The sequence below is a fragment of the Pseudophryne corroboree genome, chromosome 1 (assembly GCF_028390025.1).
Source record: "Pseudophryne corroboree isolate aPseCor3 chromosome 1, aPseCor3.hap2, whole genome shotgun sequence".
Classification (NCBI taxonomy): Eukaryota; Metazoa; Chordata; class Amphibia; order Anura; family Myobatrachidae; genus Pseudophryne; species Pseudophryne corroboree.
In genome coordinates, this window is record NC_086444.1 from 413,351,705 (window position 1) to 413,495,883 (window position 144,179).

Genomic DNA, 144,179 nt, shown 5'->3' on the forward strand with positions numbered 1-144,179 from the left:
ATTGTTTCCTTTAATACACTTTCATCTTTCTTAACCCTGTGTGCCTAAGACTGTTCCACTCTGCAAACATGTCAATTGTGTTTTCCATTCTTGTCAAGTCGCCTTTTATCATATGTTCATATATCTTACATTAACAGCTCTGTTACTTCTCTTTGTTAATTTCCTTGTTTTTATTGTTTTATAGAGCTGTTTTCTTTACATGCTGTTGTATCACAATACCAAATGCACATCAAACAGGCACCTAAGTCATATTTAAGAAAGGAAAGAATTTACAGTAGAGCAAAGGACCCAAACTATTTACAATTCATGACTATTATTTAGAGTAGTTCCATATACTTTCTACCCATAGTTAATCCTATTTAATAAAGGCCTAACACTGCTCCTCACCTCTGTGGAGGGATTCAAGTGTTTTGCGCGCCGATGGCCATTAGATGGTGTCTGACGGAGCAATTCAAGTGTTGCTCCATTCGGGTGCGCACTGCCCTTAGTGCTGACATTACTTTTTTGTTGTTCCGTTATTTCAACGGGCTGGTAACTAGTGACTCTTATAATTTTTCACTCAGTTCTACTGATACGTTCCTCTTTTTTTGTGTGGAGCTTGAACAATTTAAATTTAAGTGTTTAAGATTATTTTATGCAGGTAAAGCAGGCAAAGTATACCCTGAACTAAAAAATAATTTAGGCTAATCTCCAGTTACCCTATGTAATAGGCACAAATTATTCCTAAAGGGTCACAACGATCGAATACAGCAGAAATTCCCTGCAAAGGTAAATGTACTGGGCAGCTGCTCCGCAGGGTAAATAGAGCTCTAGATCTGCAGTGCATCTGATTAGTGAAGAAATAGAAGTTTCAGAGGAGTCTGGTGGAGTGAATGTGTTGGTTAATCTATAACCAATCAAAAAGGGTTGGGTATGCGTGATCGGCGGTCAGGAGACAGCCGGTCAGCATACCGATGCCAGTATCCAATGGAATGCCGATGGGGGGGGAAGAGGGGGTAGCGCAACAAGTCCCTTGCGGGCTCGCCACAGGTTTTATCCCCACTCGACCATCAGGATTGTGAGCGGGTGGGATTAAGGGGCCGGTATTGTGAGCGCCGGTCACATAACTGCAACCCTGCTCACTAATAGGCCAGAAAGGATCAAGCCCAGACAGACATAATCATGCAACTGACCAAGGTTAGTAACTGTGGTTCAGTAAAGTCTTAAATCAGAATATAAGAAAGTATTCAGGTCCAGCAACAATCAAGCAGCATGGACCAAAGTCAGAATCTAATGGAGTATCAGGACAGTCTCAGGCCAGTTAGCATAGCAGGACAGGAAAAAATTCCAGTGCAATTTGTGCTTGATGCCTAGCACATCCATATATGAACGTTCCAGTATTAATGGAAACATTGATACATTCTTAAATACCTGTTCCGTTTGTCCACTATGATGCAAAAGATGCTGTGATTTGTAATCAGTGATTATGGAGGCACATGTGCAGCTAAATGGACATGTGTTATAAAATTGTTGCAATTAATAACAATAGTCAATTATGAAGTACATATAGGGCCTAATTCAGAAAGGATAGTAAATTCTGCTAATTAGCAGAATTTGCTATCCTTTTCCTAGCATGCTTGGGGCTAAACGGTGGCACGCAATTTCTGCTTCATCGTAGAACTTAGTGATGGCTTCTGCCGGCGCAGCTTAGCTGCGCCCGCAGGAGCCCCGCCTGCGTGTCCACGATTGCGGATCCGCCCCTGCAACACTTTGTCTCCTCCCTGGAAATGGAGCGCTGACCGTCTCTGCCTGATTGGCAGGCAGGGGCGATCGCATTTCCTGCCCCCCCCCGCAGGTGCATGTGCCCGCGGTGTGATCGTAAAAATTCCGTTTGGAACGTGATTTGCGATCCAACTGAATTAGCCCCATATTTCTAAGAAATGTAAATGCAGGTTTTAAAACATATATAATAAAATATACTGAGGAAGTTGCTTATAGGGTGGTGTCTATGGGGGTCATTCCGAGTTGATTGCTCGCTAGCAGTTTTTAGCAGCCATGCAAACGCTATGCCGTCGCCCACTCGGAGTGTATTTTAGCTTAGCAGAAGTGCGAACGGTTCTATCGCAGAGCGGCTACAAATTTATTTTGTGCAGTTTCAGAGTAGCTCAAAACCTACTCAGCGCTTGTGATCACTTCAGACCATTCTTTTCCAGATTTGACCTCACAAACACGCCCTGTGTTCACCCAGCCATGCCTGCATTTTTCCAGCCACGCCTGCGTTTTTCCGAGCACTCCCTGAAAATGGTCAGTTGCCACCCAGGAACGCCCACTTCATGCCAATCACTCTAAGGCAGCCAGTGTGACTGAAATGCATCGCTAGACCCTGTGTAAAACTATATCGGTCGTTGTACTCGTACGTCGCGCATGCGCATTGCACCGCATACGCAGAACTGCCCTTTTTTGCATGATCGCAGCACAGTGAACAAATGCAGCTAGCGATCAACTCGGAATGACCCCCAATATTCACTAACATGTGAGCTTAAGGCATGATCAACATGGATCTCTACATCAGCAGACTACATCAGCAGACATGTTACACAACCTTAAAGGCAGGAATCTAGAGTATGCATGTATGCAATGATCTGCAAAACACATCAAAAGCTACTTGATATATCCAGTGATGTTCTGCAGGTCTCTAGCACAGAACAGATTACGCGATACTCTGCAGCAACCTATAAAGGGGGTCACCAGCAAAACCAAATGGTGAGAGGAGTGCAAATCAAGGTGTCTCAGAAGAGCAATATTTATAAAGTGTGAGACATCTGGTCTCCTGCTCCATGCAAGTGTGCAGGAAGGGGGAGGAAAGAAGGGGTCTGGGAATCTTCCCACCTCACAGTGATCAGAAATATACAGCTGAAAGAAGGTGCTTCATCTAAAGGCATTTCCTTCCCCACTGTATGGTAAAACTTTCCAGACCCGCAGATTTATGGCGTGTTTCACGTTTGCAACATGCTTAGATCAGGCTTGGGTGATGAAAGGGTGAGCTGTTTGCATGTGCGGAGATGCTTATAGCAGCAGTTCATCTGACTTGAAAATTTTGTAACTGTATGAAATGGAGAGTAAAGTCCAAAGGATCAAACCGGTGGGCCACCCCTGACCAAAGTTGTTTAGAACAGACTAGGTTTAATGGGGAAGATATGGTATTGGTAGTTTGAGTACAACCCTGCCCTGTTTGGTCTGCACAAGTGGTTTGTGTCCACGGGAAGAGCTTGGCAAATAAGTAATTAGGATTTCCAGGCCAACACATTTTAAAATACTTTTTACATCACTCAACAGTTAAGAAAATAGAACAGAAATAGATGGAGCACTGCCAGAATGGTTTTGGTTTACATTCGAGTTCTGGGGACAATAACGTGTGGCTGAAAGTTACTGATATATCGCTAAATATACTTGTTTTTAACTGGCATTAAGGGGAAGCGGCTTCCACTTAGCAAGTTTAATAAATCTCTTTCCTTATGAATAATAGTATGTAGTGGGGGTACATTACCTGGTACCCTCACTATTTGCTGTTATTCTGACCTCACTACAAGGGAGATGTATCAATCTTTGGAGAGAGTGAGATGGCAGCTATGATTTTTCTGGCTGATGCTTTGTGTTAAATGCATTGCCATGGTGAGGGTGTGCCATCTTTACAGGGCACAGCATACTTACAATGGGGCATGCAACCATATGATGTGCATATGTGCTTGTTATCACTGTAAGTGCACAGTAAGTTATTCATATATAGGCTTACCATCCTATCCCTTTAAACTGACACGATCATCGATTACACTGGTTTTGTGGCTGAGTAAAACCAAGGGATATTTAGACTTGTCAGTCTGCCAGCCACATAACCTATGTAATTCATAAGTGTGCCAGTATAAAGGGACATTATGGTAAGCCTACTTATATATAAAGAGACTAGTAGCACATATACAAAAGGCTTCCAGGTGCACTAGGCAAAGCCACAGAATACTGCCCCTGTTCCCCCAATACCCTTTGCCTAGCCCCTCACATATACACTTGACTTCTTATATGTAAATCACGGGCAAGAGAGAGCCTGTGTGCAGGCTCCATGCAGCCCCCTCCTCTCTGGCAGCGAGTAGACTCACTGCGCATACGCAGGTCTCCAGGAACATCAAACCCGTGACTTGTTCACGGGAACATTTCTTATGCATATGCGCAAATTTCCAGGAAAATAGTAGGACTCCAGAGGGGAAGTATAATTATATGGGAGCAGGGTAAGCGGTGTGGGCCCAACTGCACCGCACACTTTCCACTCATTATAGATATGTCCATGATATAAATATTATTATATACATGTTTAGATTTATTAATAACATAAATTATAAAAAATAATAACACTATAACAAAAATGTCAATAACAGTAACACTTTCTACAGGACCATGCTCACAAGAAATTCATTTTTGACTTTCTGTGACTCTCTCATTGAAGCATGAGTGCGCTCCTAAAGCGGATCAGCCATAAAGCGACCCATACATAGGACTCAGACATAGGATGCCTATTTAGGAATAACTTGTGTGTCACCGTCAGTCAGCTTAGTTTTTTCAACTATACAATGTGCACATAAAATCAGTAACAGATTAAAAAAATAAAAAGACGATGTGAGCACACTCACATAATACCCCTCACCACCCCTGAAAGGCCCCCTCCCCTCTTGTCTACTCTCCTCTCATTTCTTTAACTTGATAACTTTTTGGCAGCACTTACTGACTTTCCAGTATACCTTAACATCTTCTATTTGCTAACCCTAACTAATGGGCACTACACACTGGGCGATAACAGTGATCGATATGAACGTTCTCGTTCATTAATGAATGAGAACTCGTTCATATCGTTCAGTGTGTAGGCATCAACGATGACCGATGCACGGCCCCGAGCTCGTTCATCGTTGGTGCTGGGTCACTTATGCATGCAGGCCAATATGGAGATTCTCGTCCATATTAGCATTGCTATGGGGCCGGGTGACGGGGGAGTGAAGAAACTTCACTCCCCCTGTCACCTCCCCCCGCTGCCGGGTCGCCTGTCTGCCATATCGGCCGTCGGGCAGCTCGGCGGCTGGTCGCCTAATGTGTAGGGCCAGTAACATTAGTCTGCAGAATCCCACAGAAAACATTTGTCTATTTTCTAATAGACTGGGACAAACTACCCTGTTTGTCACATTATATAAAAGACTAAAGATTTTATTCTATAAAAGTGAAGGCACTGTAGAAAAAGTGTCTGTTTTTAATTGATTCTCCTTTTCAGTTTTCTTTTATATCTTAATAGGAATCAGGATAAATATAAAATAGAACTTAATCCTGGTAATTATTGCTACTATTTTAACTAAACATGTAACCATCTTTCACTCAAATAGGATTCGAAGCATGGCACCAGTCTCCTCTCATCCAGTAATTGCTGTGGCTTTTATAGCACAGGCAATGAAGGTTTTGATGGCAAAGTTAGAGAAGGAGACATTCTATTTTTGCTTTGAAAGCAAGACAGTGTTTTATGTCTTTGGTTGAGCTTAAGTTTTTGTCCACTTGTTTTTTACAGATGCCTGAATTGATGTAAGTAGTATTATTTCAAGGATAATACTTTTATTAGAGACATTTACTGCTAACACTAGCACTTTACCTACCGGTTTTTTGAGTTGACACTGCAGGCCTGATTCAGATGTGGTTGGAGTTGCTATCACTGCTGCTCCCTTGAAAGCAGCAGTGATAGCTTTGTAGGGTAATGCAGCAGAAGGTGTCTATAACAAGTAGAGATGTGCACTTGAAATTTTTCGGGTTTTGTGTTTTGGTTTTGGGTTCGGTTCCGCGGCCGTGTTTTGGGTTCGACCGCGTTTTGGCAAAACCTCACCGAATTTTTTTTGTCGGATTCGGGTGTGTTTTGGATTCAGGTGTTTTTTTCAAAAAACACTAAAAAACAGCTTAAATCATAGAATTTGGGGGTCATTTTGATCCCAAAGTATTATTAACCTCAAAAACCATAATTTCCACTCATTTTCAGTCTATTCTGAATACCTCACACCTCACAATATTATTTTTAGTCCTAAAATTTGCACCGAGGTCGCTGGATGACTAAGCTAAGCGACCCTAGTGGCCGACACAAACACCGGGCCCATCTAGGAGTGGCACTGCAGTGTCACGCAGGATGGCCCTTCCAAAAAACACTCCCCAAACAGCACATGACGCAAAGAAAAAAAGAGGCGCAATGAGGTAGCTGTGTGAGTAAGATAAGCGACTCTAGTGGCCGACACAAACACCTGGCACATCTAGGAGTGGCACTGCAGTGTCACGCAGGATGGCCCTTCCAAAAAACACTCCCCAAACAGCACATGACGCAAAGAAAAAAAGAGGCGCAATGAGGTAGCTGTGTGAGTAAGATAAGCGACCCTAGTGGCCGACACAAACACCTGGCCCATCTAGGAGTGGCACTGCAGTGTCACGCAGGATGGCCCTTCCAAAAAACACTCCCCAAACAGCACATGACGCAAAGAAGAAAAAAAGAGGCGCAATGAGGTAGCTGTGTGAGTAAGATAAGCGACCCTAGTGGCCGACACAAACACCTGGCCCATCTAGGAGTGGCACTGCAGTGTCACGCAGGATGTCCCTTCCAAAAAACCCTCCCCAAACAGCACATGACGCAAAGAAAAAAAGAGGCGCAATGAGGTAGCTGTGTGAGTAAGATAAGCGACCCTAGTGGCCGACACAAACACCGGGCCCATCTAGGAGTGTCACTGCAGTGTCACGCAGGATGTCCCTTCCAAAAAACCCTCACCAAACAGCACATGACGCAAAGAAAAATTAAAGAAAAAAGAGGTGCAAGATGGAATTGTCCTTGGGCCCTCCCACCCACCCTTATGTTGTATAAACAGGACATGCACACTTTAACCAACCCATCATTTCAGTGACAGGGTCTGCCACACGACTGTGACTGAAATGACGGGTTGGTTTGGACCCCCACCGAAAAAGAAGCAATTAATCTCTCCTTGCACAAACTGGCTCTACAGAGGCAAGATGTCCACCTCATCATCATCCTCCGATATATCACCGTGTACATCCCGCTCCTCACAGATTATCAATTCGTCCCCACTGGAATCCACCATCTCAGCTCCCTGTGTACTTTGTGGAGGCAATTGCTGCTGGTCAATGTCTCCACAGAGGAATTGATTATAATTCATTTTAATGAACATCATCTTCTCCACATTTTCTGGAAGTAACCTCGTACGCCGATTGCTGACAAGGTGAGCGGCGGCACTAAACACTCTTTCGGAGTACACACTTGTGGGAGGGCAACTTAGGTAGAATAAAGCCAGTTTGTGCAAGGGCCTCCAAATTGCCTCTTTTTCCTGCCAGTATAAGTACGGACTGTCTGCGTGCCTACTTGGATGCGGTCACTCATATAATCCTCCACCATTCTTTCAATGGTGACAGAATCATATGCAGTGACAGTAGACGACATGTCCATAATCGTTGTCAGGTCCTTCAGTCCGGACCAGATGTCAGCATCAGCAGTCGCTCCAGACTGCCCTGCATCACCGCCAGCGGGTGGGCTCGGAATTCTGAGCCTTTTCCTCGCACCCCCAGTTGCGGGAGAATGTGAAGGAGGAGATGTTGACAGGTCGCGTTCCGCTTGACTTGACAATTTTGTCACCAGCAGGTCTTTGAACCCCAGCAGACTTGTGTCTGCCGGAAAGAGAGATCCAAGGTAGGTTTTAAATCTAGGATCGAGCACGGTGGCCAAAATGTAGTGCTCTGATTTCAACAGATTGACCACCCGTGTATCCTTGTTAAGCGAATTAAGGGCTCCATCCACAAGTCCCACATGCCTAGCGGAATCGCTCCGTGTTAGCTCCTCCTTCAATGCCTCCAGCTTCTTCTGCAAAAGCCTGATGAGGGGAATGACCTGACTCAGGCTGACAGTGTCTGAACTGACTTCACGTGTGGCAAGTTCAAAAGGTTGCAGAACCTTGCACAACGTTGAAATCATTCTCCACTGCGCTTGAGACAGGTACATTCCACCTCCTATATCGTGCTCAATTGTATAGGCTTGAATGGCCTTTTGCTGCTCCTCCAACCTCTGAAGCATATATAGGGTTGAATTCCACCTCGTTACCAATTCTTGCTTCAGATGATGGCAGGGCAGGTTCAGGCGTTTTTGGTGGTGCTCCAGTCTTCTGTACGTGGTGCCTGTACGCCGAAAGTGTCCCGCAATTCTTCTGGCCACCGACAGCATCTCTTGCACGCCCCTGTCGTTTTTTAAAAAATTCTGCACCACCAAATTCAAGGTATGTGCAAAACATGGGACGTGCTGGAATTTGCCCATATTTAATGCACACACAATATTGCTGGCGTTGTCCGATGCCACAAATCCACAGGAGAGTCCAATTGGGGTAAGCCATTCCGCGATGATCTTCCTCAGTTGCCGTAAGAGGTTTTCAGCTGTGTGCGTATTCTGGAAACCGGTGATACAAAGCGTAGCCTGCCTAGGAAAGAGTTGGCGTTTGCGAGATGCTGCTACTGGTGCCGCCGCTGCTGTTCTTGCGGCGGGAGTCCATACATCTACCCAGTGGGCTGTCACAGTCATATAGTCCTGACCCTGCCCTGCTCCACTTGTCCACATGTCCGTGGTTAAGTGGACATTGGGTACAACTGCATTTTTTAGGACACTGGTGAGTCTTTTTCTGACGTCCGTGTACATTCTCGGTATCGCCTGCCTAGAGAAGTGGAACCTAGATGGTATTTGGTAACGGGGGCACACTACCTCAAGAAATTGTCTAGTTCCCTGTGAACTAACGGCGGATACCGGACGCACGTCTAACACCAACATAGTTGTCAAGGCCTCAGTTATCCGCTTTGCAACAGGATGACTGCTGTGATATTTCATCTTCCTCGCAAAGGACTGTTGGACAGTCAATTGCTTGGTGGAAGTAGTAAAAGTGGGCTTACGACTTCCCCTCTGGGATGACCATCGACTCCCAGCAGCAACAACAGCAGCGCCAGCAGCAGTAGGCGTTACACGCAAGGATGCATCGGAGGAATCCCAGGCAGGAGAGGACTCGTCAGAATTGCCAGTGACATGGCCTGCAGGACTATTGGCATTCCTGGGGAAGGAGGAAATTGACACTGAGGGAGTTGGTGGGGTGGTTTGCGTAAGCTTGGTTACAAGAGGAAGGGATTTACTGGTCAGTGGACTGCTTCCGCTGTCGCCCAAAGTTTTTGAACTTGTCACTGACTTATTATGAATGCGCTGCAGGTGACGTATAAGGGAGGATGTTCCGAGGTGTTTAACGTCCTTACCCCTACTTATTACAGCTTGACAAAGGCAACACAAGGCTTGACAAATGTTGTCCGCATTTCTGTTGAAATACTTCCACACCGAAGAGCTGTTTTTTTTGGTATTTTCACCAGGCATGTCAACGGCCCTATTCCTCCCACGGACAACAGGTGTCTCCCCGGGTGCCTGACTTAAACAAACCACCTCACCATCAGAATCCTCCTTGTCAATTTCCTCCCCAGCGCCAGCAACACCCATATCCTCCTCATCCTGGTGTACTTCAACACTGACATCTTCAATCTGACTATCAGGAACTGGACTGCGGGTGCTCCTTCCAGCACTTGCAGGGGGCGTGCAAATGGTGGAAGGCGCATGCTCTTCACGTCCAGTGTTGGGAAGGTCAGGCATCGCAACCGACACAATTGGACTCTCCTTGTGGATTTGGGATTTCGAAGAACGCACAGTTCTTTGCGGTGCTTTTGCCAGCTTGAGTCTTTTCATTTTTCTAGCGAGAGGCTGAGTGCTTCCATCCTCATGTGAAGCTGAACCACTAGCCATGAACATAGGCCAGGGCCTCAGCCGTTCCTTGCCACTCCGTGTGGTAAATGGCATATTGGCAAGTTTACGCTTCTCCTCCGACAATTTTATTTTAGATTTTGGAGTCCTTTTTTTACTGATATTTGGTGTTTTGGATTTTACATGCTCTGTACTATGACATTGGGCATCGGCCTTGGCAGACGACGTTGCTGGCATTTCATCGTCTCGGCCATGACTAGTGGCAGCAGCTTCAGCACGAGGTGGAAGTGGATCTTGATCTTTCCCTAATTTTGGAACCTCAACATTTTTGTTCTCCATATTTTAATAGGCACAACTAAAAGGCACCTCAGGTAAACAATGGAGATGGATGGATACTAGTATACTTATGGATGGACGAGCGACTGCCGACACAGAGGTAGCTACAGCCATGGACTACCGTACTGTGTCTGCTGCTAATATAGACTGGATGATAATGAGATGAAATTAATATATATATATATAATATCACTAGTACTGCAGCCGGACAGGTATATATATTTATTATGTAATGACTGATGACAGACCTGCTGGACACTGTCAGCTCAGCAGCACCGCAGACTGCTACAGTAAGCTACTATAGTAGTATGTATCAAGAAGAAAGAAAAAAAAAACCACGGGTAGGTGGTATACAATTATGGATGGACCAGCGACTGCCGACACAGAGGTAGCTACAGCCGTGGACTACCGTACTGTGTCTGCTGCTAATATAGACTGGATGATAATGAGATGAAATTAATATATATATATATAATATCACTAGTACTGCAGCCGGACAGGTATATATATTTATTATGTAATGACTGATGACGGACCTGCTGGACACTGTCAGCTCAGCAGCACCGCAGACTGCTACAGTAAGCTACTATAGTAGTATGTATCAAGAAGAAAGAAAAAAAAAACACGGGTAGGTGGTATACAATTATGGATGGACCAGCGACTGCCGACACAGAGGTAGCTACAGCCGTGGACTACCGTACTGTGTCTGCTGCTAATATAGACTGGATGATAATGAGATGAAATTAATATATATATATATATATAATATCACTAGTACTGCAGCCGGACAGGTATATATATTTATTATGTAATGACTGATGACGGACCTGCTGGACACTGTCAGCTCAGCAGCACCGCAGACTGCTACAGTAAGCTACTATAGTAGTATGTATCAAGAAGAAAGAAAAAAAAACCACGGGTAGGTGGTATACAATTATGGATGGACCAGCGACTGCCGACACAGAGGTAGCTACAGCCGTGGACTACCGTACTGTGTCTGCTGCTAATATAGACTGGATGATAATGAGATGAAATTAATATATATATATATAATATCACTAGTACTGCAGCCGGACAGGTATATATATTTATTATGTAATGACTGATGACGGACCTGCTGGACACTGTCAGCTCAGCAGCACCGCAGACTGCTACAGTAAGCTACTATAGTAGTATGTATCAAGAAGAAAGAAAAAAAAAAAAACACGGGTAGGTGGTATACAATTATGGATGGACCAGCGACTGCCGACACAGAGGTAGCTACAGCCGTGGACTACCGTACTGTGTCTGCTGCTAATATAGACTGGATGATAATGAGATGAAATTAATATATATATATATAATATCACTAGTACTGCAGCCGGACAGGTATATATATTTATTATGTAATGACTGATGACGGACCTGCTGGACACTGTCAGCTCAGCAGCACTGCAGACTGCTACAGTAAGCTACTATAGTAGTATGTATCAAGAAGAAAGAAAAAAAAACAAACACGGGTAGGTGGTATACAATTATGGATGGACCAGCGACTGCCGACACAGAGGTAGCTACAGCCGTGGACTACCGTACTGTGTCTGCTGCTAATATAGACTGGATGATAATGAGATGAAATTAATATATATATATATATAATATCACTAGTACTGCAGCCGGACAGGTATATATATTTATTATGTAATGACTGATGACGGACCTGCTGGACACTGTCAGCTCAGCAGAGCAGCACCGCAGACTGCTACAGTAAGCTACTATAGTAGTATGTATCAAGAAGAAAGAAAAAAAAAAAACACGGGTAGGTGGTATACAATTATATATATATTATATACAATTATATATATATATATATATATATATTAAACTGGTGGTGATTAATTAAACTGGTGGTCAGGTCACTGGTCACACTATCAGCAACTTGCAAGTAGTACTCCTAAGCAGACAATCACAATATATACTGGTGGTCAGTGTGGTCACAATGGCAGTGTGGCACTCTGGCAGCAAAAGTGTGCACTGTACGTTAAAATATGTACTCCTGCTCTCAGACTCTAACTGCTCTCCACTGTCTCCCCCACAAGTCAGATATACAGTCACACTATCACTTCAGCAAGTAGTAGTACTCCTACTAATGCTCCCCAAAATTACTAAAGTAAATACTGTGTCTCTCTCTACTCTAGTCTCACTCTCTTCTCTATAAACGGAGAGGACGCCAGCCACGTCCTCTCCCTATCAATCTCAATGCACGTGTGAAAATGGCGGCGACGCGCGGCTCCTTATATAGAATCCGAGTCTCGCGATAGAATCCGAGCCTCGCGAGAATCTGACAGCGGGATGATGACGTTCGGGCGCGCTCGGGTTAACCGAGCAAGGCGGGAAGATCCGAGTCGCTCGGACCCGTGTAAAAAAACCTGAAGTTCGGGTGGGTTCGGATTCCGAGGAACCGAACCCGCTCATCTCTAATAACAAGTAGACGTCTCCTGCTGCAGTAGTGATGCAACCTGCGATCCAACCTGCATCCTAGAATGAAGGCATTGAATCACTCACCATCGGACTGCTTGAGGCACTCATGGGGACGCACAAGCCACCCGTTGCAGTGGCCAGGAAATTTCCATTCAAAAGAGATCACTTGCCTCGTCACTCCCCCTAAACGGCAACGACATGCCTCCATTTTGGGAAATGGCAATCACTGACAGTCTGCTGCCGTCTTGTTTCCTACATCGCCTGACCCATTCACGCGCATGCAAACTGGGCCTGAGCATGTGCAAAGTACCTACCTCATATCCAGATAAGGAATTACCTTTTTATTGATCTTATTGTAGTTTTTATATTTTTTAAGCGCTTTAGTCCAGCTGTGCTTTGTATTATTGTCCAATTTTTTTATGTTTTTTGTTTTATTGCTAATAAACTGTTATTACTTTTTACGTACATCGATTTCTGTCGTGTTGTGGACACCAGTGGTCGCTATACATCCCTCATCCCTTGTTTACCAATTGTATTTATTCAGGGAAGTTACCACCCCTTTTCTTTATTGAGGGATTAAGATGACGCCCCATAAGTAGTATAGGGGAGTGTTTAACTGTTTGCTATCATAACTTACAAAGCATGTCTGATACATGTTCCCATCACATGTGGCGCAAAAATAATCTTTTTCTTGGCATATTTTATTTATTTATTAACAGTTTCTTATATAGCGCATTAAATTCCTTTGCGCTTTACAATTGGAAACGACAATGATAAAACAAAACTGGGTAATAACAGACAGTCATAGGGGTAGGAAGGCCCTGCTCACAAGCTTACAATCTATAGACATATAATTAGTACTTAGCGACATAAGTAGCAACAATAACTGGTCCTGAATGAGGTCCTGCATGCACTATTGTACTTGCTCATTATCATTTTGCTATCATCAGGTCTGGAGCAGCAACAAACTGGGGACTAATTTGTCTAATGCAAGATAGACCTCCAGCATTTGGAATTTGGCTAAAACACATGAATTTCAGGGGAAATTACTTTAATCCCCTAAAAACTTTTTCCCGCTTTGTAATACACCAGGTAAAGGTTATTATTTGTATGAAAAAAGTAACTTGAATCCAGACACAAACTAGAACACTAGGGGCCATATGTAATAGGCTGCAATGTGCAGGTTGTTCGGTAATTTTGAAAGCGGCAATCTTTTACAAGGCAAAACTAGCTCTAGTTTGCCTTGTAAATGATTGCCACTTTAAAACACGGGTAGCTTCGCAGAAATTCACGAACAGCTTGCATATTGCAGGCTATTACATATTGCCCTACATCTATAAAGGTGCGGTGTCGTCTCAGTATAATACCACAGCAAAATAAAATAAACTATGCAACAACGTGAAGATGCTGAATCCCATTCCTCATGCTTGGGAGGACAATTGTAAAAGTACTCATTGTAATTAAATAAAGTATTTATTCATTTAAGAATTAATAAAAAAAAAGTGAAAGCATATCAGTGAACTTCAACAAAAGCATCTGTGTCCGCAGCGGTGGTTTGCACTACATGCTGGTGATGTGCATAGTATGTCTTTCTTAGATCCTGCCAAAGGAAGCTGCTCCGAGAGCTGACGAAAATGGAGATAACAAAAGATGAAAGAAAAGGAAGGAAAATAATCAAAAATAAAAAGAAGAAATGCAAGAAAAACATAAGAAAAAAGGAACTACAGTGAAAATATTTGTGTTAGGGGCTCACAACTGTAAATATGAACATACATTACCGGCAATTCAATCTATTCCTCATCTGCTTGTATCAGTCACATTGCATCCAGTTAGGCACCTTATGTAATAAAATAAAATGTCATTTAATTTAAAAAAACGTAAGAGGTAAGGAATTTAATGAATAATTACATTTGAGGAGAAATGAAGAGAAAACAAGGATATTCTATAAATAAAATCCTATAGGAAAAAGGAAAGAGTAAAACAAGAATCAGACTGGAGTAGAGGGAAACATGGGACTGTATGGGCAGAATGAATAATACCAGCCTCTACAACACTATGGGCCGGATGTAATGCCATCGAGGTTCGACGGCCGTGAGGGTTGCCGGCCTAACTCGGATGTTTTTTTTAAGGGGGCAATCACTTACAAGGCAAAACCATGCCTTGTAAGTGATTGCTTCTTTAAAAAACGACCAAGTTCCCACTGCCGCCAAACTTGGGCGGCATTACATACGGTCCCATGCTTTTTTTTGCCAGGATATTGTAATTCCACCAAAATGAGTAATGGTAAGTGCTTTTAAGTGTGGATACATAAAGCAGAGAAGTGTAGAGTTACTGTCTTGCTGCTCCTCTGTGCAGTTGTGGTGGGGCCTGATAAAGTAAATTGCCTTGTCCATCCCACTTTACTCCAGAGAGTCTGGGAGGGCTCCTTGATATTTTGGATTTTCCCGAACATTTCAGGAAAGTAAGCAATAACGAGATTTATGGTAAGAACTTACCGTTGTTAAATCTCTTTCTGCGAGGTACACTGGGCTCCACAGGGAATGACATTGGGGTGTAGGGTAGGATCTTGATCCAAGGCACCAACAGGCTAAAAGCTTTGACCTTCTTCCCAGAATGCATAGCTCTGTCTCCTCTATAACCCTGCCTCCGTGCACAGGAGCTAAGTTTTTGTTAACCAGTCCAATGCAGTAGCAGGCAAAAGAGACAACAACTGTTAGTAGCCACATACACCACACTCTCATGACAGGAGAAAGTGTCAGCGGCTAATGCAATACCAACCCAAAGAAGCTAAGTGCATCAGGATGGGCGCCCTGTGGAGCCCAGTGTACCTCACAGAAAGAGATTTAACAACGGTAAGTTCTTACCATAAATCTTGTTTTCTGCTGCGGGGTACACTGGGCTCCACAGGGAATGACACTGGGGATGTCCTAAAGCAGTTCCTTAAGGGAGGGGACACACTGTAGCGGGCACAAGAACCCGGCGTCCCAAGGAAGCATCCTGGGAGGCGGAAGTATCGAAGGCATAGAACCTTATGAACGTGTTCACTGAGGACCACGTAGCTGCCTTGCACAATTGTTCAAGGGTCGCACCACAGCGGGCCGCCCAAGAAGTTCCAACCGACCGAGTAGAATGGGCCTTTATGGTAGCAGGACCTGTACGTAAGCATGTGCAATCAACATTCAAATCCATCTGGCTAGGGTCTGCTTGTGAGCAGGCCAGCCACGTTTGTGAAAACCAAACAGAACAAAGAGAGAATCCGACTTCCTGATGGAGGCGGTTCTCTTCACATAGATACAGAGAGCCCGTACCACATCCAAAGACCATTCTTTGGAAGACAATTCAGGAGAGGCAAAGGCTGGAACCACAATCTCCTGATTAAGGTGGAAAGAAGACACCACCTTAGGTAAATACCCGGGATGTGTTCTAAGAACCACCCGATCACGGTGAAAAATCAGATAAGGTGACCTACAAGATAAGGCACCCAAATTCGACACCCGTCTAGCAGAGGCAATAGCCAGTAGAAACAACACCTTAAGAGAAAGCCACTAAAGGTCTGCATATTCAAGAGGCTCAAACGGAGACCCTTGCAACGCCTCCAAAACAACCGACAAGTCCCAAGAGGCCACAGGCGGGACATAGGGAGGTTGAATCCACAACACACCCTGGGTGAACGTATGTACATCAGGTAACGTCGCAATTTTTCTCTGGAACCAAACCGACAAGGCAGAAATTTGAACCTTGATGGAGGCCAGACGAAGGCTCAAGTCCAGGCCCTGTTGTAGAAAGGCCAAAAGTTTGGCAGTACTAAACTTGTAAGCATCATGATTGTTAGATGCGCACCAAGCAAAGTAAGAATTCCAGACCCTATGGTAAATCCGAGCAGAAGCCGGTTCCCGGGCCTTCAACATGGTTTGAATAACCGCCTCAGAAAATCCTTTGGCCCTCAAGACGGAAGCTTCAAGAGCCATGCCGTCAAAGCCAACCGGGCTAAATCCTGATATACACAGGGGCCCTGAACGAGGAGATCTGGGCGCTGTGGAAGTAGAAGGGGACACTCTATCAAGAGACCCTGAAGGTCTGAGAACCAATGCCGTCTGGGCCACGCGGGAGCGATCAGAAGTAGGAATCCTCCTTCTTGCTTGAACTTCCTTATTACTCTGGGCAGGAGTGACACCGGAGGGAACACGTATGGCAGCTGAAAGTTCCATGGAATTGCCAGTGCATCCACGAATGCTGCTAGAGGATCCCTTGTCCTTGCTCCGAAGACCGTACCTTGTGATTGTGTCGAGACGTCATCAGGTCCACATCTGGAAGGCCCCACCTGTCCACGAGGAGTTGAAACACTTCTGGATGGAGGCTCCATTCTCCGGCATGTACGTCCTGATGACTGAGAAAGTCCGCTTCCCAGTTTAGGACCCCCCCGGAATGAATACTGCCGATATGGCTGGCAGATGGTGTTCCGCCCACTGAAGAATCCTTGATACTTCCCTCATTGCCATGCGGCTTCGAGTGCTGCCTTGATGATTGATGTATGCCACCGTGGTGGCGTTGTCCAACTGTACTTGAACAGGTCTGTTCTGTATTAAATGCTGGGCCAAGTTTAATGAGTTGAACACCGCCCGCAATTCCAGAATGTTTATAGGGAGGAGAGACTCCTCCTTGGTCCACCGACCCTGAAGGGAGTGTTGCTCCAACACCGCGCCCCAACCTCTCAGACTGGCGTCCGTCGTCTGAAGGACCCAGTTGGAGATCCAGAAGGGACGACCCCTGCTCAATCGTTGGTCCTGAAGCCACCAGCTCAGTGACAGACGGACCTCCGGAGACAAGGAGATCATTTGAGACCTGATCCACTGAGGCAGGCCATCCCACTTGGAAAGAATCAGCTTCTGCAGAGGGCGGGTATGGAATTGAGCGTACTCTACCATGTCGAAAGCCGAATGTATCGACACATGCAGACGAGATAGGAAGCATCGAATCCTGTCTTGAAGCTTCGGGACTTTCTCCTGAGACAAGAACAACCGCTGGTTGTGAGTGTCCAACAACGCCCCCAGGTGCACCATGCTCTGAGCAGGGACCAGGGAAGATTTCTTCCAGTTGACGAGCCACCCGTGGGCTTGCAGAAACTGGATAGTCATCTATTGCTTTGTTTTGCAAATACCTTGCACTGCTCGCACAATTCTATTACCTCTGCAATGTGTGCGAGTTTCAATAACTCGGACTCATTCAAATTTCAAACCAAAGTGAACACATATTTTACCATTGTGAAAATATGGGTTTACAATCCAATTAGAAAAAACTCAGATTTGTGAATGCGAGTTTGAACTGCAATTTACGGAAAACCATTTGCGACCTCCTGGGGGTATGAGTTTCTTCTAAAATTTTGATGTTTAGTATTTTTATCATATATATATATTTTTGTTTTTACCTGTACTCATTTAGGGGTGTGGTATGGTATGCCGGCGGTCGGGCTCCCGGCGACCAGCATACCGGTGCCGGGAGCCCGACTGCCGGCTTACTGACAGTGTGGCGAGCGCAAATGAGCCCCTTGCGGGCTCGCTGCGCTCGCGACGCTGCGGGCACGGTGGGCTATTTTATTCTCCCTCCAGGGGGGTCGTGGACCCCCACGAGCGAGAATAAGTGTCGGTATGCCGGCTGTCGGGATTCTGGCGCCGGTATAATGTGCGCCGGGATCCCGACAGCCGGCATACTGAAGACCACCCCTCATTTAGGGTATAATTAAGCTTTTTAAGGTTGGTGTTGTTAAAATTTTTGCTTTAGAATATGTGTTGGATTGTTACAGATCTTCCTGTAGTTTGAATGACAATGGTTCAGTCCCATGCATATATGAGTAAATATGATGTAGTCATGTGATCTCTTCTTATTACTTCCTGAGTACCAGAGATCAAGGAGCACAGATCTGTCCTGGGACTTTAAACTGTACTGGACTGAAAGTGTATCCTGTTATTGTTGTGTGTGTTCTATTTTTTTGTTTTATTTAAATAGTATTTACCTTTATTGGCAGCAGAGCCTGCAGTCGTGATGCGTTCAGTATACCGACACCGGCATACTAACATTTGAAATTCCAACAGGTGTGAGCTAGCTATGTTGTCCTCTCTCCCTAACTTTAAAGCTCCCTTCCTGCAGCCTAATGTAACCTCTCCCTTTGGTGCCGAACCGTTTTTGACTAAACTTAACCTCCCCTTTCCCATAGCCTAAACCTAACCTTCCCCCCTTAGTGCCAAATCCTAACCTCCCCCGGTGGTGACTAACCTAACTCCCGCTCCCCACAACCTAACCCTAACCTCTCTCCTCCCGCAGCCTAACCCTAACCTCCCAGGATGGCGGCTAAATCTAACCCCCCATACCCAGCTCTCTATCTAACCCTCCCGCTATACTCACGGCCGGGATGCCTGCTGTCGGGATCCCGGCATCTCTGTCCTTACTTTTTCGGAATCCATCATCAGTATTGTTATGAGTGTCAGCAGGGCCGGCTCGAGGCATGTTCGACTCGAGCGGCCGCGCAGGGCGCCACCCTTAAAGGGCGCCGCGCGCTGACGCCGCCATGTCGGAGCCTGGAGCCGGCCCTGATCTCCCCTGCTGTCCTCCCGCTGTGTGCGCTATGCGGCGCCGGCGTCTGATGTCAGACACCGGCGCCGCACAGCGCGCACAGTTCTGTGTCAGACAGCGGCGCGCACAGCAGCACTCCCCCTCCCTCGGCACAGCAGGCACTGGGGGGCCTGGGGGCATATGTGGCACTGTGGGGGGCATTTATCTGGCACTGTGGGGGGGGCATTTATCTGGCACTGTGGGGGCATTTATCTGTGCACTGTGAGGGGGCATTAATGTATCTGGCACTGTGGGGGCATTTCTGGCACTGTGAGTCATGTATCTATCTGGGACTGTGGGGGCATATCTGGCACTGGGGGGGCATTAATGTATCTGGCACTGTGGGGGACATTTATCTGGCACTGTGGGGGACATTTATCTGGCACTGTGAGGGGGCATTAATGTATCTGGCACTGTGGGGGCATTTCTGGCACTGTGGGGTCATGTATCTATCTGGGACTGTGGGGGCATATCTAGCACTGGGGGGGCATTAATGTATCTGGCACTGTGGGGGGCATTTATCTGGCACTGTGGTGGGCATTCATTTATCTGGCACTGTGGGGGGGCATTAATGTATCTGGCACTGTGGGGGGGCATTTATCTGGCACTGTGGGGGCATTTATCTGTGCACTGTGAGGGGGCATTAATGTATCTGGCACTGTGGGGTCATGTATCTATCTGGGTCTGTGGGGGCATATCTGGCACTGGGGGGGGGGCATTGATGTATCTGGCACTGTGGCGGCATTTATCTGGCACTGTGAGGGGGCATTAATGTATCTGGCACTGTGGGGGCAATTATGTTTCTCGCACTGCTGGGGGGGCATGTCATGTGCATTTGGCACTGCTGGGGGGGCATGTCATGTGCATTTGGCACTGCTGGGGGACAGTGGCGGATCTAGACTTAACTTTTAGGGGGGGCGGTTTAAGAATTATGACTCCTCCCCCTAATCATAGCCCCTCCCACTTAGTAATGCCCTTCCCGTTCGCTTCTAAAATTTCCTATTGTTGCCATTACTAATAAAATGTTGCCAGTTAGTGGAGAGAACCCTGCGCACTGGTGATACAGACTGGCGAATCGCCATTCCTTCCATCAGGGGTGGTAGAGGCTAAGACAGTACGGCAATTTAAACATGCATGGGATAGACATAAGGATATTCTTACAAAGAAATAAGGATCAGATAAGGTTAGAGATAAAAATAATGTAAAAAAAAAAAAAAGGGGCAGACTAGATGGGCCAAGTGGTTCTTATCTGCCGACAAATTCTGTTTCTACAGCACACAGAATGAGCCGACATTCACATTATAGCACACAGAATGAGCCGACATTCACATTATAGCACACAGAATGAGCCGAAATTCACATTACAGCACACTGAATGAGCTGAAATTCACATTGTAGCACGCAGAATGATCCGAAATGCACATCATAGCACACAGTATGATCCAAAATTCACATTATAGCACACAGAATGATCCTAAATGCACATCATAGCACGCAGAATGATCCGAAATTCACATCATAGCACACTGAATGATCCGAAATTCACATCATAGCACACTGAATGATCCGAAATGCACATCATAGCACGCAGAATGATCCGAAATTCACATCATAGCACACTGAATGAGCCGAAATGCACATCATAGCACACTGAATGAGCCAAAATTCACGTTATAGCACGCAGAATGAGCCAAAATTCACGTTATAGCACACTGAATGAGCCGAAATTCACATTATAGCACGCAGAATGAGCCAAAATTCACGTTATAGCACACTGAATGAGCCGAAATTCACATCATAGCACACTGAATGATCCGAAATGCACATCATAGCACACTGAATGATCCGAAATGCACATCATAGCACGCAGAATGATCCTAAATGCACATCATAGCACGCAGAATGATCCGAAATGCACATCATAGCACGCAGAATGATCCGAAATGCACATCATAGCACGCAGAATGATCCGAAATGCACATCATAGCACGCAGAATGATCCGAAATGCACATCATAGCACGCAGAATGATCCGAAATGCACATCATAGCACGCAGAATGATCCGAAATGCACATCATAGCACGCAGAATGATCCTAAATGTACATATAGCACACTGAATGATCCTAAATGCACATTATAGCACACTGAATGATCCTAAATGCACATTATAGCACGCAGAATGATCCTAAATGCACATTATAGCACACTGAATGATCCTAAATGCACATTATAGCACGCAGAATGATCCTAAATGCACATCATAGCACGCAGAATGATCCTAAATGCACATTATAGCACGCAGAATGATCCTAAATGCACATTATAGCACACTGAATGATCCTAAATGCACATTATAGCACTCTGAATGATCCTAAATGCACATTATAGCACACTGAATAAATGCACACTGAATAAATGCACATTATAGCACACTGAATGATCCTAAATGCACATTATAGCACACTGAATGATCCTAAATGCACATTATAGCACGCAGAATGATCCTAAATGCACATTATAGCACGCAGAATGATCCTAAATGCACATTATAGCACGTAGAATGATCCTAAATGCACATTATAGCACAATGTATGAGGTGAAATTCACACACACCTGACAGACACACACTCACACACACACACACCTGACAGACACACACTCACACACACACCTGACAGACACACACTCACACACACACCTGACAGACACACACTCACACACACACCTGACAGTGAATGGAGCCTGAGGCCGGGTCCCGCCGCGGTATTGGGAACGGGGTGGAGAGCTGTGCAGCGCGGCGGGGGACGAGGAGAGAGAGAGAGCATCCTGATGCGCGTAGAGGGAGGAGGGGGCGTGGTAAAAACAGAGGCCGCTGTACGCGTGTCAGGACGCTCTCTCTCTCTCCTCGTCCCCCGCCGCGCTGCACAGCTCTCCACCCCGTTCCCAATACCGCAGCGGGACCCGACCTCCATCCCGGTGCCGGTACATGTAGGGGGGGCGTTCGCCCTAATCGCCCCCTGCTAAATCCGCCACTGCTGGGGGGCATGTCATGTGCATCTGGCACGGCTGGGGGGCATGTCGTGTCTAGCTGGCACGGCTGGGGGGCATATCATGTAGTGTTCCCATGTCTCAGTGCAATACCTGGCGCAAAGTGTCTAACGTGCTCTGTCTGGCGCAAAGTGTCTAACGTGCTCTGCCTGGTGAAAAGTGTCTAACGTGCTCTGCCTGGCACAAAGTGTCTTAACGTGCTCTACCTGTCGCAGTGTGTATAGGAGGTTCTACCTGGTGCAATGTGTATTAGCTGCACTACTGTGTGGTGTAATGCGAATTGCCACTATTATGTGGCCGCGCCCCTTCCCCACGAAGCAACGCCCCTAAATTTCTGATGCGCGCCTTCGGCGCGCAAGGTCCATGATTTTGAACGGGGCAACAAGCATTACAGTATGTACATAATTTTTCCCTTCTAACTTAAATATGTGCCCTCCCAAATGCAAAATGTGCCCTCCCCGTGATCAGCACCCCTGCCCTAAAAAAAATCCTAGAGTGAACACTATCATGTGTAGCTGGCACTGCTGGGGGGCATATCATGTGTAGCTGGCACTGCAGCAGGGCATGTCCTGTCTATCTGGCACTGCTGGGGGGTATATCATGTCTATCTGGCACTGCTGGGGGGCATGTCGTGTAGCTGGCACTGCTGGGGGCATGTCATGTGTAGCTGGCACTGCTGCGGGGCATGTCATGTCTCTCTGGCACTGCACTACTGTAGACATTATGTGTAGCTGGCACTATACTGGAGACCTTGTGTGTAAGGAACACTACTGTAGCTGTTATGTGTAATGATGCTAATTGTGTGCGTAGAGGGGGTGTGAAAATATATTTATTTATTTATTGTGTGATAATATGAAGTTGTGAGGCCCCGCCCACTTTTTCAAAGGCCACGCCCACTTTTCCGGGAGCGCCATAGAGTATGGGAGGGGGCGCTTTTACATTTTCTCTCACAGGGTGCTAGTAGGCCTGGAGCCGGCCATGAGTGTCAGGATTCCAGTGCCGGTATTATGATGGTATATTGACTGGATCCCCTTTCAGCAGACAGTGTGGCAGTATATGTTCTGTGCCTATGTGGAGGAGAGCAAAGTGGAATTTGCATCTTCTGAATGCAATCCACCTGCTCTAGAACATGAGCTGATGGGCACTTTTCAACCAACGTTAGCACTTATTGCTGGTTTTTTGCAGTCATCTTTTTCACATTTTTTAACTTGAACTTGAATGTATACATTTTCCTTGGTCAGATGTTGAGTGGACTGCAGTCAGCTTTTTTGCTGTGGGATAATTGTCACTTGTTTTGGGTGCAATTGATTGCAGTCATATTGCTCTCATAGCCCTAGCAGGATGGATGAGGTTTTTTTCATAACTGAAAACTCTTCCATTCCCTTAATGTGCAAATGGCCTGTGATGCCAGTATGCAGTTGAATATTTTGCCGGCATTCCAGGGTCATCACATGACTCCTGTGTTTTGTAGATGTCCAGTCTACATTCCAGCTTTCAAGATCAAATGATGTCTCATGGCAGGCTGATAGGTGAGTTTGTTTTTTCTTTTCTTTTTTTAAGATTTTCCCAGATGTATGTTTTATATAATTTTTTTTGTTTTGTTTTTATACTAGGGGATTCTGGGTTATGGGAGTCATCCCTGGCTGCTGACACCATTGTTGGATCCAGATACCACAGCAGAAAATAGAATCCAGGCAGCACACATTAAGTGTAGGGCCACTCATAGCGGCTAAGCGGGTCCCGTTCAGCGGGATCCGCTAGGCCGGAAGGAGACTGCACATGGGCGCCTATGCAGGCGTCCACACATGTGCGGCAATCCCACCACCGCCAGAGCCGACCGCAGCATGCTGCTGTCGGCCGGGATGACAGGACAGCGGGATTTCAATGTGAACACATACATTTCAGTGTATGTGTTCACTTAGTGAGGCTGTGCCGCACCGTTTTCCATTGAAATCCTGTGTGTCACTGACCGGATCTTGTTCTGCGGCATTCAGCAGAACAGGATGGATCCGTGTGCACACAGAACCCCCCGGGACCTGCTTTGCCGCTATGTGTGGCCGTAGCCTAAGACCAGAGGAGAAATTGAATGTGTCTTCTTGAAACCCGGTTTAATTGTTTAGATAGGACTTGGGGGGATTCTGCCTTACAATACAAGACAACCAACACTGAAATCAAGCGCTCTGTCACTCTAATCAATATGCTGCCAGAAACATAGGGCTACTCACCCCTATTAGATTAAAAAATCAAACAAGAAACAAAGGAACTGATGTTACAGCGCATATAGATTAGAACTAAAAAAAATTTTTTATTAAAACACATACAAACATGTACATTAATTTAAATCTATGCAATTTGTACCACTGGCCGGTCAACGTACTGTTTAAATAATATATTTATAAACAATCTAGATACAACATATAATATGACATATTACTCTGTATCCACTTGTAACTCTTCGCAGCACATACTGTGGTAGCTAGAATGTAACTTTTCCAATATTTACTGAAACTTAATAGCACAGTGAGTTCTTCTTTGTGTAATTAGAACAGTCACTTTTGGGATAAGAAAAGCTTTTTCTTCACAATAAATGTGGGCTTAAGAGCTGTTTAACTGTCCCATTTTGGTAGCCAAAGTCCGTTACTAAAGTGAGACTGTGCTTCCTCTAAAAGCGTGTCTGGCCAGACAAATAAACAGTAACGATCTCACCACTCCTATTTGTGGATTCTTTCACCAAAAGCGTCCTCCCCGGCTGCTGGTGCTCTACCCTTTATCATGCAGTCATCTCTGGGGGATCGTGAATGAAAGTGAAGGATCCATGGAGCGTTGTAGCTGGCTATCATCAGAATCTGATGAAGCCGCTGAACCCGGAGGGAGGTGGGAAAACGCGTCATTCACTCATCTAATTGCTGTTTGCATCACTGTATCCAGAGATCTCGATAGCTCCACGGATCCTTCACTTTCATTCACAGTGCGCTGTGTGCATTCTTTAAATCCCAGCTGAGAGCCGCTTCTTACATTCAGGGAAAGCGGTAACAGCAGGATATAACGTGCACTATGTGCAAAAAGCACATAGCGCACGTTCTTACATCTGCCTCAATATTTGTATTGCAAATCATTTGTAGGCAAAGATAGATCCGCAGATGTCTTTGGCTGTGGACCTGTCTCCTGATGCGGAGAAAACAAAGTCTACTTTTTTTCTGTGTACATATTCTGATGTGGCTGATCAGGCTGACCTTGGCAGAAGCATGAGGCAAGAATTGATTAACAACTTTTTTCATGTAAGTTTTTGTTAGTCTTGCTGTTTTACTCTTCCTATAGCCTAATATTTTATTAGTATACTGAATTTCTAATTAGTTTTAATTAGTGATGTGAACCGGAAATTTTTCGGGTTTTGTGTTTTGGATTCGGTTCCACGGCCGTGTTTTGGATTCGGACGCGTTTCGGCAAAACCTCCCTGAAATTTTTTTGTTGGATTTGGGTGTGTTTTGGATTTGGGTGTCTTTTTTCAAAAACCCCTCAAAAACAGCTTAAATCATAGAATTTGGGGGTAATTTTGATCCTATAGTATTATTAACCTCAATAACCATAATTTCCACTCATTTCCAGTCTATTCTGAACACCTCACACCTCACAATATTATTTTAGTCCTAAAATTTGCACAGAGGTCGCTGGATGGCTAAGCTAAGCGACCCAAGTGGCCGACACAAACACCTGGCCCATCTAGGAGTGGCACTGCAGTGTCAGACAGGATGGCAGATTTAAAAAATAGTCCCCAAACAGCACATGATGCAAAGAAAAAAGGTGCAATGAGGTAGCCGTGTGGCTAAGCTAAGCGACCCAAGTCGCCGACACAAACACCTGGCCCATCTAGGAGTGGTACTGCAGTGTCAGACAGGATGGCAGATTTAAAAAATAGTCCCCAAACAGCACATGATGCAAAGAAAAAAAGAGATGCAATGAGGTAGCTGTGTGACAAAGCTAAGCGACCCAAGTGGCCGACACAAACACCTGGCCCATCTAGGAGTGGCACTGCAGTGTCAGACAGGATGGCAGATTTAAAAAATAGTCCCCAAACAGCACATGATGCAAAGAAAAAAAGAGGTGCAATGAGGTAGCTGTGTGACTAAGCTAAGCGACCCAAGTGGCCGACACAAACATCTGGCCCATCTAGGAGTGGCACTGCAGTGTCAGACAGGATGGCAGATTAAAAAATAGTCCCCAAACAGCACATGATGCAAAGAAAAAAAGAGGTGCAATGAGGTAGCTGTGTGACTAAGCTAAGCGACCCAAGTGGCTGACACAAACACCTGGCCCATCTAGGAGTGGCACTGCAGTTTTCTAGCGAGTGGATGAGTGCTTCCATCCTCATGTGAATCTGAACCACTATCCATGAACATAGGCCAGGGCCTCAGCCGTTCCTTGCCACTCCGTGTCGTAAATGGCATATTGGCAAGTTTTACGCTTCTCATCAGACGCTTTTAATTTTGATTTTTGGGTAATTTTACTGAACTTTTGTAGTATACTTGACGACACAGAGGTAGAGCAATGGACTACTGTACCGTACTGCTATATATATACTGGTGGTCACAGCAACATTCTGCACTGTCCCCTCCTACTATATACTGCGCACAACTAAAATGCAGCACAGGTATGGATGCATAGTATACTTGACGACACAGAGGTAGAGCAGTGGACTACTGTACCGTACTGCTATATATATACTGGTGGTCACAGCAACATTCTGCACTGTCCCCTCCTACTATATACTGCGCACAACTAAAATGCAGCACAGGTATGGATGCATAGTATACTTGACGACACAGAGGTAGAGCAGTGGACTACTGTACCGTACTGCTATATATATACTGGTGGTCACAGCAACATTCTGCACTGTCCCCTCCTACTATATACTGCGCACAACTAAAATGCAGCACAGGTATGGATGCATAGTATACTTGACGACACAGAGGTAGAGCAGTGGACTACTGTACCGTACTGCTATATATATACTGGTGGTCACAGCAACATTCTGCACTGTCCCCTCCTACTATATACTGCGCACAACTAAAATGCAGCACAGGTATGGATGCATAGTATACTTGACGACACAGAGGTAGAGCAGTGGACTACTGTACCGTACTGCTATATATATACTGGTGGTCACAGCAACATTCTGCACTGTCCCCTCCTACTATATACTGCGCACAACTAAAATGCAGCACAGGTATGGATGCATAGTATACTTGACGACACAGAGGTAGAGCAGTGGACTACTGTACCGTACTGCTATATATATACTGGTGGTCACAGCAACATTCTGCACTGTCCCCTCCTACTATATACTGTGCACAACTAAAATGCAGCACAGGTATGGATGCATAGTAGTATACTTGATGACACAGAGGTAGAGCAGTGGACTACTGTACCGTACTGCTATATATATACTGGTGGTCACAGCAACATTCTGCACTGTCGCCTCCTACTATATACTGCGCACAACTACATTGCAGCACAGGTATGGATGCATAGTATACTTGACGACACAGAGGTAGAGCAGTGGACTACTGTACCGTACTGCTATATATATACTGGTGGTCACAGCAACATTCTGCACTGTTCCCTCCTACTATATACTGCGCACAACTAAAATGCAGCACAGGTATGGATGCATAGTATACTTGATGACACAGAGGTAGAGCAGTGGACTACTGTACCGTACTGCTATATATATATATACTGGTGGTCACAGCAACATTCTGCACTGTCCCCTCCTACTATATACTGCGCACAACTAAAATGCAGCACAGGTATGGATACATAGTATACTTGACAACACAGAGGTAGAGCAGTGGACTACTGTACCGTACTGCTATATATATACTGGTGGTCACAGCAACATTCTGCACTGTTCTCCTACTGTATACTACAATGCAGCACAGATATGGAGCATTTTTCAGGCAGAGAACGTAGATATTTTCAGCACACTGAGCACAGATATTTGCAAGCACACTGAGCACAGATATTTGCAGCACACTGAGCAGATATTTGCAGCAAACTGAACACAGAAACTGAGAGAACGCAGCCACGTCCTCTCGCTATCATCTCCAAAGCATGAGTGAAAATGGCGGCGACGCGCGGCTCCTTATTTAGAATATGATTCTCGCGAGAATCCGACAGCGGGATGATGATGTTCGGGCGCGCTCGGGTTAACCGAGGAAGGCGGGAAGATCCGAGGCTGCCTCGGAACCGTGTAAAATGGGTGAAGTTCGGGGGGGTTCGGATCCCGAGGAACCGAACCCGCTCATCACTAGTTTTAATTTTCTCCTCCAGGACGCATCACAGTCTACTCTGCCCCTCTTCAGTTGCCTGCGTTATGGTTTGGTTTAATTCAAGTTTATATAAAAAATGGAAGAAACTAAAACAAAACAAAACAGTAGTTTGACTGTATTGCTGTCGGTTCTACCAGTTTGCTCTTGTTTAAAAGTTGATGTTAGTTCTACCAGTTAGTTCAGTTATATAGTGTACTCTTTTTATGGAAGATGCTTTTTGTAAAGGTATAAATGCTTTATTGAAAAAAAATATTAGGTTTATCTTATTTTGTAAAAAAAAAAGTCAGGTGTCTAGTCCTCACAGTCTTAAGAATAAGACAAAGAAAGGACACTGCGCTTCTTTGAGGAAAGGACTTAAAAACAAGTGAAGTGAAATTGAATTTTATAAAATGTATTAATATAAATTTCTAAGTTTCTTTCTGTATAAATATCTCGATAGATCATCTGTTAAAAATTCAGACATATGTTAACTTCTAAAATAAGCAGCCAAATAATCTGAAATAAAATAGCATAAACACTGATAGCTAATAATCACCCCTTGATAAATATGGATTCCACATTCATATTAAAATGGCACAGTTAAGTTGGTGTGTCCTGTTCCTTGTATACGACCTTATGATGTAGGTTCAATCATGAACTTTGGATGATGGGTCCTGGCTGTACGTTGCTGTCCAGGCTTGAAGAATGGGGTCCTATATTTAGCAGATGGCACCGCTGTGGCAGCAGGAGTCCCCTGTAGCCGGATCTATAGCTGTATTGGAGATGACCCAAATATTAACCATCCGTGTTCAGTCCAATGATGAAGGTCTGGTTCAGGTCACATAAGGAGTCCAAAAGAATGAAGATCATGTGGAAAATCCAATTATTGTCCTGGGGTGCAGCTGGGCTGACGCGTTTCGCTGAGGGGGTTCCCAGCTTTTTCAAAGGTGTTATGTTGGTGCAGGTACTGGGGTATTTATACCTGAAGCAATATGGCTGCTAATTATTGCACCTGTGATTCAATTTCACTTCAGCCTGCGTTTACACATTAAAATACACATTTCTAAATAATAAATGGAGGCAAACATATATATATACACTAGAAATTATTAATAGATAAGAGAAATTCCATGTCTTTTCATTAATTTTTATTATTGTTAATCTCATTCTAATGGTCATGTGACAGTCATAGCGATCATGTGACCCTGATGCTTTGGTCACATGATATATGCATAGTTACTTCAGTAATATACAATCCATTAAAGACAAAAAATATATATATAAAACCATTTATGTACAGGAATATACAATTTAGAAATCAGTTAGACAGAAGTTTTAAACCATCTATTTATATATTTTAAATTGCAATAACGTTCTAAAAGCAATTAGTCACGTGATCAGATGAGTCTTTGATCGGATGATTACAAGAGTAGTTAGGGGAGAGAGAAATCTATTTCTAATATACAGGTATAACCTACCCGTATGTCAACCTTTTAGTCACCTTGCATTACAGATGGAAGGGATGACCATAATTATTATAAAAAATCCCCAATGTATTTGTGTAATCGAGGTTCTCTATGGGCGGAAGGAGGGCGTCTTCCACTCTAGCTTCCGCTCATAACTCCATGGCAACTACATGATTAAACGGCTCCAAAAACGGAAGGAGTCATACCTGTCTAGCTTTCGCTTTTGTTATTATGGAGATATTCGAGGGTGGAAGTAGCTCTTATGAAGCCCGCATCCCAGTGGACTTCCACCCTCATCTCTATGGTAATCTGAGTAACAGAAATTTCTAATCATATAGCCGTCCTGGTAATATAATATCCAGAACGGATAGATACATAAAAAAGGATAATAATCATGATGAGAGTAATGCATATAGATAATATAACAAGGCATATTTATGTTAAGCAAAAATGAGTTCTTACTTATGGGTAGTAAGTATATTGTGTTTATATTAATATACATATTATTATTTATGTTTTAGATTTGTTGTATATGTTACAACATTTAATTTAAAAAGTTTTTACAACAAAAGTATTTATAAGGGATCCAGTGCCGGGAATATGGGAGATTACAGGGACCCAGGGGAGGGGAATGTCCGACACTCCGAGTACAGTAGTCCAAAGAGGGAGGAGAACATCCTACAGTACTATATTTAGTTCAACTGACTCATTTAAACCATTAGGATATAATGAATCAAGTTTGAACATCCAAAAAATTTCTTGTTTGCAAAGTCTTGTAAAACAATCTCATCCTCTATTTGTTCCTGGAATATGCTCCAGACCTGTCACCCGTAGGCAACTAGGGTCTCCTTTATGGTGTTCACTCTAGTGTTTTGAGACACTATGGGTTAGAACATGATTCAGTATATCCCTGCGATGTTCCATAAATCTCATTTTATTTTGCGAGTAGTTCTACCTGTATATCTTAGGTTACAGCTGCAGGTCAACAGATAAATAGAGTATTCCGTATTGCAATTTATAAGGTTATTGGGAACAATATGTTGGCCTTCTTTTAGTCCTGGAATTAAGTTGGCCTTCTTTTAATCCTGGACGTTTTTAATACCCACAGTCTTAAGACCCTGGACATAGATGCAGCGGGGCGATGAGCAAGACAACATCATACACCTGTGTAAGTATAAACCCCACCTGGTACTGTATGTCTGTACCAGTGTAATGTGTTATTTATTTATTTTATTTGCTGCTCTCTCTGACTCTCTTCTTTTCTTCTTCTTAGGCCCAGGTTACAGCTATTTTACTTGAATTTCTTAAAGTCCATTAATTAATGTGGGTTTTTTTCCACCTTTTTTCAGGTGTATACTTTATTGAACCCCTTGACTGACCTTTGGGAAACCCCTGAAGTGGCTAGGTTCCACAGCTAGAAGACCCAGGACTTGGAGGCAGAGGGGCGATGAGCAAGACAACACTACACACCTGTGTAAGTAAGTATAACACCCTACCTGATATGCAGCTATAGAAACCTATGGAGGCTGCTACTGCAATTAGAAATGGGGAACCATATCATGGTTGGACTGGCCCACAGGGGTACAAGGAAAACCCCTGGTGGACCCCTCTGCCTGGGGGTCCACCTCCTCCTCTATGGATCAGGTTCCAGACTGTGCACTTGAATTATACATTATACATATTATACTGCACATGCCTGTGGTGTATTCTCTACAGTGCAGTGTTGTTATTAATCTGGTACATTATCATGCGTGCACTAGCAGTATTTACTATATATATTTATCAAGGGGCCCAGACCATGCACTCTCTAATGGTAAGCCAAGCCTCTGTGGCAGCTGGCCACACCCCTTTTGGAGACTGGCCACACCCCTAAACATGGGCCCCTACCACTGCATGAAGGATCCAGTGGACCCTTCATGCCCCAGTCTGACACAGCTTTTATCCTGGGGATGCTTCAATTTTGCCGGTATCCCCGAAAATGGCCTTTTTGGAGAGATTTCCCACATATGCTTCTATGTCTTAAAATTATCAGTAAATATTTCAGTAAATATCAAATGTAAACATTCTGCTTATATAAATTTTCTCCTTGAATTTCAGCGTGAAAAAGATCATACAATTAAATATGTCAGCTAAAATATCAGTAAACAGAAAAGTGTCAGTAAATACTGACATTTTCAGTGAGATTTAATTACATGATTTTTTTTTTTCAGTGTGAGATTCAAGGGGAAAAAACCTGTTCTCCTTATATAGGGCCTAATTCAGGCTTGATCGCAAATAGTGATCCAACCTCAGTTTCTCCGTTGGCCCCCACTGCGCACATGTAGGTCCCATCCTGCACGTGCGCGCACAGTTAATGCTAATGGTTAGCATTAACTGCGACTGCCTCTGCCTGATTGACAGGCGGAGGCGTTCACGGGGCAGCAACCCTCCATTTACAAGACAGAGCATTGCGGGGGAGACATTAGTGAAACGGAGGCGTGGCGACACGAGAGGGGGGCGTGGGTGTTATTGGGGCAGCTGCATATCGTCACACGCAGCCGCTGCAATGTGAAAAATGGTGGTGGGCATACTGACGTCGCAGCCAGGCTGCGCCGGCAAGAGACATACACAATTTCAGTGATTACACTGAAATTGCGGCTCAATCACAATTTCAGCGTGATCGCATCGCTGGGCGAGAGTTTACATGCTGGGCGGCCTTGCCCTGCGATGGGCGACCCCCAGCATGTGAGCAAAAGGATTGTAAATTCTGCTGTTTATCAGAATTTACAATCCTTACTGAATAAGGTCCATAGAGCTGAACACAGAGTCAATATCTAAAAGGGTTAGAAAAAATAAGTAACAATAACTTGCAAGTGAAACACTGTTTTGAAAATATAATAAATCACAGGCACATTAGAAAGTGATATTCCAAAAATAAAGCAAAAGATGAATGCCAAACTAATCACTGAAACTATTAAATGTAAAGGCGATAGATGCAAATAATCAAAAGGTTTCAATTCACAACAGCTGTACTAACCTATGACCCACACGACTATAGCGCCCATACAGCGGCAATTGGGTGGTGTTCAGTATGCCGAATGTCGGGATCCCGGCGCACAGTATACCGGCACCGGAATCCCGACACCCAGCATACCGACAGATATTCTCCCTCGTGGGGGTCCACGACCCCCCTGGAGGGAGAATAAATAGCGTGGAGCACGTAGCGCGCCACCGTGCCCGCAGCGTGGCGAGCGCAGCGTGGCGAGCGCAGCGAGGGGCTCCTTTGTGCTCGCCACGCTGTCGGTATGCCGGCGGTCGGGCTCCCGGCGCCGGTATGCTGGTCGCCGGGAGCCCGGCCGTCGGCATACCATACTACACCCGCGACAATTAACTGGGGCAATGTGGGTGGTGATTGTTCAAATAAGTCTGCAATATATTGGGGTTCACAGATCGCAGATTCAGACCAAAAATCCTTTGTAATTGGTAAATCAGGTCTAACATGTTGGATTTTACAGATCAATTGGGGCTGTAGATTGCTTGTGTATGGTAACAATCAGCATATTTGTAGAGTGTTTCTAGTAAACTGATGAGCCTTTCAAATTTGGCAGATCTGTATTTGCTGAAAACGATTTGCAAATCACTGAAAACTATCTGTAATGTATGGGAACAGATTGGTGGATTGGGGAATCATTAAATCTGGGGAAAAAATCTCAGAATCTGCAAATTATTTTTTGTGTGATTGCTGATGTATGGGGGCCTTATCCTGATAATAATCTTAATTCTATAAAATGTTAAATATTCCTTGTAAAGCATAATAATGGCGATGTTATATAAAAAAAATAATCATCTTGTACTTTTGCAAACGGCAGATAAATTTGCGCAGGTAGTTTTGAGTTTGATATGATGTTGGTATTCATATATATACAATATATTGTTGTAAGATTCCACCTGCATGTCCAACATATTGTTTGCCACAAGTGCAATAAAGAAAGAAAACCACTTATGAAGATTGGCTGGTAATGGAATCTATAACTCAAATATTACTTCCCTTGCTATGAGATAATTCCTATTATTCATTCCATATTTGCACATATTACGTTTATGACAGATATTCCATTTACTAATAGTTGTGGTAACTTTTACCCCAGTTAGAGATGAGGCTAATTTATTATTTTAGATTGAGAGAGCTATAATATATAAGTTTGTGTCTATTAGTAAGTAAAGTTTCAGAATTAGGTACAACCTTAGGCTATGCAGTTACTCTAAATTATAGCCTCAGCGTTATACAGGTTGAGTATCCCTTATCCAAAATGCTTGGGACCAGAGGTATTTTGGATATCGGATTTTTCCGTATTTTGGAATAATTGCATACCATAATGAGATATCATGGTGATGGGACCTAAATCTAAGCACAGAATGCATTTATGTTACATATATACCGTATACACACAGCCTGAAGGTAATTTTAGCCAATATTTTTTATAACTTTGTGCATTAAACAAAGTGTGTGTACATTCACACAATTCATTTATGTTTCATATACACCTTATACACACAGCCTGAAGGTCATTTAATACAGTATTTTTAATAACTTTGTGTATTAAACAAAGTTTGTGTACATTGAGCCATCAGAAAACGAAGGTTTCACTATCTCACTCTCACTCAAAAAAGTCCGTATTTCGGAATATTCCGTATTTCGGAATATTTGGATATGGGATACTCAACCTGTATATTATTCCTTAATGAACCCTTATATAATATAAGATCCAAAATCCTGATTGTATACTTCTTTGTTTTCCATTTGTATAACATCCTTACCTGTATCATCTATTTCCTTTTTACATCACATTAAAATGAAACCATCACAACATTTCTCAATCAAAAAAGATGCTTGTCTCTGATTCCTACCTCTATGTCTGTGTTTTTTTGCCCAGATTTATTCTATTACTGTTGTCCTAATTGTAAAGCGCAACGGATTATGCTGCGCTATGTAAGAAACTGTTATTAAATAAAAATAATAATCTACAGTATAGGACAGATGTACTAAGCCTTAGAGAGTGATAATGTGGAGAGAGATAAACTACCAACCAAATAGCTCCTGTCATTTTTCAAACAACGCCTGTAGCATGGCAGTTAGGAGCTGACTGGCTGGTACTTTATCTCTCTTCACTTTATCACTCTCCAAGGGTTAGTACATCTGCCCCATCATTTTTCAAACCATAATGATTGGCTTTTGCATTATCACCTTCCACTTATCACTGCTTTATCACTTCTTCAGGCTTAATACATCTGCCCACAGAGTACATCAGGTTCTTCTGTGGTCGTTATGTGGATTCAGGTAGGTATTGAAGAAACCTGACTGTATATGTCAAATCTAGATTAAATAGGTTTGTCCATACAAGATTAGATCATCTCTATAATATCTCCAGGTGTGTACAAGGTGAGTGTGGATTATTGGGACAAAACTAAAAAGAAGTAAGGCAAAGAATTGAATGCCAACAATAACAAAGCACAAATCACCTAAGAAAACCAACCATTTGTTAGACATGTTTGATCAGAGTAGGGCAGTGGTTTCCAAACTTTTTTGAATCACGGCACCCTAGAATATCAGAATTATTTTCACGGCACCCCTAGGAAAAAAATTCTTATTGAGAAATTTAGAAATAAATATTACATTAAGTAGATCGCGTTTATAGGTCATCCTTAGGGTCAGTTGTGTGGTGAGGGACAAGATTTTCTTCTGTTTGGCCACATATTTTATGACTGGCAGCCACCAGCACTGGTTTTGCCTATTATATTGACCATGAACAATTTGAATTGGTCCTGGACCACCAACCCAGGGCACCCCTGCAAGTGTCCCGAGGCACCCCAGGGAGACACGGCACACAGTTTGGGAACCTCTGGAGTAGGGTAAAGGGATAACATTGTATACACTATTTAAAAGAAGGTTTCAGGGAATAATTACTGTATAAATAATTACACACATTAGCTGAATATCAATGTACACGCTTAATTAATTACATCACATCCAATTAGATATCTAATTTAAAAGAAAAATAAGAAGCTAGGACAATGAATGAAAAATGATAATAGTATAAAAGTAATAGTATAAAAGTAAGCCCTATGAAATAAACAAAGCACATACAGGAACCGTAGCAAGAAAAGCGTAAGATGAGAAGCAGAAAGGAGAGGGAAATGGGAGACTGTGATAGGTTGGATAGAATGAATGAAACTTGCCTTTACATCACTCTGTTTAATTGCCAGGCCATTGAATTCCCGCTGTTTAGGTTTCCTTTAAGCTCTGCCAAAATCAGCAAAAATGAGAAACATTTGGAAATTTTTGTCTTGTTCCTGGGCTTGTGGATTGCAATGTTTCGTGTTAGTTTGGAGGACTGGAAATATTTCCTTTCACTCTACTAGGAACATATTGCAGTGTAAACTGAGCATAATGTTCTGCTGACTGTCTGTACATGCAAGGGTTCATTGGTTAGAGATAGTGTCAAAAAGAATGGAAGGGGAAAAAAATAACTCAGAAGGAGTAAGAAATAATGAGGGATCCTATGTAAAAAGCAGTAGAAAGCATTGTCTTGCAGTTTGTTATAAATGTAGACATTCTGATACAAATTGTGGCAAAAAATAAAATTAAAATTAAAATGGATTTCTCTAAGCCAAAAGTGCTGAAGACCATTATTTCAAAAAGTGACCAGTTAACTAAGTTGTACACAATATATTTCTATTTAAACATTGAGTATTAATTGCTATTACTAGTTACAGTATTTGCTTCCACTAACTTTTGCTGCAGTCGGTGTTTCTGTTTAGCAAGTAGGCTCTACAATGTAAATACTTTGCCATGCAAAGTTATGTAGAGTTTTGTCAATTTTCACCAGCTTTGGGGGTAGATTTAATAAAGCTTCTAAGAATGAAAAGTGATGGTGTTGTTGCCCATAGCAACCAATCAGATTCTAGCTATCATTTCTCTATTCCATACCTCCCAACTGTCCTGATTTTCACGGGACAGTCACATTTGTTTGGGACTGTCCCACTGTCACACCCTCGGGCTGCAGAGTCCCGTGGTAGTGGTGGAGGGGCAGTTGGGAGCATCCTTAGCAGAGCAGCAGTGAATAGACGCTGTGCGCGTGCGCACAGAATCTATTCACTGGAGACAGTGAGAGAGGGGGCATGCCAGAAGCCATGCCCCTTTACCATAGGCCACACCCCTGTTCAGGCAGCCGTGCGCTACACGCGTGCAGGTGTTCCTCTCCCTCCCTTTAAAATGTTGGGAGGTATGCTATTGCATCCTAGAAAATTATAGACAGAATCTGGTTGCTATGGGCAACACCTCCACTTGTCTGTTTTAGATGTTTTAGTAAATCTGTATCTTAGTCTTATCGGTGCAGAAGATGTTGTTTTGGTCACAGTGAGAAAAACTGTAGAAGAAGTGATAGCAATGTTTTCTGGAAATGCTCAGCTCTCTATACCGCCGCAGCTCCCCACATTTGTAGCCCATAAATAGGGACCATGTGAGGCCAAAGTAGCATGCCCTGAAAAGGGGATGTGACCTTGGCTTCACTGCGCCATCAGGACAGTTGGGAGGTATGTACTGCTGCCCTGAGCAACCTGCCATGAACTGATGAAGTCTACATTGAATCACTGGGTGACATATAAAAAACATTTTTTTAAGAAGTCTATTCTCATTTTGGGGGAGATAATTTAGTCTAATCTCCTAGGAGCCTGGTAGTGCTCTCCAAAATTTGTCCATGATACTAGGCAAGTATGTTGTAAGGCAGTGGTTCCCAAACTGGGTGCAGTGGCACCCCGGGGTGCCTCAGGCACTTGCAGGGGTGCACTAGGTTGGTGGTCTAGGATCAAGTCAAATGATAAAATGTGGACATGCATGCAAATCTGGGTTCAGTATAATTTGCTGCTGCACAGGATGCTGGTGGTCAAAGTACAGACGCCGGCATTCTGAAATCCCAACAGGGATGAGGTGTGTTGCTCCCTGTCCCCTACCCCCTACCACTACCTTTCCGAAGCCTAACCCTAATCTCCCCCCTTAGTGCCTAAACCTAACCTCCCCCCAGTGGTGCCTCACCCTAACCCCCACCCATCTCCGCAGCCTAACCCTAAACAGCCCCCTCCCACAGCCTAACTTCCCCGGTCCCTAACCCTATACTTACGTCCGGGATGCCACTGTCGGGATTCCAGCTTCAGCATTCAGGCAGCTGGCGGGATATCGGCATTCCAACTGCCAGGATCCCTGCAGCCGGCATCAAGACCGCATCCCTGCAAATCCTGTTCCTCACCATATAACTGAACCTAAGGATGACATATAAACACAATACACTTAATTGAGGATTTTTTCTGAATTTTTTTCTGTGAAACTTTTGGCCTAGAGGTGCCATGAAAATAATTTTGATGCTTTAAGGGTACCGTGATTGCTAAACGTTTGGGAATTGCTGCTGTAAAGAAAACTGCATTTTCCAGCAGCTCATGAAGAAGCTTATCTCCACAGCAGAAAGACTCTTTGTAAGCACTAACACACTTCTCTCCTGTCTCTTGGTAATACAGTGATGACAGAGACACGCTAATCTTAAATAATACAGACTCTCAGGGACGGGTTGGACATATCTAGAATAAGGTTTTATTCTTACGATTATCAAATTTGATATTTCCTGGTCTGTCCATTTAGAGGTAATGTGTAAACAGCTCTGTAAGTCTGGAATTGTTTGTTTTCATAGAAGCTTTGCTAACAGAAGACAAAAGAGCTCTCGGGTGTACAAATATGTTTTGCCTATATTTTCCCTGCCAAAAGTCATCTTTAATCAGACCACAAAATAATTGCCTTAAAATGGCGTGCTGAGCACAATATGCTAATACAGCTTTTTCCGCTAGCAAGCACCTCACAGTACAGAGCTAGAAAACTCCTGTGCATGATAGAAATGGATTTTAGGGGCTATTGAACAAATAGTGTGGTAAAGAATGCATACTTAATACTTCAGTCACAATGAAACAACTTAGCAGGCTTGTGTACAGAGTAACTCTTTCACTACGTAACATAAATTTCAAGGAGCTATAACATAAAATAGCAGATTACAAAAAACAGGTTACAAAAATATCACAATATCACCTCTGTTATTGACACGTATAAGCATACAGTACAATATGCTGAAATACATAGCAAAAAAAGGATAATAACCTATGCTGACCACATAAGCTTTATGATGCACAAGTACAAAAACAGGGAAGCACTGAGAAAGTTTTACCATCACTCCACTTAAAATATAACACAGAATCAGAATATTGTCCTGTTCACTGGGATAGGGAACTTTGCAGATATTGCAGCACATGCACATGGGCCTAATTCAGACCTGATTGCAGCAGCAAAATTGTTCTGTAATTAGTAAAACCTTGGGCCTGATTAATTCCTGATCGCTGCTGTGCGTTTTCGCTCAGCGGGCTATCAGGACCTAACTGCGCATGCGTATGCACCGCAATGCCCACGCGCGTCAGACAACAACAAAGGACATCGCCGGTCTGCGACGGAATGGTGCGAACAATACGATCACACGGGTGTTCGCAAGGTGATTGACAGGAGGAGGCCATTTGTGGATGGCAACTGACCATTTACTGGGAGTGTCCAGAAAAGCGCAGTCTGTTCTCATCGCACTGAAGGAGTAAGTCCTGGGCTGCTCAAGACTGCACACAGTGAATTTTTGCAGCTCGGCGTACACATAGGATTGCACACTTGCACAGCGAATGTACACTCCCCCTGGAGGTGGCGACTATCTGAACGCAGGACAGCAAAGTTAGCAGCCCAGCGATCAGGTCTGAATTACCTCCCATGTGCACTGCAGGTTGAGCAGATATAGCATGTGCAGAGAGAGTTAGATTTGGGTGGGTTATTTTATTTCTGTGCATGGTAAATACTGGCTGCTTTATTTTTACACTGCAATTTAGATTTCAGTTTGAACACACCCCACCAAGGGCGTAGCTACCATAGGTGCAGACAGTCCAGCTGCTATGGGGCCCAGAGCTGAGAGGGGCCCACCTTCCCTGTCAAAGTTCCATGTGTTATATACATTTTTCGCCATTCTGTGGTACGTAGAGATTCTTTCAAACTGTTTCCTTGGGGCCTGCAATATATCTAGGTATGTCCCTGGACCTGCTCATTGTCGTGTGGTATAAAATGAACTGGAGGGCATTTTAATGTTATATAATATGAACTGGGGCACCGTAATGAGGCACAATATGAACTTGGAGCACTATATATCATAATGTGAATTGGGGGTACTGTGCGGCATAATGGCCCTCATTCCGAGTTGTTCGCTCGTTTTTTTTCATCGCATCGCAGCGATTTTCCGCAAACTGCGCATGCGCAATGTTCGCACTGCGACTGCGCCAAGTAAATTTGCTAAGAAGTTTGGTATTTTACTCACGGCATTACAAGGTTTTTTTTCTCCGTTCTGGTGATCGTTGTGTGATTGACAGGAAGTGGGTGTTTCTGGGCGGAAACTGGCCGTTTTATGGGTGTGTGTGAAAAAACGCTGCCGTTTCTGGGAAAAACGTGGGAGTGGCTGGAGAAACGGGGGAGTGTCTGGGCGAAGGCTGGGTGTGTTTGTGACGTCAAACCAGGAACGAAACTGACTGAACTGATCGCAGTGGCAGAGTAAGTCTCGAGCTACTCAGAAACTGCTTAGAAATTTCTATTCGCAATTTTGAGAATCTTTCGTTCGCAATTTTGCTAAGCTAAGATTCACCCCCAGTAGGCGGCGGCTTAGCGTGTGCAATGCTGCTAAAAGCAGCTTGCGAGCGAACAACTCGGAATGAGGGCCAATGTGTACTAGCAGCTCTGAAATGTGACATAGGGTGAACTTAACCACTACTACGATTCATAAAAGAAACTAGAGCACTACTATGGGGCATAAAATTAAATAAGACTCTACTATGGTTCAGAAAATGAACTAGGGCACTATTATAGGGCATAAAATGAACAACTGCTGCAGACAAGTGTCTCTCTAGAAGCATTAGGAATGGGGCACATTCATAATATTGCTATGGGCCCAGAAAGTTCTAGCTACAACCCTGCACCCCACCCAAATTTAAATCTCTCTGCACATGTTATATTTGCCCCACCTGCACTGCACATGGTTTTGCCCATTAGAGAACAATTTTGCTGCTGCGATCAGATCTGAATTAGGCCCATGGGTCAAAAACTACTATGGTGCTAGATAATGATTTATATTGAAATCAGTTATTTCTTTTCTTCTTTTTATTGAAATCAGTGTTTATATAATGTCAGAATACCTCACAGAGCTTTGCAAGATTGGTATTAACATATAAAGATGAATGATATCTGTTAATTAATGTGCAATATCCCATGGTGAAGTACATTGCTCGTTATCAATTAGAGGGCAATTTTGATAAAATTTTAAGGGAAACGGTCCTGTTGCAAAACAAACAAAAAAAATCCCACAAACAATCAAGTTAAAATATCTACTGTTGTCCAGAGGCGGATTGGGATGGAAAATCAGCTGAGGAAATTTATGGAAGAAGCCCTAATGGGGGTGGGGTCTGTCAAGAGGAGCAGGATCCCTCCTCATAGGTCCTGATTCTGACTTGGACGCAGTCGCGGCCTTCTTTGCATCTTTTGCTGCAGTTACATCTGTGACTTCAAGCTAATGCCGTTACAAGGTCCTTACCTGGTGTACATCTGTGCATCTGTATATGTAAGGAATAAGATGCCCACTTCCAGAGTCTACTGACACTGCATTGTCTTTAGATACCACCATCGGTTGCACCATTGAATCTTGCACCAATGCAAAAGATCCATACTGGGTGCAAGCCTTATACTGACATATAGGCCTAACCTTAACATTTTCAGTAATTTAATAGCCATATACAGTGGCGGATTGGGACGCCGGGACAGTTTGCTGGTCGGCCGGGTCCCTTGCTCCTCTGAATGGCTGTTCTCCCCCCGTGACGGGCTGATACATAAAACCGCGGCTGCCGCGATTTGAGCTTCTGTGCATGCACAGAAGTGCATTCAATCCAGAGCCGCGATGATGTGTTGCCTGTCACACTGTGCTGCTAGGACGTAGCGCCACCTCCCCCAGCTCCCGCATGCTGGATACTTGCAGAGCGGCCTCTCCTGCACCGTGCAGGTAACACTTACTGGAGCACTGTAGTGTGGGAGAGCCCTGGTGCCTCCCGCTGGCGTATATGAGGGGAGGTGGTGGTTATCACTATGCCCTAGTCTACCTGTCTCCTGGTCTCACACCAACAAGTGAAAGACTCCCACTCTCACACTGCAGGGGACATACATCTCTATCTGAGAGTATACAGCGCGTCTACACTCTGGGGGCTATTCTGTGATGGACGCATCCACTACATTCGTATGCATTTCTCATGTCTATAGGGTCTGCACACGTGCACCGGCCATATCGTATGTGCGTGACCCTTCACTATGCGATTGCATCCTAGAAGGATGCAATCGCATGGCGATTGACAGCGGCATCCGTCGGGGGTCGTTGACGCAGTGTTTAGTGGGTGTGGTCCGGACAAAGCAGGCATTTTCGATGTGGCTGTGACGTCACACACAGCCGCTCCAAGACACCTGGAGTAATGTGTAAAAGAGGGCTCTGCATGGAATAATGTGTTACTAGAGCTCTACCTGGAGTAATGTTTAAAAGGGGCCTCTTCCTGGCGTGAGGTACTGTATATAAGGAGCTCTACCTGGTGCAAGGTTTATAACGTGCTCTACCTGGTGCAATGTGTATAGTGTGCTCTGCCTGGTGCAATATGTATAATGTGCTTTACCTGGTGCAATGTGTATAAGGTACTTTACCTGGTCCAATGTGTATAATGTGCTCTGCCTGATACAAAAAGGGTATAATGTGCCTTAGCTGGTGCAATGCCTATAATGTGCTCTGCCTGGCACAAAGTGTATACCATGCTCTACCTGGTGCAAAGTGTAGAACGTGCTCTATCTGGCGCAATATGTATAACATGCTCTACCTGGCGCAGTGTGTATAGGAGGTTCTACCTGGTGCACTGTGTATAAGCAGCAATACTGTGTGGTGTAATGTGAATTGGCACTATTATGTGGCCACGCCCCTTCCACACAAAGCCACGCCCCTACAATTTTGCATTTTTCCCTGCGGCTAACCACTCTCTAATGGTTAGCAGCAGTCCGCAATTTTCCCACCATTGACTTTAATGGAGGACCGCGATCCTCCATTATAGCCAGTGCGCTCAGCCTGATTGACAGGCCAGGAGCGCACAGCCCACTGCTCAGGGATGGGGGGACAGCCTCAGGCTTCACCCCTGGCCCTTTGGTACCTGGAGGGGGTACCCCTTGATTTAAGGGTCCCAACTCCCCCAGGGAACCCCGGCCAGTGGTTCCCTGGGGGAGGGGGGACCCCTTGATTTAAGGGTCCCAACTCCCCCAGGGTACCCCGGCCAGGAGTGACTAGTTGGGGGGAGTGATGCTTTGGCCACAGGGACCTATATAAAGTGTCCTCGGCTGCAGCATCACCTCCCTGGCTAGTGGAGCCTGGTGCTGGGTTTAAAAATATGGGGGACCCCTACATTTTTTGACCCCTGTATTTTTGGAACTAGTACAGGCCCAAGAGCCTGGTGCTGTGGCCCAGATTTATCAAGACTTGGAGAGTGGTAAATTGCACAGTGATAAAGTACTAGACAACCAGCTCCTAACTGCTATGTTACAGGCTGTGTTTGAAAAATTAACGTTAAGAGAGGATTGGTTGGTACTTTATCACCGTGCAGTGTTTCACTCTCCAAGGCTTCATAAATCTGTCCTTTAGTTTCCCAAAAAGTGGACACCTGTATAACTTATTTTATTAAAAAAAAAACTTTTTTGTGTTTTAATAAGCCCTGAGGGTTAATAATGAGCATTTAACATTTTTTTTTAAATTAGGTTATCATAATTCATGCATGAAAGGGTTAAGACCCACAGTTTACATGGGCATCTAAATCTAATCCATAAGGTATACACATTTATTAAGGGGGGTACACACAGAGAGATCCGTTCTTATACATTGCTTAGATTTTAAGCACGGATCTCTCCGTGTGTATGCCCCACAGCGATAGCGATGCACGGGGCTATCGCTGGTGCTAGATTGGCCTGCATGCACAATCTAGCACATTGCTCATTTCACCCACTCGGTGAAATGAGCAGCCTCTCCGTCAGGCCCGCCATCAGGGGGGTGCTGCGGGTACAGCTGTCCCGGGCCCTGCCTCTCTAACAGAGAGAAGAGGGCCCGGACTGCTCATGTCGCGGTCCGCCCGCTACGATGCTCCGCCCACTTTTCATTACTGAGTTCTGGCACTCTCACAGGAGGGGGAGAGGACGCTGCAAGTTTCTATTGTAAACATCCCTCCAAAAATGGCCGCCGCCTCAGAGGAGACAGTTATTAAAGATACTAGAGGAGGCTCCTCTGAGGCGGCGGCCATTTTGGCACTGACTTTTCAATAGAAGCTTGCATCGTACTCTCCCCCTCCTGTGACAGTGCAAGATCTCGGTCATGAAAGGGGGTGGAGCTACATGAAATGGAGGGTCCGGCGCTACACAGGACCAGGATGCTACCACATCCGCTACAGCTCAGGCCAGCCTGTGATAGTAGATAAGTTGAGGGAGAGTGAATCTGAAAGAGAAAGTGTGTGTGTGTGTGTGTGTGTGTGTGTGTGTGTGTGTGTGTGTGTGTGTGTGTGTGTGTGTGTATTTTTTATGTTTAAATATATATATATATATATATATAGCAGCTAGGAGTGTTACTTTCTGTGGAGAGATTCAGAATTACTCTAAATTTCAAAAAGGTTATACCCAGTGGATAATCAGTGGAAAGGGTTACTTCCAATTCAATTTAAATTGATACCCCATATGGTGAAATTTGGTCCGATACTATTTTAAGCATTGTTAAATTGCCTTTTTGAAGACACGATAAGATGTATGTCCATATTGTGATTCTTTGATTAATACACCCCTGATGAAGTCTGTAGGATGAAACGCGTTGGGTTAGCACATTGTTCTCTGACATCTCTACAAAGAAGATCATTTTGATGTTGTTTGAATTACCAACACAACTATCGTCTGTACAAACATTGTTTATTGTTATTCTGGGCAAATTGTAAACAGTTTTATGTATTGCTTTTAAAAAAAAATAAACAATCTCTCTTTTTTAAGATTATTTTATTATACAAAATTTGTACATACCAAAGTACGACATCAGCTCCCTGGGGAAATCTCTTCTTTCACTATCTGTTCATACCCCATCTAACAGGGGGTATTTTCCCTAAGTTGAAGCTTTCACATCTTTAGCGCGATAAAGGTCTTATATCTTTTCAACAATATATAATGATTATTATTTTGTTATTACTATTTTTTATGGGGGGGGGCTGCCTACATTGCACTGTGCTGAGCGGGGGGGGGGGGGGGAGAGATGTGTGTTGAGTGTTCTGTGACAGATCGCTCAGCACATATCTCTCCCCGTGTACTGCCCTTCACTCCTGGTATCCACCTGGTTCATAGGATAGGGATAAGTTACATGCTTCTGTCTTTTTCTGCTTACATTCAGGTGCAAATGAGACCAACACTATATTAACCACAGTGACTATTATGGTCTTAAATTGAATGCACCGTAATGAAAGAAAGTGGTCCAAAGTTTTTAAAAAAGTCACAAATCTCATGCTGTTACAGACGGTAGCAAACTAACCACAGGTGGGATTTGCTGCATGTGACTTTGGTCACATAACACAAATTGCTACTGTAGCCCAAGCATAACACAAACAAAGACTTAAACCAAACTCTTATGTAATTAATTCTATAACCTGTGTTCATTCAGGTGAATCAAGGCTTACTAGGGGTGTCGTGTTGGTAAGAATGACGTTTACAGCAAATAGTCTTTATTTTACTACAACAATAAAATGTGTATTTGCAGGTATGATAATGCAGATTTCAAATCATTAAAACAAAAACTGATTTTACTTAGAGCTGCTTTCAAACACAAATGCCATTTGACTCTCTTTAACATCTTTGAGATCAACAGAGACTAAACATGACAAAGGTTGAACTTGATAGACTTCTTTCAACCTCACTAACTATGTAACTAACTCCAGATGCACTTGACTTCAAAAGCCTGCACTTGTTAATCAGGGCACTTCTACCCTGTCTGTAAGACGCCTACAAGTTAACAAGATTGTGAACTCCTTGAAACAAGATCTCGCTTTTAATAACTTGTGACATATTTCAGAAACTGTTCCTATCCATAGCTTGTGTAAGTATGTATTGGAGGACATGTTTTTCTCCTGGCTTGCAATCTAACACAACACTGTACACACTGTCCAAGTAAAATAAATTAAATACACATACAATAACCAAGCACCAGAGGCTACATAGGTCAGATGTACTGTGTTGAGTTGGAACCCAAGCAGAAAGGATTGCAGTGTTTGTGCTTGAAGAAGCAGCAGTTTCTTTGACACACAGATTCTGTGCCGTGCCATTTCATGTGAGGGAGATTAGGCCGCATTGACTAAATTACCCCTCCAATCTACGCTCCGTTCCCATCAAGTGCTTTTAGCATATTTTCCACTGCGTTAGCCAATCAAGACTTTAGTTCTAGTTACTTAAAAATGAAGACCCTGCGCCTTTCTGTTGTTTTTAAGGAGCAGAAAATGAAAGATAGGAGGTTACAAACTATATGGTTGGAGGAGTACTGAAGATTAAATAAACAACCTCTTGCTCATACTTTCCCAGAAACCAGCAGAGTTGTACTTATCAGTACAACATACAAATATTCACTTTATATCAACAATGGCAGGGTTGGACTGGCCCACCGGGGTACAGGGGAAACCCCCAAGGGACCCCACTGCCTGGGGGCCCACCTCCTCTTCTTGGAATCAGGTTCCAGACTGTGCACTTGAAGTACGTATACATTATACACATGTTACCTTATACTGCACAGGACTATGGGCCTGATTCAGACCTAATCGCAGCAGCAAAATGTTTCTCTAATGTGCAAAACCATGTGTACTGCAGGTGGGGCAGATATAACATGCAGAGAGAGTTAGATTTGGGTGGGTTATATTGTTTCTATGCAGGGTAAATACTGACTGCTTTATTTTTACACTGCAAATTAGATTTCAGTTTGAACTCACCCCACCCAAATCTAACTCTCTCTGCACATGTTATATCTGCTCCACCTGCAGTGTACATGGTTTTGCCCATTAGAGAAAAATTTTGCTTCTGTGATCAGGTCTGAATGAGGCCCTATGGTGTATTAACTATAGAGTATTGCCATTATTAATCTGGTACATTATCATGCTTGCACTAGCAGTATATATATATATATATATATATATTAATGGGCCCAGACCATGCACTAATGGTTAGCCAAATCTCTGTGGCAGCTGGCCACACCCCTACACATGGGCCCTTATCACTGCATTTGCTGGTGGACCCTTCATGCCTCAATCCAACACTGAACAATGGTATTAATAAGAATATGATATGCAGTACTCGCAGCTGATTAAAAAGGTAGTGTTATGAGCCACGGCTGTGGCTCATTCCTGTTTTGCATTTTTGTTATGTATTTTATGTTATACTTCTGTTTATGTTCCCCGTGGGTGTCATGGGGTGCTCGGAGCTCACCCTTAAGGAGGGGATACTGTTATGAACCACAGGTAGTGGTTCATTTCTATTTTATGTTTATTTAGTTGTCTTGCATGCCAGGATTTCCCATTGCTCTGTTTTAGATTACTCTTGTCTGCTGCCGCTGGTGAGTCTGTGCAATTGCAGCTTGTTCCCATGTGTTCAGCCTCATCTGGCTGCTAATTGCATCTTGTCAGCTTGGAGTCCTGCAATAGGCCAGCTGCACTGGATTATTAATTAGGCCTCTCTGTTATATGCTGGCTGATTGCAGTTCGCAGATGCTGGTGATATTTCTGGGTTTTCAGTCTGCTTGAGTTCTGAGCTTGGTTCCTGCTAGTTCCTGAGCTTCCTGAATGCTGAATCTGTTTGCTGAAAGTGTTTCCAGTCCTGCTGTATCCGGTCGTTCCTGTTCTCAGTTGTCCTGTACTCGGAAGTCGTCATCTGTTCCTGGAGTCCTGACTGAGCACCTTTGAACATCCAGTGGTGTTCGTGAGTCACGGCGTAGCCGTGTGTTGCGGCTTGGGCCGCTTAATTATTTATCTTTTATTATTTGTGTTCCGGAGCTTTTGCGGAGGATTCCGCTCCCACAGATCCACTCTGGTATCCAGCGGTGCTGGGTAGGAGTACGGACTAGTGGATTTTGGTTGTCCTTTTCCCTGGCGGGTTACCGCACATACCTCAGGTTTAGTCAGTTAGCTTGTAGCCCCTGGCCTGGTTGTTTAGTCAGAGGGCCCCTTGTTATCACCCTGTCTCGGATTTCCCTTTGTCTCCCATTAAGACCTGAGGGGGCATCGGAGTTGGGCAGACATAATCCGCCCTTCAAACGCGGCTGCCATGGGCTCAAGCAACCATAGTCTCACAGGGGATTTCTGACCACACGGGCGAGACAACGGAGTTAGGGCGCCAGGGGCTATTCCCTTTCCATTCCCCTTTCCCAGCATTACGTCCTGGTGCTCTGGACTCGCTTCATAACATCTCCCTTGTTCTGAGCACCAGGAACCTAACATTATCACCAGCCATACCACAAAAAAGAAATAAAACTTTTTTTTCTTTTTTGGCCCAGTCCAGTGTCTAGTCTAGAATCCAGTCTGGTGTTTTGAATCCAGTCCGGTGTTTAGAATCCAGTCCGGTGTTTAGAATCCAGTCCGGTGTTTAAAAAAAAAAAAAAAAAAAAGTCTTGTTTTGTTTAGCAAAATTTAGTCTTGCCTTGCCTTGTCTTGTCTTGCCTTGCCTTGTCTTGTCTTGCCTTGTCTTGTCTTGTCTCGTCTAGTTTTAAATCCTCCTATGTCTACTATGCAAGCCCTGCAGGCATCTCTCGCAGCTCTGAACTCTGTATTCAGTGCTTTGAGACCAGAGCGACTAGAAGTTTTGCAGCAATCTCTAAAGCAACTGCAAAACCTTCTGACTAAAATCTTGCTCATTTTGCCAGAAGTCGTTGAGAGTACATCTATCTCTAAAGAGACTCTTGCTCACAGTATGGTGACAAGAGAATCCTCTGGTCTAATTGAAGAGAAAAGGTTTAAAAGTTTTCTGCGGCCCAGGCTCTCAGAAGAGGAGCGTCTGCGTCGCAGAAACTTAAACTTATGCCTATATTGTGGGGGTTTAGGCCATTATCTGCAGACCTGTGAGTTGCGCAAGCCAAAGTGTGGTGACGAGTCTTGCCCTCTGGCCAAGTTGAGTCATGATACAAGACCTACTCCTGTCTCTACTGTGGCAGAGGCACTTGTCACACAACCCACACAAAAAAGCTCTCTGTCCTATAATTGGGGTCCTTGGGCAAGGGAGCCCCATTATAGATTCAGGAATCAAAAGAGAATGTTTCTCTCCTCTCTTGAGGTTCCTGTGGAAGCGGAGTTGCAAGTCCCTGGAGTGGTGCCTGATGCCCAGGTTCCTGGAGTGGTGCCTGATACCCAGGTTCCTGGAGTGGTGCCTGATGCCCAGGATCCTGGAGTGGTGCCCGATGCCCAGGTTCCTGGAGTGGTGCCCGATGCCCAGGTTCCTGGAGTGGTGCCCGATGCCCAGGGTCCTGGAGTGGTGCCCGTAGCCCAGGGTCCTGGAGTGGTGCCCGTAGCCCAGGGTCCTGGAGTGGTGCCCGTAGCCCAGGGTCCTGGAGTGGTGCCCGTAGCCCAGGGTCCTGGAGCGGTGCCCGATGCCCAGGGTCCTGGAGCGGTGCCCGATGCCCAGAGTGCTGGAGCGGTACCCGATGCCCAGAGTGCTGGAGCGGTACCCGATGCCCAGAGTGCTGGAGCGGTACCCGATGCCCAGAGTGCTGGAGCGGTACCCGATGCCCAGAGTGCTGGAGCGGTACCCGATGCCCAGAGTGCTGGAGCGGTACCCGATGCCCAGAGTGCTGGAGCGGTACCCGATGCCCTAGCTTATAGAGGGACATCAAATATTATAGTTCAGGTGTCCATATCGGAAGGGGTCTCAGAAGCTGTTACCCCAGGTAGGGACTTGAAAAGCGCAACCCTAGAAAGGGTCTCTAAAACCATAGTTCTTGAGGGGAACTCGAGAAGCAAAACCCCAGAAGGGATCTTTGAAGTAATATCCCCAAGTGGGGTCTCGAGAGACGCAGCCCCAAAGAAGGGTCTAGAAGTCGCTTCCCCAGGAAAGAACTTAAGAAGCATAGCATTAGTGGAGGATCTGAACGTTATTGCTTCAGCAAAAGTCCCGGAAGTCATAGTCCCGGGAGAACTTTCGATAATTATCGACTCAGAGAGGGAGGCCGATGGCCCGATCCCAGTCAGGGAGGCCAACGGCCCGGTCCCAGTAAAAGAATCCGAGGTGCTGGCCCCAGCGGGGTTCTCGGAGGCCACTGCCCCAGCGGGGTTCCCGGACGCCACTGCCCCAGCAGGGTTCCCGGAGGCCACTGTCCCAGCGGGGTTCCCGGAGGCCACTGTCCCAGCGGGGTTCCCGGAGGCCACTGCCCCAGCGGGGTTCCCGGAGGCCACTGCCCCAGCGGGGTTCCCGGAGGCCACTGCCCCAGCGGGGTTCCCGGAAGTCACTGCCCCGGGTGGGGTTCAGAAAGTCACTGCCCCAGGTGGGGTTCAGAAAGTCTCAGCCCCGGGTGGGGTTCAGAGAGTCTCAGCCTCGAGTAAGGTCAATAGTGACCAGGTCCTAGCAAAGCACTCCAGTCAGTCAGATGAGAAGGAAACAGATCCTGACTCTGATATCTCAACATCCATAACCTTTGATGGGGACTTCGCCCAATTTCTGGCGCTTTTCAAACACTATTACACTATTATGTTGTCTAGACCATTTCTGGGCATCACTTCAGAAAACCTTGGGCTCTATCTGATTTATTCTTTTAGAGGAGAGCCTTCTGAGTGGGCAACCAGCCTAATGAAAGCTGAAGATCCCATTCTTCAGGATCCCCTAGCATTCTGTGATGCAATTGTTAAAAGATACGGTTCCAAAGAAATTGGTTCAGGTTCCTCTAAGTCACCCGTCTTGTCTGCTGAGAGTCCACCAAATACTGTAAACTCTGCACAAGAGTCCCAGCCCGATGTTTTGACTGCAGGATGTGCTTTTTTGACTTCTTCTTCTAATAATAGTACTTTACCAGAAAGTTCAGCTCCCAAGGGTAAGAAACCTGTCTCTGATTTGAACGCAGCCTTGCTGGGTGGTACCATCAGTTCAGACAATGTTTGGGGAATTACTTTGGTCAGACCTAAAGAGCTTTGTAAAAAGAAGAAGAAGAAAAAGAAATAATTTTTTGACTCTTGCCTTGATTTAAAAAAAAAAAAAAAGAGATTTTTTTTTTCTCCTTGTCTTGTGTCCTGTGGCCACCGTTAGGGGGAGGGCACTGTTACAAGTTGTTGCTACAGCTTGTTTTTGTTTTCTTGTCTGTTAGACCAGTGTGTCAGGTTTTTTTTTTTTTTTGTATCCCTTGTTCTGGATAGTCTGAATTTTGGGGTCTTTTGACCCCTCCTCAAGGGGGGGGGGTAATGTTATGAGCCACGGCTGTGGCTCATTCCTGTTTTGCATTTTTGTTATGTATTTTATGTTATACTTCTGTTTATGTTCCCCGTGGGTGTCATGGGGTGCTCGGAGCTCACCCTTAAGGAGGGGATACTGTTATGAACCACAGGTAGTGGTTCATTTCTATTTTATGTTTATTTAGTTGTCTTGCATGCCAGGATTTCCCATTGCTCTGTTTTAGATTACTCTTGTCTGCTGCCGCTGGTGAGTCTGTGCAATTGCAGCTTGTTCCCATGTGTTCAGCCTCATCTGGCTGCTAATTGCATCTTGTCAGCTTGGAGTCCTGCAATTGGCCAGCTGCACTGGATTATTAATTAGGCCTCTCTGTTATATGCTGGCTGATTGCAGTTCGCAGATGCTGGTGATATTTCTGGGTTTTCAGTCTGCTTGAGTTCTGAGCTTGGTTCCTGCTAGTTCCTGAGCTTCCTGAATGCTGAATCTGTTTGCTGAAAGTGTTTCCAGTCCTGCTGTATCCGGTCGTTCCTGTTCTCAGTTGTCCTGTACTCGGAAGTCGTCATCTGTTCCTGGAGTCCTGACTGAGCACCTTTGAACATCCAGTGGTGTTCGTGAGTCACGGCGTAGCCGTGTGTTGCGGCTTGGGCCGCTTAATTATTTATCTTTTATTATTTGTGTTCCGGAGCTTTTGCGGAGGATTCCGCTCCCACAGATCCACTCTGGTATCCAGCGGTGCTGGGTAGGAGTACGGACTAGTGGATTTTGGTTGTCCTTTTCCCTGGCGGGTTACCGCACATACCTCAGGTTTAGTCAGTTAGCTTGTAGCCCCTGGCCTGGTTGTTTAGTCAGAGGGCCCCTTGTTATCACCCTGTCTCGGATTTCCCTTTGTCTCCCATTAAGACCTGAGGGGGCATCGGAGTTGGGCAGACATAATCCGCCCTTCAAACGCGGCTGCCATGGGCTCAAGCAACCATAGTCTCGCAGGGGATTTCTGACCACACGGGCGAGACAACGGAGTTAGGGCGCCAGGAGCTATTCCCTTTCCATTCCCCTTTCCCAGCATTACGTCCTGGTGCTCTGGACTCGCTTCATAACATCTCCCTTGTTCTGAGCACCAGGAACCTAACAGGTAGGTACAAATGTTGCCTGGGGACAAAATATGTTTCCAGCCAAAAATGTTCTAGGTATATAGTATATTGCTTGCAAAGTGGCAACTGCATTTTTATTTATTAAAAGGTAAATACTGCATGGCTTTGCATTCTGCACAGAAATACTAGCCAGCAAAACTTTTACATTGGCTTTTATTGATTGGCAGGGGCAAACACAGGATTTCTGGTGGAGGGTTTCCAAATATTTGATTTTAGGGCGATTGTCACCAGTCCTTGAAGGATGCATAATTAGCATGTAGCAAGCTACAGTCTGCCCCAGCAAAGTACACTTTATGTAATACAGGACTTCAGACATATGGAGGCCCCAATGATCATGGTAAGCCACTTACCAGATTCTCTTTCTGGTTTGATAATTGAGCACTCAAATCCACAGACACACACACACTGCCCATGGCATGTTCAGCAGCTCCATTCTGCCCTTTATATAGTGGCCGCTAGCCAGGCTATGGGGAAGGAGGGTTTCCGGGCAACTGGAACCCCCACCCCCGTGTTTGTCTGTGCTTGGCAAGTTCACGCCCTCCCATGACTCTAAATCACAGGGGTCATTTTGCTCTTAACTTTGAACAAGCTCCTTTTATGTTTATACAGACTGTATTTCATAGACTTCTTAATATCAGAAGTTATACATATCATTGCCAGGTGGGTATGGACCCAACCTATTGTATTGTGAGTGGCAGAAGTGTGACTTGGAGTGGGCAGCATGGGCAGCAGTTGAGAGTGCAAACAAGTTGGAGCAGCATTACATGCTAACATAAAAAGATCTGAAAGAATTTGACATTAATACATTTTATAAATTATAACTTTAAATGAAAACTTGCCAGTCTGTGCAATGTGGCTGACAGCAGAGCTACTATAAGTAGTACAAAGGAAGTGTAATTCTCAGTTATTGCTTATTTTCTTTTGTTCTATATGTTGACAACAATAGTATGATAGATGTCATACTGTAGCTTTTGACATATATCATGGTGAAGGAGTAGCATGACCTGAAAAAGGGAAAGCCTAAAACATTCCAAGTGGGGTATTGTCTCACTGACTAAAAGTGCAGACATTTTTTATTATTACCAGGATAACACTAAACTGCTAATGTTCTGACTAAAATAATCTCATTTTACTTACGGACAAGTAACCTGTTAACTTACTGACTAAAATGACTGTCATAGTTAAACTTACTGACAGATTATGACTAAACTATTAAATGAATGACTGAAGTGACAGGTGATATTCGTTTTACTGACAGTTTGTACTTAAACTACTTCTAGCAAGAGTTTTAGTACAGGTAAGCTTTGTATATATACTCTTCTGCTACTTTGTATACAGAAAATGATTAAAGGTAGTATAGTAGGCGATATTTGTAAAACATAAACCCATGTATATCCCCTAAAACAAACATACTCTAGGACCAACAGCATAGCTATACCTATCAGGACTTATATAATGTACCCTACCTGTACTTCACCGTAAACCCAGCTATGTCTACAAAATTTTTGCTTGTTTTCTTCTGTGAGTTCTGTTTTCCTACAACTTCCAGTTTTATGTTATGTACATGTACAGTAACAGTCCCACCTTTTCATTTCACTTTACAAACTGGTATTTTAGACACCTCGGGATGAATTTACTAAGATGGGAGTTCTATTTCAGATGGGATGTTGCCCATAGCAACCAATCAGATCCAACTTCTTATTTATTTAGCACCTTCTAGAAGATAATACCTGGTATCTGATTGGTTGCTATGGGCAACATCCCATCTGAAATAGAACTCCCATCTTAATAAATTTACCCCTTCCTCTTTGCATCCTGTTCTCTTTTCATTCTTCATGTCTAAGTGGGATTACCCGTTAATTTTGGGGAGAACAGATCTGTTTTAAATTGCTTATTACCTTCTATTGATTGAGCTTCTTCCTGTTCACCTCTGACACATCTCACATGTTTCTCTGCCCACACATATCTTCTGAACCGCTAGGCTGTGACTTCCCTCTCATATCCAATTAAAACACTCCTACACTGCACTGGGCGGGCACCAGGGGCACATACCCACCATTGTGCGTGTGGATATATCTTCTGACTTCTAGTTAGGACAAACATGTAATTTAACAGGATGGTTAGACAGCCCACCCCTGAATCAGGACAAGCCATTAAGTTTAAAGGAAATGTTTAATCACATTTGTATTTACAATTCACAGCCTCTGTTGTTTATTCACTTCCTGTTGTCTTAAAACTAAAATAAATATAAAAGTCTTACTTTTTCTTCCATCTACAGACCAATGGGCACTATCAGCTGTACAAGAGTATGCGCCGCAGCTCAGATGAACGTGATCCCTTTATTTTGTGTTTCTCCAACAATTATTATTACCAGTTATTTATATAGCGCATACATATTCTGTAGCACTTTGCAGAGAATATTTGGCACATCAGTCCCTACCCCAGTGGAGTTTACAATCTATATTCCCTACCACATGCACACGCACACACATTCACACTAGTGTCAACTTTATTGGGAGCCAATTAACTACCAGTGTATTTTTAGATTGTGGGAGGAAAACGGAGTACCCGGAGGAAACCCACGCAAGTACAGGGAGAATATACACACAGTTAGAGCCATGGTGGGAATCAAACCCATGACCTCAGTGCTGTAAAGCAGTAATGCTAACCATTACACCAGCCGAGCTGTCCATGATCATTCAGGAATCATGGGTGCGAAAGACAGAGGGTGGGGGGGAATGTTAGAAGATGACAAAAATACTGTATTGTTCGGATTTAATAGAGCTTTAAATGAAAAATAATGTAAAGAAATTATCAATGTACTTTCTTATTTAAATAACTGGAAAGAATAGTATAGTGTAGCAAGCTATCTGCTTCTCTTAAGGCTCACCCACACTTTATTTTTTTCTGTGCAGTGTGGTTCTATTAGTTTTATTTAGGTTACTGCTTGAAACAAAACATGGATGACTGTAGAGCATTTTAATGCACAAAGAAATCTTTGTGGCAAAATAAACCTAAGGAAGGGACTGACTTCAATAGAAATTATACCAAAATGGCATATAATCACATCCACCTGTGTTTCTGGGGCAAAAAAATGCTATTTTGTTTCTTGTAGTGCAATTCTCAAAATTTTTGTGATGAGCCTCAAACAAGCCCATAAGCAACAACAACAACCTATAACTTGCATAACACCTTCAACTTAATGGTTGTACTGTTTAGTGTTGAAAGATAATTAACATCTTCGCTGCCATGACAAACTTCTAAGAAAATCATTGCTGGCGTTTCTGGAAGCAAAAGATTTTTTTCTTTAAAATGTTTATAATTGGCAGCGAAGGTGTTGCAAGATCAAGCTATTTTCTTTATTTCAGCTGAAAAAAAAGGTTACTAAATTAGACTGCACCTTTAATCTTTCCAAATGCAAATGCCAGGTAACTACAAGACTTTCGTTCAATTGGCGAAATACCATTTATGTTCCTTACTCTCATTGCACTACACTCTACTAAGTGCACCTTCAGGGTAGAACCTTGTTAAAGTCTTTTGCAACTGAAGCATTCCAAATAAAAACATATCACTCAATTTATCCCCTACGCGGCCTGCCATTGGCTGCTTTGAAATTCCTTGCCCTGCACCCTGTAAGCTCTGAGTGATAGCTGTTAAACAGGCCTTTTATTTCTGAGCATTCAGCAAGCGGTGAAAGCATAGAGGCTGACATAAGATCTTTCTGTCTTTCTTTCTGCAGGATAACTACAATGATACATATTTCCCTAGGCACTCAGATTGGAGACTGAGGAGGTGCTATTTTCACTGGAATTATAGAGTAGTACAAACACAGAACGTGACGGCAGATTAGAACCACTTGGCATACTCTGTTGTCCACTGTGCTGTAAAATCCTTGATTGTCAGGTCTCTTTTACACTCACAGCCCTTCGTCCCAGTCTGAAGTGTTCTTAAAGTAAAATGACGGCAACATTAACTTTCCTATATAAAGAACTCAATATGAATGTTTCTTCTATACAAGTTACTTCTGTGATGATTCTGACATGTACTGTAGGCACATTGTGCCTTCACCATTATACCTTTGACTGTCAATATAAACTAGTCATCGGTTTTAAAGTGGAAATGTTATGGTTACATATGGTTATATATTCTCAAACCATTTTCTGTGCAATTTATGTTTCTAGCCTACATACCTGTGAGATAAAAAGCTGTCTGTGGCCCAGAGTTATCAAGCCTTGGAGAGTGATAGATTGCATGGTGATAAAGTAGCAACCAATCAGCTCCTAACTGTCATTTTTCAAACACAGTCTCTAGCATGGCAGTTATGAGCTGATTGGCTGGTACTTTATCACCGTGCAGTTTATCACTCTCCAAGTCTTGATAAATCTGGGCTTAAATTAATTCAAGTAGTAGCCAGAGTTGTTGCAGCAGTGATCCGGAAGAATTTACCTGCAGAAATTACAGAGAGACCTCAGAACCCTCCCCGCTAATGGCCACCAAACATGCATGGTCTGGAGACTACGCATGCCCAGTAGCATACAGGAGTCCCATTAGAGGAGTGGTCACTTCACTCCTAACATATTGCACAAAGGGCTCCTGTCCCTGCATGTGAGTTTTGATATATTCAGGTGGTATTTCTAATTGCTGCAAATAGTGGTGATAACAAATTACAATTATAGGTACTGAAACCCAATATTTACGGCATATGCCTCTATGGGGGACATTTACTGAGCAGTGATAATAGCGGAGAAGTGAGCCAGTGGAGAAGTTGCACATGGCAACCAATCATCTCTGAAGTAACATCTATAATTTGCATACTGTAAAATTATACAGAGCTGCTGATTGGTTGATTGGGCAACTTCTCCACTGGCTCAATTCTCCGCTCTTATCACTGCTTAGTAAATGTCCCCCTAAATTTTGTTTAAAGGTAGGAGAGTTGATTAAGAGAAAAATGTAAATCAGTGCTGTATTACTTCAACAATCTGATTTACATAAAATCAGTGAGTAGATATCTGTAATGCAGATAAGTAGTTCCCAATATTAGATGCATTTTTATGAGAGAAAGATGATGTTTGAACGTTGGAGTAGGCAACCCTCTTATAGAAGCTGCTACAAAAGCGCTCCAAGCACCAGGATTAAAGAGTTTGAATGACAAAATTGAATAGCTTATGTCAAGGAATGTTGTATTTAACCCTGGTGTGACACCAAAACAACAATAAGATGATGTGTTTCTTTGTAGTTTGCAGAGTAAGTTTACATATATATGTTTTTGTAAGCTTTGAAATGAATAATAGATACCATTTTAGAATGGGGAGGAATAAGGATTACTTGGCCCCAACATTCCCTGCATAGTGGGCACTGAGATAACAATTCAGCATGGTGGTCTTGCAAGAAGTAAAGAAGCTGCTTATACTTGTACACTATGTGTGGGTATTTTATTGCTGGTTTTATTTTTTTTATTGTTAAACATTGTGTTGTGGCCACTGAAATGAAATAATGCGAAGCCAGTAGTACTTGAAGGAGTAGTGAAGTACAGAGCATCAATAGCTGGAATCAGAATAAATAAACCTGAAAGACCAAAGGCTTCATTTCTCATTAGAGAATCCAGAAAGTCTTCAGCGCGGCCGAAACCGAAAGTCGTTAAAGACCCACGGGGCCGTGCATCGGCAGTCATCAGCAGCATACACACTGGGCGATATAGTAAGCGATATCGCTCAGCAGGGTAAAAATGATCAATATAATTGACTATATCGCTTAGTGTGTACGGGCCTCAACAGTATATGGCTTAAGTTAAAACCCATGGGAGAAGTTTAGAAAATCTGTTAGAAAAAATGTTGCAATTCATTCCGTTCACTTCTGTTATGTAAGAGTCAATTCCTCTGGTGCCAACCAAACCTGCCTATTAGTTTCAGTAGCAGAGGCAATTAGAGTGGGAAACTGAAAACAGGAGAGATAAACACAGGTTAGGTGTACTAATGTGTGATTTAGGAGGAAGCCAAGCAAAAGTGAAAGGATGACCCCCTCCCCAACAATAATCCTTTCTACTGCGGAGCCAGAACACTTGAATTAAGCCTGGCCGACTCATGAGCCAACTGGTTCCCATTAGGGAGATGCTAGCAAGGGATGATTTAGAAACTAGCGGAGAGAGATGCCAACGGACCGAATCAACGCAGGAAATCATTTGTCCCCCGCTGTGCTACTGGGTAGTGTTTTTAGGGAACACAACGTGGCACCAATCAGTGCACTTTATTAACCACTTTACGACCACAGCAAAAATGAAATAGTTGAAATAGGCTACACTGATATTAAAAACAATATAAAGGAACATGTTGGTATTTATTGAAAGAATATCACTGACATTTAACACTCTAAAAAAATTGTGTCAGTAATCAGCTTGCGCAAAATAGTTATTTATCATTTATGTTTACATAATTATTTGCAGAGGCTCCATAAATGTATACAAATCTCTAATTTGTAGAAACAACCCTTTTATTTCTATATTGTTAAGGATTAGAAAATATGTTCAAATAACATACTACACAATCTGTTGTCTAGCAAAAAACAAAATAGCACTTCTTATGATAAAGCAACATTAACATAATCCCAACATCCCCACCAGCTATCAATCAGTGCAATAATCCAATCACGTTCAGTGCTGCACTTGTTGGGGGTCATTCCGAGTTGATCGCTCGTTGCCGATTTTCGCAACGGAGCGATTAACGATAAAATGCGCATGCGCATGGTACGCAATGCGCATGCGCATGGTACGCAGTGCGCATGCGCTAAGTATTTTAGCACAAAATTTAGTAGATTTACTCACGTCCAAACGAGGAATTTTCATCGTTGAAGTGATCGGAGTGTGATTGACAGGAAGTGGGTGTTTCTGGGCGGAAACTGCCCGTTTTATGGGAGTGTGCGGAAAAACGCAGGCTGTCAGGGAAAAACGCGGGAGTGACTGGAGAAACGGGGGAGTGGCTGGCCGAATGCAGGGCGTGTGTATGACGTCAAACCAGGAACGAAACTGGCTGAGCTGAACGCAATCTGTGAGTAGGTCTGGAGCTACTCAGAAACTGCTAAGATTTTTCTTTTTGCAATTCTGCTAATCTTTCGTTCGCTATTCTGCTAAGCTAAGATACACTCCCAGAGGGCGGCAGCCTAGCGTGTGCAATGCTGCTAAAATCTGCTAGCGAGCGAACAACTCGGATTCACCCCCATTGTACATTATTTACTAGAAACACTTGAAGAACAATGTAAAGCATCTTGTATTTGTACTGATATGCTTAGGTGGTTTGCCCTGTGAACAATCAGGCTACACAATTCATTTCTCCTCTTGGGAGACACCTCTGCAAACTAGAAATTAGATATGTGCGGCGGGCACTTTTCGGGTTTTGTGTTTTGGTTTTGGATCTGAATCCCCGCTCGTGTTTTGGATCTGGATTGGTTTTGCCAAAACCACCCTTTCGGGTTTTTAATTTTGGTTTTGGATCTGGATGATTTTTGAAAAAACCATACAAACAGCTAAAATCACAGAATTTGGGGGTAATTTTGATCCCATAGTATTATTAACCTCAATAACATTCATTTCCACTCATTTCTAGTCTATTCTTAACACCTCACACCTCACCATATTGTTTTAAGGCCAAAAGGCTGCACCGAGGTCGCTGGATGACTAAGCTAAGTGACACAAGTAAGCGGCACAAACACCTGGCCCACCTAGGAGTGACACTGCAGTGTCAGATAGGATGGCACATTTAAAAACTAGGCCCCAAAGAGCAAATAAGGCAAAGAAAAAAAAAATCAGGTAGCTGGATGACTATGCTAAGCGACCCAAGTGGGCGGCATAAACACCTGGTCCATCTAGGAGTGGCACTGCAGTGTTAGACAAGATGGAAGTTTTAAAAACTAGGCCCCAATGAGCACATAATGCACAGAAGAAAAAGAGGTGCAAGATGGAATTGTCCTTGGTCCCTCCCACCCACCCTTATATTGTATAAACAGGACATGCACGCTTCAACAAACCAATCATTTCAGCGACAGGGTCTGCCACACGATTGTCGCTGAAATTATTGCTTTGTTTGGGCCCACACCAAAAAAGAAGCAATTAATCTCTCTCCTTGCACAAACTGGTTCTACAGTGTCAAGATGTTGTTCTCATCCTCAGACCCCCCCCCCCTTCAGTGTTTACATCTTCACCCTCACAGAGAAATAATATTCAAACAAAACTACATCATTTAGGTGTCAGTGGATTGTTTACGCTATTAACCAAAGTTTCTGAACTTGACAATGCCTTATGATGAATGCGCTGCAGGTGACGTATAAGGGAGGATGTTCCAAGGTGGTTAACGTCCTTACGCTTACTTATTATGGACTGACAAAAGAAACAGATGGCTTGACACCTGGTGTCCGGATTTGGGGAGAAATAACTCCACACCGAAGGTGTGGCTTTTTTGGTATTTTGCCCAATGAAAAAATCCCATGGCCAACAACTGTCTCCACTGGTGCCTTATTTAAACAAACCACATCACCATCAGAATCCTCATCGTCAACTTCTCCGCAGTGCCAGCTACACCCATATCCTCCTCATCCTGGTGTACTTCTACAGTGACATCCTCAATCTCAATATCAGCAACTGGACTGGTGGTGCTCCTCCCAGCACTTGCAGGGGGTGTGCAAATGGTGGTAGGAGCCTCCTCTTCCCATGCAGTATTGTGAAGGTCAGACCTAGACATCGCAACTGCAGACAGTGCCAGCACCCCTGTATTTTCAAAACACCCCTGTAATTTTACAGCATACAAGACAGGGCCAGTGTACATTGATTTTCACTGCACCCTAGAATAATTACAGCATGCAAGACAGGGCCAGTGTTCATTGATTTACACTGCACCCTGGAATAATTACAGCATACAAGACAGGGCCAGTGTACATTGATTTTCACTGCACCCTAGAATTATCACAGCACACAAGACAGGGCCAGTATACATTGATTTTCACTGCACCCCTGAATTTTTATAGCATACAGGTCCAGCAGCACCTCTATATTTTAAAGCATACAGGAGAAGTGTGCTTTTAATTTCAAAAAATTGCACCCCATAATTTTTAAAACATACAGGGCCAGTGTAATGTTATTTGAACAGCAACACCCCTATATTTTACAGCATACAGCAGTATGCTTTTAATTTTTAACAACTACACCCCTGAATTTTTATAGCTACAGGGCCAGTGTAATGTTATTTTAATAGCAACACCGTTATATTTTAAAGTATACAGCAGTGTACTTTTAATTTTTAACAACTGCACCCCTGAATTTTTATAGCAGACAGGGCCAGTGTAATGTTATTAAAATATCAGCACCCCTATATTTAACAGCATACAGGAGCAGTGTGCTTTAAATTTGTAAGAACTGCACCCCTGAATTTTTATAGCAGACAGGTCCAGTGTAATGTTATTAAGACATCAGCACCCCTATATTTAACAGCATACAGGAGCAGTGTGCTTTTAATTTGTAAGAACTGTACCCTTGAATTTTTATAGCAGACAGGGCCAGTGTAATGTTATTAAGGCATCAGCCCCCTATATTTAACAGCATACAGGAGCAGTGTGCTTTTAATTTGTAAGAATTTCACCCCTGAATTTTGATAGCAGGCAGAGCCAGTGTAATGTTATTAAGACATCAGCACCCCTATATTTGACAGCATACAGGAGCAGTGTGCTTTTAATTTGTAACACCTGCACCCAAATTTTTATAGCAGACAGGGCCAGTGCAATGTTATTAAGACATCAGCACCCCTATATTTTACAGTGCCCCTGCCCCCTGTACAACACAGTGACAGCCAGGACAGCAACACCCATGTACAGCTGCAGCACATGAAACACCAGTGACAGCCAGGACAGCACCCCTAACACAGCACAGGTATACCACAGTGACTACAGCAGCACCCCTACAGAGCACACACTAACCCCACCCAACGCCACCACTCACAGAGAGTAAGAGGTCTGTCTCCCTCACTCTCCAAGTCCGGAGTGAAAATGGCAGCGATGCGCGGCTGTTTATATGGGATCCAAATTCTGCGAGAATCTGACAGCGGGATGATGACGTTTTGCCTCGTTCTAGTTTCCGAGTCTGGCAGGAAGTCCCGAGCCGGACTCGGAGCGTGAAGTTCGGGAGGGTTTGGTTCTCAGGGAACCGAACCCTCTCACCTCTACTAGAAATGTATCTACTTTACGGAGATACAAATATCTGAAGTGGTGCATACCTGTATACGCACCAGGGCCATAACTAGGTGTGCCTGGCACACAGTGCATATGCACTGTGACCACAGAACTGCCAACACACACAGCCACCCACCCACTTCCCCTCCCTCCCCCCCCCCCCCCCGCCACCTCCCTCTACCTGGCAGGGGCTCTACCTGTCATAATGTGGGGTCTATCTGGCATAATGCGCACTGTCCTCATTTTAAATATGGTGGGAGAGGGGGCACCAATATTTTTCTGGCGCAGGGCACCAAAATGTCTAGTTACAGCACTGTATGCACGCTCTCATTTTTACCAGATAAACGCTAAATGTAGCATTAATAGATCAATGTACCCACTTAATTTCCCATGAAACACTTGTAGAACAATGACAACAGCAGGGACAGCTGAAACAGTTCTTCATGAGACTATACCGGCAAGAAAGATAGCCACCACTTTTACATTTTCCTGTGTCACCTTTTAGTAAATGACAGGGTGCAATATAACATTTTGGTAATTGACCGGGTGCATTTTTTATTATCGCTTGGCAACCTGCCCCTTGTGAAACTGCTCTCTGTATCATTTCTAATATCAAAGAGAATATTGGTGGTTGTAGATGTGTGTCATAGTGGTTGGAGGAAGTTGAGTCTTGCCAACCACTTCATGTTCAGGAAGTGATGCTGGATTAAAGACCAAAATTTTCCCCACCATTTCTAAAACTGTGATTTGGGCATAATGTCACAGTACCATTTTCCGCCATGCTGAGGGCATGCCCAGCACTTTGGCAGCTACTGGGCTGCCCCCACCTGTCTCCCGGCACTAAATAGATGTCACGGGCATGCAAGCAGCATCCATTCACCGACACTGCTGCTCAACATAGCAGAGCAGTGGTGACAGAGTATCCCCACACCTCCCAACCGCCTGTGGGACACTGCAGTCTGCAGGTGGGACAGCCTATGAAAAGTATGGGTATGTAAAGTCCTGAGAGTGCTGCCGCTTATCCTATGTTTATCAATGGTGGTTGTGGAGTGCCAGCTCATGCAAGTATCTTTCTATCTATCTATCTATCTATCTATCTATCTATCTATCTATCTATCTATCTATCTATGTGATATATTCAGTACCGTCACAGAAAAGGCAACTACAACATAACCAAAATAAAATGGGCACTGGCACCACATGCAACACGACGTCAAAGAACCTCCTGCATCACATCAACTCACAGGTGCACATTGATCACTTACCCACTTAATTGCCTGTAGTGAAGAAGTGATTGAAACCATAGGCATTGTCACACTTAAATTTACATGTGTGCCATTGCAGTTTGACATAATTGACGGTGCAGTCAAGCAGCTCTTAGGTTTACCCGATAGTCTGAACATTGTATAAACTACTTTAGGGACTTACATGTATGATATACAACAGGACAGAAATTACAGACTTGGAGGATCTCTTTGCCTGTAATACAATTGGCAAACTCCAGTCACATACCACATGCGCCTGGGTGACTCTGTCACACCCACAATATTTGCTTCTAAAGACATGCCACTTGTCATGAAAGATAAGGTCATATCAGAACTCAACTGTGTAACATTACTTAGTGTCATTGCTCCTGTAGAAGACATCAGTGGGTGCCAGCTATGATGGCCACAGTAAAAAAACATGTTGTTTTGTTTGCATCTGCATTGACTCTGTACAACTGAACAAAGCCCCCATGGGACCACACCATTCACTCAAGACCATAGAAAAGTAAATGCAGACATGCCTAATGACATGATTCTATGGATTCTGACAAATTACTATTTACAAAGAATCATCAATGTTGATTACTTACATAACACCACTTGGTCATTATGCCTTTTTGAGAATGAAATTTAGTATCTGCACGGGCAATGAAATGTCCCAGCTCTGCATGGAAAATCTCTTTGAAGGATAACCTATGCAAAATGATTGTCAATGATATTGTTTGGGATCGCACCATGCAAGAATACAAATGCCTCCAAAGATTTTGCGCTGTCAACTTTAGACTGAATCCATGACAAGTGTCATTTTCAGGACTCGAGGCCCCGTACATGGGTTGCCTCCTCACTTCACATGGCATAAAACCTGATGTTTCCAAATCCTTGGCTATATGGCTGGTGCCCACTCTTTCAGATAAGTTTAGCCTGCAACACTTCCTGTGCATGACCAACTACTTATCCGAGTTTCTTCCCCACTACAAAAAGGTGACAGCTCATTTACATTGATGCTGAATGATGTTGGACTGATCACCATGTTCATACAATCTCTCATCTGATGTCAGTGTGGACCAGCAGTCCTGTGCTGCAATATTTACTTTGATTTTTAATTTTCAATTCTGATCTCTGCAGATGCTTTTCAACATGGTTTGGGTACTATTTGCATGCAACTTCAACAAGCCTGTTAACTGGTCATTGATACTGGCCACTGGTCACTATTCTGAGCAAGCTGCTACTTTCTGAATCTGCACGCATACAATGGTTCATGCTCAAGTTATGCTATCAATTAGATGTGGTCTGCAAGTCTGGTAAGGAGCTTCATAGGGCTATTGCAGGGACGTGCGGTGAGGTAAATGGCTCAGGAGGCACTGACTAGCACCAGAGCCAGATTTACACACAATATACGAGCCAAATAGTTCATGTGGGCATTATACAAAGATGCATCAGAAGGGTTCACTACGGCTGGCCGGCGGTCGGGCTCCCGGCGCCCAGCATACCGGCGCCGGGAGCCCGACCGCCGGCTGACCGACAGTGTGGCGAGCGCAAATGAGCCCCTTGCGGGCTCGCTGCGCTCGCCACGCTACGGGCACGGTGGCGCGCTACGCGCGCCACACTATTTTATTCTCCCTCTATGGGGGTCGTGGACCCCCACGAGGGAAAATAAGTGTCGGTATGCCGGCGGTCGGGCTCCCGGCGCCGGTATACTGAGCGCCGGGAGCCCGACCGCCGGTATACAGAAGACCACCCGCATCAGAACATACTGCTGGAAATTTGGTGAGTTTTAATTAGAGACAGGGTCAGACTGGCCCACAGGGGTACCAGGGAAACCACCGGTAGGCCCCATTGCCTGAGTGCCCACTCCTTCCTCTAGGGATCAGGTTCCAGACTGTGCACATGTATTATACATGGTAGATATGTTGCATTACACCTCACTAAACTATTGTGTATTTCAAGCCTCTGTGGAGGCTGGCCACACCCCCTTTGTAGGCTGGCCACACCCCTAAGTATGGGCCCCTATAACTGCATTACACCGGTGGGCCCTTCATGCCCCAATCCAACACTGATCAGAGACGTGCAGAAAAGGCACTGCCTCACCTGCCATAGACTTTTTACTACCGAGTTTTGACTATAAAAAGGATTAGAATAATACAAAGAGGATATTTCTAATATATTTTTTGTATTTTTCATGTACTTTATACAGTCAAAACTCTGGCGTATACGTCTGTATGACAGGAAAGGTCCTGCCTCACCTCACCGCACGTCACTGGGATGTTTAACTATCCCATCATCATTTACCCCATTTTGATGTTCGAGATGATGATGATGACATGATATAATTGATTTCGTTATATCCAAATACTGGATTAATGGATCAATCTGTCTGCAATATGAAATATTTTGTGAGTCTAACAGTGGTATAAGGTATATACCTTTACATGATACTACTGGCAAACATTAAAAAACTGCTTCTTATCTACACCTGGCACCAGGCAGTGCACAGACCTTACAGGCCGAAAGCGCCGATCCGCCATCCAGATCACATGATCGGCGGCCATCGATGATCTGCAATCTATCAGGGGATCGGGGGAAATTAACCATGTGAAAAATTCCTGATTCCCCAATCACAAACAAAAATGGTCAGGATCGGGATTTTTAAACATATTTAGTATTTCTGATCCCCCGACGCATCTATTGCGGGAACGAGGAATTGCCACAATACATCGCTGGTGTATGGGGGACATTAGTTATTAATTAAATGTATGAAAAATAAGATTTTACTTACCGATAAATCTATTTCTCGTAGTCCGTAGTGGATGCTGGGGACTCCGTCAGGACCATGGGGAATAGCGGGCTCCGCAGGAGACAGGGCACATCTAAAAAGCTCTTTTGGTCACATGGTGTGTACTGGCTCCTCCCCCTATGACCCTCCTCCAGGCTTCAGTTAGGTACTGTGCCCGGACGAGCGTACACAATAAGGAAGGATCTTGAATCCCGGGTAAGACTCATACCAGCCACACCAATCACACCGTACAACTTGTGATCTGAACCCAGTTAACAGTATGATAACAAAACGAAGTAGCCTCTAAGAAGATGGCTCACAACAATAGTAATAACCCGATTTTTTGTAACAATAACTATGTACAAACATTGCAGACAATCCGCACTTGGGATGGGCGCCCAGCATCCACTACGGACTACGAGAAATAGATTTATCGGTAAGTAAAATCTTATTTTCTCTAACGTCCTAGTGGATGCTGGGGACTCCGTCAGGACCATGGGGATTATACCAAAGCTCCCAAACGGGCGGGAGAGTGCGGATGACTCTGCAGCACCGAATGAGAGAACTCCAGGTCCTCTTTAGCCAGAGTATCAAATTTGTAAAATTTTACAAACGTGTTCTCCCCTGACCACGTAGCTGCTCGGCAAAGTTATAATGCCGAGACTCCTCGGGCAGCCGCCCAGGATGATGCCACCTTCCTTGTGGAATGGGCATCTACATATTTCGACTGTGACAGGCCTGCCACAGAATGTGCAAACTGAATTGTACTACAAATCCAGCGTGCAATAGACTGCTTAGAAGCAGAAACACCCAACTTGTTGGGTGCATACAATATAAACAGCAAGTCAGACTTTCTGACTCCAGCCGTCCTAACTATATATATATATATATATATATATATATATATATTTATCTTTAGGGCCCTGACAACGTCTAGTAACTTGGAGTCCTCCAAGTCCCCAGTAGCCGCAGGCACCACAATGGGTTGTTTCAGGTGAAAACGCTGACACCCCTTTAGGAAGAAACTGGAGACGAGTCCGAGTTCTGCCCTGTTCAAATGGAAAATTTCAATATGGGCTTTTGTAAGACAAAACCGCCCATTCTGACAATCGCCTGGCCGAGGCCAGGGCTAACAACATGGTCACTTTCCATGTGAGATATTGGTCAACAGCATGGTCACTTTCCATGTGAGATATTTCAAATCCACAGATTTGAGCGGTTCAAACCAATATGATTTTAAGGAATCCCAACACTATGTTGAGATCTCACGGTGCCCCTAGAGGCACAAAAAAAAACTGTATATGCAATACACCCTTTACAATCTGGACTTCAGGAACTGAAGTCAATTTTTTCTGGAAGAAAATCTACAGGGCCGAAATTTAAATCTTAATGAACCCCAATTTGAGGCTCAAAACACTCCTGTTTTCAGGAAGTGCAGAAATCGACCTAGTTGAAATTTCCTTCGTGGAGCCTTCCTGGCCTTACCCACGCAACATATTTTCACCACATGTGGTGATGACGTTGTGCGGTCACCTCCTTCCTGGCTTTGACCAAGGTAGGTATGACCTCTTATGGAATGCCTTTTCCCTTCAGGATCCGGCATTCAACCGCCATGCCGTCACACGCAGCCGCGGTAAGTCTTGGAATATACATGGTACTTGCTGAAGCAAGTCCCTTCTTAGCTCCCCAGGCCCTTAGTCCTCTGTGAGCATCTCTTGAAGTTCCGGGTACCAAGTCCCTCTTGGCCAATCCGGAGCCACTAGTATAGTTCATACTCCTCTATGTCTTATAATTCTCAATACCTTGGTTATGAGAAACAGAGGAGGGAACACATACACTGACTGGTACACCCACGGTGTTACCAGAACATCCACAGCTATCGCCTGAAGGTGTCAAGACCTGGCGGAATACCTGTCCCGTTTTTTGTTCGGGCGGGACGCCATCATGTCCACCTTTGGTCTTTGCCAACGGTCCACAATCATGCTGAAAAACTTCCCTATGAAGTTTCCACTCTCCCGGGTGGAGGTCATGCCTGCTGAGGAAGTCTGCTTCCCAGTCGTCCACTCCCGGAAAGAACACTGCTGACAGTGCTATCACATGATTTTCCGCCTAGCGAAAAATCCTTGCAGTTTTGACACTGCCCTCCTGCTTCTTGTGCCGCCCTTTCTGTTTACGTGGGCGACTGCCGTGATGTTATCCCACTGGATCAATACCGGCTGACCTTGAAGCAGAGGTCTTGCTAAGTTTGGAGCATTATATATTTGCTCTAAGCTTATTTATGCGGAGAGAATTCTCCAGACTTAATCACACTTCCCTGGAAATTTTTTCCCTGTGTGACTGTTCCCCAGCCTCTCAGGCTGGCCTCCGTGGTCACCGGCATCCAATCCTGAATGCCGAATCTGCGGCCCTCTAGAAGATGCGCACTCTGTAATCACCACAGGAGAGACACCCTTGTCCTTGGATATAGGGTTATCCGCTGATGCATCTGAGGATGCGATCCGGACCATTTGTCCAGCAGATCCCATTGAAGAGTTCTTGCGGGAAATCTGCCGAATGGAATTGCTTCGTAATAAGCCACCATTTTTACCAGGACTCTTGTGCAATGATGCACTGACACTTTTCCTGGTTTTAGGAGGATCCCGATTATCTCGGATAACTCCCTGGCTTTCTCCACTGGGAGAAACACGTTTTTCTGGACTGTGTCCAGAATCATCCCTAGGAACAGTAGACGTGTCGTCGGAAAAAGCTGCGATTTTGGAATATTTAGAATCCACTCGTGCTGTAGTAGCACTACTTAAGATAGTGCTACTCCGACCTCCAACTGTTCTCTGGACCTTGCCCTTATCAGGAAAGCGTCCATGTTTCTTTTAAGAAAATTCCTCATTCCGGCCATTACCTTGGTAAAGACCCGGGGCGCCGTGGACAATCCAAACGGCAGCGTCTGAACTGATAGTGACAGTTCTGTACCAGGAACCTGAAGTACCCTTGGTGAGAAGGGCAAATTTGGACCTGTAGGTAAGCGTCCCTGATATCCAGTGACACCATATCGTCCCCTTCTTCCTGGTTCGCTATCACTGCTCCGAGTGACTCCATCTTGATTTGAACGCTTGTATGTAAGTGTTCAAATATTTCAGATCTCACCGAGCCGGTTGGCTTCAGTACCACAATATAGTGTGGAATACTACCCCCTTCTGTAAAAGGGGTACTTTGATTATCACCTGCTGGGAATACAGCCTGTGAAATGTGTGAGGGGGAGACGTCTCGAATTTCTAATGTACACCTGGGATACCACATGTAGGATCCCGGAGTTCCCTTGCGAGTGAGCCCACTGCGTGCTGAAACTCTTGAGATGACCCCCTACCGCACCTGAGTCCGCTTGTACGGCCCCAGCGTTATGCTGCGGACTTGGCAGAAGCTGTGAGGGGCTTCTGTTCCTGGGAATGGGCTGCTTGCTGCAGTCTTCTTCCCTTTCCTCTACCCCTGGGCAGATATGACTGGCCTTTGCCCGCCTGCCCGTATGGGGACGAAAGGACTGAGACTGAAAAGACTGTGTCCTTTCTTGCCGATATGTGATTCGGGGTAACAAAAGGTGGATCTTTCAGCTGTTGCCATGGCCACCAGGTCCAATGGACCGCCCCTTTATACGGCAATACTTCCATATGCCGTCTGTAATCTGCCTCACCTGACCACTGTCGTGTCTTCGTCTGGCAGATATGTACTTCACATTTACTCTTGATGCCAGAATACAATATATGCCTCTGCGCATCACGCATATATAGAAATGCATCCTTAAAATGCTCTATAGTAAATAAAAACTTGTCCCTGTCAAGGGTATCCAAATTTTTCAGTCAGGAAATCCGACCAAGCCCCCTCAGCGCTGCACATCCATGCTGAGGCGATTGCTGGTCGTAGTATAACACCAGTATGTGTGTATATACTGTTATGATATTTTCCAGCATCCTATCAGCTGGCTCCTTGAGGCGGCCGTATCTGGAGACGGTAACGCCATTTTTTACAAGCGTGTGAGCGCCTTATCCACCCTAAGGTGTGTTTTCCAACTCGCCTTACTTCTGGCGGGAAAGGGTATACCGCCCATAACTTTCTATCGGAGGAACCCCACGTATCATCACACACTTCATTTAATTTATCTGATTCAGGCAAAACTACAAGTAGTTTATTCCCACCCTACAAAATACCCTTATTTGTGGTACTTGTGGTATCAGAAATATGTAACACCTCCTTCATTGCCCTTAACATGTAACTTGTGGCCCTAAAGGAAAAATACGTTTATTTCTTCACCGTCGACACTGGGGTCAGTGTCCGTGTCAGTGTCTGTCGACCGACTGAGGTAAATGGGCGTTTTTACAAGCCCCTGACGGTGTCTGAGACGCCTGGACCAATACTAATTTGTCCGCCGGCTGTCTCATGTCGTCAACCGGCTTGCAGCGTGTTGACATTATCACGTAATTCCATAAGTAAGCCATCCATTCCGGTGTCGACTCCCTAGAGAGTGACATCCCTATTACAGGCAATTTGCTCCGTCTCCTCACCAACATTTTCCTCATACATGTCGACACACACGTACCGACCTACAGCACACACACAGGGAATGCTCTGATAGAGGACAGGACCCACTAGCCCTTTGGGGAGACAGAGGGAGAGTTTGCCAGCACACACCAAAATGCTATAATTATACAGGGACAACCTTTATATAAGTGTTCCTCCCTTATAGCATTTAATATATATTTATATCGCCAAATCATTGCCCCCCCTCTCTGTTTTAACCCTGTTTCTGTAGTGCAGTGCAGGGGAGAGCATGGGAGCCTTCCCCTCAGCCTTTCTGTGAGGGAAAATGGCGCTGTGTGCTGAGGAGAATAAGCTCCGCCCCTTTCTCGGCGGGCTTTTCCTCCCGGTTTTTTAATACTGGCCTGGGTTAAAATACATACATATAGCCTTAATGGCTATATGTGGTGTATTTCTTTTGCCAAATTAGGTATTTATATTGCTGCCCAGGGCGCCCCCAGCAGCGCCCTGCACCCTCCGTGACTAGGTCAGTGATCTGTGTGACAGCAATGGCGCACAGCTGCAGTGCTGTGCGCTACCTCTATGAAGACTGAGAAGCCTTCTGCCGCCTGTCACCGGACCTCCGTCTCCGCCGTCTTCAGCGTCTGTAAGGGGGATCGGCGGCGCGGCTCCGGGACGAACCCCAGGCTGACCTGTGTTCCGACTCCCTCTGGAGCTCAGTGTCCAGTAGCCTAAGACTTCAATCCTCCTGCACGCAGGTGAGTTGCAAGTCTCTCCCCTAAGTCCCACGTTGCAGTGATCCTGTCGCCAGCAGGAATCACTGATTAGTTTAAACCTAAAAAAGACTTTTCTAAACAGCTCTATAAGAGAGCCATCCAGGTTGCACCCTACTCGGCCGGGCACAGAAACCTAACTGAAGCCTGGAGGAGGGTCATAGGGGGAGGAGCCAGTACACACCATGTGACCAAAAGAGCTTTTTAGATGTGCCCTGTCTCCTGCGGAGCCCGCTATTCCCCATGGTCCTGACGGAGTCCCCAGCATCCACTAGGACGTTAGAGAAAATACAGTATTTATGAGATAAGCATAACCTATTTTCCCTTTTTAAATCAAATGCATAGATTTGAAACTGAAATTGATAGAAAGTGCGTACACATGGACTATGGGGCAGATGTATCATCAGTACCTTAAAGATCGTTATTCCCGCTTTGGCACGTCAATGATTTTTCTCAGTTATCTGCTGTCATACTGTATATCATCTGAATGTATGACTGCCTGGCCTGACCTCATAGCGATGCGCTATGTCTGGCCCTCGATGAAGTGCAGTCCTGCCTCATAGTGCCAATCATTGTGCTCCCATGCAGGCGCACTAGTACCTGTACCCATTGTCACCGTGCACATGCGCGCTTCATGGTTACCTTCCTTACCGGCGTTCAATCTCATCTCGCGCATCTACAATTCAAGTCTATGGACTCCGCGGACATGAAGCAAGTGTGGCATCCCGGCTGAGAGCAGCATCATACAAGCGGGAACTGCAGGACTTAACACACACTATGTGCAGAAAGTGCATAGCGACGCTTCGTACATCTGCCCCTGCGGGCCTAATTCAGCATGGGGGATCAGTACTAAATGCCGCCGGCCGGAATCCCGGCAGTCGAAATTCCGACGCCGGAATCCCGACCACACAATCCCGACAGGGGTGGCGAGCGTAACGCAGCCCCTTGCGGGCTCGCTTCGCTCGCTACGCTCGGCACACTATTATATTCTCCCTCTATGGGTGTCGTGGACACCCACGGAGGGAGAATATGTCGGGATTCCGGCGTCTGTATTTTGACCGCCGGGATTCCGGCCGGCGGCATCTTGACCGCATCCCCAGCATGGGTTTGTATCGCACAACTACAACCCTTTACACTGACATGTGTGGTCCCCCCCCACTAATATGTGAGCGCTGCGAATGAAGACAGCAACCCTCCATCTTTTGGCATGTGATGTCATGCAGCCACCGCGACCCGCCCCGCAAAAGGTCTGGACATGCCCACAATACCCGGAATCGACGCCCCCCCCACCGCCCCCCCCCCCACCACCACCACCACCACCACCAGGTCTTAGACTACGTTCTAAAGAGAATGCAGTTTAAGACCTTGCACATGCGCGCACCGGCATACATGCGCACAGGTGCTGAAATAGCTCATATTTACTAAAGTGCGAGTTTACAAAAGTGGAGATGTTGCCCATAGCAACCAGTCCTATGCTAGCTTTTATTTTATAGAAGGTGGTCGATAAATTAGAAGTAGAATCTGATTGGCTGCTATTGCCAACATCTCCACATTTGTAAACCCGCTCTTTAGTAAATATACCCAGGGCTGCCATCAGGGGGGTGCTGGGGGCACAGCTGTCCCGGGCCGGCCTCTCTGTCAGAGAGAGGAGAGCACGGGATGATCATGAAGCCCCCTGCCTGCCCACCGCCTTCCCCGCTGTTCTGCCGCTGTCCTCAGCCCTCCAACAGCTCTGTATTGAAAACGTCACTCCCAAAATGGCCACCTCCACAGAGGAGACAGTTATTCAAGATACTAGAGGAGCCCTCTAGTATCTTTAATAACTGTCTCCTCTGAGGCGGCGGCCATTTTTGGAGGGACGTTTTCAGTACAGAACTGCAGGAGGATGGAGGACAGCAGCAGAACGGTGGGGACGGAAGCGGGCTGGCAGGCAGTGGCATGAGCATCCCAGACCCTCCTGACAGCGACAGCAATGGTGGGGTGGGGGGGGGAGCAGAAGGAAGCCCCTGACAATGAGCAAGTACTTGTGTGGCCATAATATGGTGACAAGGCAATTAATGTGGGTGCATAAATATGGTGTCATGGACATTACTGTATGGGGCATAAAATCGTGACGGGCATTACTGTGGGGACTTAATATGGTGCAAGTGACATAATATGGTGTTGCTCCTTGTGTGCATAGAATTTTTTTTTTGTAAATATATATATTTATATAACAAAATTTTGGGAGAGGGGCCCTGACTATTTTGTCAGTCCCGGGCCCCACAATTTCTGATGGCAGCCCTGAATATACCCCTAAAGGGGGGTACTGACGGGAGAGATGTGTGCTGAGCGATCTTAACACAGACCGCTCAGCACACATCTCTCACCCTGCTCAGCACAGCGCGATATGCTGAGCAAGGGGACGGACGGGGGGCCGCTCACTTCACACAGCGGTGAAGTGAGCGACCCGCTAGATTGAGCGTACATGCAGGCTCAATCTATCACCGGCGATAGCTCCGCGCATCGCTATCGCTGGGGGCATACACGCTGCAGATCCGTGCTTAAAATTTAAGCAATCTAGTCAGATTGCTTGGATTTTAAACACGGATCTCTCCGTGTGTACCCCCCTTTAGGTGGTCAGTCCGAGTTGTTCGCTCGCTAGCTGCTTTTAGCAGCATTGCAAACGCTAGGCCGCCGCCCTCTGGGAGTGTATCTTACCTTAGCAGAATAGCGAACGAAAGATTAGCAGAACTGCTACTAAATATTTTCTTGCAGTTTCTGAGTAGCTCCAGACCTACTCCTAGATTGCGATCAGCTCAGTCCGTTTAGTTCCTTGTTTGACGTCACAAACATGCCCTGCGTTCGGCCAGCCACTCCCCCGTTTCTCCAGACACTCCCGCGTTTTTCCCTGACACGCCTGCGTTTTTTAGCACACTCCCGGAAAACACTGTTACCACCCAAAAACGCCCCCTTCCTGTCAATCATTCACGATCAGCAGTGCGACTGAAAAGCACCGCACGAACACCAGCAAATCTACTAAGTTTTGTGTTAAATAACTTAGCGCATGCGCTCTGCGTACTATCATACAATGCGCATGCGCATGATTTAGCAACAAATCGCAGCATAGTGAAAATCGGCAACAAGCGAACAACTCGGAATGACCACCTTAGTCTTAAGCAGAGGAAGGGTGTAAAGTAGCTATATTTTTAATGATTGAGAATATACCTATTTTGAATATAAATACTAGGACAGTGCATTCTACCTTTCATTAGCTAAATGCATTAAAGCTGTAGGTAAATGACTTTGGGCTACACCTTACCAACTCACTGACAATGCTATTTCCATGTCCATAAGCTCAGTAACCTTTCAAACAGAACAATATTTTCCATACATGGGTCTGACAGAGTCAGTCACTGTTCAACTTGTTGCTGCTGCTGAGCCTTTGATCATGTACGGTCATCTGAAAACACACATCAACCAGACAGACAACAGTCTCCCACTTATGACTCAGTCTTGTTTTTATTTGGGGTTCCGATAGGTCGCGGAGCACTCACTAGCCTCGGGACTAATTGCAACCTGCAAACGTTCAAGTAAAACCACCAGCCATCCAGACAGGGCATCTAGGAGGGGAGGGGATGGGAGGGGAAGGGTGCTGATTAGGAAATAGAGCTCTTATTATGTATAGAGCAAATTTCTAGGTCAAGTATAGACCAGAGCCAGATGCAGAGAAAAAAATGGGGGAAAAAAGAATCATGAGGAGATTAGATAATCTGTGTATGAGATTTGTGTGAACTGCCGTCACCTACATTTCTATAAAAGGATACAAACTTTTCCTGACACCCTAAAAAACTGATGCTGTCCACCCTCTACACATAGGGCCTGATTCAAAGGTGCATGCAGTTGTACCTTTGAGTTCGCAGTGAAAATGTCCTGTGTACAGGAATGTCCACCGTCGACATCTCAGATTCTACGCTTACGTGCAAAAGACGTAACATCGGTCTCACCATTTTACTTCTGAGCAACCTATGGTGTCTCAGAATGTCCATCCGAACTAAGACGCTGGGACCAGTACAACTACATACAAATTCGCTGGATCAGTATGAAATACCTACAATCAAAATCCCGACGGTCAAAATCCCGACAAGGTGAAAATACTGACAAGGTCAAAATACAGACATTTAAAATGTTGACAGGTCAAAAAGTCAACACAAGTTTTTCATTGTTTTTTTGTGTGTATGTCGACATAGGTTGACATGGACACCGTATAAGTGTACCACGTGTATCGCTGCGCTCAGCACACTATTATATTCCCCCTCCAGGTCCACTTGGATGGTAAAGTATGAACAAGTCGGTTTCAATAAAAAAAATCATGAAAAACTCGTCGACTTTTTGACCCGTCTGCATTTTAAATGTCGGTATTTTGACCTTGACGATATTTTAAATGTCTGGATTTTGACCATGTTGGGATTTTGACTTTGTTGGGATTTTGACCGTCAGTCAATGGTTGTCGGGATTTTGACAGTCTGGATTTTGATTGTAGGTAAATTGACCGCATCCCAGATTCGCAGTGGTTGGCTAGGACGTGATGAGAAAATAGTGGCAACATGTCTGAATTTTTATAGCCACTCACAATATATCCCTCAAATTGTCAATACCTGTCACTCACTTTGCAAATAAATCCTCACTGCTCCAGGCATCACTAATCAATCACTGTACATACGCAGTGCAGTGGCAAAATAATCGCATCACTGCATCCAACATATGTCATTGTATCCACCTCTGAATCAGGCCCATAGTTACACAATGTTAGAAATATTTGCCTGACATCTGGAATTAGATGCATTATGGATTGTATGAAATTATAATTCCTAATGTTTTCTGATAGCATAACTATGCTAGGAAGCAAGCGATACAGCCTTCAAGACAGGAACAGCTTGTGCAACTGTGACTTTTATCTAATAACTGAAAAATGAACACATTCTCACAAGAGTATACTAAATCACCACCCATACAATTTGCATATTGCTAACCTTGCACACCCACATAATTAGTACTGTTAGGGCGCATACACGGCAACAGTTCCCCAAAATGTGTACCATTTGGACAAACTTACCTGAGAAATAGAACAGCATAGAGATCCATTTAATCTACAAATTGTGCCATCCCTGCTTTCCACGTGGACAGCAGTCATATACAAAGCTCGGAGTCATAGGCGTGCGTACGGGGGGTGCCTGGTGCACACAGGCACCCCCTGATGTCCGGCACCCCCCGCACACACGTGCACGCCTGTTGCTGCTGCCGCTGATTTCCATCTCAGTCTGACGCTGAAGGGAGGAGAGCGCTGCACGCGTCTCTCCTGCCCCTCACTGTGTGTTCCCGTCTCCGGCAGTCATTTACAATGTCTCTCGGCCGCCAGCCAATCAGAGCTCGCGGACCGGCTCTTGATCGGCTGCCGGCCCGTGAGCTTTGATTGAGCAGCTGCGTCAGACATAGGGGATTGCTGGGCTGAGATGCTCATAGCATCTCTGGCATGCGCCGGTACCGCATGCACAGTTCAGACCTGATCGCCCGCTGTGCGAAAACGCACAACAGCAATCAGGTCTGAATTGGGCCCTTTAAGCTATGGTAGACCCCCTAACACACATTACACTATAGTAAAGAAACTTATACATGTTATGCCACACTAGAGCCCCTTATACACATTATGCAATTTAAAGCCCCTTTTACAGAAAGGCTCCTGTGTATGACTTCTCTGGGCGGAAACTGGCCGTTTTATGGGAGTGTGCGGAAAAACGCAGGCGTTCGAGTTGCAAAACGCAGGAGTGGCTGGAGAATGGGGGAGTGGTTGGGCAAACGCTGGGTGTGTTTGTGACGTCAAACCAGGAACGAAAAGGACTGAGCTGGTCGCAATGGCTGAGTAAGTCTGGAGCTACTCAGAAACTGCTAAGAAATTTATATTCGCAATCCTGCTAATCTTTCGTTTGCACTTCTGCTAAGCTAAAATACTCTCCCAGAGGGCGGCGGCTTAGCGGTTGCAATGCTGCTAAAAGCAGCTAGCGAGCGAACAACTCGGAATCACCCCCCATGTGCACTGCAGGTGGGGTATATATAACATGTGCAGAGAGAGTTAGATTTGGGTGGGTTATTTTGTTTCTGTGCAGGGTAAATACTGGCTGCTTTATTTTTACACTGCAATTTAGATTTCAGTTTGAACACACCCCACCCAAATCTAACTCTCTCTGCACATGTTATATTTGTCACCCCTGCAGTGCACATGGTTTTGCCCAACTGCTAACAAATTTGCTGCTGCGATCAACTCAGAATTAGGCCCATAGGCACTGGCAGGCGATCATGGGTGGATGCAGCAGGTGCGCCCACAGGGCAAATGCCCTGTGTGCTGAGTACCATAAGCACCTCCCCAATGCTGACCCTGCCGACATGTGTGGTTGGACTCCAGCTAACTGGGTGTGGTCGTGGTACCTGCTATAGAGAATCTCTGTCCTAGCCTTGAATGGATAGACACATGTGACTGCACTTTTATGTTGGTGCAAAATGAAACCATGCAGCCTTTTTAAGGTTGACGATAAGCACTATTCAGTGCCAGAGTATTAGGTCAAGTTACCTGCAAGAAAGATGGATGCCACTGGAAGTCCCTCTCCAAAGGATGTGCTTCAAAGCTGACTTTCACATATTGAAAAACAAGAGGTACAGTATCTCAGCAACATGCAATATTTAAAAAGCACAGCTCACTGCTTGGATGCCTTGCAACCTGGTGTTATGGCAAATAAATAAGCCAATCTTCCTGTAGCATCACCGCTAGCAGCAATTAGTGTTGCTAGTCTTCGGATTCCTAATCCGAAGGAAGTGTTGAGGATTCCTTAACCAATGTTTCAATACATTTTGAATTGCTCCCAGGTAATTTCGGTTCAGTAGCAGACATTATTTACCAGGGGAAGGTAAGTATACTTACCTTCCCCTGTTGGGATTCTGCACATAGGGATGCCGCAGTCGGTATTCAGGCCACCGGCATCCCAAACGCCGTCATTTCAATCCCAACCCTGTAGTGCGGTTAGGTACAGTAGGTGGGGACCATTGCGCTTCCACAAGGAAGAGGTCCAATGGCCCCCTAACCCTAACTCCTTCTTGCAGCCTAAACCTAACCCTCCTTCCCCCCCACAGCCTAACCCTAACCCTCGCCGGTGGTGCCTAAACCTAACCTTCCCTCCCCAAAGCCTAAACCTAACCCTCCCCACACACAGCCTAACCCTCCCCGGGGGGTGCCTAAACCTAACCGCCCTTCCTGAAGACTAAACCTAACCACCAACACCCCCACCCGCAGCCTAAGCTTAACCCTCCCTGGGGTGTCTAAACCTAACCATCCCAGGCTGCAGCCTAATCCTTATCAAGTTCTTGAGAGAGTCTACTCATCCCATGGCAGTAAAGTTGTCACCATATTTTCAAAATTGGCTTCCCTCTCCTGCTGTATCTGTGGAAGTGTAAAACCCCGGGGTTGGTGGGTATGTCTAAGTGGTTGAGAGAGGTATCACAGGTGTTGGGTGGCTATGCGATGGACCTGTCCTCTGAAATGTTTTTCCACGTACCTTGTCCTGCAGTACCATGTTCAAAGAGGTAGGATAGATTAATACAAAACAGAAGTGAGTTAACAATCCCAACATGGTGTCTTTTATTGAGCCACGATGAACTCTGGATTAAGGATGATGATGGGTTAATTGGCATAAAAGTTTGAATAAAAATCAGAAGAATTTGGCATCAAAAGAACATAAAGAGAAGACAATTGGCTACAGTTCACATGACAATGGAACATTCAAAGATGCAAAAGACAATCAATTCACATATATCAGAATATTATAATTAAAATCACAGATATTAGCAAATTATAATTGGAATCACAGTCTATAATGTGGTGATGAGAAGAGTAATGAAAAACACACGTAACAATAACAATTACCAACTTTCTGGCTTTCCCTAGCCAAGGTATAATGATCTTCACAGGCAATTAATATTGGAGCTCTGGTAGAATTCTGTAGTGCCACAGCATTTCAATGGGGGAATTAGCACACAGATGTATAAAGAATCATGGGTAGTAATAATGACAATGTATATCAGTTCTATCCAAAGAGGGTGTAACTAGTGTAGGGATGGTAGTGTCTCTGGAAAAATATAACTCAATTTACAATGAGGGCCTCTTGGTTAGCTAAACTCAGTCTCTCTTAGAGGAATTTACTTGCACTTGCATAAATAACCTCTTTCAGATTAAATATCCGACTTGCACTTGTACAATAACTCAGGGGGTCATTCTGACCCGATCGCATGCTGCAGTTTATCGGAGCAGTGCGATCGGGTCAGAACTGCATATGCAACTGCGCCACAGTGCGCCGGCGCATGCCAGACGGCCGAAGGCCATCTGGCCGCTACGATCGCCTCTGCCTGATTGACGGGCAGAGGTGGTCACTGGGCGGGGGGGTGGCACGGCGGCATTTGGCCGCCATTTCGTGGGCGCAATCCGGCCAACGCAGGCGTGGCCGGACCAAACGGGGGGCGGGCTGCAGTGGCTGCGTGATGTCACATGCAGCCACTGCGGGCCGGGGAGCGATGAGTAGCTCCCGGCCAGCACGCTAAAGCTGCGCTGGTCAGGAGCTACTCTTAAAGTGCAAAGGCACCGCCGCTGTGCGATGCCTTTGCACTTCTGCGGGGGGGGGCGACACTGACATGCGGGGTGGGATAGCCCTGTGCTGGTCGTCCCCCGCATGTCAGTGTGAATGATCGTAGCTGTGCTAAATTTAGTACAGCTACGATCATCTCGGAATGACCCCCTCAGTCCTTAATGTCCCAGTAGTGTCAACACATGGTGAATGGTTGTCTTTACTGGCTCCTTGACAGGGATTAGATTGTTAATATGACGCTATTATGTACACGCCCTTTTAACCCTGCATAGCGGGTGATAATGGATACTTAAACTGGGTGTCAGGTCTGCTTGTGGCTTAGGTCAATCAGTTTCAATGTACTCACTCAGGCCTTTAGAATGGAAGTATTCACATGCTGGACCAATTTTCAATGGTTCCTCACTGTCACAAGATGGCTGCATCTTCCTAGGCCTGGCGATATCCAGACTCTGTCTGAGACATCTCACACTTGCTCATCCGGCACTTGGCTTCCTGGTAGCACCCCGCTGCTTTCACTCTGCAGTGCTGCTCTCACCCCCCAGCTCCCGCTCTGCTCTTCGCGCAGCATGCGTCCAGAATTTTCGTAGTCCAACGTGATCTCTCCATTACTCCTCAATACTAGTCTTTCGTTGATGTGTTCAGCAAACAACATACTAAAAAGCTTCTGACCCATAGGCCTTGGGATTGTGCTGTAGAATTAGTTTCTGGAAAGACACATCCCAGTGGTTGGTTGTACCCCTTACCCATACTAGAAATTCAGGTTATGTCTGAATATATCAAAGGAGACCTTGAACAAGGTTTTATCTGCAAGTCTTCTACTATAGCGGTGGCTGGTTTCTTCTTTATGGAAAAAAAAAAGAAGATGAATGCCTTCGTCCCTGAATTTATTTCAGAGGGCTCAATTATATTACTATTAAAAACAGAAACTCTCTACCACTCATTTAAAAATAATTTGACTGCTTAAAAGTAGCTCAGGTCTTTACCAAACTGGATCTCTGGGGAGCATATAATCTTATCGAAGTCAGGATAAGTGGAAGGCTCATGAAATACTTGAGGCTCATGAAATACTTCACTATCTGCTCTAAAAATATGTGGTTCTTTATGTCAATGATATTGTAATTTTCTGAGATCACGTCCAGAATACATATTTTCTGAAATGGTAGATTGTTTGAAGGACAATCTACAATTCCATTTCTGGAGTATATATTATCTGATCAGGGAATTCAGAGGCATCTGTAAAACGTAGAGGCTATTGTGGACAATTCTTAACCTTCTGGCCTAAAGGCTACCAAATTATTCCTTGGCTTTAACAATTTTATAGACAGTTCATCAATAGATATTCTTCAGTGGTAGCACCCATCACTGCTCTTATCCGTAAGGGAGGTAACTCTACAAATTGGCCCACTGAAATGTTCAAGCTTTAAATACCCTGAAGGCATTTTTCTCTGCCCCCATCCTTAACCAGACAGACACTACTAATACTTTATTCCCTAAGGTGGATGCATCCTCTTTTGGGGTTGTAGCAGTTCTTTCTCAGAAACATAATTCAGGAAAACTTCACCTACTGTGTGTTCTTCTCTAAACAAATCTTGGCAATTGAAAAGAACTATGGTATTGGTGAGAAAGAAATTCTGGCCATCAAATTGGCACTGGAGGAGTTTAGTTACTTATTGGAAAATGCAATGCATCACCTGACCATCTTTACTGACCAGAAAAACCTATCCTATTTGAAAAGTGCTTAATAACAATATTCTTGACAGTCACAGTGGTTCTTCGCCCATTTCAACCTTTCGTCCTGGAAAGAATGATAAGAAAGCCATTGTCACGATCCTCACTGTAGTGCTCATATTTGGTGACTTACCTCTGCCATCTCTGTCCTGGATCCTGCATCTTTCTGCTCACTGGGATAAACAGCTTGCCAATACCATGAGTTTTCTGAGTCCCGAGTTATCTGCCTGGAAGGCAAGAGTTAACGAGCTCCACCTGTGGTGATTAATCTTCTGTGTGAGTCTGAAATCAGCAATCTGAAGTTTAGGCCTAAAAGCCAGCATCCTCTGTTTGTTTGCAGACGTTCAGGCTTCAGTGTTCTTTCGGCCTGCTAGGCCTCACTCCACATCACAGCCTAGTCCAGAGTACTCACATGACAGTGACTGTTCACCTGACCCAGCGCTGTCCAATCCTGTGCCAGCCTGAGACTCTCTGAATCACCTGACACTGCTCACCAATCACCAAGGACCAGGAAGTATAAGTCAGGAGACTTGAGTTGGAAACTTTGCCAGTTCCTTGTGTCACACACAGCTCTGTGTGAGCTTAGAAGCTGAGCTCCCTAAAGGTAACACTTGTACTTCGGTTCCTGTATAACTCTGCTCCTTTGCTACCCAGTCTGGATTACAGTTGTGTTACCATTGATATCCAGTATTTATACAGTTTCATCTTAAAGTCACAATCGCAGTATTCCATAGTCTCATCTTAAAGATACAGCTGCAGTATTCTACAGTTTCTTCTTAAAGTCACAGTCGCAGTATTCCAGTCTCAACTTAAAGCCACAGCTGCAGTATTCTACAGTTTCATTTTAAAGTCACAGTTGCAGTATTCCACAGTCTCATCTTTAAACCACAGCTGCAGTATTCTACCATCTCATCTTAAAGTCACAGCTGCAGTGTTCTTCAGCCTCGTCCTAAAGTCACAGCCACAGTCATCATTCTACTTTCAGTTGCGTTTCCAGTTATGTCTGGTACCAGCCCGGATTACAGTTGCGTCCCAGTCTCACCGGTAACCAGCCCGGTTCTCAGTCTCACCAGTAACCAGTCCGTCTTACTATCTCGCCAGTAACCTCGAGTACATAAGCACCTACTCCTGTGACACTATATCCAGTTCAGTCTCACCTATACATTCATCATCCTGCTATCAAAGTCCCTGGTGATCCAGTGGACAGGATACGGCTTCCTCTGCCGAGGCCTGGGTTCGATCCCCAGTCAGGGATTGCTCCTTCTTCTCACTGATTCCTACAGACCAGCCTAATATTCACATAGTCCTCCAGTCGCCCGCACAGACTTCACTAACACCGGGTTCACAAAAACCACAGTCATGACAGTAGGAACTGGCCACATGGACCTGGCCGAAAGTGTTTGTCTGATGCAGGACCATTGCAGGACGCTTGGAGGGTTTGGAGTTGACAGCATCATTTGGCACAGTGTCTGCAGCGGAACTTCTCCAGAGATTCTCGGACTTTCTGCACTAAGACTCCTGACCAATTGCAGATTTTCTACCAGATGTTATTACAGTTACAAGAACTTTTGTCTAGTATTCTTTCTGTGATGCCTGATCTCTTCAGGAATACTACCAACGTTGTTGATCCTGTTTTGTCCCATCCAGTTACTAAAGTCTCTTCCTCTGTGCAAGGAAAAGTTGTTCATCAGATCTATCCACGGCCCAAGTTCTCTGAAGCTGAACGTCAGCGGTGTACGGAGCTACACCTCTGTCTTTACTGTTGAAATTCCGGTCATTTTGTTAAGAATTGCATTCTTTGCAAGCCAGGAAATGGTGACAAATCTCATAGCGCTCATGTCTACAAGTAATCCACAGTAGCCGATCCTGCTACTGCTGATGGGGGTGTCAAGAAGGCCACTCTGAAAGAAACTCAAATTTATGACTGGGATCCGGTGATTAAAAGACCCTATCCCAAGTTGGGTGTCCAGAGAAGAATGTTCAAGCCATTTAGAGTCACAGAGGAGTCCGTGTCTACAGCCCAAGGAGGGGCGTCCATGTCTTCAGCCCAAGGAGGGGCGTCCATGTCTACAGCCCAAGGAGGGGCATCTGTGTCTACAGCCCAAGGAGGGGCGTCCGTGTCTACAGCCCAAGGAGGGGCATCTGTGTCTACAGCCCAAGGAGGGGCATCCGTGTCTACAGCCCAAGGAGGGGCATCCGTGTCTACAGCCCAAGGAGGGGCATCCGTGTCTTCAGCCCAAGGAGGGATGTCCATGTCTTTAGCCCAAGGAGGGGGTTCTGAGCGTCTAGCACCAGGAGGGGGTTCCAAGTTTCTGTCCCCAGGAGGGGGTTCCGAGTGTGCAGCCCAAGGAGGGTTTTCCAATGTTCAAGCTCTAGTAGGGGCATATGAGTCTTCTTCTAAAAAAGGAGTATCTGATCTGTCAACCCCAGGAGGGGTGCTGGAAATAACAACCCTGAGAGAGGTGTCTGATTCGTCAACCCCAGGAGGGGTCACCAAAGTTTCAGCACCAAGGGAAGTATTCAGAGCCAAGTTCCCAGATGGAAATTTTTGTGCTACAGATGCAGTTATGAACTCCTGTTTGCCGTCCTCAGTGTGCATCACCCTGTTGGCATACAGCAAGGTGCAGGTCCAGGATTGGCCATATAAACACTTGGATTCTACTCACTCCAGTTCCAGCCGAAATCTGCCTCCTTCGGTCCCAACTGATTCTAATTACTTTGGACTCAATCCGGTTCCGTCCGTAGGTCCAGGGATTTCTCCAGTCCAAGCCAGTACAAGTTCATCTGGACTCAATCTGGTCCCATCCAAATGTCCGGTTCAGTCTCCTCCGGTTTCAGCCGGTTCAAGTTCGTCTGGGCTCAATCTGGTCCTGTCCATATGTCTGGTTCAGCCCGTTCCAGCTCCAGCCGGTCCAGCTGCAATACTCCAGGCCCAGCCTGGTCAGTCTGTCCCGGTTACAGCCAGTCCAGCAATACTCCAGGCTCAGCCTGGTCAGCCCGTCCTGGTTCCAGCCGGTCCAGTAATACTCCAGGACCAACCTGGTCAGTTTCCTTTGGTTCCAGCCAATTCAAGTATCCTCGGATCCAATCCAGTCCTACTCGTCCAGCCCAAGATTTCTCCAGTTTCAGTCTGTTCAAGCTCATCTGGACTCAAACCGATTCCAAGCATTGGTCCGAGTAAAGAACTTTTGTCAGTTAGTCCCAGTAAAGGTCTTCCACCATCTAGTTCTAAAATTAGACTTCGGTCTGTCGCTGATTCTGTTTACTCGTCTTCCAGCATTGAGTCCACAGCTTCTGCAGGGGAATCTAATACCTCTTCTCATCAATGTCAGAATAATTCTGCTGTAGCCGCTAAAGTCAAGAAAGATCCCAAGGCTACTCACTTAAAGTCAGAACGTGCTACAGAGCTGGATACCGATCTGAGTACCTTTTTTCTAAGCTTTGTCCCTAAGCTTGTCTGAGCAACCTATTGTTTCATCTGCTGATTTGGATAAAGGACTTCAGACTAATATTGCTGATAAGGATACTGATGTTGCTTCCTCAATCCAGTCACCAGAGTCATTTGCCTCAGTCACAGACGCGAGTGTCGCAGCTTCAGGGAAAATTACTAGCATCTCCTTCCAGAATGAGATTTCAAGTGACTTCTCAGTCTCATTTGAGGATTCCAGCGAGGAAACTTCAAAAAGGATATTTTCTCATCGATGTCAGGATAATTCTGCTGTAGCATCTAAAGTCAAGAAAAATACCAAGGCTATTGACCTAATGTCTGAATGTGAACCTCAGTCTAATGTTGTTTCAATGGCATCTGTTTCCTTGAGTCCAATTTCATCCTCCACTCAGTCTTCAGAACATTCAGCCAATGCTCCGTTTTCTGACCCATCGCTTTCTGAGCAAGATAATGTCTTGATGAACCAATACATTAGGAACTTCAGGAATGCCAAGAATTGGAAAACAGTACAAAGACAACAGCCTGTTGATTTAAGAGTTGGTTATTTTTCCATTGATTCCACTCCAAGTTCCTTGTGTTCTAAATTTGTTAATGCAGCTTACAAAACGGATGTAGTTACTCCCAAAGAAGACTGGTATCTTCCAATAGACTTGGACTCAGACTCTGAATTTGATACAGTTTATGATGTTACTCCTTTCCTGGGAGGTCCTGTTCTTTCCTGTTACGCTTTCCCTCATGAAGAGGTTCCAGAGTTACCAAAAAGCTCTACAGGTCTCTGTATGAAAAGTCCTCGTTATAGACCAAGATTTAATTTAAGCCTCAGTGGAGTTCTAGCTTCGAAAGCACAATCTTCTCGCACTACAAATCTAGGAAAGGAACCTTCTACAGTTTATTCCTCAGTCCTTTCAGATGAAGGAAATTCCAGTTTTGTCAATGATGGATGGTCTACCTGTTCAGAAGATGAAGATCAGGAAGACTTCTAAAGAATACAAGAGAAGAAGAAGAAAAATGGCTGTATTGCCGATGCACAGAAGGGGAAATGACCTAATTATCACATCCACCTATATAATAATAAAATGTAACTTTTAATGTTATTCAATTAAAATAGTGTGACAATGACTAACACACAAATTACGAGTATAAGCGAAACATAGAGGTTAAAATTGTGACGAATACAACACATACAAAAAGTGCAATGAGAATATAGATGTGATTAAAGATTAAAATGTGTGTCCGTGTGTTTATTCTAATGCCCAATTAGATATAGTTTTGTTCTTATTTTAAACCAGTATGATTCTTGGTCAAATTATTAGCAATTAATTTCCAGTCTATATCTTCTCAGCCGCTTGTTAATATATCAAGTGCCGTGATTATCTCACTTTTAGGATAGTGTTAGCGACTGACAGTATAGTACAGCTTATATAACCATTATTGATGATTCAAGTGTCATACCGCCAGCTCTTAATAATAGTACTGATGTCACTAATAGTGTAGTCTGCAACTGTCCACACTATGTGTGCTATATATTTTCAGCAGTATTGATCTCTTTCATATCCCCAATAATCATTCATCATAATTCGATGTACAGATTATTCATACTTGCCTATACAGGGCCTTTATGTAGGTATTAGATGAATGACACTAGGTTTGACCTACTTTAATATGAGTAGATGATAATAATCATGGGGATAATATCATTTGGGGAAAGTTCTCATATATCACTTTTCCTGTCTGACCCAATTTTGGGTAGTACAGACAGATGGACATATTAGATGCTTCTGCCTGGAAAAGTATCACATAAATTATAGTAGTCAGTGTTAGTATATTTATTGTGACTATAATTGATGCCAAACAGTTGTGTTAATGTATCCAAAAAATATTAACTATTGTACATATAGTCTTTGTAGATTTTCCTGCAGTTATGTGGAGCATCTATGCCAGATATCATGCAATAATAAATAGTAGCATTTGTCAACTCAGCTTCGTCGAAGCTGTCAGAGTAACGGCGGAACACGCGTGTGGGCAGCGTGTGCCCGCGTGTCCTCTATACCCATGTTCTAACAACAAATTAAATGCATAACCAGTTCTAATTGATATGTTTAGTTAATCTTGACAACTGTTTGTACTGAGTAGCAGGCGGATGATCATAATAAATACAGTAATCCGTACTCCTGCACTTTAGATAGTAATCCAGTGAGAATATAACTAGCTGTATATCATGTGTCATATGTTCTGGCATCATTTAATAGAGAGGCAGCAATTGTATTAATCCAGCATGTGTGTGCCGAATTTCTATGTCAGTGAATTATGAGTGGCATGAGACATCTGTAAAATGAATCATTAAACACAAGTGTTACAACTGTTTCAAAGCTAATCCTGCAAACCACTCAGTGGCTACATAGACACATTTATGCTACAATCTGACAAATATAAGTGTAACAAATGCCTCAGCATTAATTCATGTAGCTTACATAATAGATATACTGATGCTATTGGGAACAAAATAATTAGTCTGTATCAATTTTGACAGTATTGAGAATATGGAGTACAGACGAGCCAGATACGTATAATTTTGGTTACGGTGATGGGTCATCTATAATTAAAGTGGTATGTTCTTTGGCTAACCTATGAGCACATAACTACTAATATTGGAGGTAGTTTCCCTCCAGATACCTAACCACTGCTAATAGCTGGTTATTATAGCTATCTGCCATATATGTTAGACATTTAATACAGAGAAGTGAGGGAGATACTTATCCTTTGGAGTACATTACATATTAGGTTTGGACATCGAATATTATCCACACTTAAACAATTCTTTATTTTGTGTTCACCATTAGCCAAATTGAGTTGACAAATGCTACTATTTATTATTGCATGATATCTGGCATAGATGCTCCACATAACTGCAGGAAAATCTACAAAGACTATATGTACAATAGTTTATATTTTTGGGATACATTAACACAACTGTTTGGCATCAATTATAGTCACAATACATATACTGACACTGACTACTATAATTTATGTGATACTTTTCCAGGCAGAGGCATCTAATCTGTCTATCTGTCTGTACTACCCAAAATTGGGTCAGACAGGAAAAGTGATATATGAGAACTTTCCCCAAATGATATTATCCCCCTGATTATTATCATCTACTCATATTAAAGTAGGTCAAACCTAGTGTCATTCATCTAATACCTACATAAAAGCCCTGTATAGGCAAGTATGAATAATCTGTACATCGAATTATGATGAATGATTATTGGGAATATGAAAGAGATCAATACTGCTGAAAATATATAGCACACATAGTGTGGACAGTTGCAGACTACACTATTAGTGACATCAGTACTATTATTAAGAGCTGGAGGTATGACACTTGAAGCATCAATAATGGTTATATAAGCTGTACTATACTGTCAGTCGCTAACACTATCCTAAAAGTGAGATAATCACGGCACTTGATATATTAACAAGTGGCTGAGAAGATATAGACTGGAAATGAATTGCTGATAATTTGACCAAGAATCATACTGGTTTAAAATAAGAACAAAACTATATCTAATTGGGTATTAGAATAAACACACGGACACACATTTTAATCTTTAATCACATCTATATTCTCATTGCACTTTTTGTATGTGTTGTATTCGTCACAATTTTAACCTCTATGTTTCGCTTATACTCGTAATTTGTGTGTTAGTCATTGTCACACTATTTTAATTGAATAACATTAAAAATTAAATTTTATTATTATATAGGTGGATGTGATATTTAGGTAATTTCCCCTTCTGTGCATCGACAATACAGCCTTTTTCTTCTTCTTCTCTTGTGTACCTATTATAGCTGTAGTTGGTAGCACCCCCACAATGAATGGTAAATACCAATAATACAATAGGGGTATTTTTTGGCGCTACAGTTCCAAGTCTATAATTAAGAAATTGTTTGTGTGCAGATACACAAATGCAGACTTCTAAAGAATCCAGCTTAAGTTTTGTTTCTGGACCCTCTGGTTTCCACTTTTCTGAATCTTTGTGTACAAGTTATTCATCAAGTTCCTCTAGGTTTCAAGTTGGGTGTCCTTGAAGAGGGGGGTACTGTCACGATCCTCATTGTAGTTCTCATATTTGGTGACTTACCTCTGCCATCTCTGTTCTGGATCCTGCATCTTTCTGCTCACTGGGATAAACAGCTTGCCAACACCATGAGTTTCCTGAGTCCTGAGTTCTCTGCCTTGAAGGTAAGAGTTAATGAGCTCCACCTGTGGTGATTAATCTTCTGTGTGAGTCTGAAATCAGCAATCTGAAGTTTAGGCCTAAAAGCCAGCATCCTCTGTTTGTTTGCAGACATTCAGGCTTCAGTGTTCTTTCGGCCTGCTAGGCCTCACTCCACATCACAGCCTAGTCTAGAGTACTCACATGACAGTGACTGTTCACCTGACCCAGAGCTGTCCAATCGTGTGCCAGCCCGAGACTCTCTGAATCACCTGACACTGCTCACCAATCACCAAGGACCAGTAAGTATAAGTCAGGAGACTTGAGTTGGAAACTCTGACAGTTCCTTGTGTCACACACAGCTCTGTGTGAGCTTAGAAGCTGAGCTCCCTAAAGGTAACACTTGTACTTCGGTTCCTGTATAACTCTGCTCCTTTGCTACCCAGTCTGGATTACAGTTGTGTTACCATTGATTTCCAGTATTTCTACAGTTTCATCTTAAAGTCACAGTCGCAGTATTCCATAGTCTCATCTTAAAGACACAGCTGCAGTATTCTACAGTTTCATCTTAAAGTCACAGTCACAGTATTCCACAGTCTCAACTTAAAGCCACAGCTGCAGTATTCTACAGTTTCATCTTAAAGTCACAGTTGCAGTATTCCACAGTCTTATCTTTAAACCACAGCTGCAGTATTCTACCGTCTCATCTTAAAGTCACAGCCGCAGTGTTCTTCAGCCTCATCATAAAGTCACAGCCACAGTCATCGTTCTACTTTTAGTTGCATTTCCAGTTATATCCGGTACCAGCCCGGATTACAGTTGCATCCCAGTCTCACCGGTAACCAGCCCGGTTCTCAGTCTCACCAGTAACCAGTCCATCTTACTATCTCGCCAGTAACCTCGAGTACATAAGCACCTACTCCTGTGACACTATATCCAGTTCAATCTCACCTATACATTCGGCATCCTGCTATCAAAGTCCCTGGTGATCCAGTGGTCAGGATACGGCTTCCTCTGCCGAGGCCTGGGTTCGATCCCCGGTCAGGGATTGCTCCTTCTTCTCACTGATTCCTACAGACCAGCCTAATATTCACATAGTCCTCCAGTCGCCCGCACAGACTTCACTAACACCGGGTTCACAAAAACCACAGTCATGACAGCCATTGCTTTCTTTTATTCCTTTGATTTCATAGATTAAGTGTGTGCCATACATTTTAAACCCAGTTTGAAAACCAGAAGTGTAATGTTGGCCAATACTACTCACGAGGAATGTAAACCTTTTCCACGAAAATCCTTGTGCCTTTAGACTTATACTCCAAATATTTGACTTGGGCCAATTGTTACTGTTTTACAGGTCATGCAGGCATCAGAAAAACTTTCAAACTAGTTTCCAGAATCTTTTGGTGCCCACCTCTGCAACAAGATGTCACAGATTTTGTGTCTGCATGCACCATCTATGCACATCATAAATCGCATACCCAAATAGGCATTACAGAGACATGGTGGGATGATACTCACGACTGGGCAGCAAACATTAAGGGGTACACCCTCTTCAGGAGAGACAGGACTATTAAAAAGGGAGGGGTGTTTGTCTTTATGTTAAACCATTCTTAAAACCATATTTAAAGGAGGTCATTTACGAGGGGACTAGAGGTAACATAGAGTCATTATGGGTTGAGATTTCCAGTGGCGGTAAAGATACAAAAAAAACTTTTAATAGGGACATGCTATAAACCGCCAGATATTAGTGTGTCTGATGAATTACAATTCTTGCAGCAAATCAAAAAAGCTGCAGGAATGGGGGACATCATTATTTTTGGGGACTTTTATTACCTGGACATAAACTGGAACACAGAAACAGTAAATACAGCTAGGGGCAGGGCCAGTGCAAGGTTTCTAAGCACCCTAGGCAAAATTTGAGCTTTCTGCCCCCCTGAAGGGATGGAGGAGCCTGCTGAAGCTGTGATACAGGACATGGGCACATGAGGGGCGACATGGGGACATGAGGCAGGTAGAAGGGGATGGAGGGACACAGAACCTAAGGATATGAGGGGGGTGACACAGGACCTGGGCACATGAGGGAGAGGGGGGACACAGAACCTTGGGACATGGGGGGAGGTGACACAGGACAAGTACAGTACACATGAGGTGGAGGAGATGACACAGGACCTGGGACATGAGGGTAGAGAAAGGGATAGGCGGGACACAGGACCTGGGGGCCATGGGGGGTGACACAAGTCCTGGACACATTAGGGGGAAGGGGTGACAGTACCTGGGAACATGAGTGGGAGAGGGTGACACAGGACATTGGGCACAAGATGGGGGATGGGTGAGGAGGGACATGAGACCTAGGGACATCAGGGGGGAACAGATACATAGGACCTACAGACATAAGGGGGCGGGGGAAGAGGTACATAGAACCTAGGGACATCAGGGGGGAGAGGTACACAGAACCTAGGGACATTGGGGGGAGAGGTACGTAGGACCTAGGGAAATCAGGGGGGGGGGAGAGGTTCATAGGACCTAGGGACATGGAGGGGGGAGAGGAACATAGGACCTAGGGACATCAGGGGGGAGAGAGGTACATAGGACCTAGGGACATCAGGGGGGGAAGGAGAGGTACATAGGACCTATGGACATCAGGGGGGGGTGGAGGTACATAGGACCTGGGGACATCAGGGGGGAAGAGGTACATTGGACATAGAGACATCAGGGGGGGAGCTGGGACACAGGACCTCACCTGGGAACATCATGGAGGAAGAGAGCATCGGGGGATACAAGATCCTGCACTGCATTGGCAGTTCAGTGTTGTGTATGCTGAGGGGAGATTCTTACCTCACCTCAGATTCGTTTCTCCTCCTCTGCCCGGCGACTATACTGTGCTGTGGGGGCGGCTCAGGTCAAGTGCTATTTGTCCGGTGGTCCTTGCTACCAAGAATTCAGGAGGACATGCAGCTGAAAGCGCTGGCAGGGTACAGCTGCAGCTTCTGCGCAAGCGCAATGCCACTTAGACGCCTGCAGGGAACCTGGAAGTTCCGGCGGCAGGTAAAGCGCTGTCCTCCTCTGTCCCTGGTGCCTGCCTGTCAGCTCTGCATCCTCTCTTGCTGGCAGTAGCGCTGATCTCTATGGCTGGGAGTCACCTGTGCCTGACTCCCTGAGCAGCTGATGACACATGCGCTGCTCCTATGCCTGCCGACCCCTAATCTAAAAACAAGGGTGTCTCTCTTTCAGAGACATCCTTCATTTTTCTACTAGGCAATCTCAGCGGGCCGCCCCCTCAGGTCCCGATGCCCATAGGCAGCTGCCTAAAGCTGCCTAATGGAAGCGCCGGCTCTGGCTAGGGGTAACAGGTTCTTAAACATGCTAAAAGATCATTTCTTGTTCCAGGTAATCGAGGAAACAACTAGGCAAAGGGCTATACTGGACCTAGTATTAACTAATAATGAGGAAATAATAACAAATACTAAAGGGAGACCCTAGGAAAGAGCAATCACAATATGATCACATTCGATATCAGCTTCCAAAAACAATAATAAAGGGTTTAACTAAGACTTTTAACTTTAGAAAAGTTAATTTCATATTGCTGAAACAAACAATGAAGGACATCAATTGGGAAATTGTATTTCATGGTAAGACTACTGCTGAAATGTGGGACATTTTTACAACTGCGCTCAATAAGTACACTTATTTGTATATTCTCAAAGTCAACAAAAACAGGAGTAGGAAATTCAAACCAATGTGGCTTAATAAGAAGGTCAAGGAACAAATGGATAAAAAAAGGCGTGCTTTCAAAGCATTTAAGTCTGACGGAATGGAGGAATCATTCCAGTTCTACAAGGAATGTAACAAAAAATGCAAAAAAGCAATCAGAGCAGCTAAAATAGAAAACGAAAAACAAATTGTAAAGAAGAGTAAAACAAACCCCAAAAAGTTATTTTAGTATATAAATGTTAAAAGGTTAAAAAGGGAGACTATTGGGCCTTTAAATGGCGAGTTGGATGTCTTGATTAATGATGATAGGGAAAAAGTGGATTTATTTAAATTTTCATCAGTATTCACGAAAGAGGACAGGTTGACGAGAGCACAACATAACATAAACTAAAATAAGGACCCGTTGCTTGGTACTTGATTAAACGAGGGAGTAGTCTGGGAAAGACTAAGTAAAATTAAGATAAATAAATCTCCTGGGCTGGGTGGATGCCACCCCAGGGTTCTTATGGAACTTAATGTAGAGATATCAAGATCTCTATACTTGATTTTCAGTGAGTAAATTAGATCAGGAATGATACCAAAGGACTGGCATATAGCAGAGGTAGTCCCAGTACTTAAAAAGGGTATTAAAACGCACCCTGGGAACTACACCGGTAAGTTTGACATCTATAGTGGGAAAAATACTAGAAGGTATATTAAGGGATAGCATACTAGAGTACTTGGAATGGATACCTCCAAGGTTATTACTAGGAATCAGCATGGCTTTGTGAAGGACAGGTCATGTAATCTAACTTAATAAGCTTCTACGAGAAAGTGAGCAATAATATTGATCAGGGTCAAGCAGTGGATGTGATCTTTTTGGACTTCGCTAAGGCCTTTGACAAATTCCACATAGGCGACTAATTTTCAAACTAAGAGAGCTTGGGGTAGGAAACAGTATTTGTACTTGGGTGAGTAATTGGCTGTTCAATATGGAACAGCGAGTGGGGATTAATGGGATGTACTCTGAATGGGCTTCAGTACTCAGTGGAATACTGCAGGGTTCAGTACTCGGGCCTTTGCTGTTTAACATATTCATTAATGACCCAGGAGAGAGACTGGAAAGCACAGTGTCAATTTTCGCAGATGATACTAAACTATGTAGACTAATTAATTCAGACAAGGATGTTGAGTCTCTACAGAATGACTTATCTAGACTTGAGGTCTGGGCGGAAAAATGGAGAATGAGGTTCAATATAGACAAATGTAAAGTTATGCACTTTGGGACTAAGAACAATCAGGCAGCCTATAAACTAAATGGATAAAATGTAGGGATAACGGTAGTTGGCAAAGATTTGGGAGTGCTCATCGATAATAAACTTGGTAGCAGTACGCAATGTCAAAATACCAGTGGCGTGCGGTGAGGTCAGAGGCTGGTGAGGCACTACAGCCATAATGTCCGCCGAATCCTGCCGATGACCACTACCGCCGCCAAGCCAATGCCCGCTACTGCCACTGAGCCGATGCCTGCTGCCACCGCCAATGGCTTACAAACTCGCCCACCATCAACTGACCCAGCCCTCCGCCACTAATCTGCACCTCAGTTCGATGCCGCCAATGCCCGCTGCCTGCCTGCTCATCATACTTGTGATATATTGTACATTTTTATAGAAAAAAAATAAAAATTAGTGTTTGTGAAGGGAGTGGGAGGAGGACATGAATGCAATTTTGTTGTCCAGGGCTTCCATTAACTTAATGGAGAAGGGTCTGAATGGGTTAAAAAATGTAAAAAAAAAAATGCGTGAGGTCCCCCCTCCTAAGTGTAACCAGCCTCGGGCTCTTTGAGCCGGTCCTGGTTGTTTAAAAACTGGGAAAAAATTGGACAGGGGTTCCCCGTATTTAGACAACCAGCACCGGGCTCTTAGACCGGGCCTGGTTCCAAAAATACGGGGGACAAAAGATGTATGGGTCCCCCGTATTTTTAAAACCAGAACCGGGCTCCACTAGCCAGGGACATAATGCCACAGCCGGGGGACACATTTATGTAGGTCCCTGCGGCCGTGGCATTACCCCCCCAACTAGTCACCTCTGGCCGGGGTTCCCTGGAGGAGTGGGGACCCCTTAAATCAAGAGGTCCCCCCCCCCCTCCAGGCACCCAAGGGCCAGGGGTGAAGCCCGAGGCTGTCCCCAGCACCCCTGGGCGGTGGGTGCCGGGCTGATAGCCATAAGTGTGTATGAAAAAGAATATTGTTTTTTGTTGTGGAACTACAAGGCCCAGCAAGCCTCCCCCGCTTGCTGGTACTTGGAGAACCTCAAGTGCCAGCATTCGGGGAAATAACGGGCCCACTGGTACCTGTAGTTCTACAACAACAAAAAATACCCAAATAAAAACACAACACACACCGTGAAAGTAAAAATTTATTAAAACACACTTACACACTCACACATACTTACCTACATCCCACGCCGGTCACGTCCACTTGTCCATGTAGAATCCAATAGGTGGTTCCTGTAAAAATGAGAGAGAGATTACTTACCTACATCCCACGCCGGTCACGTCCACTTGTCCAGTAGAATCCAATAGGGCCGGTACCTGTAAAAATGAAAATTATACTTACAAATGAAGTAATCCACAGGAGGAGAGAGAGAAATTAATGAATATTATGCACTCGCTGACACGGGAGGACATTAGCACAGACAGGGGAGAGTGCTGTTGCTAACTGGGAGGATGGAACAGGCTCCCCCAATAGTTGTGAGCCTAGTAGCTGTACCCCTAGTAGCTTTCCCCCCTGTAGCAGTGCCCCGAGTAGTTGTGACCCCTGTAGTTATGCCCCCAGTTGCTGTGCCCCTTGTAGCTGTGCCCCCTGTAGCTTTGCCCCTTGTGGCTGTGCCCCCAGTAGTTGTGACCCCTGTAGCAGTGCCCGTTGTAGCTGTGCCCCTTGTAGCAGTGCCCCTTGTAGCTTTGCCCCCAGTCGCTGTGGCCCCTGTAGCTGTGCCCCCAGTCGCTGTGCCCCTTGTAGCTTTGCCCCCAATAGCTGTGCCCCCAGTCGCTGTGCCCCTAGTAGTTGTGACCCCTGTAATTGTGCCCCCAGTTGCTGTGCCCCTTGTAGTTGTGCCCCCCCAGTTGCTGTGCCCCTTGTAGTTGAGCCCCCCAGTTGCTGTGCCCCTGTTGCTGTGCCCCCCAGTTGCAGTGCCCCTGTTGCTGTGCCCCCCAGTTGCAGTTTTGCTGTGCCCCCCAGTTGCGGTGCCCCAGTTGCTGTGCCCCCCAGTTGTGGTGCCCCTGTTGCTGTGCCCCCCAGTTGCGGTTTTGCTGTGCCCCCCAGTTGTGGTGCCCCTGTTGCTGTGCCCGTTGCTGTGCCCCTGTTGCTGTGCCCCTTGTTGTTGTGCCCCCCAGTTGCTGTGCCCCCCAGTTGCGGTGCCCCTGTTGCTGTGCCCCCCAGTTGCGGTTTTGCTGTGCCCCCCAGTTGCGGTGCCCCTGTTGCTGTGCCCCCCAGTTGTGGCGCCCCTGTTGCTGTGCCCCCCAGTTGCGGTTTTGCTGTGCCCCCCAGTTGTGGTGTCCCTGTTGCTGTGCCCGTTGCTGTGCCCCTGTTGCTGTGCCCCTTGTTGTTGTGCCCCCCAGTTGCTGTGCCCCTGTTGCTGTGCCCCCCAGTTGCGGTGCCCCTGTTGCTGTGCCCCCCAGTTGCGGTTTTGCTGTGCCCCCCAGTTGCGGTGCCCCTGTTGCTGTGCCCCCCAGTTGTGGTGCCCCTGTTGCTGTGCCCCCCAGTTGCGGTTTTGCTGTGCCCCCCAGTTGTGGTGCCCCTGTTGCTGTGCCCCCCAGTTGCGGTGCCCCTGTTGCCGTGCCCCCCAGTTGCGGTGCCCCTGTTGCTGTTCCCCCCAATTTCGGTGCCCCTGTTGCTGCCCCCAAACACAAACACATTTAAAAAAAAAACAAAAAACACACACACACATACATACTTACCGCTCCTGCAGCGCCGTCCTCCGTCTCCGTCCCCGTCCGCCGGCTCGTCTCTGCTGTACTATGGGAGAGACGTCATGACTCATGACGTCTCTCCCATAGTAGCGGCGCTGGCTGCAGCGGGCGCCCACACAGGCCACGGCGCCTCCTGCAGCCGGGAAGGGGGTGATTGGACAGCGGATCCAGCACTGGATCCGTTGGGCCAATCACATCTGGGGCACTGACAGGGGCGTGCATTCATCGCACGCCCCTGTCATTGCGGCACCAGTATAGGTGCCGCTTCCCCATTAATTTTCAATGGGCTTTCACAGCCCATTGCTGCGCCCCACCCCCTGCCCGCCCCCCGCTGCCCGGAGTTTTAATGTTAGCAGCGGGAGGCACCTCTCCCGCTGCCTCCCACCCTCACAAGCAGCCACAGGGGGGGATTATTAAAATAATGAAAAAAGATATTTATAACAGACTCTGTTATAAATATCTTCTTTTTATTATTTTAATCATAATGACAGGGGAGGCACTGCCTCCCCTGCCTCCCCTGACTGCACGTCCCTGCAAAATACAGCAACAAAAGCTAATAAGGTGTTAGCATGCATAAAACGGTGTATGGAGACAAGGGATGAGAGTGTAATCCTGCCACTGTATAAATCATTGGTGCGGCCACACCTGGAATATTGTGTACAGTTCTGGGCACCTCACTATAAAAAAAGATATCTTGGAACTAGAAAGGGTTCAAAGGCGAGCCACTAAATTGGTTAAAGGGTTAGAGGCACTGGATTATGAGGAAAGACTTAAAAGGTTAGATGTGTTCACACTGGAAAAGAGGCAACTGAGAGGGTACATTATTAATATTTACAAATACATTAAGGGACAATACAAGGATTTATCAAACAATTTGTTTATCAAAAAAACACTACATAGGACACTACATAACCCCCTGAGGTTAGAAGAAAAAAATTCCATTCTCAACGGAGAAAAGGGTTCTTCACAGTAAGAACAGTAAGGATTTGGAATTCTCTGCCAGAGAAGGTAGTAATGGTGGACTCAATCAATAAGTTTAAAAATGGATTAGATAAATTCCTAGCGGGAAAAAATATCCAGGGATACAGCATTTAATTAATATAAAAATTATAATACAGGTTGAACTCGATAGACATTTGTCTTTTTTCAAACTCAACAAAATGTAACTACGTAAAAACTGTAGTATTATTATTATTATTATCCTTTATTTATATGGCGCCACAAAGGATCCACAGCGCCCATTACACAGTACACAATCAAATGAGCAAACAAGAAAACAGCATTTACAGTACAAGACAATATAGGACAGGTATAGAAAACCTGGGGTTAGGATCCATCAAAGGGAGTATGGAGTATAAGATAGTGTAAGTAAGAAAAGGAAAGGCACATGAGGAAAGAAGTCCCTGCTCTTGCAAGCTTACAATCTAAAAGGTGAGGGGCTAACAGACCGGAATGACACAGAAGGGGTAGATAGTGAGCATAGACAAGAGGGTTAGGAGGAGAGTTGGCTGGGTTTGGTGAAGAAGTGGGTCTTGAGAGCCCGTTTGAAGCTTTGTAGAGAGGTGGAGAGTTGGATGGGGAGAGGTAGAGCATTCCAGAGATAGGGAGCAGCACATGTATGGTCCACTTCTGCCTCTTACATTACCAGATAAACTTTGCACTCATCTCTACATGTATTTCATCTATGAATTAGCACCTTGGTGGTCTTCCATCTCCATGGCTTTCCTCAAGAAATCATTGGAACTCAATTTATAGCCCAGTTTTAGAAAACTCTATGCAATAAATTCAGTAATACATTGAATTTCTCCATGGCATTTATTCCACAGTCTAATAGTCAGACTGAGAGCGTGAACCAGGAATTGAACAAGTTCTTAAAAATCTATACATTATCTTTTCAGGTTGATTGGGATAATCTTATACCATGGGCAGAATTCACCCATAAAAATTCCTATAATTAATTTTCTGATACAACTCCATTCTTCAATGTGTATAGGACACATACCTCTAGGCCAGTGCCTTCAATGTTTCCTTGTTCTTAACTGCCAGCTGCAAATTCTCATTTCTGGGATTTTATGTCAATAGAAAGTTGAGTGAAGAACAATCTTCTTAAAACCTCAAATTTTTACAAAGTTTCTGCAGATAAAAGGAGCAAACTGGTACCTTCTTTCAACTTTGAAGACTGAGTTTGTCTGTGCACTCACTATCTCCAGTTAAAAGTTCACAGTATGAAATTTGCTCCTTGCTTCATTGGTCCTTTCAAGATTTCTCAAATAGTCAACTCAGTAACATTCCTGCTAGAACTTCCGAGATCATTATGGATTCCAAAAACTGGATTCTTGAATTTCCCATGGTACACTATATTTCTTGGTGGTTTGGAAGGGTTTCAGCCCATATGAGCATTCATTGTCTGAAAAAATGTAATAAAAAATGTGCTAATATGACTTTTTAGGGGTATTCGTTGCACACTCATAAGAAAGGGAAGGGGGTACTGTCATGGATTGGATGTTTGTGCTTTCTTACCACGTCTGGTGGTGCAGTCTGGACAGCCCGCTCTACAGGTCAGCGGGCTGCCCGGCACCCAACTCCTCCTTGCTGGTATGTGTAGGTGGGCTCCTGTGTCTCCCATAAGGATGTGCAAACCACTCTATTCCATACTTAAAGGTATAGGCACATATGCCGTGACATCATGTTGGTGCCAAATTCAACGCAGCTTGCCAGGAGTGTAGCTAGAACATTCTGGGCCCCAAAGCAAATTTTTGTAATGGAACACCACAGTTTCTACAGTCAACTCTCTCAGCAGTGCTCCGCCAGAGTGAGCTTGCCTAGTGCTGCCTAGGGGGTTTACTTTAAATTATGATTTTCACACTAGCACTGGTTCCACAGCATCACTAGACAGTGAATGACAGCACAGCTCACCTTGAGTCATTTTCCCATCTGTACGTCTATTCTCTATATTTCCTTGCTGAATATCGAGTCCAGATCCTCCATACACACTCACTGGTGCTGGGTTGCTGGGACTCACTGGTGTGCTGGGATGATGGGAGGTGTGACATCACCACCCATCCCAGCAGACAGTGAATACTGCTCTGCAGCATTTGGTGATGGGAAAGATAGCCAAGTGCAAGGAATGCTGGGAGGTGTGATGTGCCTGTGCCTCCCATCAAGCAGAGCTGTGGCAGACACTATGGTGGTAGGTGGCAAAGAAGGTTAGTTCACAGATGATTAACTAGATGAAGGTTTATTAGAACAGGTAAATGCAGGGCTAATAGAGGTATAGGTTATCTGGATTGTTCAGTTGCAGCCAGGAGCGTTTGTAGGGTTTGCTAGGTGTTGTGGTGCGCTATATATGTACACTTACTGTACTACTTATATGCAATGGTGGCAACAGGATATATTAATATATTGTGCAGTGGTGGCACAGTGGATTATGACATGTGCAGAAATTGCAGGTTGGATGTTGCACCTTAGGCAACAGCTGCTCTGGGTAATATTGCCTGGCAGTGACGGTAGTAAACAGAGGCAATGCAGAGTACTCCTCTCTGACACAGGGAACACTATTCTATGGCATGAGGTGAGTGCTAGGTGCAGGATGAGGCAGACCTAAGTAGGCAACTTGTGCAGCAGCCGCACAACCTGCACTTACTGTAACTACGTCTTTGCAGCAGGCTATTTAAGACTCTGAACACTATCAGTGCCAGCAAATGAAGTCATCTTATCTGCTCCAGCATTGCTTGTGATATTGTCTTGTGTATCAGACTATGCTTTCTTTTGATGACAAATCTCTGCCTGTGCCCCTTACCTTGGCTTGTCTCAAAGTTCTGCTACATGCCCATGCACCAGACCTGGGCTTATCTCACCGTACCACTACTTTTCCTGTGTCCCTGACCTTGGGTCCTTTGATTACACTTTTGCCTGCTGATTCTGTACATCACTACTGTTGCACTCCCACACCCACACCTTCATCTCCAGTGGGCATCTAGAGGGCCATGACCTGTGGACTCCCTTCCAATCCACCAGAAATATAGTGTTTCCAGGGCGGAGACCTGCTAACAAGCAGAAATTGCGATGTGATCGCAATTTCTGCCTGTTGAAGGGGGGGGGGGGGGGGGGGGGAAGGGAGGTGGCAGTGAGCATGCTGGGCGGCCTTGCTCTGCGATGGGTGCCCCCCCAGCATGCAATCCAAAGGATGGCAAATTCTGCTAATTAGCAGAATTTGCAATCCTTACTGAATTAGCCCCCTTACTGAATTTGCAATCCTTACAGGATTAGTACTGTAGCTTTTTCTGCAGCTTTTGCTTTTCCTGTGAATTTAGTATAGATTTGGTAGAATCTGGCTTTTACCCTTAACCTTGCCCACGGTTTTCCCATTTTAGTTGCACTATAGCATAATAAACATCACTTGGAATAAGGATCAAAACAATGCAATGAAACGCAACTCATAACTAGTGGTGGATTTTACCTATGGGCTGCAGGACTGCAGCCCCCTCAAGTAAAATCCACCACTTCAGTGAGCTCAGGTGAGCCAGTAGCAGCCTGTGACTGGCAGTATCTGCCAGTCACCTGCAGGATAGTTAGTCCCATTGGAAGGTATTTTCCGCCCTCTGGGACTGCCAAACCAGCTGCGATTAGCAGAGAGCATGCTTCCACTACCAGTCTGATCATCAGCCCTACCCAGCTTCCATAGGCTGGAGGGGTTATGCACATGAACCTGTGCTTGTGCGCATGCCCCGATCCCGGCACCTCTTCTCTAGGCATGGGTAGAGGCAGCCCCGCTACACAAAACAGGTAGGAACCAATAATACTGACAACACAAACTGGTGGCAATTTACAGAGCACACTGCAAATTGTTTTTATGCACTACTTTACCTCAATCATTATTTAGGCATCATACGGTCAATGGGGATAACATGTCAACAGTCAAAATGTTGACACATTCAGAATATCGAGAACCACAGCGTCAATTTGCAGAATGTCGGCGCTCAAAAATGGAAACATGTGAAAAATGTTGACAGCCAACATATCGACAGGTAAATAATGTTGCCATAAATTTAAAAGATATTTATTTGACCAGGTAAAGCTTTATCTGTCCTTAAGAAATATATACAAGGATTGTTTGAGTAGAGGAAAAATAGGATTTTAATTGCCTGCCGGTAAATCCTTTTCTCGTAGTCCGTAGATGATGCTGGGGTCCATTTTAGTACCATGGGGTATAGACGGTTCCGCAGGAGACTCTGGCACTTTAAGACTTTTCAACAGTGTGAACTGGCTCCTCCCTCTATGCCCCTCCTCCAGACCTCAGTATAGGAACTGTGCCCGAGGAGACGGATATCTTTGAGAGAAGAATTCATATTAAACTAGTGGTGATATTCACACCAGCTCACACCATACAACAAACATGCCGCCAACATGGCCTTTAACATAACCCATGCTAACGTGCATGCCTAACAAAACAGCAATCGCTGTAAAACATCTTAACACATGAGAACCTGTGTAAAAAGATAAAATGTAAAACTGCAGGAAAAAAAGGAGCACTGGGCGGGCACCCAGCATCCTCTACGGACTTTGAGAAAAGGATTTACCGGCAGGTAATTAAAATCCGATTTTATCTTACGTCCTAGAGGATGCTGGGGTCCATTTTTGTACCATGGGGATGTACCAAAGCTCCCAGTACGGGCGGGAAAGAGCTACTGTCCCTGTAAAAATGACTGACCAAACTTAAGGTCGTCAGCAGCCAAGGTATCAAACTTGTAGAATTTCACAAACGTGTTTGCCCCTGACCAAGTAGCAGCTTGGCAGATTTGCAATGCCGAGACACCCCGGGCAGCCGCCCAGGATGAACCCACTTTCCTAGTAGAGTGGGCTTTTGCCGAAGTCGGTAACAGCAATCCTGCCGTGGAATGAGCGTGTTGAATAGTACCTCTGATCCAGCGCGCAATAGTCTGCTTAGAAGCAGGACACCCAATCTTGTTGGGATCATAAAGGACACAAGAGTTGAGTATCTGCACACTCAATATATATTACTGATATTGTGAGTGTATGTGAACCATCATCATACCATCACTGGTCTGGACCCCTTTTCCCCTATACAGGACAATGCTTAATATAGTAAGGGGGTGCTGTCAATTACAGTATGTAAACAATAAGGTTGAAGGGAGAAGAAAGAAGAAACTGTATAGTTGACGCACTGGAAAAGAATGCTTTATTTTAAAACGTAACCTTTATTAGATATGTATTAAATTCTTAATTGTTACCCTAACTACAGTGAAACATAAGAGTTAAAATCAGACAAACTAACATATATGTGAAACCTTAAAGATTGGAAATTGTGAATAAAGAAATTTAAAAGGCGTGTCCGCGTGTATTCTATACGTATGAGGAAATTGTGAATAAAGAAATTTAAAAGGCGTGTCCGCGTGTATTCTATACGTATGATACTGGCAAGGATATTATATCTATTCAGATGTTACCAATATTTGGTCCATTATGAGTAGGTGGTTATCTTTATGTTGGTTGTTGCACCAATAATATTTATCATCCCTCTCCCGATTGGTAATTCGAGAGGGTCAGTTTTATCCTATATACACCTATTCATTCACCAAATTTATCTCATAGAAATTGGCCACAAATATAAAGACTGTGAATATCACTCGGTGTATATGTACACATTAACTCCACTAGAGAGAGAATTAGACACTATATGTCGCTTAATTGTCGCCGTTATATCTCGGTATATTATATTCACGAACCAGGATCGGCTGGAGAGTAGGTATCTCTTTCAGAAAAGGTAAGTATTAGCTCGCACTCACTATCTCTATTAATGCACAGATACACATTTTAAGGCATGTGTGAGGGGAAGGTTGTTTGGGGAATAAGGCAGTCCCAATTCTAGTGTGGATCTTTAAGGGATGTGGCAATCCCTAATTTTTATCCAATAATCCACATGTATTGCCAACCTGATTACATTCTATATATTCCATTATACCAGACCAGCTTAGAATCTTTCTCTGTTTAAATATTTTGTTCAGAGGTATAAAGCTGTGTCATTCAAGGAGATAGCGCTCCTCTAGGAATATATATCAACCCCATATATCATGACCCTTATAATATTTCATAATGTGATTGAGCATATGGTATCTGATATTTAAACATAGTGGTGCTAATAAAATTTGCAGCCTCCACAGTTTCTACACTCTCCCAGTGATAATCATTATGTTGTTCAATTGAAGCAAATGGCTACTTTTCAATTCTGAATATTTACCAAGTTATTAGCTACAATGTAATAGATTACACTCATACTGATTCAGTGTTATATCTAATCAGACAGCCGCCATCTGGTTCTTAGTGTTCTCTATAGTACACTGTGGCAGTATTACTACAGAATTGATAACACATATGGTGCAGCTGATGTATGCAGTAGTTAGCGTATTATCCTGCATACAAAGTCACTTTTCTCCTATTCAATACATTTTGTTCCTTTCAATAGGAGTCAGCCAATATCAGCGTATAGTATCTAACACATCAGTTGCTATCAGTGTATAATACTTAAAGTATTTATTGCAAACTCTGGCATTGTCAGCATATGGTGTTCAGATCAGCAGCTGATGTCAATCTATAATGCTTAGAGTCTTTATTTATAGACTCTGATAATAAGTATCTTATCCTCAAGTGTGTAATATTGAGAGCAGTTGGTTCCTACTTCCCCCCTAAGTCCCATGAAGCAGGGAAGCTATTGCCAGCAGCTTCCCTGTAAAATAAAAAACCTAAGAAAGTATTTTTCCAGCAAAGCTCTATAGAGCTCCACTAGTGTGCATCCACTGGGCACATTTTCTAAACTGAGGTCTGGAGGAGGGGCATAGAGGGAGGAGCCATTTCACACTGTTGAAAAGTCTTAAAGTGCCAGAGGTTCCTGCGGAACCGTCTATACCCCATGGTACTAAAATGGACCCCAGCATACTCTAGGACGTAAGAGAAAAGAAGATGGTAACAAAGGTAAAAGTTTGTCAAGTATCTTAAGTTCGCAAAGGGTTAACAAACTAGAACCACACACTTTAAAAGGGGATGTGGTCACATGACTGCCGGTCGGGATCCTGGCCACCAGGATGCCGACGCTAGGATCCCGTTAGCTGGCAATGGCGGCTGTCAGCATGCCGACACACAGGGACTATTCCTTTAAAAGTCCACCATAGCTACATGCATACTGTAAGCGCACCAGATCCATAGTGCCTTTTAGTCAAAATCACGCTCACAAACACAATACTGTAAACTCCGAGTGTTTTCTCAGACAATACGTAAGGTAACTGTCCCAAAAACAATCACAATGGCCCTCATTCCGAGTTGTTCGCTCGCAAGCTGCTTTTAGCAGCATTGCACACGCTAAGCCGCCGCCTACTGGGAGTGAATCTTAGCTTAGCAGAATTGCGAACGAAAGATTCTCAAAATTGCGAATAGAAATTTCTTAGCAGTTTCTGAGTAGCTCGACACTTACTCTGCCACTGCGATCAGTTCAGTCAGTTTCGTTCCTGGTTTGACGTCACAAACACACCCAGCGTTCCCCCAGACACTCCCCCGTTTCTACAGCCACTCCCGCTTTTTCCCCAGAAACGGCAGCGTTTTTTCACACACTCCCATAAAACGGTCAGTTTCCGCCCAGAAACACCCACTTCCTGTCAATCACACTCCGATCGCCAGAACGAAGAAAAAACCTCGTAATGCCGTGAGTAAAATACCAAACTTCTTAGCAAATTTCCTTGATGCAGCCGCAGTGCGAACATTGCGCATGCGCAGTTAGCGGAAAATCGCACCGATTCGAAGAAAAATAACGAGCAAACAACTCGGAATGAGGGCCAATATACAATATATATATATATATATATATATATATATTTTTATCATTTGCCACAACAGCAATTTTGATAAGTTCTTAGGAAACTTTGCATTCTCAGTGGGTGGCATTGCTGAAAACAGACAGCAAAAGGTAGATCTTTGTCAACTGATATAGATTCTCCAATTCATTTCACTAAGTGAGTTTATTCTGTGATGAGAAACAATCAATGTATCTCCAGCAAGTAAGTGATGAATTGTATTTTGTGATCAGTGCATAATTAGCTTCCACAAAAGCCAATTATATATGATGATAGTTAGTTATATTATCTGAGATGACGGTTGATCTAGTCCCATTTTATTAAGTAAATGTAAAAGTTTATATAGTTGTAGCTTACAATCTGCTATCTATCAGGTGAATATGCTTGCTTGCTTGCTTTTTGTTTTCATACTGTATGACAATCTCTTTAGTGCCTTCTCAGTACCAAAATGTTAATTTGACTGAAACAGACACACTGGATCTATGCTTCCAGGAGACATGTCTATGTGTTCAATATAATCCTATCACTAGTTGGGTTTGCTCTTTGACCTTACGCCTGTCCCCAGGGATGCTGGTTAGGGGTCATGGCCTGTGTCCGGGGAGAGTCATTGCGGATGTAATGACCAGTGGCAGACCACAAAGGTTCTGTTGAAACACAAAGCAGCAGCCGCTTCCCCTGTCAGAGGAAAGCTGAAATTGCCTAAGGGGTTAGCAGCAAATACTAATTAATTACATCATACCTTCAGCATTTCTTCACAATTTGACTTATTTGTGAAGCCAAGATTCATTTTGCAACAGTATAGAGTAATGTAAATCAGATAAATAGTTCAGCTATGTTTAAATGATGTGTGTTGTGTGCCAATTGCTTATTAGTGTTGCACTATCTATAATACAAAATTACCTTTTACTTAACGTTCTGCTTGAGTGGGTTTTGCATTATTACTTTAACAGAACACAATATGGACTAACAGAAAGCTGAAAAGTAATGCTAAAAGGCTGTCAAGCTAGGATGTATCTCCTTCCTTATTATTTAGGAGTCCTCCAGGAGGGACACACTGGACAAGTCACTGCTGAAGTGAAGAATTAATAGTTATTTGCATGTGCTGGTGAACAATATTCAAATACATTTGTTGAACTTCAGTGGAGAGGCTGTATATTCTTAAATGATAGGGGCATGTGTATCAAAGCATAGAGAGAGAGATAACATCGATAGAGATAGAGGGACAGATGTATGACCGTGCGCTATGGGCTTTGTAACCCATAGCGCATACTATGGGCTACACTTTCTGCACCCCCCAAATGTATTAATACCGGGTTACCATTTGGTGTGCTGGTCTGTGTGCGCCCCCGTCAATTACCAGCTTCCCATTCTGAAGATAGGAGTTTCTGATGTATGAAGGGGCCGTCTGTGGATTTCGAATCGTAATCCTCCTGTCCTGCAATTTTTTGTAATTTTTTTTTTACAATAATGAAGCTTTATTGAGCTATAACAGTGTCCCCTGCAGCCTCTTACGCCCGCGCCTCCACCCTGCCCGGCATCACACAGCGTCCTTCCACGTCAAGTGCACATGTGCAGGCACACATGCGTGGGGGCTGCTGGGTGGGAAGATAACAGCGCAGGCGCAGTGCTGCAACGAACGTCGAAGATAGGAAGACTGCATCATTGAGGTGTGTTTTAGCGCATCGCTATAACGGCAGGAGGGGGGTTAGTACATTCTGGTTATCAGTGACAGCATATCACCGCGATAATGCGGTGAAGTGCCAAGTGCACATAAGGAATGTTAGGGAACACATCTGCCTCAGAGTACCAACCAGTCAGCTCCTAACTGTCCCTTTACGGGTTGTGTTTGAAAAATGACATTTAGCAACTGATTGGTTGATACTTTGGGGTAAATGTATTACCTGCGATATGGGCGAGAAGCTATGTGCGCTATACTGCTTCTTGCCCAATGTATGATGGCTGCGTAGGAGGCTAATATGCGCGGGCAATATATGAATATCAATTTCGACAGCTGCAAGTGGTGAAGCCCATAGACCACAGCGGGGACAGAGTTGTCCCTGCCTGTGGCAGGTGCCGGCTCCGGACTGAGCTGAGGATCTCGCGTGAGTAGCGAGATCTCGCGCATGCGCAGAGGAGTCAGCCGGGAAGGAGACACAGTGCTTCAGCTCTGAGCTGACGCGCTGTGCTCAGAGGGACATCGCCAGAGGGGGAAGCTTTGGCAGACAAGATGTTAATATATCTTGTCGATGTCCCTTCCTGCTTCGCCTCGGTAATGTGGCAAACCAGGAAGTGTTATAGCGGCACGATGCGTGCCGCTATAATACATTTACCCCTTCATCTCTCACCGATTTATGACTCTCCAAGCATTGATGCACTGGCATTACAAATACTGCAAATTCAACCTTGCAATTGCTAAGGGCTACTCAAGTCATTTATGCAATTATTAATTTATTTTTATTTAATTTGTATTTGTCATCTTTTGTCTAACATGGAAATGTAAAACTTGTGTTACCATGCGCTATAAAAGTTCAAAAGAAACGATAAAAAAACAAAATTGGTTTAGGATTTATACCAATATCATGTCTAAATTAAGCTGTGGCTTCATCTCTTACAATGAATAATAGCATCAATAGCAACAAAACAAGAATGATGTTGTCAGAAAACAAGTAAAGCCTGTGATATCCGTTTACTAAATTGTGGTTTTGACTCGCTATCACATTTCAGTGCTCATCACTGCACTCACTGCAGACTCAGAGTAAGTTTTAATGATCAAGTGACATCCCTGCAACAGGTAGCAAAGAGGAGTGATATAATCAGTGAGTATAATCCTGACAATGGTCAGAGGTGAGCAGGGAGTAACTTTGACAAACAGCGGTTGCTATGGAAACTCTGTTGTTGAAAGCCTCATACTAGTCTGCAGTGTGGGCGCTGTCCAGCTGCTGAAGCTGGACAGCACCATCTAGCCATGTAACTGGTGAATATTTTTTACCAAAAAATATTTTGGTGGTAATTCAGATCTGATCGCTAGGGTGCGTTTTTTGCAGCCCTGCGATCATATAGTCGCCGCCTATAGGGGGAGGATTAAATCGCTGTGCAAGTGTGCGAACACATGTGTAGCAGAGCTGCACAAACTGATTTTGTACAGTTTCTGCGCAGCTCAGGACTTACTCAGTCGCTGCGATCACATCAGCCTGTCCAGGACCAGATTTGATGTCAGACACCCTCCCTGCAAATGCTTGGACACGCCTGCGTTTTTTAAAACACTCCCAGAAAACGGTCAGTAGACACCCACAAACACCCTCTTCTTGTCAATGTCCTTGCGAACGCCCGTGCGAATGGATCCTTTGCACAAACCCGTCGCTGACAGCCGATCCCTTTTGCAGCTGTCCATCGCGCCTGCGCATTGCGGTGCATATGCATGCGCAGTTTGGATCTGATCGCCTGCTGTGTGAACAACACACAGCAGCGATCAGATCTGAATTACCCCCTTTATTATATATAATTTTTCTAATGAATTAATTAGGCAAAGAATATATATTTGAAAACTTACATAATACTAATTGAGTACAAAATAATATATGACTAGAATATGTCTAGCACCGCCTTGTGAGTATGTCTAGTAGCACTCTCTAATGTCTCATGTGACTAAACCACTATTATTATTACATTTTATTTATAAGGCGCCATAAGTGGTTCGCAGCACCGTACATATGGCAGACATTAGAACAATACAGGGTAAACGGAACTTAACATTACAGTAACTGAAAAACTAAAACAGAGCACAGGAGAGGAGATGCAGGTATAGACATTCACTACGTAGAAGAGAGCTGTAATTGAATTACGAGAGGGAAGAGGGCCCTTCTCCAAGGAGCTTACAATCTAGGTGGCTAATAAAATAACCATACCTTGTAAATGATTGCCTCTTTAAGAAAACTTCCGAGTTCGTCCGACATCCTGCACGGTCGCTGAACTCGGACTTCATTACATACTAGCCATAGTGTGTCACAGATTATTTTATGTTATCCTGTTACTGATACATTATTTCTATCTTTGAACGCAATTTATTATTTATTAGTACTGCATGTGTATGTGATGCGATAGGTGATCTATCCACTCTTGCTCTATTTATATTAGTGGAATGGAATTCCCTCAACCCTTATCTGCAACATACACAGTCTGCAGCCGCAGGGGTTTCCAGGACACTACTCACTTGCGCGCATGGAGAGGGGAGGGATGGGTCAACTCACAGCTGAACCACGTCGCACATTTAAAAGGGTCTGGTCCCAGGGGAGGATCTAGCCTTCCAGGAAGCACAATGCCATCAAATCATGATGGGGGAAGGGGACAGGGAAGGCAGGGTCCACTTCTCCGGCCGGACAGCCGCCTCACCTCATCCCTCTGTGTGCTGGCCAGCACCGGCCGCCTGCCAGCGTACTATAATGAGTGAGGCTTACTCATTATAGTACTTGGCTGTTTTGCATAATGCAGCCAGCCGCTGGCACTTCATCGCGGCTAGTTCTGCCCATGCCCCCACTGTCTCTGCTGCTGCTGGTTAGGAGTTGAGAGCTCCGATCACAGCAAGCAGCCAGAACAGAGTCGCCGCCTGCCTGTCTGCTGCACCACAATCCGCTGCTGTTGGTGAGCCAGCCCTAGACTTGGAAGGCATGCCCCTGGGCTTTCACAATGACCTCGATATTTGCCTAGTTTACCTATGCCTATGGTCAGCTCTGAAGTCCCTGATCCTTGGGGCCCATCTGGCTCACGGACCCCGGTACAGTTGACCCCTTTGACCCCTCCTGTCGCCGGGCCTGCACTATAGCAAGGATATATTCCTGTGTCTGCAAAATGCTTCTGTTACATTGAAGCAGCTATCACAGACATGGAATACCGATCTAGGAAGACCACTTGGTTGTAACTTGTAACATTATATTTAGCACTTCCCTTCTACCCATTTTGTATTAAACATCATACAATACATAATAATGTACTGTATAATATTCCTAGCCTGTAGTACTTTTTGTCTGCGAGGTAGGAGTTAAACACAATGCCACTCTCCTGCTTGCGATGCTAACTTTGCCTTCACGGCCTAAATAGGGTTGGGACATGGCACAATATATGATGCCACTATGGGAGGTAGAGGAAAAATAAGATTATTGATATTCCTTGCACTGAAGCTCTTCTTAAAAATAAACAATCCAGACTATCTATTTACCAAATATTTAGCTGTATCAGCTTAACTATAGAAGAACTATGTGTCCCTAAGCTAGAGCAGTCTGTCTTTGAGTGCTGTGTTTCAATAGAGGATTTCACACAGCTCTGGGCTCTATATCAGTAACTGCATTTGAGAGTGCTCCTGTTGAGAATCGCATGGGGGCACACTCTGTCAATGCACTAGGAAAATATTACATCCTTAGTTGCTGCAGCAGCTGCTAAGAACTCACCAAAGGCAAATAATGCAATATTTTCTCACACATTAGCATTACATGTTACAGTAAAATGTTTCACAAAATGATCCATTCAGCTTGATTAGATGAACATGTACGTAGGCCTAATATAATCACTATCTTTAGACAATGCTCTTACAGATAAATAAAAACAATGTATAATTAACTACCAATAAATTTCTACCCCCCCCCCCCCCCCCCCCCATCAAAATCACAATACTCTGACTGTATAAGCAACTACTGAAAAAAACAACTGTATGGATGTTTAAATAAAGCTTGAATCATTCAAAGGTTGAATACATTCAAACCTAAATGTGTAATTGCTTTTAAATATTCTGATAGTTTTAACATTGTCTTTACACTTTTACTACAATTACTTAATACTTTGGTATCACCATATTATGTGCTTATTATGTTCTCAAAGTTTGCCATATTATATTTTAAGATAAATAGCTAAGGTGTTTATTCATAAAGCAGAGAAAGGCGCTTTTCTCTGCTTTGGGCTATTCACAGAGCGGGTCACCGTGGAGAAATTCCTGACTTTTCCAGCGGTATCCCTGCTCTGTGCCTGAATCGCATCACAATATTGTACTTTAGTATGGTGAGTGAGATTCATTAAGGAACATAAAACTCTGCTTTCTGCTTCTCCATAGAGTTCAGATTTGCCATCGTAGGATGGCACATTCTTAACCATACCTCCCAACTTGCGACTCAGAGGCGTGGCCATGACCAAAAAGGGGGAGGGGCCTTGAGTGGAGGATAGGGCCCATTCCCCATTTTCATCATTTTGGGGGCTTGCCCAGCTGGGCAGCCCCTGGCTATCCCTCTCTGCACCCTCCCTCCGGGGATGAGGAGGCCAAACCTAAATTGCATGTGGCTGCGTTGATTAGGGCGGTCAAATTATGGGTCTTGTGGCCCAACGGTAGCGCATCTGACTCCAGAGCAGAAGGCTGCAAGAGTGTTCACTGGCTGCTTTGCAGAGCAGAGCAGGGGTGATCGCTCTCTCTCCCAATCTCCCCCCCCCCCCCGCCCCACTGGTGGAACAGCGGGAAAGTTTACAATTAGCAGGACTGTTCCACTGTATTCGGGACAGTTGGGAGGGATGCTGAACTGCAGTGCAAATGGACAGGGATGCGCAATGCATCCCTGCTCTCTGGCTATCCCTCAGCGCTAGCTCTGCCCCCTGACCTCCTAGCAGCCCCTGCAGCCTCCTGGGAGCTCAGCCGACAGCGCATGCACGGAAGGGACCTGCCAGCTGTCTCCAGCAACTACAGAGGGGACAGCAGGAGAAGACAGCACCGCCGGAGCCCAGGATACCGGATCGCATTGCTGGAAAGGTGAGTATACTGTACATAAATTTCTACTTATCAAAGCTATATATTGCATCAAACTGATACAATCTATAGTGATAAGTAACAATTAATTTTTTGTTTTGTACTTGAATAGACCCCTAAGTATTGAAAATGTGGAGGTGGCCATCAAGAAAAGTGCCTAACACACAGAGTCAGCCAAAACTAACTTAAAAATACCCACGTCTAGATTCAATTTTATTTCTGCTAATTTGGGAAATTCTAAAGGCTGGCTAAATAGTTCTAGATACATTTTTCAGAACAAATTAACCACTTTGAGTATTTTATCTGAGCATAATGATTTGATCATCCCTGCCTATACCAAATGATTTACAATTGACCTTATATTTTCCATTTCATTCATTATCCATGAGATGAGATGGCAGACAACATAACTGCTGAAACCATCAATATTTTAATGTTGAAATCTGCTTAAATGACCTGTTTTAGTAAGTAAGACATAGGGTTCATGGTCCTGCTTAGTGGCTTAAAAGTTAATGTAAGCTAAAATTGTCAGTTTTGCAAATGTGTGGCAGAAAGATACTGTAAGTTAAATAGAGGGACCTTCTTTTACATTTTAGTGTAAATGTCCCTTTAATGGATGAGCTGTTCTTATCTCCAGACATCATGGAGTCCCTGTTTGTATTCCCCACCCAGCTCTAAAGCATCTTTTAAAGCTTCCCTCTAGAACTCACAAACAAACAATCTGAAAAGATATTACGATCGATCTCTAAGTTACTGGCTATGTCGGCAAGAGCCCATAATAGAATGATCTGGCCTACGAGTCAAGTCCTTTAGGTGAACACTCAGACAAGGATGTCAATAATAATTCAATTGCCCACAGTCTACAGTCACTTACAGCCTCAGAACAGCCCCACTCCTGCCTTGCATTCAGTGTGCAGCTCTTCAGGAATAAAAAGTAAGGGAGAATGCACATGCATTGTTGAAGTGCTATGTATTAACCCATTATAAGGTCCTATATAATAAGAGCAGTTGGTACTTTCAACCATTCTATACATATTTTACACAATGTAAAAATCAGGTCACTCTTAATATATTTTACACAGGGTGATCTTAAACAGGATGTCCAAGCTCATAAAAGTAATCTGAAACATTCTTCTTATATCTTAATAACGCCTGTAGACTGCAGGTTCATCAGCATCCTTTGCAAATGTAAAACTATCTCTAGGGAGCGGTAATGATTGTCTTGCTGACCATGACTACTTCTACTGTAAGTCATGTGAAACTGTCAGTAAGGAAACAAAGCATGGTGAGATTCTGAAATCAGTTGAATGATGTTGAAGGATCAAACGAGCTGACTTTTACCCCCAAAAGTACGTGCCATTAAAGTAAAAGAGGAACATGCTGTAACTTAGGGAGAAGTTCAGTTTAGTCATCTTGCAGCAATAATAAAAATACAAAGAAATGCTCCCTTCAGTTCTGCATTCGCTGTTGACCTTAAAGGTTCCCTTCCACTAGTGCAAAGTATTGCATGTGAACCTCGCATACGATACCGCGCATCAGATCGGAATCGGAGGTAAAACACATACGATGGGGTATATTTACTAAGCTCCCGATTTTGACCGAGATGCCGTTTTTTCATCAAAGTGTCATCTCGGTAAATCTCGGTCATTTACTAAACACTAATCACGGCAGTGATGAGGGCATTCGTAATTTTTTGCTAGTTTAGGTAAAAAATTACGAATGAATACACCATCGGTCAAAACGCGGCTGTTTAAGTATGAATCTCGGTCATTTACTAAGAAGTGCAAAGCAAAAAAACACAAAACACTGCCGTGAAAAATTACAACTCGTAAAAAAGTCCTAAAAAAAACAGACCTGCTTTTTTTATCCGTGATTTGAGATGCATGCAGGGATCCATGAGATCCGTGCATGTATATCAGTGGGAAGGGGTGTGAAAGTGCTTATTTTTGCTAAAAAAATTGCGTGGGGTCCCCCCTCCTAAGCATAACCAGCCTCGGGCTCTTTGAGCCGATCCTGGTTGCAGAAATATGGGAATAAAAATGACAGGGGTTCCCCCATATTTAAGCAACCAGCATCGGGCTCTGCGCCTGGTCCTGGTCCCAAAAATACGGGGGACAAAAAGAGTAGGGGTCCCCCGTATTTTTAAAACCAGCACCGGGCTCCACTAGCTGGACAGATAATGCCACAGCCGGGGGTCACTTTTATACAGCGCCCTGCGGCCGTGGCATCAAAAATCCAACTAGTCACCCCTGGCCGGGGTACCCTGGGGGAGTGGGGACCCCTTCAATCAAGGGGTCCCCCCCCCCCAGCCACCCAAGGGCCAGGGGTGAAGCCCGAGGCTGTCCCCCCCCATCCAATGGGCTGCGGATGGGAGGGCTGATAGCCTTTGTTGTAAAATAAAAGATATTGTTTTTAGTAGCAGTACTACAAGTCCCAGCAAGCCTCCCCCGCATGCTGGTACTTGGAGAACCACAAGTACCAGCATGCGGCGGAAAAACGGGCCCGCTGGTACCTGTAGTACTACTACTAAAAAAATACCCAAAAAAAGACAAGACACACACACCGTGAAAGTATAATTTTATTACATACATACACACATACATACATACTTACCTATGGCCCCACGCAGGTCGGTCCTCTTGTCCAGTAGAATCCAAGGGTACCTGTTGAATAAATTATACTCACGAGATCCAGGGGTCCAGGCTCCTCTGCAAATCCAGGGGTAATCCACGTACTTGACAAAAAAAACAAAACGGTGTCCCGACCACGAACTGAAAGGGGACCCATGTTTGCACATGGGTCACCTTTCCACGAATGCCAGAAAGCCACTCTGACTTCTGTCTAAGTGGGTTTCTTCAGCCAATCAGGGAGTGCCACGTTGTAGCACTCTCCTGATCAGCTGTGTGGTCCAGTCCTCACTGACAGGCAGCACACGGCAGTGTTACAATGTAGCGCCTATGCGCTACATTGTAACCAATGCTGGGAACTTTCAGCTCAGCGGTGACGTCACTTTAAAAATAAGAACCCCAGCACGGATCACACAGATCCGGCCGAGATTGATTGTAAAAAAAAAACGGCAGTGTTTTGCTAATCACTGCCGTAAAATTAGGTAAAAAAACACGAATGACATCGACATCGGAAGAAAAGAAAAACCCGAATACGACAGCTTAGTAAATCCATCGTAATCAATTCAAAAAGTTGCAGTTTTACACTGTCGATGTCATTCGTGATTGAACTTTGACCTTTTTTCGGAAATTACGAATCTTAGTAAATTTACCCCGATGTGACACTTTTCACATGATTTATCCGCCCGATGGGTGGTAATCGTGTGAAAAGGGCCATGTCGCACTAGTGGATGGGCACCTTACGTTTCCAACAATTTGCGTTGTTTGATTGCAGTGTAAGAAAATTCTAAAGTGGACGCAATATACACAGCAGCTACGTCTTTGGACGCAGCTTTTGTGGGTAAATATGCTAATGTTGCAGGAGGATACTCGTGTAAATAGATGCCTCCTGCAGACTTCTGTGGTCCACTGCTGCGTCTGTGGATGCAGTATTGGATCATCTGCAAAAACATTGCCCATTTGAGTAACCCATCACAGATACATTGAAATCCCCCAAAAATAGAGGCAGCACATCCCCATTTTCAGGAATGCTGCTCCTCCCCCGCCCCAAAATGGCCACAGCCTTTCAATCAGGGTATGGCTTAAGGGGAACTGAATGCAATGATGCAGAACCCATCCTACACAGAATGGGTTCTGTGCATGCACAATCCTCCCGGCATAGGAGTTGTACACTAACCATCAACTGAATCAGGCCTAAAATGCGTATATTCCCCCATATATTTAGAGTTGAAAGCACCACTGCAGTTGGATAGCCCTTATCTGCATGTCTGGTTTTATAGCCATCTTCATTATTAGTGGGCATTTGTGCAAGCCCTGTCCCTGGTGCAAGTGATCCATCTGAGATCAGGCGTATTTATGCGTACGCACAACTCTGCATAGCTAGCAATTCAGTCAACTCACCCTCCTTGATCTTAGCCTATATGCTAGCTTCTCTTTACAAGTGTATAAGCAACTGAGATTCAACATCATCTGTAGATCTGAACACTATACTCCGGAGCATGCGTAGTGCTATAAACACACAAGATACGTCCACAAAATTGACTTACATTCTGCATCAGCCCTATAGTGTTGACAGGGTTTGTATTCAACAACAGCTGGAAAGCCACACCAAGCTCGCCTCTGTAGACAAATCAGGCTGTATTATGGCCATTTAATAGCTTTGTTCAGCTCACTTGCACACTCAAACGATTGCTTCTCAGAATGCAGCACTGTTATAAAGCAAATGTACATAAATTATACGACAACATTGTTTTTTATGCACGCATACATCCCTCACGGTAAGTAGTATTATTGATAAAAACTACATTTATGTATTTGCGAAGACAGGTAATGCAATTAATAATGATACCCCAAAGATTTATAGAATGCATAAAGACTTTATGGGCAAGCTTGTTTGGTGCAGGGAAGCCCTGCACACTGACAAACAAGATTTACACCATAAACTCTCACTAGAAAACCCCCAGTGACCTGTGTTGTTTGTATTTTGCTAAAACTTAGGGGTGAGTTCACGGCACTTTTCTTCAATTAGAGGAGCTTCGCAGCATTACAATTCCAGCTATTTAATAGCTTTACTAAACATTGATGTAGATTGACAGCACGCTGCCACACGTGGCATTAATTAGGAGACTCAGCACTGCGCTAGATAAAGGCAGCAGGCAGAGAAGATGCAGTTGGGCTGCTTGCAGACATAGCACCCCCAAAGGGTCAGCAATCGCCTCTAATGCATTGTGACTTTGGGAATCCCAAGGCGCCTTTCCCAAAAAGAGCAGTGGGTGCTGAATAATCAATCTGCCCACTTAACAAGGAGACACAATTCTGGCAGAATACCCTTACTGACACTGAGTATCTTCATCTAAGGGTGTGAGATAATTAGAAAAAAAATAGGCACAATATTTTCTTTGCATGCAAAGCAAACAACCATTACGTGAACATGATCTGCTGCACACAGCACAGGTACATATGGGAGAGCAACATCTCTCTTATTACTGTGCACCTACTGTATATGGGGGTGTGAGCCGGTAAAATGAGCATTGTTGTGCCTCTGTAAATGTAAATAAACAATTTGTAAAAAGGGTGAATATCATCTCCAAGTACTGACTAAACCACATTTTGATCACCACTTAATTACTTGAACTTTTGCTTTCTCTTCTAAATTTCTTCGTATTTATTCTTTATGTATTTCTTATATAATTTATGGAAATATAAAGGGTATCCGTTTGGCAGGTCGACCCTACTTAGGTCGATAGTCACTAGGTCAACCACTATTGGTCGACATTGACATTGTCGACATGAACAAATGGTCAACACGTGAAAATGGTCGACCCGGGGCATGTCGACACATAGAAAGGTCGACGTGGCTTTTTTTTTTTTTTTTTTTTTAACTTTTTCAGAATTTACCATCCACATGGACTACGATTGGGAATAGTAACCTGTACCGAGCGCAGCGGCAGCGGAGTGAGGCACCTTGCTCGCACCGTGGTGAGTGAAGCAAAGCCATGCAAGGGGACGCGGTACACTAATTGGGGTTCCTGGTCATTTTACGGAAAAAATTACCCCAAAAACAGTTCAAAAATCCATGTCGACCATTTCATGTGTCGACATGTCCATGTCGACCATTTTCATGTATCTACTATTTGTCCATGTTGACCATGTCAATGTCGACCAATAGTGGTCGACCTAATGACTCGACCTTAACATGGTCGACAATACATACCAGAACGAGCTGTATTTATTTCATCACAATTTTATTTATTTACATGGTTTATGTTCTATTATTAAAATGGTTCCTCAATAAACTGCACCTATACCAGGGGTTAGATGCAGCAAGCAGAAATCTGCAGCCAAACGTCCAAAAATGCAGGTTCCGGAGGTTTGGACTTTTATTAAAAATAGAATTATTATTATTTTTTAATTCAATTTGTTTTTATTATTTTCATATTACAACAAAGAGAAACGTTTCAAACAAAGAGAAAAAACATATTGCATATTCATATCCACAAGTTATGGTCTCAGAACACCTTTCAACATCTTAAAGTGTTGATACAGATAACATCACATATATTTAATATAGAATGAGATGTGTTATTGAGTGCATAAGTAATATTCATATTATAAGACATTGGGGGTCATTCCGAGTTGTTCGCTCGTTGCCGATTTTCACAACGGAGCGATTAAGGCGAAAATGCGCATGCGCATGGTACGCATTACGCATGCGCTAAGTATTTTAGCTCAAAACTTAGTAGATTTACTCACGTCCGAACGAAGAATTTCCATCGTTGAAGTGATCGGAGTGTGATTGACAGGAAGTGGGTGTTTCTGGGCGGAAACTGACCGTTTTCAGGGAGTGTGCAGAAAAACTCAGGCGTGCCAGGATAAAACGCGGGAGTGTCTGGAGAAACGGGGGAGTTGCTGGCCGAACGCAGGGCGTGTTTGTGACGTCAAACCAGGAACGAAACGGGCTGAGCTGATCGCAATGTAGGAGTAAGTCGCGAGCTACTCAGAAACTGCTAAGAATTTTCTATTCACAATTCTGCTAATCTTTCGTTCGCAATTCTGCTAAGCTAAGGTACATTCCCAGAGGGTGGCGGCCTAGCGTGTGCAATGCTGCTAAAATCTGCTAGCGAGCGGACAACTTGGAATGACCCCCATTACACAATTCCTATTCCCTTTCAGGGAGTTAGTAGTATACAGCTTATCGCAAGCTACTAACATCTATTACTGAAAACATGATATAATGAACCGCTATTCTCCTAATATCTATAAATCACCCCTATTTCTTGAGGTTAGCCATTTATCCCATATCAAATGGAAACTTCTCTGCATTCCTTTGCTATGCAGACAAAATTTTCATGAGCTGTAGTCACAAACAATTTTATCCATACTGTAAAGAATGGGGTATCAATGGCATGCCAGGATTGAGCTATACGAGGGGGTACTCAAAAGAGACAGGAATTAATGATTTATTAATGAATTAAATAATTCATTAATTATTTGTACATTTTGAAACTTCAGTCACCCTCAAAGTACTCTCCACTGAAATCAATATATTTGTCTAAGTGTTTTTTTTCCATTGAGCAAAACATTTTAGTACTTTTGCCATTTTTTGTTTCACATCTTCAATATCAGCAAAACATTTTCCTTTAAGGTCTCTTTTCATTGGAAGAAATAAATAAAAATAATCGCACGGGCGGGGGGTCCGTGAATACGGTGGGTGAGGCAAATTGTGTAACACTCAGAGCTGTGTGGACAGGTGCATGGTCATGATGGAAGAACCCGTCACCTTATTCGCCACAGATCGGGACATTTTTTTCTCAAATTGTGACGTAATCTTTTCAAAACTTCCAAATAAAAACTTTGGTTGACACTATCCCTCTCACATGAAATGATTTGTGTGAATAAGCGATCACAAAAATAGGTGAAAGAGTGAATAACTCGTTTAAAAAAATCACTGCAGCCAAACTCTACCTTCCCCCGCAACTTTAACATTAATCTAGCAGCGGAAGCCTGTACTACAAGCGCCCTGCCCTCTAGGACACGATTCCTGTTTTATTTGGCTATCCCCTCGTACATACTTTTGCTAATGCACAGAGGTTAACAACATATTGTCAGGAATATATATCCAATGCATCATCTGTCATTACACCCAGCGTACAAGCAACAGGAGCTAATTTATACTGTGGAATCCCAGTATTTTAGCCCAAAAGGCCTGAACTTGGATACAATCCCATAGTAAATGCTATAAATATGCTATGTCCACAACGCATTTAGGACAATTTGGATTAATTCTACCTCTAATCTTACATCATTTCTCAGGTGTAAAATAAACCCTATGTAATAGGAATGCCATAGCTCATCTTGAATCACTGCTATATCATTCTCCCAATTTTTCTTAAGGAGGGGCAAATCTGTATTGTGATAGGCATAACTGATACCTCTTTTACACCGCCAGCATATAACATAAGTTATTGCACATGAGCGCGCATAACCCGTGTTGCTGGTTGGTGTAAAAGGGCAGAGTTGGAATAATCCAGGTCGAGTGACTCGGTATTCCAACTCGGGTGGTTTGTAGAGTTGAACACGTTTTCAACACGGCAAACTGTGCTTTGTAAACGGTAGGCGGGTCACATCGACCTGGCTAAACGTTTACAGTGAATGTACGGGAGGCGCTTGGAGATCATGTGATCTCCAAGCTCCACCCCCGTCGCGTCAATGGCGACGTCACCAACCCAGCAATATGCCGGGTTTGAGACGGCAATGTAAAAGGGGACTGAAGCGGTTCACAGCCGGGAGGCTGACCCAACAACAAGCATAGAGACAGACTTGACACAAGCTGTTACATGTACAGAGAACTTTAGGAGCCAGTAAAAGCTCCCTATACAGTATATGGTATTATGTACAATAAGGGTGCAGGTGCACTTACACAGAGAGGAACCAAGGCCCATTAATTGTATTGTGTCTGTATAAATACTTGACTCTACAATGTGGTCTGCGTTGTATGTCAGTTATTAATATTCTCTCTGCAATATGCTCACTGGATTTATTTTCTCCAACTACCTGTAGAATACACTAAGCAGTGAGTGCTGCTGAGACTGTGATTATAGCCATGCCTGCCTCAGAAGTCTGCCTTCATTTCTAGCTCCCAGGTTGAGGTCTGCATTCTCTTCAAAGACCGCGTTAATGAAAATACAGATACATTTATAATTTTTTACCAGTTATTTATATAGCGCACATATAATCTGCAGCGCTTTACAGAGAATATTTGCCCATTAACATCAGTCCCTGCTCCCAGTGGAGCTTACAATCTATATGTTCCCTACCACACGTACATGCACACACATTAAAACTAGGGTTATTTTTTTGTCGGGAGCCAATTAACCTACCAGTATATTTTTGGAATGCGGGAGGAAACCGGAGTACCCGGAGAAAACCCACACAAGTAAAGGGGAGAATTTACAGACTCTACACAGTTAGAGCCATGGTGGGAATCGAACACATGACCTTAGTGCTGTGAGGGCAGTAACATTCCTCCCAACATGACCTACTCCAGGAGGGACACAATGCTCTGCTTCTGGACTTTTCTCTTCATTTATGATTACCGGCACCTGTGTTGAACAGGTTAATGGATAAGAAAATAGTTTTCCTACAGGTGATGGCAATCCTAAATTCAGAGGATTCTGTCCCTCCTGGAGAGGGTCATGTTGGGAGGTATGCAGTAATGCTAACAATTACACCATCCGTACTGCCCATGATGATGATAGTGATGATGATGATAATAATAATAATAATAATAATAATAATAATATTATTATTGTATTTTCTTCATTTAGTTCCACAAGGGGTTCATAGCACTGTGCATATGTGTGAAACATAGGATCATTTACATGGGTACAGAATAATATCTATAAGCATATAACTTTACAAATATACATACAGCTTACATAATTACTTTTAAAGGGGAGAGAGCCCTGCTCACAAAAATGTACTTTCTACAGGAATTTAACCAGTTGTTGGTAAATCTAATGAAAATACATTGGTTTCCTTCCTACTTCCATAATCAGAAAATAACCTGCAAGAAAACACCATATACTGGTATGTACGCTTCCAACTGGATGGCGTATACATGTACAACACCAATTATATGGTGCCTGATTGTCCGGCACCTTCTTCAATCTGGATACATCAAGCATGGGGGAATTCGGTTGCAGGGGGAAGTCTGGCTGCGAGAGGGCTCAGCCAGGCTGCGTGAGGGCTCAGGCTGTGGGGGGGCTCAGTCAGGCTGCAGGAGGGCTCAGTTAGGCTGCAGGAGGACTCTGTCAGGCTGCGGGAGGGCTCAGTCAGGCTGCGGGAGGGCTCAATTAGGCTTCAAGATAGAGTTAGACTGTGGGGCGAATCAGGCTGTGGAAGGTTTAGATGCAGCGGCTAGAGTTCGGCTGCATGAGGGCTCAGTTAGGCTGTGGAAGGGAGTAAGGCTGCGGGAGGTTTAGAATTAGGCGGTGGGGAGTACAGTGCCGGAACCAAAGATGCCGGACTATCGGTATTGTTCCTGTACTTACTAGTAGGATAAAATGGCCACAGCCTATGGGAAACAAAACTTTATTGATATATGCAGCAAGTAGCTTCACAGCTCAACCTAAAATCCTCTCTCCTTGATATTATTTCACTTACAGTTCCTGAAACTACTTCAGATTCAGTTCATTGATTTGCAGATTAAGATAAAACATTAGCTTTTACTTGGCAATATAGTGAAAGTGCACCTTTATAAACTGTTCGGAATCTGACTATCAGCTATAAATAAATATGTTGGTTGCTCTACACCAAATCAATGTAAAATATCTTGATGTACATATATTGCAGATGAAGATGTATTTTACTTATAACAATTAGACTGAACTTAAAGGAGCATTATCGTAAAACTGCATATTTTGCTAAATTAATTAGTATTTTATTTTCAGAATAGAAATACATTTTAATTACAGGAAACTTATTTTTTAGCATTATAACCTCATGTTTATTGTAAGCTAGTGATACGAAGGAATGACCATCTGTATGTTCTCCATTGATGGTTGCCATCGATGATTAATATGACAAGAACAATCAATGGTACACAATCATGCTCTTGCATACCATCAATGGTTTCTACCATCGCAGTTTTGCATCTGCGCAGAAGGGAAGCATGGCTCCAGCGCTGGTCCTGCTGAGGCTGCTTTGCCGGAGTCAGGATTTGAAGGATCAGCTCCCTGCAGCTACAGTGCCACTCAGTCTACATTTCTATTTTTCATTCTAAGACACAAGATGACCAGGACACTAAGCATAATCTATTTACATATACAGTATAATTTTTTTTTGTATTTTGGGGGTTCTCTCTGCAATTGTACTCTCTTTGGCTGGGGGGCTCCAACTATGCTCTCTTTGCTTGGATACCTCCCCCCCCCCATTATGCTCTCTTCAGCTGGGGGCCCTGCAACTGTGCTTTATTCAACTGCCCCCCCCCCCCCCCCCAACTATGCTCTCTTTGGCTGGAAGGACCCCATCTGTGCACTCTTTGGCTGGGGAGTGTAACTGTGCTCCCTGTAGCTGGGGGGGACGGACGGACGACAATGCTCTCTTTGGCAGGGGCCCCCAACTGTGCTCTCTTTGGCTGGGGGCCCCCAACTATGCTCTCTTTGGCTGCAGGGGTCCGCACCTGTGCTCTCTTTGGCTTAGTGGTCTCCAACTGTGCATTCTTTAGCTGGGGCCCCCTATTGTGCTCCCTTTGGCTTAGAGGGCCAGTTGGGGGAACTATGCTCTCTTTGGCTGGGGGGCCCCAAACTGTGCTCTATATGGTTGGGCATCCCCCCCCCCCCCCCACACACACACACACCAACTGTGCTCTGTTTGGATGGAGTCTCTCCAACTGTGCTCTCTTTGTCTGAGGACCCTCCAACTAAACTATCTGTGGCTGGGAAGGGGGGCTACTGTGCTCTCTTTGGCTAGGACCTCCAAATGTGCTCTCTTTTGCTAATGGCCCCCCAATTGTGCTGTCTTTGGCTGGGAGGCCCAACTGTGCTCTAGTAGTCGGGGAGGCCCCAACTGTGCTCCTTTTGGCTGGGGGCTCCAACGGTACTCTCTTTGGCTGGGGGCCCCTAGATGTGCTTTCTTTTTCAGGGGAAGGGGTGCCAAACTGTGCTCTCATTGGCTTGGGGACCCAACTGTGCTCTCTTTGGCTGGAGGAGAGGGCAACTATGATCTCTTTGGGTGGGACAACTGTGCTGTCTGTCTGGGGGCCCTCCAACTGTACTCTCTTTGGCTGGGAGGCCCCAGTTGTGCTCTCTTTGTCTGGGGAGGTCCCAACTGTGCTGTCTTTAGCTGGGGGCCAACTGTGCTCTCTTTGGCTGGAGGGACCCCAAACTGTTCTCTATTTGGCTTAGGGGCCCCCAACTGGACATTCTTTAGCTGGGGGATCCCCAACTGAGCTCTCTTTGGCTGAGAGGGTCCCCAACTGTGCTCTTGTTGGCTGGGAGAGTCCCAAATGTGCTCCATTTGGCTGGAGGGACCCCCAACTGTGTTCTCTTTGGATTAGGGTGCCCCAACTGTGCATTATTTGGCTGGGGGCCCTCAACTGTGCATTCTTTGGCTGGGGCCCCCAACTGTTCTCTCTTTGGCTGAGAAGGCCCCCACTGTGCTCTCTTTGGCTGGTGGAGTCCAAACTGTGCTCCATTTGGCTGGGGACCCCCCGATGTGTGCTCTCTTTGGCTGGGGGGGGGCCTCCAACTGTGCTCTCATTGTTTGGGGCCCTCCAACTAAACTCTCTGTGGTTGGTCTCTTTGGATGGGGTCCCAACTGCTCTCTTTGGTGGGGGGTCCCACCTGTGCTCTCTTTGGCTGGGGGCCCCCAACTGTGCTCTCTTTGGCTGGTGGGGCAAAGCTCTCTTTGGCTGGGGGCCCCCAACTGTGCATTCTTTAGCTGGGGGATCCCCAACTGTGATCTCTTTGGTTGAGAGGGCCCCCAACTGTGCTCTCTTTGGCTGGGGGAGCCCCAACTGTGCTCCATTTGGCTGGAGGGACCACCAACTGTGCTCTCTTTGGATTAGGGGACCCCAACTGTGCATTATTTGGCTGAGGGTCCCCCAACTGTGCATTCTTTGGATGGGTGCCCCCAACTGTGCTCTCTTTGGCTGAGAGGGCACCCAACTGTACTCTCTTTGGCTGGAGGAGCCCAAACTGTGCTCCATTTGGCTGGGGGCCCCCGATGTGTGCTCTCTTTGGCTGGGGGGCCTCCAACTGTGCTCTCATTGATTGGGACCCTCCAACTAATCTCTCTTTGGCTGAGGGGGCCCAACTGTGCTCTCTTTGGTTGAGAGGGCCTCCAACTGTGCTCTTTTTGGCTGGGGGCGCCCCAACTGTGCTCCATTTGGCTGGAGGGGCCACCAACTGTGCTCTCTTTGGATTAGGGGACCCCAACTGTACATTATTTGGCTGGGGCCCCCCAACTGTGCTCTTCTTTATCTGGGGTCCCCAACTGTGCTTTCTTTGGCTGGTAGAGCCCAAACTTTGCTCCATTTGGCTGGGGACCCTAGGGACCCCCCCCCCAATATGTGCTCTCTTTGGCTGGGGGGCCTCCAACTGTGCTCTCATTGATTGGGACCCTCCAACTAAACTCTCTGTGGCTGAGGGGGCCCAGCTGTGCTCTCTTTGGCGGGGGTCCCATTTGTGCTCTCTTTGGCTGAGAGGGCCCACAGCTGTGCTCTCTTTGGCTGGTGGAGACCAAACTGTGCTCCATTTGGCTGGGGACCCTAGGGACCCCCCCGATATGTGCTCTCTTTGGCTGGGGGCAACCAATTATGCTCTCTTTGGCTGGGGGCCCCCAACTGTGCTCTCTTTGGCTGAGAGGGCCCACAGCTGTGCTCTCTTTGGATGGTGGAGCCCAAACTATGCTCCATTTGGCTGGGGACCCTAGGGACCCCCGCCCCCCATATGTGCTCTCTTTGGCTGGGGGGCCTCCAACTGGGCTCTCATTTATTGGGACCCTTCAACTAAACTCTCTGTGGCTGAGGGGGCCCAACTGTGCTCTCTTTGGCGGGGGGTCTCATTTGTGCTCTCTTTTGCTGGAAGCCCCCAACTGTGCTCTCTTTGGCTGGTGGGGCAACTGTGCTCTTTTTGGCTGGGAGAGGCCCCAACTGTGCTCTCCTTGGCTGGGGGAGCCCAAACTGTGCTCCATTTGGCCGGGAACCCTCTGATGTGTGCTGTCTTTGGCTGAGGGGGCTCCAACTGTGCTCTCATTGTTTAGGCCCTCCCAACTAAACTCTCTGTGGCTGAGGGGGCCCAGCTGTGCTCTTTGGCGGGGGGTCCCATTTGTACTCCCTTTGGCTGGAGGCCCCCAACTGTGCTCTCTTTGGCTGATGGGGCAACTGTGCTCTTTTTGGCTGGGAAAGACCCCAACTGTGCTCTCATTGTTTGGGGCCATCAAACTAAACTCTCTGTGGCTGAGGGGGCCCAACTGTGCTCTTTTTGGCGGGGGGTCCCAACTGTGCTCTGTTTGGCTGGGGGCCCTTAACTGTGCATTCTTTAGCTGAGGTATCCCCAACTGTGCTCTCTTTGGTTGAGAGGGCCCTCAACTCTGCTCTTTTTGGCTGGGGGAGCCCCAACTGTGCTCCATTTGGCTGGAGGGACCATCAACTGTGCTCTCTTTGGATTAGGGGACCCCAACTGTGCATTATTTGGCTGGGGGCCACCAACTGTGCTCTCTTTGGCTGGGGGGCCCCCAACTGTGCCCTTTTGGCTGGTGGAGCCCAAACTGTGCTCCATTTGACGGGGGACCCCCGATGTGTGCTCTCTTTGACTGGGGGGGCTCCAACTGTGCTCTCATTGATTGGGACCCTCCAACTAAACTCTCTGTGGCTGAGGGGGCCCAACTGTGCTCTCTTTGGCGGGGGGTCCCATTTGTGCTGTCTTTGGCTGGAGGCCCCCAACTGTGCTCTCGTTGGCTGGTGGGGCAACTGTGCTCTTTTTTGCTGGGAGAAACTCCAACTGTGCTCTCTTTGGCTGGGAGAGCCCAAACTGTGTTCCATTTGGCTGGGGACCCCTGACGTGTGCTGGGGGGCCTCCAACTGTGCTCTCATTGATTGGGGACCTCCAACTAAACTCTTTGTGGCTGAGGGGGCCCAAGTGTGCTCTCTATGGCGGGGGCTCCCATTACAAACTCGTTTTGCATTACTTGATCTGCTCACCCTCCAGTGTGTACTCAGAAAGAGTTTTCCTTGGAACCTTGTTAGCGATTGCAAAGGAGGCTACTTCCTCAAAATGTGGAAAAAGATGATATTCATCAAAATGAACTGGAAATTCCATGAGGAAGCCCTTTACAGACTTCTGTAATGGTGTATTCCAGCGTGGATGAATTAATATGAGGAGGATGTACACACTGATGAGGAAGAGGATGAGAATGACATCTTGCCAATATAAGGATAGATCATTGACAGCACTGTTAGCTTAATAGCTTGGGCATATTGGTAGCTTGTTTTGTGGAGAACCAAACAAATTAAGGGGGTAATTCAGATCTGATCGTAGATGTGCAACATTTATGATCAGTTTCTCAGACATGCGGGTGGATGCCCAGCACAGGGCTAGTCCGCCCATCATGTCTGGCCCTACCTCCCTGCAAGGGTGCAAAAGGTGAGGCAGCCATTTTGGGCGCCAGCAGCCTAATATGAAATTAGTTTCAACTAGAGTGATAAGCTCCACTAGGGCAGGGGCCGAATAGCAAAAAATTCACTGCGCAGTCCTGCTTAGTACTGTACCGGACCCACCCAAACTCAACTTGCCCGATCCGGGGCTGCTGTGGGGGCTCACGAGGAGCTGATAAAACATCTAAGGGGCTGCTTTATTTAAAAATAAAATATGAATGAAATAAACAAGACACACGGGTATGCTCACATGTGTGTAACTGGGACACACAGGTATGCTCACATGCGTGTAACTGGGAGCTGTGAAAAATGAAAATAAGGCATCTGCCACAAAATACTGTATGTAAATAAAAATGCAATAAAAAAATTTAAAAAAATAAACCCACGAGATTTTCACAAAATAAGTCTCCAGACTGCGTGGAGGGGAAAATATCCAATCTTGATCCTGTGGTACTGTATACACCAGTTTATTTGCACATCAGCATTAAATCCGAGATTATCATAATCCCTGAACATGGAGAAGGGGGTACAAATTCTGAGGCTTTGGCCCCTAGTTTTTCAGTTTGTCCAGTAATGTGGTAATTATATATTTGCTTGGTTAAAGTCCTTTCTGTTCCATACCAAGATAGGAGTGGAGGTGAAAGCCTGTGTGTTGTTCCTGATTGTGTGTGTCTCTCTAATTTTTAATCACCTCCTTGACACTGTCCTTTTCCTCTTGCCTCTTCTCATAATGTGAAAAGTCATCAAATATGGAGGTGGTGGTATGTTTGTAGCTCGCTATGATTCTGAGAACTTGCCGAGCTTATTCCAGAGGGACCACCTGTCGCTGAAATGATTGGTTTATTGAACTGTGCATGTCCTGTTTAAACAACTTAAGGGTGGGTGGGAGGGCCCGAGGAGAATTCCATCTTGCACTATTTTTTTTCTTTGCGCTATGTGCTCTTTGTGGCCTGTTTTTTAAAACTGCCATCCTGTCTGCCACTTCAGTGCCACTCCTAGATGGGCCAGGTGTTTGTGCCGCCCACTTGTGTTGCTTAGCTTAGTCATGCAGCGACCTCGGTGCAACCTTTGGACCTAAAAACAATGGTGGTCATTCCGAGTTGTTCGCTCGCAAGCTGCTTTTAGCAGCTTTGCACACGCTAAGCCGCCGCCTACTGGGAGTGAATCTTAGCTTATCAAAATTGCGAACGAAAGATTCGCAATATTGCGAAAAGACTTCTCTGTGCAGTTTCTGAGTAGCTCGAGACTTACTCTTCCAGTGCGATCAGTTCAGTGCTTGTCGTTCCTGGTTTGACGTCACAAACACACCCAGCGTTCGCCCAGACACTCCTCCGTTTCTCCAGCCACTCCCGCATTTTTCCCAGAAACGGTAGTGTTTTTTCAAACACTCCCATAAAACGGCCAGTTTCCGCCCAGAAACACCCACTTCCTGTCAATCACACTCCGATCTCCAGAACGAAGAAAAAACCTCGTAATGCCATGAATAAAATACCAATCTTCATAGCAAATTTACTTGGCGCAGTTGCAGTCCGAACATTGCGCATGCGCAATTAGCGGAAAATCGCTGCGATGCAAAGAAAATTACCGAGCGAACAACTCGGAATGACCACCAATATTGTGATATGTGAGGCGTTCAGTATAGACTGAAAATGAGTGGAAATGAATGTTAATAATACCATTGATCAAAATTACCCCCAAATTCTGTGATTTTAGCTGTTTTTATGTTTTTTGCAAAAAACATCCAGATCCAAAACCAAAACCAAAACCTGAAAGGGTGGTTTTGGCAAAACCAATCCAGATCCAAAACATGAAAAGTGTCCGCTGCACATCTCTAGAAATTAATGTTGAGGTTAATAATACTATAGAACAATAAAGGCCTAAATTATGTAAACACCAAAACCAAAACATGTGAGAGTGGTTTTGGCAAAACCAAAACCAAATCGGAAACATGAAGTTATACAGATCCAAAACCAAACATGGGGATCAGCGCACAACTCTAGTTTATAAAGGGGGGTTTCCATGACGCACCCCCAGAGTGGACATTACCAGCATGCAAGAGACAAGGCTATCATTTTAGAAGGTGTTATGCTGCTCTCCAACTCTTCTCGTCCCATTTAAAAGCACAATCCATGCAGAATGCACTACTGTTAGGTGTATGCATCTCACCCTTATGAGCAGTGTAGTGTGAAGCAATTGAAAAGGGTAAAGGGGTTTTAGCGCATACCCAACTTGCTAATGTGGAAATGTATAATTCATATAGGGTAAAGTTCATAAGTTTATTTCTAAAACTATTCATATTACATAATGATAATATTTCATAGGAATCACAATATATATTAAAATCGATGGCCTAATACCGTTATACAGTATACTGTACATGAAACAAATACAAACAACATTTTACTCCACTTTCTTTAGATCCTTATATGTGCACTTGCTGAAAAGTGAAGATGTCTGTTCCAATGTCAAACGTTTTCCTTATAAACAGAGACGTAACTAGGGTTTTTGGAGCCCAGGGCAAGATTATGAATGGCGCTCCCCACCCCAAAGAAAAAAAGGCCTAAAAACTAAAAATTACTCAGCACACCATCATCTCCCCCTTTGACGTCACTCAGCACACCATCACCTCCCCCTGCGTCGTCATTCAGCACACCACTGCACTGTATCTCTGTGTGTGTGTGTCCCCCTTCCTGTCAATCACCTTGCGATCGCCCATGCGATCACTTTTTTCGCATCATCCCGTCGCTATGCAATGATGCCCGGTGCAGTCGTCCAACGCGCTGGCGCATTGCGGTGCATATGCATGCGCAGTACAGACCTGATCGCCCGCTGTGCAAAAGCAGCAGCGATCAGGTCTGAAGTACCCCCCTGGTTCGGCACTCCGTTCATTAGAAAGGGAGCATGCTCTCAGCAGCAAGCAGACATGGTGGAGGGCTGGCGGACGGCTCAGGGGCACCACAATTGTGGAGGGTGTGGAGGACGGCCGGAGTTCTGGTGGCAGTGGTCACAGTGATGCGAGCGAGCCGTGTAGGTGCCGGAGGCTCTCCCCTCTGCTGGGTCTGCCATGATGCTCACAGCACGTGCCCTGCTCGCACCCACTAGTTACGCCACTGGTGGGTTGCCTTAATATTTAGCAGCAGTGCAAACGCTAAGCCGCCGCCCTCTGGGAGGGTATCTTAGCTTAGCAGAAGTGCGAACGAAAGGATCGCAGCGCAGCTACAAAAACATTTTCGAGCAGGTTCTGAGTAGCTCCAGACCTACTCCTAGCTTGCGATCAGTTCAGACTATTTAGTTCCTGTTTTGACGTCATGAACACGCCCTGCGTTCGGCCAGCCACTCCCCCGTTTCCCCAGGCACGCCTGCGTTTGTATCTGACACGCCTGCGTTTTTCAGCACACTCCCTGAAAATGGTCAGTTACCTCCCAGAAACGCCTCATTCCTGTCAATCACTCAGCGATCAGCAGTGCGTCTGAAAAGCGTCGCTCGACCTTGTGTGAAACTGCATCGGCTTTCGTGAAAGTACATCGCGCGTGCGCACTGTGCCGAAGTGCCAATTTTTAGCCTGATCGCTGCGCTACGAACAACGGCAGCTAGCGATCAACTCGGAATTACCCCCATTGCACGATGCACAAATAAATGGCACTTCTCAGCCAAAATACAACAGCAAAGTGCAAAATGCAAAACATTAAACATAGGGCAAGACCTGATCTCAGCGGGATCTGAACTATAGATCCAGGGGTGTATCAAGGTGCTTGAGCGCCCCTGGCAAAGTAAGGGACTGATGCCCATATGCGCCCTTCCCCCCCAAGTGGCACAGAGTGGGAGTTCCAGGGAGGCAGTGCAGGCAGGGACACTGAGGGGGGATATTTAGGTAGGGTGAGGGCATACTTACCTACTTTCTGTTTCTCCTCTCCGGGAGAAGCCCGGAGAGGAGACAATGTAGGAGACTTCGAGGGGCAGGGGCGGGCTCTGATATCATCAAGCCCCACCCCCAAATTGGGAAAATGAAGTGATTCACAGGTCTGCAGGAAGGGGGCAGGGCTAAAATGACATGATTTGCGTCATTTGAACCCCTTCCCCTCTCCACCGACCCACGAATACGGGAGAATATATCTCCATCCTGCCCGCATCACTAGGGTGCGAGCAGGATGCGGGAGATCTGCCTACTCTTCCAGGGGTGCGGGGGGCTACCCAAAAAAATGGGAGCCTCCCGCAGCTTCCGGGGGAGAGTAGGCAAGTATGGCTGAGGGTAAGGACACTGAAGGGGAGTTATAGTGAGGGTGCTGAGGGAGAGTTACAGGGAAGTTGAGGACAGGGATTCCGAGGGAGAGTTACAGGATGGGGTGAGGGCTGGGACACTGAGGGGGAAGGTACAGGAGGTGGTGAGGGCAGGGATGCTGAGGGAGAGTTACTAGGAGGGTGAGGGCAGGTATGCTGAGAGGGGAGTTACAGGGAGGGTGAGGGCAGGGAGTCACAGGTAAGGGACACACAAAGGTGCAGTGTGTTGTGGAGATGAAGCAAGGTAGAGAGCAGTAGGAGCTGGGAGGGATCTTATAATTTAGGGAGCAGCTGACAAATAGCGCCTCACCTCACTGCAGGAATCTCCACTGCTTGGTCGGATGAAGCAGAATCACCTCTAGAAATGCACAAAAATTGTTAAAGTAACTCCTCCCACTTAGCGCTAATCCAATGCTACACTTTTTTGCAGGAACTTCTATTTTCTCAATAAAATGTAATGTACCGGCTTGATGTGAATAAAATATGAATTTTAATACTACACAATGCTTAAAAGTGAGACAAAAACAGAACCCAACATGGGAAACAGAGTCCTACCAAGATGATAATCGGAGCCGCAGGTCTTATGAATGCAAGGTATTTCCCGGGAACAATACCCTGCATGTGGCTCCGGGAGAAGCTTCACATTCAAAGAATTACATCCACCTGCCATGTTGACCTTTTCAGTTTCAACATTTCATATGTCAACCTTTTGTCCATGTTGACTTTGTACCTGTCGACGACATAGGGTGGACCTAATGATGACCGTAGACCTACTGAATGTAGATCTTCTATACCACAAACGATCTCAGCAAGCTCAGACTTGGTGCAGGATGGTAAATGTGCACTCTCCTCCCAACATTTTATTTTAATATTTGTTCTTTGCAAAATGATATCTAGATTTTGCATTGCATTGAAATGCCGTCTCTCCCACCTACTGCCTTTATCAATTGCAAGCATCTGCTCTTAGTGAATGTTGCTGTTATGTGCCACAAACTTTGTCGCTATCCATTTTGGATTAAAGAGGAATACATGGCCCTCATTCCGAGTTGTTCGCTCGCTAGCAGATTTTAGCAGCATTGCACACGCTTGGCCGCCGCCCTCTGGGAGTGTATCTTAGCTTAGCAAAATTGCGAACAAAAGATTAGCAGAATTGCGAATAGAAATTTCTTAGCAGTTTCTGAGTAGCTCGAGATTTACTCCTACATTGCGATCAGCTCAGCCCGTTTCGTTCCTGGTTTGATGTCACAAACGCCCTGCGTTCGGTCAGCCACTCCCCCGTTTCTCTAGACACTCCTGCATTTTATTCTGGCACGCCTGCGTTTTTCCGCACACTCCCAGAAAACGGTCAGTTTCCGCCCAGAAACACCCACTTCCTGTCAATCACACTCCGATCACTTCAACGATGAAAATTCTTCGTTCTGACGTGAGTAAATCTACTAAGTTTTGTGCTAAAATACTTAGCGCATGCACACTGCGTACCATGCGCATGCGCATTTTTGCCTTAATCGCTCCGGAATGACCCCCCATGTGTGTGAAATACCAGTGCATGCAGCTGTAACAGCAATAGAATGGTTAAAATGGCTGGATCTGAAATATCTGACATTTTACATTTGCTTTCCGCAGACAGTAGATCAGAAACACTTGTATTTGTGAGTCTGACAGGCCCAGTTTGTACTCAGATCTAGCCTTGTAGCATAAAGGTGATGGGTGATGGTGAATTTAATAGGAATTAATGGGAAACAAGCAGCGAAGGAGGGGATGGTATCAAAATTAGCAGCTCCATTCGGACTTCCAAACAAGCCCAATTTGACTAAGCCCTGAAGCATCAACTGGGAGTCAGAAAATCTCTCCTGTATGACGGAGAAACCCGGGACATGGGAATTCGAATCAGATCAAACACAGCTCGGGTGCCAATGTGAGAAGACAGAACTAGCTGATTTGGGGATAACTGAGGATGTGATGGAAAGAGAGAGTGAGAGAGAGCTTACAGAAGTGGAGGGAGATAATACGAAACACTGAAACGGACATAAAAAAGCAAAGCCTACACTAGCATCTTTGTGTGTAAAAGTTATGTTTTTTCCCAGTTTGAAACCAAAATATGAGCAAATGAATTGACTGTTGGCTGTTCTATTCTTAGATATGAGACAATGCGCAAATATATGTATATGCAAAACTGTTCCGTATTTTGTGCATCTCTAACGACCTGCTATGCTGTTATCCAATTAATTATTTTTCTCATCTGCATTGAAATGACTCCTAAAAAGATATAGCAACCCTGTTATGGATGTTTCTTTCTATAACACACACAGTCAGGTCAGTCCTAGACAGTACAATCCCAGCCACCTCATCCATGGCACACCTGCAAAACTGCTCCTGCACTGCTGGGGGCCATTCAGAAACTCTTACACCAGCGATGACTTCCTGGAGAAGCCCGGAGAGGAGACGCTGCAGGAGTATTCGGGGGGGGGGGGGGGGACTGTGACATCGCTAAGCCCCGCCCCCTTCCCGCGGACCCGCGACATTTCCCGATGCAGGGGCGGAGCTTAGCGATTTGCATCATTTTAACCCCTTCTCCTCCCGACGGACCCGCGAATAAGGGATATTTTCTCTCCATCATGCTCGCATCACTAGGGTGCGAGCAGGATGCGGGAGATCTGCCCACTCTTCCGGGGGTGCGGGGGGCCACCCCAAAAAACGGGAGCCTCCCGCAGCTTCCGGGAGAGTAGGTAAGTATGGTGTGTGTGTGTGAAGGGGGAAGGGCGGGGGGGGGGGGGGGGGTCTGAGTCTTGGTAGAGGCCCAGAATTGCAGGGACTCCATTGCTATGCCCTATATATAACGGATTCTGTATGATTTACCAGCGTCCGGGATGCAGGCTGTCAATATACTGACATCGGCATCCTGGCCGCCAGTATGCCGGCAGCGGGGCGAGTGCAAAGAGTTTCCTTGCAGGCTCGGTAGCTCGTTGCGCTCGCCACAGGATCTGTTCCCACTCTATGCGTGTCGTGGACTGGGAATAGTCCTGTAGCGATGGTAAATCCTGATTGCCAGGATCCTGACAGCCGGCAAATTAAATGGATCTCTATAAAACATATACATTTAAGAGATCTAAGAAACAATGGGGCGTCTCTTGTGGCTACACCGCCCCACATAGACATAGCACCCAGACCCACCCACCCAGAGTCTCAATGGCCTTGCCTACACCCTCCATGCCTTCTACTAACTTACCTGTCTACCTTCACCAAATCCACCTTCACAGCCTATTAATTTGCCACCTACTCTAAAAATAAAATGTATAGCATTCACAAGATACAGTGAGCCGGATGTAATGGATTGCGAGATGGACGGAGCTCCGAGACTCCAGCCGAACTCATACGTTTTTTTTAAGCAGCAAACATTTACAAGGGTTTACCTTGTAAATGTTTGCTGCTTAAAAAAAACGTATGCGCTCCGGGCGTCTCACAATGCATTACATCCGGCACAGTATCTCTTAATGCCAGGCTCTGACTCCCCATGTACTCCAAAATCCACCCTTACTTACAAAGCCCTCAACATAACCAAATCTTAAATGTCATATTGAAAAACTCTTCTTCACACACACACACACACACACACACACACACACACACACACACACACACACACACACACACACACACACACACACACACACACACTTAGATTGTATGTAACCTACACCTTATCATCTTTGATCACCTCTCACTCCCTACTATAAAACTTCTTCCATGCTTCAACCAGTATGAAAATCAATAAAACATCACAGGTAAGTTACCATATCTACATTCATAATATTGATGATACAATGTCAATTCTAGACTGGCAACATGGTTCAACACGTCCACAGGCACCATGTCAACATTCTCAGAATGCCGACACTTAGGCTTAAGTGCAGCCAGGAGGGTTAGGGTTAGGCACTAGGGGAAAGTTAGGGTTAGGCTGGGGGTGGGTGGGTAGGGTTAGGCATCAAAGGGAGGGATATGGGTAGAAATTGGGGTTATAGCTAAGGGAGTGTATCGGCAGATGTCTCTGCCAGAATTGCTCTGCATGCAACCGTATAAACCCAGAAGATGCCACTGCTTCCAGGACCAGGTAAGTATTCACTAGGGGACATGGGATGTTATGCAAACAAGTCAAACAATAAATGAAATGGTAACTTGCGCCCTAGCTGCAGCTCGGCACTCACCCAAAAGACCACAACTTCTTTGTAGACACAATAATAAACAGAAGGGCGATCTCCAAGCACTGCTATATAAAGTTCAGATCCATATGTTTCCCTGGTCCTCAAAGAGAAAACTGCCGTTTTGATGGTGATACAGGAGGTCAACATATGAACAAGGACCCAAAGATACCTTTCAGAGCACATAGGGCTCATTATAAAGGTAAACCATGTTTTGATGGGTCATAACTTATGAGTCTAATGGTATACTGCTCAGATGTATGGAGTTTTAGAGAAACATTTACGGGAACGCATCTTTTTTAAAACAGGCCACTTTCCAGTGGCACAACTTAGGATACACAGAGAATTCCTTCCATTAATGGATATGTTTTATGATATGTTTTCTCTTTGAGGACCACGGAAACATATGGATCTGAACTTTATATAGCAGCGCTTGGAGATCGCCCTTCTGTTTATTATTATAATGCTGACACTCTATCATGTCTACATGGCGTCTTTGTCAACATCATGAATGTCAACAATGGTCGCTCATGTAGACTTTATGAATGTCAACATGATGACTGTCAACATAACATACCACATCCATTAAACCCATATGGCCTTATCCTGAATCAGACACAAAGCACGTATCATGGTATGGTGCATGTACAGTTTGCTAAAAAATGGCTATGGGCCTGATATATAGTTATATGCTAATTCGCAGCTACGATCCCGTATGCAGATATTGTGCAGAGATATGCATATGTCTCAGCCAACAGGATTTGTACTGAGATGCCCACCGGTGGCTTTGCTAATCTCAGCAACTGTGTACAGAGACGCAGTGTGATCGCATATCCTTCGATAATCAGCCTTCTAAGTAAACTCTCAGACTAGAATAAGATCCACATTTGCTCATTAAATATTATAAATAGGTGAATACACATACACAACACACTTTTTAATAAAAACTTCTCAGCCCTCCCCATAATTCGCCACTCAGCTTCATACATCCTTCCCAGTTCACCCTCCACCTGTTCATCCTTTCCCATTAGTACAGTATGTAAGCTCTCACAGGCATGGCCTTCTTTCCTCTTGCTCTTTCCTAGTACTAGCCAATAAATTCTCTTGTCTCTCTGTCAGTGACTCTGATATTGTTGGCGGCATCAGGGTGGGAGCGCCCAGAGGCTCAGCGGTACACAGTGCTGCGCTATGAGGGGCGCCCTGAGCCAGCGCCTATACCCTACACTGGTCACCAAGGCTGTCAGGGACCTCGGTAACGCTGCCAGCATAATTTCTCAGGCCAGAATAAAGATGTGAAGAGCGGAAAGCAGCGCCATGTTAAGGGGGCGGAGCTTCTCCTCAGAGCGGACCCAGCAGTGTTCAGCGCCATTTTCCTGCCTGCATATCCAGTACAGAGACGCTGACAGGGAGAGCTGTCCCTCCACGCAACTCCAGCTATCCTGTGCGGTACCAGGGGGTTGTAGAAGGGGGGGGGGGGGGGGGGGAGGCTGTGAAATTACTGTGTAGTCTATTAAGCGCTAGGTAGGTGTATTTTATCTACCTAGGGTAGCGGTGTGTGTGTGTGCTGGCTCCAAGCTCTGTTTCTATGTGACATACTTGGGAGGGAAACTGTGTCTGACATTTTCCTGTGTGTGTGTGTGTGTGTGGGTGTTTGTTTCTCACATAGCCATGTCTAGGGACTCTGTATCTTATGCTGCAGAGGACATTTCTTCTCCAGAGGAATCCATTCCATGTACACAGGAATGTAATGTCTTGTCTCAGATCCCTATTACTGAGCCTGAGAGGTTGACCTCTATTAAGGGAATGATCACTCAGATCTCTACTAGGGTAGCTCGTACTGAGACTGAAACTCAGGTTTTAAAGAAATCTATGGCAGTTTAGTCAGGTTCTGTTCCTATTCCTTCTAAACCCTCTAGCATATACTCACAGAAACGTGCACTTGCCCAGATTATGCAAGATGACACGGATACCGACTCTGACACGGCTGTCAGGGATGGGGATGTGCTAAGGGGGGGGGGGCATCCCTGGCAATGGGGGTGCAGCTCACGATTGAGGCCATTAGAGATGTATTAAACATTTCTGACACAACACCTGAGCAGGTTGAGGAGGCTTACTTCAAGAGATAATAAGAAAGCCTTGCTAACCTTCCCTGCTTCTAAAGAATTAATTCCCTCATTCCGAGTTGTTCGCTCGTTATTTTTCATCGCATCACAGCGATTTTCCGCAAACTGCGCATGCGCAATGTTCGCACTGCGGCTGCGCCAAGTAAATTTGCTAAGAAGTTTGGTATTTTACTCACGACATTACGAGGTTTTTTCTTCGTTCTGGTGATCGTTGTGTGATTGACAGGAAGTGGGTGTTTCTGGGCGGAAACTGGCCGTTTTATAGGAGTGTGTGAAAAAACGCTGCCGTTTCTGGGAAAAATGCGGGAGTGGCTGGAGAAACGGGGGAGTGTCTGGGCGAACGCTGGGTGTGTTTGTGACGTCAAACCAGGAACGACAAGCACTGAACTGATCGCACAGGAAGAGTAAGTCTCGAGCTACTCAGAAACTGCAAAGTAAAATCATTTCGCAATATTGCGAATACATCGTTCGCAATTCAGCTAAGCTAAGATTCACTCCCAGAGGGCGGCGGCTTAGCGTGTGCATTGCTGCGAAAAGCGGCTAGCGAGCGAACAACTCAGAATGAGGGCCTAAATGCTTTATTTGGAATGTCCTGGGAAACCCCGGAGAAAAAATTCCAGATCCCCAAGAGGGTTCTGGTTGCTTTTCCCTTCCCTGAGGAGGATAGAAAAATTGGGAAAACCCACCCATAGTTGACGCATCTGTCTCCAGACTGTCAAAAAAGGTGGTTTTGCCTGTCCCTGGATCTACAGTGTTAAAAGAACCGTCTGATCGTAAGATTGACACTACGCTCAAATCCATATGCACTGCTTCAGGGGTGGCATTAAGGCCTACTATTGCCTGTGCATGGATCTCAAAAGCTATAGTAAAGTGGTCAGGCACGTTACTAGAAGACTTAGATACAATGGATAGAAGTGACATTGAACTGTTTTTACGTAACATACAGGATTCTGCAGGGTTCATGGTGGAATCCATGAAGGACCTGGGTACACTGAATGCACGGATATCTTCCATGTCTGTCTCAGCTCGCAGGGGACTCTGGCTACGCCAATGGTCGGCAGACGCGGAATCCAGGAGAAGTGTGGAGAACCTACTATAGTAAAGTGGTCAGGCACGTTACTAGAAGACTTAGATACAATGGATAGAAGTGACATTGAACTGTTTTTACGTAACATACAGGATTCTGCAGGGTTCATGGTGGAATCCATGAAGGACCTGGGTACACTGAATGCACGGATATCTTCCATGTCTGTCTCAGCTCGCAGGGGACTCTGGCTACGCCAATGGTCGGCAAACGCAGAATCGAGGAGAAGTGTGGAGAACCTACTATACACAAGTCAGGTTCTGTTTGGGGAAGCGTTGTATGCGTGGATTTCCACGGCAACCGCGGGTAAGTCACCCTTTCTTCCCTCAGCTACACCTTCTACGAAGAAACCCTTTTCTTCATCGGCATCGCAGTCCTTTTGGACAGTTAAGACAAAAAAGTCCAAGCCTCCTACCACTTTCTTTAGAGGTGGGTGTGCAAAATCCAAAAAGCCTGCACCTGCAGGCTCCCAGGACCAGAAGCCTGCTTCTGGTTCCTCAAAATCCTCAGCATGATGGTGGACTGCACAGCCTGGAGGACGGTCTGGTGGGTGCGAGACTCAGATGTTTCAGCCACGTCTGGGTGTCGTCCGGCCTGGACCCCTGGGTACAGGATATTGAATCCCAGGGGTACAGACTGGAGTTTCAAGAACTCCCGCCTCACTGATTCTTCAAATCAGGCTTGCCAGCTTTACTGGCAGACAGTGCTGTCCTACAGGTAGCCAATCAAACATTGGAAAGGTCAGCGGTCATCGTTACAGTTCTACCACATATGAAAAACAAGGGTTACTATTCTAACCTTTTCGTGGTACCGAAACCAGATGGTTCGGTCAGACCAATTTTGAACTTGAAATCGTTAAACCCTTATCTGAGGGAGTTCAAATTCAAAATGGAGTATCTGAGAGCGGTGATCTCAGGTCTAGAGGAGGGGGAGTTTCTGGTATCCCTGGATATCAAGGATGTGTACCTCCACATTCTGATTTGGCCGCCACACCAGGCTTATCTCAGGTTTGCACTGTTAGACAGTCACTATCAGTTTCAGGCACTACCATTTGGTCTCTCCGCGGCACCGATGGTGTTCACCAATGTGATGGCAGAGATGATGGTTCTCATCAACAGACAGGGACTGAACAGAATTCCATATCTGGATGATCTGCTGATAAAGGCGTAGACCAGGGAAGCCTTGTTGCAGTCCATTGCTCTCACGACTGGTCTGCTTAGGGAACATGGTTGGATCCTGAACCTTCCGAAGTCAAATTTGGAGCCGACAAAGATGATCTTCGACACGGAAGTGCAGAGGGTGTTTCTACTGGAGGAAAAAGCGATGGCGATTCAAACGATGGTTCGGGATGTCCTGAAGCCAGCCCGGGTATCGGTTCATTAGTGCATTCGCCTTCTGGGGAAGATGGTTACCTCCTACGAGGCTCTACAGTATGGAAGATTTCATGCTCGATCCTTCCAACTGGATCTCCTAGACAAGTGGTCGGGGTCTCATCCACATATGCACCCGAGGATACGTCTGTCACTGAAAGCAGGGCTTTCACTCCTCTGGTGGCTGCAAATGTCTCACCTTCCGCAGGTTCGGGATTAAGGACTGGGTCCTTCTAACCACGGACGCAAGTCTCTGGGGTTGGGGCGCAGTCACTCAAGGGGTAACCTTCCAAGGAAGGTGGTCAAGCCTGGAATCCAGTCTTCCAATAAACATTCTGGAACTAAGAGCCATGTACAACAGTCTTCTCCAAGCGGCACATCTTCTGCGAGATCGTGCCATTCAAGTACAGTCAGACAATGTAACGACGGTGGCCTACATAAACCGATAGGGCATAACGAAGAGCAGAGCTGCAATGTCAGAGGTAAAAAGGATCCTCCTCTGGGCAGAAAGGCATGCATTGGTGCTGTCAGCAATCTTCATTCCGGGAGAACACAACTGGGAAGCAGACTTCCTCAGCAGACACGATTTCCATCCAGGAGAGTGGGGCCTCCATCCAGAGGTGTTCACGGAGGTAACAAATCTTTGGGGTGTACCTCAAATAGACATGATGGCCTCAAGTCTCAACAAGAAGCTTCGGAGGTATTGTTCCAGGTCGAGAGACCCGCAAGCAGTGGCGGTGGATACCCTAGTAACTCCGTGGGTGTTCCAGTCATTGTACGTGTTTCCTCCACTTCCACTCATCCCAAGGATTCTAAAAATCATAAAGAGAACAAGAGTTCAGGCAATCCTCATTGCTCCGGACTGGCCAAGAAGGACTTGGTATGCGGATCTTCTGGATCTACTACTGGAAGATCCGAGGCCTCTTCCTCTTCGAGCGGACATACTGCAACAGAGGCCATTCGTTTATCAAGACTTACAACGACTACGTTTGACGGCATGGAGGTTGAACGCCAGATGTTAGCTCGGAAGGGCATTCCAAAGAAGGTTATTCCTACCCTGATACAGGCTAGGAAAGGAGTTACGTCTAAACATTACCATCGCATTTGGAAAAAGTATGTGTCTTGGTGTGAATCCAAGAAGTTTCCTATGGTGGAGTTTCAACTGGGACGGTTTCTCCTCTTCCTGCAAGCAGGTGTGGATATGGGCCTGCGTTGGGTATCCATAAAGGTACAGATTTCGTCCTTATACATTTTCTTCCAGAAACAACTGGCTTCCCTCACTGAGGTTCAGACTTTTTTGAAAGGGGTTCTGCACATCCATCCTCCCTTTGTGCCGCCTACGGCACCCTGGGATCTTAACGTGGTATTGCAGTTCCTTCAGTCGGATTGGTTCGAGCCTCTACAGGAGGTTGAGGTCAAGTTTCTCACGTGGAAGGCTGTCACTTTGTTGGCCTTAGCTTCTGCTAGATGTGTGTCGGAGTTGGGAGCTTTGTCTTGTAAAAGTCCCTACTTGATCTTCCATGAAGATAGAGCTAAGCTCCGGGCACAGCAGCAATTCCTTCCAAAGGTTGTGTCGGCTTTTCATATCAACCAACCTATTGTGGTGCCAGTTGCTACTGACTACTCAATTCCGTCAAAGTCCTTGGATGTTGTAAGAGCTCTGAAAATTTATGTGAAGAGGACTGCTCGTCGCAGGAAATCGGACTCTCTGTTTGTCCTGTATGATCCCAAGAAAATTGGGTGTCCTGCTTCTAAGCAGACGATCTCTCGCTGGATCAGGTTCACTATTCAGCATGCGTATTCTATGGCAAGATTGCTGTGTCCAAAATCTGTTAAGGCCCACTCTACTCGTAAGGTGGGTTCTTCCTGGGCGGCTGCCTGGGGTGTTTCGGCTTTACAGCTTTGCCGAGCGGCTTCTTGGTCTGGGTCAAACACGTTTGCAAAATCCTTTAGGTTCGATACTTTGGCCTCTGAGGACCTTAAGTTTAGTCAATCAGTTCTGCAGGAGCCTCCGTGCTCTCCCTCCCGTTCTGGGAGCTTTGGTACATCCCAATGGTACTAATGTGGACCCCAGCATCCTCTAGGACGTAAGAGAAAATAGGATTTTAATTACCTATCGGTAAATAATTTTCTAGTAGTCCATGGAGGATGCTGGGCGCCCGCCCAGCGCTTTGTTG

The 144,179-nt window shown here is 45.0% G+C and overlaps 1 long non-coding RNA gene across 1 annotated transcript; it reads right to left on the reverse strand.

Annotated features, from left to right (window-relative positions):
* Nucleotides 1–36,253: 36,253 nt before the first annotated feature.
* Nucleotides 36,254–117,993, reverse strand: LOC134893398 (uncharacterized). Its single transcript, XR_010171674.1, has 3 exons — nt 117,841–117,993; nt 38,199–38,337; nt 36,254–36,322 (listed from the first exon to the last, which is right to left on the reverse strand). It is a non-coding gene; the product is annotated as an uncharacterized LOC134893398 (long non-coding RNA).
* Nucleotides 117,994–144,179: the final 26,186 nt, after the last annotated feature.